A 121,129-nucleotide genomic window follows, 5' to 3' on the forward strand; every position below is an offset into this window, starting at 1 on the left:
CGCGGTCACGCTCGCCGGGACAGCTTGTCCCCAGCCCTGGCACGGGTGGGAGCTGCTTTCCAGGATGCTCTGGCTGCGGCGGCTCTCACACTACTCAGATGGAGAGGGGACAGGGGCCGCAGTGACATGTCCCCATTACAAAACAGGGACAGGGCGGAGGGTGTCCAGCTGCTTCCCCCGTGAGGATTCCTGCTGGGAATGCCATGAATGCAGCCCTGATTTCTTTCTCTCGCCAGCCGATGGGGTTTGACACTTCTCTCCTTGTTATCTGACATTCCTCGGGCATGTATATATTTTGGGACAGATGCGATACACTGGCCTGGGGCCAGGGAAGTGCTCCAGGAAGATGGACTGGAGCTTTTGGCTTCTCCCAGCCTGGATTTCCAGGAGCGCTCAGTGAATCAGGCTGCCTGTATTTGGGGGTGTCCTTTCCTCCACCACTGCGGGTCCCCCCCACCCCAACACCCCAAATCAAAGCCAGGAACCCCCTCCCGGCTGCCTGTCCTTGAAGCGTCAGTCCTTCCAGACCTCTCTGGATGGAGATGGCGGAAGATGGGTCTGAGAAAGGACAAGCAGTGGTGACCCCGCGCCCGGGGCCATCGTCCGTGCGTGGGGAGCCCGTGGCGCAGCCGCCTCCGCTCGCTGACAACGTGCCAGTTGAGCTGCACGACATATTTTGGCCGGGTGGATGTTCCAGCTTTCCAAACCCCCAACCCCCCCGCCCCCCTCCCGCCCCCCCCCGCCTTTCCCTGATCCCCTGGGGAATAAGGAGTCACGTTTCTGTCCGGCTCAAGGGAGCGGGATCCGAGGGGAGCGAGTGGGGAGCAGCCAGGGCCCCCTGCCCACGCCCCGACCCCCGACCCCGGCTGGCTGCGGGCCCGGCTCCGGGCGGGTTGCGGAGAGGGCGGGGGGGTGCAGGGCTCCGGGGAGCCGGCGGGGGACGAAGGGGGGGATCCCCCCTATCCCCCAGGGGATGCCACCGTGGTACCCAGCCCGGAGGGGGTGGAGGGATGGGAGGAGGTGGGGGGGTGTGTTACAGCCCCGGGGCGGATTTTGGGGTAAGACCCGATTGGCCGGGGCCGGGGATCCAATGGCGGCGTGGCCGCGCCCCGTCCCGCCCCAGCGGCTCCCGTTCCCTCCGGCGGGTCGGGGCCGCCCCGTCGGGTCCGCTCCGGTTCGCCCCGTCGGGTCCGCCCGGCGCCGTGCGGGGCGGGGGGGGGGGGTGGTGCCTGGGGGGGGGTCCCCTGCACCGGCGGAGGGATGCGGGCGGTGGCGGAGCTGGCCGTGCTGGCGGCGGTGCTGGCGGTGGGAGCAGCCCTGTCCCGCCGGGGACTGCTGCCCCACGGCCCGGCCCGCGGCGATGCCCGGTTGCGGCCCGGGGACGACGAGAGCTCGCCCGGGGTGTCGCTGCCCCGCACCCTGCGCCTCTACGGCCGCGCCGCCCGCCGCCTCTACGTGAGTCCCGGCTGGCCCCGGCCCCCCTCCCCTGCCCTCCTTCCCCCCGGCCTTCCTTCCAGCCCCCCTTCCTCCTCTCCATCATCTCCCTCTGTCCCTCCATCTCCTATCCTTCCCATCCCTCCACCCTCCTTCCATCCCTCCCTGTCTCTCCGTCTTCCCACCATCCCTCCATCCCACCATCCCACCACCCCTCCCTCCTCCTATCTTTTCACCCTTCCACCTTTCCCCCGAGCCGTTCCCGTCGACACCCATCTCCCCTTACTCCCTCTCCCCACCCCTGCCCCTCCATACGTGACTTCGCTGACGCCACCCCAGCACCACCGCACGTGTCTTTTCTCCGTCCATCCCTTTTCTCCATCCCTTTTCCCCCCTCCACCCTGCTCCCGCTGTCTCCTGCCCGGTGTCTCCGGCTGTGGAGGAACAAGAGGGCTTTCTCCTCTGCAGCTGTTCCCCCGCCAGTAGCGGCTGCAGCTGGGATGGCCCCTGAGTTCTGCAGCTCTCTGGGGGATAGAGAAACCTGAGGTCTTTGTTTTCTCCCTGGCCGGATGGGGCCACGCGGTCTCAGGGCTCTCAGCCCTGTGCCCCACTCCACCTGGGAGGGGGGACATGGCAGGGCGACCGGTGGCAGAGGCACCTCTGCAGCTCCTGAGCACACTGTGCTGCTCTCCCTGCAGGTGGGGACCAACGGGGTCATCTCCACCCAGGATTTCCCCAGGGAGACCCAGTACGTGGATGACGATTTCCCTACAGACTTCCCCGTCATCGCTCCCTTCCTGGCCGACCTCGACACCTCCGGTGACAGAGGGAACATCTACTACCGGCAAGACGATTCTCCAGACGTGCTGGACCTGGCTGCGGGCTACATCCAGGCTGGGTTCCCCCGCACCGCCAGCTCCTTCGTGCCCACAAATGTGTTCATCGCCACCTGGGAGGACGTGGGCGCCTACCAGGAGCTCTCGCAGGACACTGAACCCTCCGAGAAGGTGAGGCCGATGGGCTGAGGTTGGACGTCCATCCTATGTGTTGTGAGAGGATGTGTCTTCCTTCTGTAGCACCCGAAATGCTCAGTCTTGTCTTTCTGGGCAGCTGGATGGTGGGTCCAGTCTTGGATGAGCACCGGGGGAGACATGGAGCTTCTCCCCTCTGCTCAGAGCTGTGGCGGTGGTGGGTCTGTCAGCTTTGCTGATGGGCAGAAGAAATTTAGATGTTGCCTTCAACTCTGTGGTGGGAGGTGCTCTGGCTTTTGCCGGCTGTTTAGGCAAAGCTTTACAGCACCGGTGGCTCTGGATTTGCAGGGCAAAGTTAGGCCAGGGGCAGCTGGGGGAAGCCGTGACCCAGGTCACCCATCGTGCTCCTGACCTTTTCCTGGTGGCTTTGGGGCTGGTCCTTCATTCTGCCTGCACGCCGATTAATGCTGCCAGCGAGGGATCGGCTTCGGCGTTTCTACCATGGGTTGATTCTGTGTCTGGAAAACAAGCTCGTAGGTGGTCCATCAGGTCATGGACCTGAGCTCTCCACCCATGGGCTGATAAGGCTCCTGCGTGGGTGGACCTACAGCACTGCCTTTCCCCGAAAATGCTGGATCCACTGCTGGGACAGGAGCTGTCACGTTAGGCTCGTGACGTGCCAAGGAGGTGACAGTGACGCTCTGCCGGCAGGATGGGCTTCTTGAAACGAGCTGAATATGAAGAGCTGCAAGAGAAAAGCTCTTGTGATGAATACCCAGAGCTGGTGCGATGGGTGACAGGCTCTCGCCGCGGTAGGGCGGGCTGAACCCAAAACCTGTGGGGCACCGGGAGCCGTCCCCACCGGCCACCCCCTGCTTCGGGGCCCTTCAGTAGCGGACTGCTGAGAGCATTGGCCAAGCAAGGGAAGAAACAGAGGTTTGGAAGGAAACAACCCACATTTTTTCCTCTAATTTAAAACTTGGGAAAGCAGCTGAAGAGATGCCATCAGGGGCCTCACAGCGACCTTGCAGCCGTCAAAAACGCAGCCTCCTCTTCCCAATTGTTTTTGTTTTTTTTTCCTCTCTGAGAAGTTGGATCAGGTTTTGAAATGAAACCGGTCTTGCTTGGAAATGAGCAGCTCCAGGGAAAGCTTCATTCAAGATGCACCGAAATGCAGCTTGTGCCTGTGCTTCGCTGAACTCCCCCTTAGCCAAAACTGCTAAAAAACCTCCCCAAACACCACTTCTTTTCTTACCAAACATCCCATTTATTGAAACGCTGCCCTCCTGCTGCTCAGAACCTGGATTTACCTCGAAGCCTTTACCCCCCCTGCTTTGGAAAGTCACGACTTGTCCTTTTTGAGCCTCAAAAGCAGAAACCTGGGTTGAGGTGGTGGGGGTTAGAGGCACCCTGGTCCCCTGCCCTGGGGGTCCTGCCCTGCTGGGAGGTCTGGCAGTGCTGCCGGCAGCGCCCTGTCCCCTCCAGCTCCGTGGGGACATGCTCCTGATCCCTGCAGTGACACTTTCCAGGGCTGTGGAGTGGGGGCGAGAGCTGACCCCGCTCTTACGGCAGCAAAAACTGCCCTTTGGGCTGGAATTTGCCCTTTGCAGCTCTTTGCCGGGAGCAGCCGGCTGCGAGCCAGGGGCTGCCCCCGCCTCGCTCTCTGCCCCGTGTCCCGCCGTGCCAGCGCCGTGTTGTCACCCGCCGGGTCCCCCCTCGCCGCCTGCCGCAAGGCAAAACGAGACCCGCAGCTGCCGCCACAGTTTGGCTGCGTGGGAGAGGAATCCGGCCCTGGGGAGGGGGGTGTTTTTCACTCCCCACCACAGCTTTTTGGCCGCCTTTGCATGGGGTCTCTGAATGCCCGAGTGTGTGACGCGCACAACAAGGCTCTTTATATCCCATGGGGCCGCCGGGAAACCCTGCGATGCCCCGGGGGCCCTGTGCCCCAGAATTGGGGCTGGTGCTGTGGGGACAAGCAGGGCTGGGCTGGGGGGGGCGGTGTTCCCCCCCGGATCCTGCCCGCTGCTCTGGCGGTGGAACTGGGAATTTAACAGTTTTTCCCTGTTTGCTGCTACCAGCAGCTCCTGGGGAAGGGCTGCTGCTGCATTCTTGTATTTATTCAGAGAGCAGGACCTCTGCAGGGTGGGGGGGCTGGCCCAAATGCTGCAAACATTGGTTTCTCTGCATTCGGGGTGACTGTGATGTGTGTGTGTGTGTATTCTCCAGTGGCTCGTAAGGGTTGTGCTCGCTTCGCAGCCTGCCCGTCCGTGGGTTACTGCTGCGGTCCCGCTCTGCCGCGCAGGCTCACTTGGGGCTGGCATGGCCCCAAGGCTCGCAGGTCTGGCACGGCAGGCAGCCAGCGTGCCTATAGCGGGACGTATGGGTGTGGGGAAGGCAGGAGGACATGCATGTTTTTTCCTGAGGAAACCAAGCTAAAATTGTTCTCAGGGGGAAGCAGGGGGGTGCGGGTTTTCCTCTGGTCCTGATTGCATGGAGGGGGGCTGCTGGTGTCAGGGCAGGACAGGAGGAGGGGGGGTGGGAACGAGGGGCTCCCGGGCTGCAGTGTGGCCAACCCAGTGCCTGGGTTACGTGGCCAGGGATGCTCCTGGGTATGGTATAGGGCTGTCACCAACCTGTGTGCCAGCTCCGAGGGACACCCCTGCACCAATGCAGCTGAGAGGGGGTGGCCTGGCTGTGTCTTGGGCTCCCATGGAGGAGGCTGAGGACCTTCCCAGCATGTTACACCACGGTCTGGCCATGCACGAGCAGCCCCTGCTCCTGCTCTTCCCCAGGAGGTGTCTGCAGGCTGATGGAGGGCTCTTTCAGGGTGCTTACATGTATGGTGGTGTGTGCGGAGGCAGTTGTTTTGTCCCCAGTCCCTTCCCTGTCTCAGTCCTCCGCTGGGGTCCTGCCTTCCTGTGACGTCCGTCTGTCCTGCTCTCCCTTTGGCAGCTCAACACCTTCCAGGCTGTCATAGCCTACGATGATGAGGACACCTACGCCATATTCCTCTACCCTGATGGTGGCCTCCAGTTCCTGGGGACGCGGCCCAAGGAGTCCTACAACGTCCAGCTGGAGCTGCCAGCCAGGGTGGGCTTCAGCTGGGGAGACGGCGATGACCCGAAGAGGGACGGGCTCTTCCACAGCCTGGCCAGCAGCGAGCAGGCTCTGAGGCACCTGGAGCGGTGCGTGGTGCCTGGGGGGCTGTGTGGGGTGGGCAGGGGGAGCTGGGTCACCTCCTTCCAGCCCCAGGAGCCTTTTAAAGCCTGTAAGAAGGAGGGGAGTGAGCTGGGGGTGATGGGCTGCACTGGGGGACTCAGCCCCACACGCACAGGAGCTTTTCAGAGCTGCATTTGGGGAGGGGGGGTGCGGAGCAGGGTGGGTAACTCGGGGGGTTTCCCACCGCAGCTGTGATGGACGTGTGTGTGCTGCTGTCCCGCAGGGAGAGCAACACGGGGGTACCCGGCGTGTGGGTCTTCCACGTGGGCAGCACAGCCTCCCTGGAGCACGTGGAGCCAGGGAGCGGCGGGGGAGCCAGCCCCAAAACCCGTGCCCATGGTGCTGCCGACTACACCCACGCACTCTACAGCCATGCAGACCATGCATCCACGGAGCTGCCAGTGCAGCACGGCTTGCAGGCCACATCACTGCATCCTGACCATGGACCCCGTGCCCCGGCGCTGCTGAGCATCGTCCCCGAGGGTCTGCCTGTGTCCTCGGGGCAGGAGCGGAGCCGTCGGCTGCACCCCGATGGGGACCGTGGCACCCAGCGGAGCTACTTCCCCAACCCCTCTTCCTACAGCTCTGGGCATCATGGCGTTGGCGTGGAGGAAGATGTGCATTTTAATTCTGACGGTGAGTGGCCGCAGCCCCTCAGATGAGCGAACAGGGATGTCTCGTGGTGGGTGGCTCCCTAAAAAGGCCTCTTCTCTGCAAGCTCATCTCTTCCCAAGCAGCTGGGGCTGGAGCTAGCATGGGCTGGCATTGCTCCTGCAAAGCTGCTGCCCTTCCAGCTCCTCTCCTCCCAGCCAAATCCTGCTGCCAAGGGGCTGCTGGAGCCATACGTCCCTGCCTGCCTGGTTTGCTGCTGCTCTGCCCTGCCTTGCAAGGAGGGAAGCTCAGGGGACGGGAAGCGCAGGGAACAGGTCCCGGGATGGGGCCAGGGCTGGCTCTGCCGTCCCCCCAGCTGGGGAGCTTCCATGGCACATGCCTGGGGACCAAAGCTCTGTCCCTGGCTGGCTGTCTCCCAAAAATACGCAGGAACTTGATCTCTCACCCTCTGTCAGATCTGCCTGAAATCAGGCAACAGGTTTGAAACCATGAGCCTCCCATGTGCATCCCATGCGGCTTTCTTGCGAAGTGCCACTGCCAGCTGTCCTGGCTCCTGACGGTGTTTTTGGGAGAGAGGAGGCAGGATACCCATGCCGAGGAGGGGTGGATTTGTCACCATGTCCCCAACCCTCTCCCCTTGGCTCCAGTGTTCACCTACAGCGCAGCCAGCAAGGAGACATGCGCCCAGCACCACGGGCGCTGCTCCCCACACGCCTTCTGCACCGACTACGCCACCGGTGTCTGCTGCCACTGCCGGGCCACCTACTACGGCAACGGGCGGCAGTGTCTGCCTGAAGGTACGTGGGGTGGGTGGCGGCGATGGGCACCCCGTGCCTGGGCAGCCACTACCAGGGGTGTCCATCTCCCTGCCCAGGGGCCGTGCATCGCCTCAACGGGAAGGTGAGTGGAAGCCTGATGGTGGGGCGGGCATCCATCCGCTTCCAGGACGTCGACCTGCACGCCTACATTGTGGGTAGCGACGGCCGAACCTACACGGCCATCAGTGGGGTGCCCCAGCCCGCTGCCCGTGCCCTCCTGCCCCTCCTGCCCATCGGCGGGCTCTTTGCCTGGCTCTTCGCCTTGGAGGAGCCCGGCTCCGAGAACGGCTTCAGCATCACCGGTGAGTGGGGACCCAGGATGCACCACCGAGCCCTGTTGCTCCGAGGGATGCAGCTCCTGATGGGGTGGCCTGGCTCAGATGCGGGGTGATGTGTGGCTTGGGGCAGGTGATGAGGGGTGCAGGTGGGGGTTTAGGGCAGCTCCACGGCTCCTCCCGTCACCTCCCCATGTCCAGCTGGCTGTCGCCTCCCTGCTGTGAGCCCTTACGGGTGTGCCAGAGGAGCAAGGAAGGATGCTTTGGGGATGTATTCCTTAAGAATCCAGCAACGGAATGCCGCCTATTCCCTTTTCCTGCCCAGGTGCTGAATTCACCCAGAGCCTGGAGGTGACCTTCTACCCCGGCGAGGAGACTGTCTATGTCACTCAGACAGCTGAGGGTCTGGGGCCGGACAATTACTTAAGCCTTAAGACACACATCCAGGGCCAAGTGCCATTTCTCCCGGAGAATGTCACTGTCCACATCGCTCCCTACAAGGAGTTTTACTACTACTCCAGCTCAGGTAAGAGCCCATGCTCAGCCCCAGGTTTGGTTTCTCGCACACTATCCCTGTGTTGAAGGAGCCTCAAACCACCCCGTCCCCACTGTGGTTCCCAAAATCCAAGAGGGAGCAATGCTAAAGCCGCTTCTCCCCCATCCCGGGGGTGTTTTCTCACCATCCGGCAGCCGTGATGTCCTCTGCTCACCGGGAGTACGTCCTGGCCGCGGGGACTGCCAACCAGACCTTGTCCTACCGCCTGCGCCAGAACATCACCTTCGCCGGCTGCCCGCACGCCCGCCTGCCCGCCCGGCAGCGGCTCAGCGTGGCACGTGCCTTCACCCTCTACGACGGCCAGGAGCACGTCCTGCGCTACGCCCTCGCCGCCCGCATCGGCTCGGCACAAGGTGAGCTCCAGCACCCACCCCGGGGTGCCACCTCAGGGTGCCAGCCCCCACCAGGGGATGCTGCTGCCTCCTGCCCGCTCCCAAAGCTGTGGCATGCTCGGTTTGCCCAAAAACAGCCAAAAGAGAGGTTTGTTTTTTTTTCCAAGCAGCTTGAGCCAAAGTGCTCAAGCACTTGTGGGGGGGCTACAATGAGGGTGACACAGCCATGGTTCCCTGCATGGGATGAGGGTGCTGAGGCGCAGCAGCAATGCCTGTGTCAGATACAAGTGTCTCCCAGGCCTTTTCCCCTGCTAACGCCCTCCCTTGCCCGCAGACAATGCCGAGAATCCCCCGGTGAACCCATGCCACGACAACACGCACACGTGCGAGGCAACGGCACGCTGCCAGCCCGGCACAGGGATGGAGTACACGTGCGAGTGCGCAGCTGGGTACCGCAGAGACGGACGGGGCTGCCGAGGTGAGCCGGGGGCTGCGGGCGGGGGGTGGTGGTGGGCTTTCCAGTGCACCCTGTCCCCCATGGGGCACCATGGTGGCCACTGCCATTTGACGTGCTGGGATGTGCCACAGCATTGCAGTACCCGTGCACTTAAGAGCTTCTGGAGCTCCTGAAGGGTTTGGGTGAATCATGGGGGGGAAGTGCTGGGGGGCTGCCAGGGTCTGGGGGAACCTGGGGAAGCATTCCAGGAGTGTTGTGGGGACAGAGGAAGTGGCAGACATAGGACAGGCAGCTTGGGGCAGGACATCTCCCCCAGGCTAGGAGCTGTCAGACCCCAAAAATCGGGGTGTCCCACCACTGCTGGGACACCCAATGTCTCCCCCTTCATAGAATCACAGAATCATTAAGGTTGGAAAAGACCTCTAGGATCACCAAGTCCAAACTCCTAACCCAACACCCCCAGGCCTCCTAAACCATGGCCCCAAGTGCCACGTCTACGTATTTTTGAACCCCCCCCAGGGATGGTGACTCCCCCACCTCTCTGGGCAGCCTGTGCCAGGGCCTGACCACTCCCTCAGGAAAGACATTTTCCCTAATATCCATCTAAACCTCCCCTGACGCAGCCTGAGGCCGTTTCGTCTCGTCCCGTCACTGGTGACTTGGGAGCAGAGACCAGCTCCCCCCCTCACTCCAGCCCCTCTCAGGCAGCTGCAGAGAGCGAGAAGGGCTCCCCTCAGCCTCCCCTTCTCCAGGCTAAACCCCCCCAGCCCCCTCAGCCGCCCCCCAGCACACTTGTGCTCCAGACCCTGCCCCAGCCCCGCTGCCCTTCTCTGGACACGCTCCAGCCCCTCAAGGGCCTTCTTGTACTTCCTCTAGAAGTGGACGAGTGCGCGGAGGGCCTCAGCCAGTGCGGCCCCTTCACCATCTGCCTGAACGTGCCCGGCAGCTACCGGTGTGAGTGCCGCAGCGGGTACCAGCTGGCGGAGGATGGGCAGGCGTGCGTGCGTAAGTGCCGGCTACACAGTTCGGGGTCCTCCTGACATCTGTGCCCCATGGGGCTCACCCCAGCCACCTCCTTAACCCCCTGTCCCTGCAGCGCTGGTGCCGGCGACCAACCCCTGCGAGGACGGGAGCCACCCCTGCGCACCGGGGGACCGGGCACGCTGCCTGCCCCACGCCGGGGGCCGCACCACCTGCGAGTGCCTTCCCGGGTACGCCGGTGATGGCATCGTCTGCTCCGGTACGTGGGCATGGGAGGGACCCCAGGGTGCCTGCCAGGGTGGCACTACGCAGCTGCTGGGGTGGCCTGCCCGGCTGACCCCCATCCTCCCCACTCACAGACATGGATGAGTGCACCGAAAACCCGTGTCACCCGGCTGCCACCTGCTACAACACGCCGGGCTCCTTCTCCTGCCGGTGCCAGCCTGGCTACGAGGGTGACGGCTTCCAGTGCACGCACGGTAAGGCTGCCCGGCTCACCCCCATGCTGGCTATGCCCGGGGTGGCTTCCCCCATCGTCACTGTGCTGCCGTTTTGGCTCTCCCGGCTGCAGAAGGGAACACACAGCGGCTGACCCCCTGCCAGCACGAGCAGCTGTACCCACGGGCGGTGCCGCCAGGACCCTCACTCGTGGGTGATGGGCACGTGCCCCAGTGCGACGAGGAGGGTCGGTACCGGCCCCTGCAGTGCCACAGCAGCACTGGGCACTGCTGGTGCGTGGACACCGCGGGGCAGGAGATCGCCGGCACGCGGACGGCGCCGGGCCGCACACCGCCTCGCTGCGGGAGCCCAGGTCGGTGTCACCCTGCAGCGCCTGGGGGGGGTGAGGGGAGGCGGGTCGGGTCCTTCGGCATCTCGTCGGTATCCCGATGGGATCAGCAGGCACCCAGGAGATGCCCTGGCTGCTGCGTGGGTTGTGCTGGGTGGCAGAGCTGGGGGCTGGAGCAGGCAGAGCCTTGCCCATCCCACATGGCTGCAGCACTTCGGCCCCAGCCACAAGCAGAGTGGGGACAGCAGGGCTGTGGCGGGTGCAGGGGACCCAACCACCCAAACAGGGACTCTTCTGCCATGGCTTGGGTGCAAGATGCTGTGAAATGGGTGGTTGGGTACCTCGGGGGGCTCCTGGGTCTTCAGGGTGCCCTGGCCCACAGCGTTATAGTGGCAGTGGCCATTGGGGCACCTTCAGTGTCATCTTGCGATGGAGGGGACAGCCACGGGGTACCGAGGGGGCTGGAGAGGGGCAGCCTTGACCCCCCCCGGCCCAAGGGATGAGGCCAGACGGTGCTGGCAGACCATGACCCAGCACCTGCAGCCCTGGGTGAAGCAGGGACAAACCTGGGTGCCACGCAGGTCCAGGGGACCTGCGTGGCAACCCCTGAGCCCAGGCTGGGGGGGCTTTTGCTGCCAGCAGAGTCCATCCAGCGGCTGACCCCCTGCGAACACGAGCGGCTGTACCCACGGGCGGTGCCGCCGGGACCCTCACCCGTGGGCAACGGGCACGTGCCCCAGTGCGACGAGGAGGGTCGGTACCGGCCCCTGCAGTGCCACAGCAGCACTGGGCACTGCTGGTGCGTGGACGCCGCGGGGCAGGAGATCGCCGGCACGCGGACGGCGCCGGGCCACACGCCGCCTCGCTGTGGGAGCCCAGGTCAGTGCCTGGGGGAGCAGGGGATGCTGTCCCTTCCCTGCAGCACCCCAGGATCCTTAGCACGGAAGGGCACCCCGGCTTACACATGGGATCCATCACAGGAGGGTTGACGGTTGCCTTCTCTGTGCCAGAGCCTACGGAGCGGCCCCGCACCATGTGCGAGCGCTGGCGGCAGAGCTTGCTGGAGCACTACGGGGGCAGCCCCCGCAGCGACCAGTACGTGCCACAGTGCGATGCGGGGGGCGACTTCACCCCGCTGCAGTGCCACGGGGACAGCGGGTACTGCTGGTGCGTGGACGAGAGTGGCAGGGAGATCCAGGGCACGCGCTCGGAGCCCGGCAGCACACCGCCATGTAAGAGCTCGGCACCCTGTGTGTGACCCCCCGCCCCACCTCATCTAGCACAGCAGAAGCTCCTGGAGCTGCACCCTGCTCCTGTTGGGGTGCAGAGCCAAGGGGACAATGGTCCCTGAGCCATCTCTCTGTGTTGTGTGTGTGTCCCCCCCCATTTATGCGCCAGGTCTCCCCAGCATCGCGCCGCCCAGCGTCCAGCCCTCACCCCGGCCCGACGTGTCCCCACCGGCCACAGGGACCTTTCTGCTCTACGCTCAGGGACAGCAAATCGGCTACCTCCCGCTCAACGGCACGCGGCTGCAGAAGGAGGCGGCGAAGACCCTGCTCTCCCTGCATGTACAGTATCCCCGGCGCCGGGGTCGGGGTGCGGGACCACTGGTGGGAGTTAAGGACATGCTGATTCTGCGGCTCTGTGTTTCGCATCTCCCCGGACCGCTCTTGGCTGAGCTGTGATGGTTTGAGGGAGTCACCTCTTGAAGGCTGATGTTGGTTTGTGGGGACGTTGGCCGTGCTGGCTGTCTTGGCGCTGAGATGGAGGAGGAGCGCACTCACCTCTTCCTCCAGCCATCCCGCAGCAGAGGGGCAGGTCACAACCCGGCTGGAGCGTAGGTGCTTGCAGACCTCCCCCAGCCATCAGTCCCAGGCTGCCAGCTGCATGTCTCCACTGCAAAACTTGTCTTTTCCTTTCCTTGGACTCCTCTTGGAGCGTGGCCATGAGCATCTCCAGCCAGGCCAAAGCGAGGGAGAGGAACGCTGAAAGCTGGGCCATGACCCTCCCTGCACCCCAGGGAACTGAAACACCTTGCCAAGTATTCCCTTTCCCCATCCTGAAGGTCATTCCTTGGGCTGGCTTCGCTGTTGGAGCTGTCTCTCCATCAGCCAAAGGGTTTCAAACCCATCTGGACGTGGGTGGGTGCCTGTGACAGCTGGCCTAAAAAACTCTGCTGCAGGATTCGGCTGGGGGTGTGCAGTAGGAGCCTGTTGGTGTTGGGTTTTAAAAGGAATTTGAGCATCATTCCCCATCGCTGCATCCTGCGGAGCGCCCTGGGCAGCTCCCCATGCCGGCTGGTGGGATAAGGGGGCTCACTGAGCCTCCTGGCCGTGGCCCAGGCAGGATTTCACCCTGTGACCCTCTCCCAGGGCTCCATTGTGGTGGGGATCGACTATGACTGCCGGGAGAAGATGATCTACTGGACCGATGTGGCCGGCCGGACCATAAGCCGGGCAAGCCTGGAGCCAGGTGCCGAGCCAGAGACCGTTATCACCTCAGGTGTGCTCCCATCACCAGTGACCTCTGCCCAAAGCCCCATCAGCGCCTCTGCGCCACTTTGTGCCCATGGCGGCGCTGGGGCTGCCCCGCTTTGGGGTTCCCATCTGCGCTCACGTCCCTTGGCTGGGTCAGGACACCGCAACGAGTCCGGGAGCCGCACGTCCCCAGCCGCTGACCGCATCCATCCCTCTGGCAGGGCTCATCAGCCCCGAGGGGCTGGCAGTGGACCACCTGCGCCGAGCCATGTTCTGGACAGACAGCGGCCTGGATAGGATCGAAAGAGCCCGGCTGGACGGCTCTGAGCGGCGGGTGCTCTTCGACACGGAGCTCGTCAACCCCCGGGCCATCGCCGTGGACCCCGTCCGAGGGTGAGCAGCAGTGTTTCTGGAGGGATTTGCACGCAGGGCTTTGCAAGGTGCTGGCAGGACAGCACTTGCCAGATTTCCAGTAGGAGCCATGTTTTGGGGAAAAAAACAGAGAGGGGCTGTTTGTGGTGGGATAAGGTATGACCCTCAGAGGAGGGTCAGCGCAGGCAGCGGTGCCAAGGCCCCATCCTGACCCTGGGAGCAGCTCTCCTACGTCGCACACCCCGGAGGAAGGATTGGCTCTGTTCCCCACCTCCTCTTTTATTTAATAACTCAGGATTTGGCTAAACCTGCTGTTTCATTGTCAGGATGTACATTATTTTTAAAAGCTTTGAAACACGCCTGGCGTTTGAAAACACAAGCTGCGCCTCTGGGGTGCTGTTGCGATACAAAATGTGCTACTCCTAAGACTCGCCCTCGTGTAGGAGCTACAGTTTGGGTTGTAAACATGTTTGACATAATTCTGGTTTTCTTTTAGAGATTTTTTTTGAGTCAAATAAAGATTTATTTCAGGCACTGTTAAGGGGAAAACCAGGCCTCTCTCCTGACACGAACCAGTAACGAAGAGAAAGCCAATAATCGCCTACCACTCCTTACTGTTGTGCGTCCTGTTTGCTCATTATGTAATTATTTCCCAAGCAACCTTTACTGGACGGACTGGAATCGTGAAGCGCCCAAAATCGAAACTTCCACTGTCAACGGAGCCAACAGGAGGGTCCTGGTGAACAAGGACATCGGGTTGCCCAACGGCCTGACGTTCGACCCCTTCTCCAAGCTGCTCTGTTGGGCAGACGCAGGTAACTTCACCGAGGACGGATTAGTCTGCAACACGCTAAGCCTTGAGGGGAAAAACAGCTATGTACGTCTTCAGCCCATCGCTACCTGCGATCCTCTCTACCCCCTCCCACTATCCTGCCCCAGAGGACTTGGCGTGATGGGGCTGGGGGACTCGCACCACAAACTGCTTCTACAGCCTTAGGCTGAGAAGCTGTTTCAGAAATCGGTGAATACAAAGAATGTGTTTGGTGTGGGGTGTTGTGGCCTGGTAACTGTCTTGTGTTTGAAAAGGAACGAAGCACCTGGAGTGCACATTCCCTGACGGCACGGGCCGGCGCGTCATACAGAACAACCTCAACTACCCCTTCAGCGTCGTTAGTTACGCCAATCACTTCTACCACACGGACTGGAGACGGTAAGGAAAGAAAACCCGCTGCCTGCCATGGCCGGGAGTGCTGAGCTAGCAGGTCCTGGGGCTCCGCTCCCCGGAACAGCTGCAAGCCAGCCTCTGCCACTCCCTGCCAGAGTCATGCTAGCGAGCAGCTGGGAGGGCCTTTGAGCCGGGGGGGGGGGGGGAAAAACAAACGCCACCCCCAGCCTGCTCCCTGGTCCCGAGCCCTGGAACCTCACCAGAGCGCTCTCCTGGGTCTCTGCAGTGCCACGTTCAGCAACACCCGCTTGTACATCTCAGCGCAGAAAGGTTGTTTAGAAACAACCCCAGCTTCCTGGGAGGGCCAGGAATAGTGGTTGTTGGGTGTTTGTTTTTGAATAAAAACTTAGCACAAGTTTCTGAATCTAGTTTAAGTCAAAGAAAAGATTCTGTCCTCAGCCTTTCCCTCTCCCCCGCCACCCGAGGCCCCCAGCGTCAGGAACTCGCCTCTATTCCCACTCCAGCTGGAAGCTCTCAAAACTTCAATCAAATCTTTGCAGATTACAACAAACACTTAAGTGCTTGCCATGCTTGGAGAAGACTCTTAGGGAGCTAATCTCGCCTTGGAAGGCTGTCTCTGTGACTCTGCAGCACCAACGAGAAAGGCATTAAATGAGCTGGATGTAGATTTTATGGGGCAAATTTCTTTCCACTTGTTCTGCAGGCGTCCAGGCTCACCTCTCTAGCTCCCTCTGTTCTTAAATGCATGTAGATGGGGGGGGAAAACCCCACAGGTTTCCAAGATGAATAAAACACTTCTCTCCCCTTCATCACCAGGGACGGTGTGATAGCTATCGATAAAGAAACTGGCTCCTTCACCGACGAGTATCTTCCAGAGCAGCGATCGCATCTCTATGGAATAACTGCAGTTTATCCCTACTGCCCTGGAGGTAAAACACAACAAAACCCACCCCCTCTCGACTGTCTGACACCTAGGATGCGCTTGACAAGCTAAAGATACCTGTTTCTTTCTGCAGCAAAGAAATAGTAACTGCTATTTCGAGAAACAACAATCTTTGCACCCAAAAGAACTTCAGACCCAGAAAACTGTCACTGCATACAACTAAGGGGGAAAAGCCCTTAACCGAGGCCAATGAAGCGACCTACCTTCCTGCAAAAGATTATCAAGTATTTTTTGAAGCTATACCTCAGGTCTTTACTACTGTATTTTTTAAAAGTGAAAAACATTGATACATTACAAAAAAACCCAGTTCCTGTGACTCCTAGGCCATTACTCTAACTCTTGCTTATGCAAGCAGATTTAAAATGTAGCTTTCTTATTCAAATGGGGTTTTTTATATTGGAAGAATGGAGTAATTTTTAATAGTTTTGACAACTTGACCAAAAAAATAAGCGCATATGGGAAGCTCTGGATGCAGTACCTTGCTGGGTCTAAGTAATCCACAGCCCTGAGGACAGAGACTGTGTGTGCTCCAAAAGCGTGCAGAACAGTTACGTGATATGGCAAAGGCATTGAATTTTTTCCAGAAGACAATTCTGTATTTTCACCACTGCCTCAATGCATGTCTTTTAGTATTTATATTAGAAGAATATGCTAGAAGTGATCTGTTCATGCTTGTTGGTTCTCCCAAGTGCCTTCATAGACCATGTTCAGAAATACCATTTATGTTGTAATGCTTCACTTTTTCTAGGTTACTTCAATAATTGAATAAAATGGTTGTTTTCAGTTTCCCTTTGGATGTAGTTTTTAAATATTTCAGTTACGGAACACGGAGAAGCAGCAAGCCCACCAGGAGCAACGCTGATCACAGGGCAGGACCGCAGCAAAAGAGGAATCTGCAGGGCCTTTATGTAACAGTCCCTTCTCAACACAAAGCCAAACACAATGAAAATGCTCATATCGCTAATCAGAACAACTTGTCTATTTTCCCCAGCTTTGTTTATTTAAAGAAAAATGATAATTCATTAGAAGTCAGAATTCAATTTCCTGTTTTCTTTTAAAACAGTAAAATAATACCATTTCAAACTGCATGCCAGAGTTGTACGGAGTTGTACATAGTTCCTAACTGTACTAAGTACACAAGAGACTAAAAGCTTCTCTCTGTTCATCTCCCGACTTTCCCCAGTCTGTGGTCCGTCTTGGGATCAGCAATAATCGCCTGCACTGCTACAATCGCTTCGTTAATTTTTGTTTGCAGCTCTCGGAGCTCCTCTATATGCAGCAGTCGGAGGATCTGGGCAGCTTCATTGAGAACAGCGTCTGGGTGAGATGCAGACAGAGAAGTCGTATCAGGGATTTTCATCTGACATAAAGGTCTTAAGAAAAGATTAATCTAAGTCAGTGCTCTGCACTTCACTCATGCTTGTGGTTTTCGTATTTGAAGTAGGGAACAACTTTCCCTGCTGCTAGAGAGGGACAGGATGCTCTGCAAAACCTCGCTCGGCTTCCTGCAGCCCTTGCCATAAATCCACAGCCAAGTCGGGTCAGTACGAAGCATTCCGAGTAATAGTTTAGGTGTACATGGGGCAAAAGTGAAGCCAGACTAGTGGAGGCCCAGGTCACCTGGCTATTGTTTACAAAATAATCTGTCGGGTCACACCAACTCGCACTGCCTCGGGTTCGATCTCAGGTAAATTACGCAGCTAACACACAGGGAAGCAGCACAGAGGTCCTCTGCTGGTAGAAGCAAGACTTACAAGCCGACAGTAACGATGCATTCCTTCCGCTTGCAAACGTGGCTGCCACTAAAATCTGTTATTTAAACAGTATTCTGAAACAACATATTCCACAGCTAAGATTTATGCTTGTTTTGGAACAGACAAAATGCTCAGGAGTGCTCGTAAATAACAAGCTGGCAGGGAGCAATTCTTTCCACTACAGGCTTTTTTACTGTACACATTATCTACATGTTTGGCAGTAATATGCTTTGTCAAAGGCAGATATCGCTATTTAAAAGTCACATTAAGACGACTGCTTACCTCCTGTGTCAAAACCAAGAATGTGCTTTTCTAAAGCAACAGGCAAACCCTTTAAAAAGAAAAAAACGTGTTTGAATATAATTAGAGATGTCATTTTGCATGTTTGGAAACTAAAATCGAGGACTGCAGCTCGTAACTCTGGAGGAGAGGTCACTTGAGTTTTGCTTATATAGACATGTGTGACAGTTTCAAAAAGTCATCACGCTTGATTACACGAGTGCCTTTGTGTCCTGAAACGTCAAACCCAGAGTATTAATAAAGAAGAAAAAATCTTCATGCTTAATAATCCCCCTAATTGTCAAGCGAACCCCATTGGATACACACTGCCCACATTCAATCCTTAAAAGGCTAACAACGGTACTGCGAGAGAACACCCAATCCAGCGGCATCGCTACCCAGGCAAACAAAAAAAGCACACACAAACCAGGCTTTCTTAGAAACTCTTGCCTTTAAAGAGCTGCCAGTTTTCAGAGCACTGGCCGATTTGAGAGAGAGTTGTAGAAGTTCTCTGTAACCAAGTGAATTGCTCAAGCACTGAGCTTGCAACCTCCACCAACATCCCCAGAAGCATCTTCCTCAATGTTAAGCTTAGGAATAAGGCTAAACGTTCCATTTTCTAAATGCTTGCTCTATTCAGACACTGCAAAGAAAAGTTTTATTAATGGTCGGTTATAAACATTGCTCTCTTCACTCTCTCCCCCGTCCAGCTGCGGAGGAGCGGTCAAGCGAAACAATCACTCGCAATGTTTCAACATGCACGTAGTATTAAACAATGCAAATCTTAGAATTTGCTTTTGCCACCTCATTTGCCTTGCACGACAAGGCCATTTGAGTTCGATACCATTAGTTTCTACAACGATGGGGCTGTAAGCCTTCTGAACACTAGGATTTCTTTTAAAAGCTTTTATATACACATAAGAAAATTCTGAGTTGATCAAAACAATACAAGCTAAATACAAAATGCTGACTGAAACCAACTCTAATACCCCGTTTTCAAAAAGTGGTTCTTCTCCACGGCCTTTACAGTAAAATGGATGTTCCACTGCAGTCTTAAAAATACATCTGCCTTGTTAAAATTTAAGCAGCTTGTTAAAAATGCCAATTCAAAGAGTTTCTAGCGATATCACATTTCATACATATACTTTTTAAGAAATCAGGTGCACAGCAGCTTCAAACAGGGAGAGAAGCAAAGAGCACATTTCAACCTGTAACTACACAGACTACTTCATTTCACAGCATCATTCCCAAAAAAAACTTGATTTAGAAGTGCTGCACCAAACTCTTGCAATGGGCCTGAGCACCGCAGGCGTCTCCCCTGTAACAAGAAGTGTCAACAGTAAAACTAGATTCCCTGGGAGGGGAAGGAAAAAAAAAAAAAAAAAAAAGAGTTTCCAGATATCAGAGTAAGGGGGAAATATACCCACTTCATTGTGCTTTCAAATATGCCCCAGGCATAGCCTTCAGGAGCATCTAAATTGATCCTGAAAGGCATTTGCTGTGTTTGATGCTCCCTAGGATATGTTCATCAGGCAAGGAAAGCCCAGGACAGCCTATGAGTCTGTCAGTATAAACCTGATTCCTGTCTAGACGTCAAGTACATTGAATTGCCAGGCATTCAAAATATAATCTAAGAAGTAAAAGTGTAATGTCTTATCTTAAAAACTGTACCTCAAAAACCCAACACGATAAATCTCGTATTATTTGGTACATTTAAACCACAAGCGCAGCTGTCTAAGCATCCTTGGCACAGTCCCCGTACACATCCTTCAGTCAGAGAACATTTCTGTATTTATTTCATCTTTTCCCCACTCTATCTTGATATTGCCAAGAACACAACTCATGATATTTTGTATATGAAGTCGTCTGCCATGCAGCAGTCGGACATCACAACCTGTTTCCAGGGTCAATATACAAAGTGTCACTGGCTAGTATTTTGGCCATTAACAAGCCAGCCAAAATCAGCAGCAGAGGCTTATTTTTATTCTCCTTCTATCCTGCAGCCCAGCTAACCCCTCTGCTTTTAAGATACTTTCTTCATTCATCTGGTGCATTATGAAGTTGGTGATTGCCGCTGGCACAGATAAAACTGTTTTCCTGCATCCAAACCCCTGCCTTTCCCCCACCCCACTTGAAATTCAGCATTCCTGATGAGAGCACACTCCCAGTCACATACATCACATTCAGTGACACAGTGACATTTCAGCCTCAGACCCAACCACACTTTGAGGACCCCTCAAATATGAAGAATTCTGTCATAAAAAAAAAAAATCACTGTTCTTCAGAGAAGCTAGCTCTTCCAAACACACAGAAAATCCCAATTTGATCCCCGCATGTCAGCTGTGCAGCTATGTAAACAACAACTAAAAGCAGCTTTTAACTAACATTAGTTACAGAACCTAAAATGAATATGGCAGTCTCAGCTGCTTTCATATTTTCCTGCTCTTTTAACAGTTTTATGGATATACAAGACCAAAGCTTTGATTTACTGTTCCAATGCTTCTGGCAGTTACCGCGGCGCAAGTCAGAGCACCTGCGATTGCCACTTAGCAAACACCATCAGCCATGTTATGACAATAAATAAAGCATGGACTGTTGTGAGCAGCTGCCAGAAAAGCTGAAGGGACTTGCACTCTCTGACCAAATCCAGTCACTTTAGCAGGAACGCTTCTAAACATACACCTGCAGGGCGAGAAAGGCTGCCTTCCCCAGCTGCGCCCAAGACCCAGGGCCAGCAGCTTCTGTGCCAAAGTGCTGGAGAGAAGAGCTGAAGAACTGGGATGTTTAAGAAATGACAATCTGAAAAACCACAGTCATCCCCTGGAACATCTTACAGACAGCTTGCGGTTAGAAAATAATTCTGCAAAATCTGAGGCTTAAGTGCAGACGTTTCCTTCATCATTTCTCTTTTTGGGGAAGGCTGGGGGGGAGGACTTGGATGTCCAACATCCCATTCCTTAAACACAGACCAGGTGTCTGTACGAAGCAAAACACTCCACACAAGGCATGTTTCAACCTGTTTACCCAGCCAACGCTGCTGATTCCAAGGAAAAGCCGGGTCCTACATTTCTTCTCAAACTGTAGGCCTGCTGCACTGACAGTAAGGGTAATCCTCCAGCAAACACACGGTCTATCAGACAGGTACATATATTTGTATTCAACCAAAAAGAGCGTTGTATACTCTCCATAATCCTCTGGGTCTTTTAGAATCAGGATGGCGAAGATAAAGCAAGTTTCCACCACCCTCCTAAGTGAACTATTTAGAGAACCAGTTTTCACTGAGATCGCAGACATTTATGCCTACACTTCTTTACTCGACGTGGAATAATTCACACGACTCATGCAGCGTATATACAAACCTCCTTGGACTGACTGGCCTTCGCGATGGCGTCCTGCGTCAAGCGCTCTTGAACCAAAATGCGAATTGCCTGGGAAAAACATTCAAAGGCAAGAGCAATCAATTTATGTCTTGATGCATTTCTCAGCAATTCCAAGGGAAAAGGAGCCAATGCCATAACATAGCATAACCTCAAACCCAGTTTTGTGAAAGACATTTTGGAAAACTCTTTCAGACCTTAAACCTTTTCAAATAGCACTAGTCTTTGCAAGCAGTGTCCTACACAGGAGTAGTCTCTTTGGCTGCAGGAAGGCAGCTTGATCAGAAGAGACAAGGACATAAAACACTTAATTCCAGCCAGAGACTGCAAAATACAAGGAACTGTTAAGAAAGCTTGCGATTTCCAGAACAGCCAATCGCGATCCCAAAGCAGCAGCACCATTTTTCCTTTTCCGAGCTTGCACCCCTTTAATGCTGCAGCAATACAGCTTCTTCAGGGAGGAGATCCTGCTAATGGCATCTTTTAGTAGGTGCTGAACTGTTTTCCACATGCAGAGAAGCCTGGAGCAAAGCTACCCACCCGGGTTTTAAAAGACAGAGTAGAAAGGAATTATTTTTAGACACAGGAACAAGAACAGCCTTGACTTTAACAATCCTGCTGCTCATCTGTTTTAACTGGCTCCAGTACATAGCATGAAATCGTATCAGAGTTATCAGTTACTGATACCTACAGCTGTAAATGCCTCTAAAAATAACTGAAGGAATACCATGCAGGCAGACTTCCACCAGAAGGAACTGGGTCTGTCAAACACATTCCTCAGACTTTCCCAGATGAGGAGCCAAATGTGACAGAAGCAGTCTTACCGCTTCATCTTTCTCCCCCAAGACTTCTCCCAGTTTTGTTCACGATTCAAGTTGAGATCATACTAGAAAGTTGCCACTGAATGCTTCTAGAGATCTTTCTTTTTATTGAGGCTACTTCCTTTAGCTAGAGTGATTTGGAATTTAACTTGAAATTCCAGCAGTGAAGCCAGACCTTGTGTAAGAGAATTCCAAGTGCCTTTTGCATTAGAAAAAGGACATCCGACTGTGTAACAGCGATGCTTTCTGATCAACTTGCCAGATTTAAATTAATAAAATGGGACTCCAAATATCTTTCTGCTTACTCTGGCCAAGGTCTGGCCAGACGTCTGTGGCATGCATGCACCCTGTGGCCTTCCCTAAGCATCCGTTCCTGAGCGTCCAAGCCTGAATAGGGATCAGAACTTCTCCGCATCCACACTGCAAACCTGCTTATCATTGCACAGAATTAAGAGTTTCACTGACACATTCTGCTACCATGAAACCCTGAAAACTAGCATTGCCGTTGTTCAGGTAACACGAATTGCCACTGCAGGTATCTGTTCTCACTGTAATTTAAAAGCAAAAAAAAATTCAGGCTGGTGGTTTTGTCCAACCACCTCTGAAAAAAAGTGAGACTAGGGAAGTGGAAATAGTGACAAAAACGTCAATACATTCATGCAGAAAACACATTCTGCAGTTTTCGGTTGTTTTTTTTTTAATTTTTAGTACCAAATTACATGACCCAACATAAGATTTGCTAGCCGAGACAATCCTATAAGACAACTTGAAGGAACTCAGCCTAATCAGGGCTGAGCTCAGGCTGCAGATCCTCAACATCACCATTCGCAGGGGCTCTTATCTCTTTACCCGATATCCCTTTTCGCTGCTTTTTGTGGGGTTTGGGGTTCATTTTCGGTAGGGGTTTGATATACAAGATCTCCACTGCTCATTAAAGACCAATTAAGGGTTCAAAGGCTATTTTGGGAAGGCAAAGAAGGATACCACACCGGAGAGAATGCGAAAGTGGCTGATGGGATGACTGCAAGCTGTTAAATCCTTAGGAGACAAGGCTAACATGATCATGCTGTGTAAGTATACCTGTTATACTTACACAAACTATATAAACTTTGGTACCCACAGCATTTAGTTTTTCCAAAATAAATGTAGCAAATATCACAGCTTCTGGACTGGATGGACATAACTGGGGGGTTTCAGTGAAATTAGTTTATTTTGGTGCCAAATAAAACTAAACTTATTTCCATACTATGCCATGATCAAGTGGGTCCTCAGGGTTGCTACAGTACCGGTAAATCCAGTACCTAAAGAATACAGTACAGGTTCAACCCAAGACTTATAGATAACTACAGAGTTCCACCGCTAAGTCACAATTTTCTCCAAGTCATAAAAAAAGGCTAGTTAAGTTTCTAAAGCATCTATTTACTGCATTTAGAAGCCATGATTAGTTGTCAAGACTAAATTAAACTGACTTGAGTAACGACAAGAAGTAAACAGTTCACAGGATCAAAAGTCAAGGAGGAGGTAGTTTTTAACTGTGGTTCCTCCCTAGGCTGTTGCTTTTAAAACATCCTGTGCATCACTTAGCCTCTATATTTTGCAAGTTTCTCTCCTAATTTCTAGCACTAGAATATAATCTTCTCCTTTGAGCGTGCTCCTCACTATTTCTGAGGTTCATTAAAACCACATAAAGCACTGCTTCACCTAACCTAGAGCACTTTGAATTCTGAACGATTCTCAGTGTTGGAATTTCAGGAACCCAGCTACAATTGAACTGGTTACCAAGGTAATTACCCTTGCATTAATTTCCATGATTTCTGTGTTCTTATCTGCTTTAGAAGGCACATACAGAATGAGTTTTACTTCCTGTTTGTGCCTAAAAAGTCATAGTTATCAGTACCTGTGTACCACAGGCTATTATACACATCAGCCACTGGGGAAAAGGAAGAAGAAAGGAGGTCTGAAAACTGTGAAACTCACCTTCAGCATCACCAAGTAATCATCGTGTCGCTGAATCTGGAGCAGATTAGCTAAAGCCATCACTCCAGCCTTGAAATCAGGATTATTCACTGTAAAAATAATCATTAAAAATCATCATCATTAAAAGTATATGCTAGTTTAACTGGCTGCAAGAGTCAGAATTGGCTTCCTGACTCCATGGTATTGGATTGCTCTCAAGGATGGGTACGGCCATGGATATGCAGCAGCGAGCAACCACTTAGTCTGGCTACAAAGCCCTCGAAGCGTGCACCAGGCTTCGTAACCAGGTCCCAGAACACCGTCCAGGCACAAAGAGCATTGTTTTCAGTGCCAAGCACATTGCACGCGTCCTACCACACAAGGAAACCAGCATTAAGTCTTTGAAAATGAAGCCAATTGCACAAAGGTATTCTGTTTTATAAATCCTATCACTGCAGAGCAGAACTGTGCTTGCTGGGTGAGGGCAGGACTGATTCCTAGCTGTGTTTTTGCAGAAGGAGCAATGGGAAAAGACTTGGAGGGATTTAGGGCTAATTTTAGTATTTTCCACCACTTCTATTTATTGTGAATGCATCTAGCGGTCAAAAATAATTAAAATAATTACAAGAGGTACAGCTGGGGAAGACCAAACCAACATGCAATACATAACAGTACTGAAGTAAACTGTCTGGCATCAGGTTTCCTTAGCTTTTTTTGGTCTTTGAGGATATATTAGAGTCTGTAGTCAAGAGGTACCTTACTTTTTCACCCAAACCCACAGCAAGTGCTCATGGCAAAGCTGTTAAGCTGCTTCCTCACTGCCTGCTAAGAGCCCTCCCAACTTATTCATATCTGATCAATCCTGTGGGCACCTCTTTCTGCTGGGAAAGATTCTCCTCTCTGCTCTTCCCCCTTTTCCCTACTAGGAAAAGCTCTGCATCAGTGCACATCCAGCTACTTGGGATTCACACGGAGCAGCTCCTCCTTCCTTTGGTAGGAATGCAGACAAGTGCAAACAACTCAGAGTAACTCTCAAAACACTGTTCACAGAGAGGCAGCTTGAGCCAGCAGTAAAAGAATATATGAACCCTGCATTTCTAAAGCTTTAAACGGGGCTTTAAAACGTTGTATGTATCGCAGTACTGTAACAGCTTCAATCTAAAGAACATCACACAGGCCATGAGCACATTCATGTACGATGCCCCCGTAGAGTAGGTTGCTGCACACTTACCATCCAAGTTAATCAGCGGTTCTGCGTTTTTTGCTGTATTGTCAGTATTTTTAGCACCATCAGGGGTAGAATCCTTGTACTTATCAGCTGTTCAATTACAAAGCAAACATGAACACCGTTAGAGCTAATGACAAAAATAACTAGTAAAAAGTTTAGTGCCAAGCTACAGCTTGCTATAGCTGTAATTTTGGGGCTGTGGTATTTGCCCAAGAGCCTTCTGGGCTTGTACACCGATGTTTTGGAGCTCCCTATTACAGTCCCCAAAGGCTGCCGTTCCAGTGAGCTACCCTAGCAGCTCCCACCTGCAGAGAGCATACATGCCATCCAGGAGCAGCATCAGAGCACACTCCACGCTTACGTAGGGCATTATGCTCTTGATTAAGGCTCTTCCTACAGTCTTCATCCCAGAAGGCTGAACAAGCTGCATCTCACAGTTCTACTACTATGAAAATCCACCAATTCAGCTAGCATTGGTCCTTTGCCTCAATCAGCGGCAGAGGTAGGGCTCGAGAACTACAGATTAAAGCTGGTTCTGATCGTAAGTAAAACATTTCCAGTGAAGGCTTTGCGGCAGCATTCATCTGCAACACACACAGAGAGATCTCAAGCCTTTTGAGGATGGAACCTCCTGGCTCCTCCATCTTCATGTACCCCTGAGTTACAGGCAGCTCACTTTCTCCAGCACGAGGGACTGAGAACCAGCTCTACAGCCTGCAAGTATTTATATCCCATCCTCATCTTGGGCAGAGCTCAGCCCTGAAGGAATTAAAGGTAATGGAAAACAGTACTTTATTGGCTATTATTACATTTGCCACCAGTAATTACATTTGTATCTGCACTCTCGCTTGAAGGAAATGAAACTGCTGCTGACTGTTGAGATTTAACTTTTTCATAACCTTGCCCTAGTTCCCAAGGGTTCAGGATCTACTCCCTGTGAAGCAAGGGTCTAGGAATAACTTATTCCAATAAGTGTCGTACTAAAGAAAGTGCACTTAATATACTTTAGAGTAAGTTCTCATAAAGGCAATCCCACAGGGAGGAGGGTATAAATATATACAATGGTGTTTTGCTATATCCAGAAATAAAGTAATAAATGCAAGTATGCTACTGGGCTGTCCCACGGGAGCTGAAGAGAAACAGTTCACATCTGAATACAGTGCAAAACCTGGCAGATTAAATGATATTTTTATTTTTTAAAGAAAATAACATATGCCTTTGTCATAAAAATTAAAAAGAAAAAAACCACAATTCTCTCCCATTTTGAAATATTAAATATATTCACCCATACCATTATCTCCATACTCGAGCCTAACCGCTAAGCCGAGAAGCCAGTCCACTGTTTCTTGTCGCTCTTGCATTTTGAAAGGACAGTTTACATCTTTCATATACTGCGGAGCAGAAAGAGGGAAAAAAACCATTATTGACCTGTATGAATTCACTATGAGTGCAGAACTCTTGCAAACAGCCACTTCCCCGTAGACCTTACAGTTATTAGAAGATACTTATTAACAAGAAGCATCACTGTGAAATGTCCTGCTGTGGCATCTGATCCATCTGAGACATTTCAGAGTGCTCCATCCACCACTAACTACAGTCTGCCATTTAGTAACGGCACCTGCTTTTTAACAAACATTATTCATGGTCAGGCTGCAATCAGAGAAACCAAAATACCCCTTTTCTTTGCTCTCTGTTTATTTTACACCGTAAGTGGAGGTGAGGGAAAGGGGTAGGACAGACAAAAAATTACAGCAAAGACTTCCCCTCTGAAGCAGGAATGATGCTACCTAAGGCTTTCCTAATACTGATATCAGAGGATTCTGAGGGGTAGCAGATGTAATTTTCCCTTTCTTAGGGACTGTGTACAAGAGAGAATGAAATGTGGCTGGGACACTGCCTCTGCTCTTCTGAAGCTAGAACACAGGATCAAGCAACTGCCTGAAAGGGGCTGGAGTGAGGTGGGGGTTGGTCTCTTCTCCCAAGTAACAGATAGGATGAGAGGAAACGGCCTCAAACTGCATCAGGGGAGGTTTAGATTGGATATTAGGAAAAATGTCTTCACTGACGGAGTGGTCAGGCACTGGCACAGGCTGCCCAGAGAGGTGGGGGAGTCACCGTCCCTGGGGGTGTTCAAAAAACATGTAGACGTGGCACTCGGGGCCATGGTTTAGGAGGCCTGGGGGTGTTGGGTTGGGGGTTGGACTTGATGATCCTAGAGGTCTTTTCCAACCTTAATGATTCTATGATTCTATAAACCCAACCTGCTGCCAGGACTCCCAAAACCCAGGACACAGTGACATTCTGCTGTGCCCCGTTGCTGGAGGGAGGGGAGAGGACTGCCACACAGCCTCTACTCTGGCAGCAGCAGCATGGAGGGAAAGGGCACCAGGGGCTGGAGAGCGCTCACAGGCAGGGCTCCCCTGGCAGGCAGGCAGAGAACGACAGTCTGGGCAAGCCAAGAGATACCACTGATACCACAACAGTTCCAGCTGCTGGTAACTCTAATACCACACACATTTATGTATGTGATATTAGAATGTTTTAGGCTCCCTACTGCAAAGCATGAGCACTGCAACTCCAATCCTCCAGGGCAGCAAGGAAGGCCAGCGGTTCCCAGAGGAAAAGAAAAACGCGAGATGAACGGGCACTGAGCATTACAGAGCAGCATTTTCAGCTCCTCGCAGGGCTCTTTGGAGAGAAAGGAAACGGGAACCAAGAGGGAAAGCTCAACAGCCCTGTGGTGACTCAAAATGCTCACAAGCACACAGGAGATCACTCACAAAACGATGGCTCCTTGCCATGCTTTGTGCTAGCAGCAGAAAAATGATCTATCTGAAACAACAGGAGGTGCAGAGATGAGCTGCAGTAGCTTTCTTCCACATGCTTGCAAAGCCTACGAGTGCATTAGCCTAATCCATTTCCTTTTGGTATATAAGAATCATTAATGCAGAAAAAGCTGTTTATTTGTAGTCAATTTTCCTTCTACTTTAAGAGCTGAATCAAATCAGGCAAGAAGCAGATTAGGGCAGATACCACCTATAGCAAAAACACAGCTGAGTGAAAATTGTGTACAAAAAGTTCTACCGTCTTAGTAACTCCTACAGTTTGGCTTCAACAATACATTTAAATTCCTAGAAATGTAAAAGTTCAGAGACAGGACAAATATTCAGAGTAATTTACCTTTAACAACTACAGCAGCTATTAACTGTCATTTACACAAGACATCTTTATAATTTAAAACTGTGTTTGAAACAACAAAATACCTTTTCAAACGATTTAGGCCAGTCATCACTGTGTATGTTTCTCAAATTCCCTCGGTCTTCGATCTTGTAGTGTCTGATTTTCTGGTCTTCAAGCCAGACAATAAAATTCCTGAATTCTGTTTCATCTGTTGGGAGAATTAAGCAAAGCAAGAATTAACCAGTATGTTAAAGGTAAAACCAAGCCCTTAAGCCTTGACCCAATTCATACAAACAAATACTGGTGATATCCCGAAGAAAATGAAACTTCCCCCTAAGCAACCCTTTGCACACCGGGCAAATGAACCCGCTTTTCAGGAAAAGACTGGTGTCCCTGAGCGCTTTCATATTTTACCATAAAGAAAGATACGTCGAACACTAAAATCATGTATTGCAGGGTAACCTCTGACCAAAACTCAACACTGGGCGTTTTTCATTTTCCAAGTCACTTCAAATCGGCTATGGTTGACTGACTGCACTAAAAGGCACCAGCCAACAGACTGTTTTTATTTGGCATATAGTTATAACCTATTAAGTGAAGACGGGAAGGTAAAACAATGATAAAGAAATTCAGTTCCTAACCCTGTTATCTAGACAAACACGTTACATGCAGCAGTAACCCCCTCCCCGGTCTCTTCCAAAGAGCAGCACATGCAACTCGTGACCATGCAAAGACATTTTCTTCCTCCACTGTTGACTCAACTTTTCTTGGTTGTTGACCCAACATCTCACTATTTGGGAGCTGGAATTCCATAATAAAAGACTGTGGTCCAAACAAAGATGGACGAAGCAATTAGCCTGCACCTGCGCTTCAGTGATGGAATTCACTTCTGGACACAGCAGAGCACAGCTCTGGGGTACCGCCAGCCCCTCAAACACCAGCTGCGGTATGTTGGCATTGGATGAGCCTTAATATCCTGAGCTAATGAATTTAATATCCTCCTGCATCTCAGAGTCAGGTAAGCACACCATTTTCCCCCTCAGGGACAAGAATGATACGTTTGCTTCTCAAAAGTATCTTCTAACTGATACAAGTGCCCTACTTCTATCGAATGCATTGTAAGAAACAGAGACATGGTTGCAACACAGGTGAAGGAAAGCTTTCAGTAAGACCTTTTAAAAGTTCTACATTGATGAAATGAACCTTAAAAAAAAAAATGAATGTTAACCAAAAGGAATTTAAGCCCCACTACAAAAGAAGATGCCAGTAGACATCGCTTGAAAGAGAAGCGAGTCTCCCAGAAGCACTGAAGGAAAGACAGCCTATTAAACAGATGCCCTGAAGCTTATAGTTGATGACACTAGATAAACACATTTGTTACAGGGCCCTTTCAAGCAAAAAGAAGTGCTGCAAAAAATCAAAGTATTGACATGTATTGGTGAAGTAGAAAACAGAGCCAACCATGTCACCAGACCACTCTTATTCACCACCCTGTCTCTGCCTTGCTTCGTGTACGGGACACGCCAGGCTACCGCGGCCACCAGCCCCGGGGCCACCGGGGCAGCCGAGGGCGCTCTGGGGCACTCCGTGTCTCCCGTGAGCCCAGACTCCTGCCGGGAGAAGGCCAGGAACAGCAGCGATCGCGCCTCTCCCTTCCCTCCGCTCCCAGACAACGCTCAAAGAGCCACCGCCGCCAAACCAACCCCGCACAGCCACCGCCACGCCGGAGGGCCCCGGTTTTCCCGGCGGGAACTGGGGATTTTCCCCCCTCAACACCGCGCTGCGGCTCAAGCGTCGGGCCCAGGGAACGGCCGGCAGCTCGGAGCCCCGCCGGCCTTCACCCTCCTCGCGCCCCCCGCCGGTGGCGTGAGGAGAGCGGCGGGTGGCGGTGGGGAGGTGGCGGAGCCCCGCCGCGGGCCCTCACCCCTGCAGTTGAAGCCGGCCGGGTTGTGGTAGTCGAGCGCCGTGAGCTTGCGGCGGAACATGGCGGCGGCGGCTCCGCTGAGCGCCGGGCCCAGCCGCTCGCCCCGCTCAGGCCGGGCCGGACGGGAAGGAACACCCCCCCGACCCGCTCTGTTCCCGCCCATTGGACAGCGCGCGTCGAGCGGCAGCCCTTACTACCAATCAGGGGGAGGAAGGGACTGCCGGGAAGGGAAGCGGCGCTAAGTCCAGCTTTATTGACACGGCGGCGGGCGGACTGAGGCGAAGGCGGGGCCTAGGGCGGGGCTTGGGGCTTGGGGCGGGGCTTGGGGCGGGGCCTGGGGCGTGAGGCGTGGGTGTGCAGGGCCGCGGTGGGGAGCTGTGGGGCGTACGGTGGCGGCACTGGGTCGTACTGGGGAGCTGTGGGGCGTGCGGTGGCGGCACTGGGTCGTACTGGGGAGCTGTGGGGCGTGCGGTGGCGGCACTGGGTCGTACTGGGGAGCTGTGGGGCGTACGGTGGCGGCACTGGGTCGTACTGGGGAGCTGTGGGGTGTGCGCTGGGCTGTACTGGGTTGTACTGGGGAGCTGTAGGGTGTGCGGTGGCAGCACTGGGTCGTACTGGGGAGCTGTGGGACGTGCGCTGGGCGGTACTGGGTCGTACTGGGGAGCTGTGGGGTGTGCGCTGGGCTGTACTGGGTCGTACTGGGGAGCTGTGGGGTGTGCGCTGGGCTGTACTGGGTCGTACTGGGGAGCTGTGGGGTGTGCGCTGGGCGGTACTGGGTCGTACTGGGAAGCTGTGGGGTGTGCACTGGGCTGTACTGGGTCGTACTGGGGAGCTGTGAGGTGTGCGCTGGGCTGTACTGGGTCGTACTGGGGAGCTGTGGGGCGTGCGCTGGGCGGTACTGGGTCGTACTGGGGAGCTGTGAGGTGTGCGCTGGGCTGTACTGGGCTGTACTGGGGAGCTGTTGGGGTGTGCGCTGGGCGGTACTGGGCTGTACTGGGGAGCTGTGGGGTGTGCGGTGGCGGCACTGGGTCGTACTGGGAAGCTATGAGGTGTGCGCTGGGCTGTACTGGGTCATACTGGGGAGCTGTGGGGTGTGCGCTGGGCGGTACTGGGTTGCACTGGGGAGCTGTGGGGTGTGTGCTGGGCTGTACTTGGAAGCACTGGGCTGTACTGCAAAGGACTGGGCTATACTGGGGAGCACTGGGCAGCACTGGGCTCTACTAGGCAGCACTGGGCTCTACTGGACAGGACTTGGGAGTGGTGGACTGTACTGGGCAGCACTGGGCTCTGCTGGGCTGTACTGGGGAGCACTGGGCTGTACTGGGAAGCACTGGGCAGCGCTGGCTTGTACTGCGGAGCACTGTGCTGCACAGAGCAGCACTGGGCTGTACTGGGGAGCACTGAGGCAGCCCCACAGCACTGCTCTGAGCTGCATGTGGGGCTGGGGGACGCAGGCACCCCCGTGACCCTCAGCCACCCCATATCTGCCCCACAGCCACCCTGGCACCGCCTGAGGGGCAGAAGGGCCTTGGGGGTCTCAGCCCTGTGCCCCCCTCCCTGGGGCAGGATGGGCACCCCCAGCTCCTGGGCATACTCTGGTGGCCCTTGGGTCTGGCTCTGGGCCCCACCGTGCCCCCCTCAAGCAGCGCCATGGGGCCTGCTGCCCCCGAGGACATTTCCCAGGGCCGTGGGGAACATGGGGTCACAGCCTCCTGAGCAAGGGTGGGCTTTGCTCTCGGCTTCAGGGCGGGTGGTGATTCCACCCCTATTCACTCTATTTTTACCACCGAGCTCACACCACTGCAGCGTGGCGGTGCAGATGCCAAGAAGTCCGTCACGAAATTAGGACCTCACGATTTAGGACAAGAGGAAACAGCCTCAAGCTGCATCAGGAGAGGCTTAGATTGGGTATTAGGAAAAACATCTTCACTGACAGAGCGGTCAGGCCCTGGCACAGGCTGCCCAGAGAGGTGGGGGAGTCACCGTCCCTGGGGGGGTTCAAAAACCATGTAGACATGGCACTTGGGGCCATGGTTTAGGAGACCTGGGGGTGTTGGGTTGGTGGATGGACTTGATGATCCTAGAGGTCTTTTCCAACCTTAATGATTCTGTGATTTCCTTTATGAAAAACTGACCTTCTTGGAGGGAAAAAAACCCTCAACCCACCAGAGAAGGGGCATTTGTTTTCCCTTCTCGATGCATGTGTGACATTTGCTCTGCAGAATTCAGAAACCTGGGTTTTTTACAGTCTTCAAGCCATCCTGATTTCGTACAGATCTGCCCCAGCCCAGAGCTGTCATCCTCCATCATTCTCTTGGGAAGCAGCGAAGGGGGTTTCTGGGCAGGGCCGGACATGGGACGTGGCCGCCTGCCGAGCCTGAGCCCCCTCTCCTTTCCGTGCCACGTGCAGCTTGCAGTTAAACCGTTTTCCATGTGAATGCTGCTTCTGCCATTCGTCATCTTACTCCCAGCTATATTTGGGTCATCTCCAGGGGATTTAAGTGGTTTCTGGGCAGGAAAAATTTCTGCTCTGGTGGCATCTTGCACAGTGCCAGCAACAGGTGAAGGATGCCTGGTTAAGGAGGTTTTTTTGGGGTGGTTTTGCCTGGAGAAGGCAATGAGCCCGGGTTGGGAGCAAGACCACCCCCGTTCCCCCCCACCCCTCCCTGGCTCGGGTGACACTTTGCAGACGTGGTGCTGACAGCGCGATGAGCCGATGCAATATTCATCCTGACATTTCTCTCCGCGCCAGCCCTTCCCAAGCGCTCCAGCTGGCAGCCGGCGCAGCCGCCGACTGCGGCGCCGCGATGGCAGGGTGGCACGGGGCTGAGCCAAACCCCGCCACGGCCACCCCGAGCCCCAGGAAGGAATGGGTTGGGGGGGTGGTTTTGGCTCCCTTCTGCTTTAGGACCATTCCTCTCCCATTCACTGTATCTCCTCCAGCTCATTCTTGGAGTGGTTTAACGGAGGGCAGGGGCTCCGGGCGCTGCCTGCAGCAGGCAGAGAGCCAGCTCTGCCTCCTTCGGCTTTTGCAGCCGGAGCCCACGAGCGCTTCAGCATGTCGCCGACACATGCAGGAGCCGTGACACGCAAGTGAGCAGTAAAGACACCAAAGGCTCCAGCACGATTAAAAGGAGCTTGGGACCATCCCCAAGGTGTGTGGCCATCTGAGGGCACCTGTCCTCGGCCATGCAAGTGTCACACGTCGTCCACCCCAGCAAGGGTGACCAACAATGGAGGTAGTGAAACCTCTGCTGGGTGTGGGGGGACAAATACACAGCACAGTCCTGTGCCAGCAGCAGGATGGGGCTCTCCACCCTTCCTCTGCCTCTCCTGCCATCGTCACCCTCAGGACTGCCCTTGCCTTTCGCACTTCTTCCTGTTTTGCCCTGGGTTTGGGGATCTTCCCCTTCCCTGGCAGGTCTGACCCCTCCTGCAGCAACACACTGTGAGTCCAGCAGGGCAAGGCCACCCCCACGACGGGGGGTGGAAGGAGGGGTTGTGCTTCTCTTCCCACTGCATGCTGGAAATCTAACGGGCTTGAATCTAATGCGTGCAATTAGTGCAAATGGGCTTATTCTCATCAGCAAGCCGTACGGGGCCGGTGTCAGGGTGTGTGGGGCAGGCAGCAGCGTGGTGTGCAGGGAGCAACATCTCACCTACGCTTTCCCCAGGCGCTCCACAGCTCCTCCGGCTTCGCAGATGCTGCCAGCACGGTGGTGCTGCCGCTCAGGAGCTGAAGCCTGGGGAAGTGAGGATGAAACAGAGCAAGCCTTGGAGAGCCACCAAGGTACGGCAACAGCTGAGCATCGCCTGCCTTGGCATATCGAGCAGGCAAGGCATCGCGGGAGCGACAGTTGGCTTGCTCCTTTGCAGTGACACCAATGCTTTCTCTTTTCATCTGGCCTGGTGGACACAGCAAGTGATGGGGAGCTGAGAGTTGAGCCCACCAGAGCTGAAAAGTCTCCCCGGGGTGGGTAACGTTTGCCACTCACTGAGATGCTTTTAACATGCTGAAGGCTGAAATACGTATGTGGTGTCTGCGCTGGGCTCAGCAGAGATGGGTTTCATTGCAAAACCCACGCTGGTGTCTTGCTTCAGGGCCCAGGGATGATCTGAGCAGAGTTTGAGACTTCACAGCCTCAAACTGCAGCTGTCCACTTAGCTGGGAAGTCATTCATCTACAAGGGGCCTACAAAACCAGAGAGAAAATTCAGGGCATGGTAAATTTGGAAGGAGCAGGGCGTCTTTCTAAGCACCGGCGAAGGGAGGTGGGTGTGAGGGGTGGATGCGTGGGGATGCTTTGCTTTGCTGCAGCCCGGGTGCAAGCTGGGCTTGCAGGAGAGCGTCCTGCTCTCCTTCACCCCTTCCCCAGCCTCCCACCGGAGCAAGGACGGGGCTCAGCCCCTCGGAGCCTCCCCAAAAGAGCCCCGAATGAGGCCATTCTGCTCTGGGCTACGGGCTGGACCACAGCGGGACAGATCCTGTGCTGGGCATGCTGGAGATGGCTCTGGGGAGAGTGTACTCACTGCCAGGGATGGGAGGAGAAGAAAAGCATGGGAGAAGGGATGGACATCAAAACCAGAGCTTTCAGGTGTCTCTCAATTTCTGAGTGATGGTGATTTTGATCAAGGAGCAATGTCCTACCCTGAACAAGCCTGATACCCACCCTGGCATTGGCTCATCCTGCAGGAACAAAAAGCTGCGGCTCAGTGGGGGCTGAAGCCCTGAGAAGCTTCACTTTCCCTGACTGATGGGCATGAAAGCTCCTTCCAAACCCGACGTCCTGGCGGGGAGACCCCCTGATCCCACCAGGAACAGGACTCAGCCATGACCAGGGTGGGAAACCTCCCCCCATCAGGAGCAAGCAAGCACAGAGCATTGTCTCCAAAGGCTTGAAACAAATCCAAAATTTTATTTCCAATGAGTACACAGACCACGTGGGATGGGGATGTGCTACATCACAACGCCGACCTCCCCGCACTGGCTTTCGGTTATAACCGCCCCCTCCCCAAAAACCCTGGCAGCGGCAGGCTGGCACTGGAGAGACGGCCTCGCCCCCGCCACCAGCAACCTTGGCAGAATAAAAAAAAAAGTCCTCTTCCAGTACTCCAGATATTTTTCTTTAAAAGCCTCGGGGTAGAGTTGAATGTCATTTGATACCACGCTGGAAATACAGCATCGGGATGGAGAGACGATTGGTATTTTTGTTGCGAGGGGGGTGAAACGATCTTGGCAGGCAATTTCTACTTGGCTAACAAAGGCGTATCTGTGTAAATATAAATACTGGGGTGAAATACCTGGCAGCACACCAAGTCAGCACCACTACCAACATAAAATAAAGACCAGCAATGTAAAACACCTTCAATGAGTAGTTTAGGCTAATTCAGAATTCCCACCCACCCCCCACTCTTCATGCAGCTTTATTTCTTTATTAATTTATTAAGAATTTGCATTGTAAAATACGCAAGTTGTTAAAAAAATTATTACAAACCACTTCACGACAGCATTTGAGAAGGGTTGGGGCACAAACCCCGGGTCAGACCAGCTGCGCTTCACTCTGTGACGGTAAATCAGTGGTAATAAGAAAAGACAAACCCGGGATGGGGTATTTACACGTCTGCCTTGTAACACCAAGAGTGAAACCAGCTGCAGAGCAAATGACTTCATGTGTCCTTCATCCTAAAGCTACGTGAGCTGCGGTAAAAAGACCAAAACTGGGAGGTTAGGGGGGCCCGAAAGCCACCGCGGGAGGGCTGGGACCATCTAGGTTACTCGTATCGTATAAACGTTCCCAGATGCCAAAAGTTTTGAGTCCAGTGTAGTAACAATTGGTCTTCTCTGTAGAAGACTAGAAAAAGAGTATGAAAAGGTAGAAAAACCAAAATGCACTTGTTACGGGCTAGAAAGATTCGCCGAAAAGTACCTAAAGACTATTGCCCTCTTGAATCCACAGGGATTTTTAAGCTGATACCTGATTCAGAACTACGGTTTAGCGGGGTCACTGCAGACCCCCAAGCCCCTATGTGACACCCACTTCATTTTGTACACAATCCCCAACTTATGATTCCCAAAGTTTCCCAGGAGTGTAGATGAGCAGGGAAAGCTGGGAGGTGTTTAGCAGCGGAAAGGAGAGGCCAGCCATATCCGCAAAAGTATTCACCCGAGGCAGAGCCAAAAAAAGTGGCGGGTGTCCCCCAAAACGCTGATGGCAAATGAACCGGACCTGGGATTAACTCCCCAGCCTGACACAGAGCTCAGGCTGCGTGTAAACAAGGATTCAGGCACCTCCATGAAGGGGTGGCCCCCACGGCTTCCCCCACAGCTCCCCAGGCTGCTCCCCTGCCCAACGCGGCGGGGCGGAACAGGAGAGCCAGTGAGTGCGGGAAGGGGCAGAAGCATCCCACCGCAGGGCAGCATCCCGCCACGGGGCAGCATCCCGGCCCAGCCCCAAGGGAGGAGATGCTGCCAGGAAGCCGAAAGAGCAGGACACGGACCAAGCGAGGAGGGCAGAGGCACAGAGGTGTAGGAGAAGAGGAAAGACCCAGAAAGAAGTGGTCGACTTTGATTTTCAGATTTCTAGCTACCCCATGACGCCCAGGGTGGGGGCCACCCCGAGCCCCCATGCCCGGAGGCTGGAACCTACCCTAACACAGGAGGTATTTCAGGCATGTCTAAGGCATCGCACGAGTTGTCTTTGCTTTCAGATTCGCCTCAGTTTCTTCCCTACAGCTTCTCCCACCAGCACGTGGTGTCAAATGATAGAAAAGAAAAGTCTGGAGCAGATGAACAGAAATAAACTCTCATGCATTACCACCGAACGTCGTCACAGGAGTATGAAGCACCAACCACGACACATGATTCACTTTTACTTGCAGAGCCGAAGCTAACCATATACAAAATGTTAGCAAGTGGGGTTCACTAGAAACACGGAGCTGCCGGCCGCTCAACCCCTCTGCTACACTACTGCCAGAAATTAAAAAGCACAAGACCAAACATTTGAGTAACATCATAGTCATCTAACCTGCCTCTATATATCTGACAACTTAAATATAAAATAATATTTTGTAAAGAAATCATCAATATCATTCCAAGAAGGTTATACACATCCTTAGCAGTTACTTCGCTCAGCACAGCACTGGTGCTTTAAATATGGAACAATCAAACAATTTTGTGAGCAGAAAAGTGACACAAATTTATTCTTTACATATTTTTTTTTCTTTCTAGGCAACTCTACAGACTTCAGATCTTTTGCCTCGCAATGCAGATCATCTTATTCCCCCAAAGGTGGCCAGGTTCTTTAAACATGCACATCTCTGTTGCTTCCAGGTCACGTATTTTACTTATTTTTGTTTAAATTCTGTGGACTAGCAGGTCGTCCCCGTTCCTAAAAACTCTACATCAGTGTTCAGGGTGGCCTGAGTGCCGGTCAGGCTCCTCAAGGGTTTACAGGATCACGCAGAAGAACTTCTTCTCTCTAAAGGGGTTTTCTGAGGCCGGGACGGGGGTCAATAGAGGGTCCTCCTTGGCGTGGGCTTCGCAGTATGCCATCAGGTCTGCTGCTGCTTTTGACACCTGGAATAGAAGGAGTCCCATGTTAGGGACAGGCTGCTCTGGGGACATTCCACCCCAAGAGATCCCACCGGTGGGGCTGGGTGGCAGCATCCCCAACCCAGGGCATGCAGCATCATACCCTGCGCAAAGATGTGACCAGTGAATATGAGAATCATAGAATCACAGAATCATAAAGGTTGGAAAAGACCTCTAGGATCATCAAGTCCATCCACCAACCCAACACCCCCAGGCCTCCTAAACCATGGCCCCAAGTGCCACGTCTACGTATTTTTGAACCCCCCCAGGGATGGTGACTCCCCCACCTCTCTGGGCAGCCTGTGCCAGTGCCTGACCACTCCCTCAGGAAAGACATTGATCCTAATATCCATCTAAACCTCCCCTGATGCAGCTTGAGGCCATTTCCTCTCGTCCTGTCACTGGTGACTTGGGAGCAGAGACCAGCCCCCCCCTCACTCCAGCCCCTCTCAGGCAGCTGCAGAGAGCGAGAAGGGCTCCCCTCAGCCCCCTCTTCTCCAGGCTAAACCCCCCCAGCCCCCTCAGCCGCCCCCCAGCACACTTGTGCTCCAGACCCTGCCCCAGCCCCGCTGCCCTTCTCTGGACACGCTCCGGCCCCTCAAGGCCCTTCTTGTCCCGAGGGGCCCAAACCTGAGCCCAGCATTCGAGGTGGGGCCTCCCCAGGGCCGAGCACAGGGGCCCCATCCCTGCCCGGCTCCTGCTGGCCACACCAGTGCTGACACAAGCCCGGGGGCTGGTGGCCTCCTTGGCCACCCGGGCACTGCTGGCTCATGCCCAGCCGGCTGTCAGCCAGCACCCCCAGGGCCTTCTCCGCCGGGCACTTCCCAGCCCCTCTGCCCCAGGCCTGCAGCGCTGCCTGGGGTTGGTGTGACCCAAGGGCAGGACCCGGCCCTTGGCCTTGTTAAACCTCACACACTTGGCCTCAGCCCATGGATCCAGCCTGTCCCGGTCCCTCTGCAGAGCCTTCCTGCCCTCGAGCAGATCGACACTCCTGCCCAATTTGGTGTCATCTGCAAACTTACTGAATCGACAGCAAGTCCACGGTGGGGCTCCGTTTTCATCTCTGGGCTCTAAGCTCGCCTGTCACACATGTACCCATGAGCATCCTTCACATCCTTAACCCATTCACATCCTTCACCCGACTTGATCACAGTGAGGACAGACTTCAGCAGGTGCTGCATCCCCGCTGTCTCTCCCCTGCCATCCCTCAGCGGGGTCATCCACAGCTGCTACAGCAACATTTTCTGCCTGTAGCCACTCACTTGGCTATTTATTCTGGACACGGTGGCAGCTCCCAAGCCACTGGAGCTCATCCTGGCTCCGAGAGGCAAGGTTTTTCTTGCAAGCACCCAGACATGGCAGCAGCCAGCAACCGGCCCCGGAGCACCTCTCTCCCTGAGACTGACTGTCGTCCAAAACAACCTCAGTGGAGAAGACACATCTCCTGGGACCTCAGGCTTGAAGCTGATGAGCTTTCAGATGCCCAGAAACAACAATTCCACCAGGTTAGAGCAGAAGCAGTCAGAGCAGAGGATATGCCTCCCAGAAAGGACTGGGCTTTCCATAGGAAAGAGGCTTCAGAACAACGTTGCTTTCAGAGTTTCCCCACAAACCTCGAGGCTGAGCACCGAGCACTGCCCAAAGGACAGTTTTAACAGCAACTGTGACAAACAGCATGAATTTAACATGTTCCCGAGAAGGGCGAGATGCCTTGGGGAGAGCCACTCCTTCCCATCCACTCCAGGTGATGCTTCCAGCTGCCTTCAACAGATGAGCATCTCCTGCTTCCTTCAGCCGTGGCCATTGGGATCACTGAGACAAGCATCCTCCATAAACATTGCCCCGCTGCTGCATCCCGGCTCCCACAACGCGTTTCTGGCAGCCACTTTTCAGCAGCTGGCACCACTTCGCAGCATCCCTCTGAGCCAACAGCCAACCCCCAAGCCACGCTACCTTTATCCTGTCGATGTTGGCCTCCATCTTCAGCTGCTCCACCAGCTTGCGGGCTTGCGCTATGCTAGCAGTGTTGTTGCTAGCCATGGGCAGGCCAGGCGTGCTCTCTGGATGGGCTGCAGGCACAAACACACGTGGGTGAACTCTTGGGCTGGGCAGAGCTGCTCCCAGCCCTGAAAACCCCAAAACGATGGGCTGGGGTTGCATGTGTGAAGCTGTTAGAGCTGAGCTGTAGGAATGAGGGCGTGAAGATGGGACATGCAGACCTGTGCATTTCAGCCGGGGTTTAATCCTATGTTTATACAAAGGCAGTGAGCCGCCAGCCTTTGTGGGGATACGGATAGTGACACACTGACAGCAGTACCCTCCTGTGCCCTTCCTATAGTACCCAGAGCAGGGGGTGCCCTATAAGCCATGCTTAGGGGGCACCAGGACCTTCTAGAGCATAGTCTGCAGCAGCAGGACCCCAGCTAAGCTGTACTTTAGCTTTTGCTGTTATATGAAAGGCTGTGGTGGCAACAAGGCAAAAGGAAATCAGAGAACAGGCTTCCCCCGAGGCAGGCCTGCGCTGCCCAGAGCTGCCGTGCCAGGCTCGTTCCCCTGCCCGGAGCCAGGCACATCATCCAGCCCTGTGCTGGTGCCCAGCGTCCGGTGTCCCTTGGCCTCCCTTGCTTTGTCCCTGCTGCCAGCTCGAACATTGAGATGCTAAACAGGATGCTGGAGTTTCCTGTTTCTCGATATTTCTACCCCAAGCAGGCGGGGGACACTCATTAAGTCCACACCATCTCGATCACGGATGTTTTTCCGTTGCCTTATAACAGCCGCAAGCTCTGGCAGCGGCAGCCAGAAACCCAGTGTTCAGCTCATCCAGCAGCTGATGCTTTCACAAGCACCGAGTATTTTACACCAGAGGCACGGCTGTGCTGTGCCGGCCCCTGCCTGGCTGGGGCTGCCTGCAAGCTCGAAAAAGGGGGGGTTGGGGGATGTTCTGCAATAGCAGGGCACAGTGAGCCCCCCGCCAGCCCCTTGGGTGGTGGGACAAGGATGGCACAGCCCTAAAATGAGGGGCTTGTGGTGTTTTAGGGAGGACACTGAAAAGCTGTGGGCACCTTTAGCTCAAGCCCATCTCGGGGGATATAAGGGTGTTTGGAAGCAAGCTCATCCTGGGACCTAGAGAAAAAAGCAACCTGGCACTGAGCAAGGTGCCCATGCTCAGAGGTGACTAGAGAGCGAGCTGTGCCGGAGCCAGACGGGGTTTTGGGATGAGACCCCTCCCCAGCCACCCCCCTGCCCATTGGGGAGCACAACGAGGAGTTATTTTTTACCAGAAGCAGGTCTCTCCAGTGCCGGAGCCAGACGGGGTTTTGGGATGAGACCCCTCCCCAGCCACCCCCCTGCCCATTGGGGAGCACAACGAGGAGTTATTTTTTACCAGAAGCAGGTCTCTCCAGTGATTTGTGCCTCTAGGGGAAGATCTGCTCCTCTTGGCCGTTCACTACCTTTAAATAAAAAGAATATTAAAAAAACCAAACAAGGAGCCAGGTTAGGTTGGTGTGATGCCAGTCAACGCGACGAGAACATTATTTATGACTTCAGGAAACGCAGACGCCGAGTCCCGTACCCTGCTGGGGAGGCAGAAAGGCTGTGGGTTTCCTTCCGTATCTCCCCCCTCCCGTGCCTTCCAAGCACAGCCCCTAGCGACATTATTTGTTTGCATTCAGCAAGGTTTTCGGCACAGGAAGAGGTTTCAAATCAGCATGCAACTATCCGAGGGCTGTTGGCAGCCAGGTTTTTAGCTGTCTTGCCCTGGCTTGCGGCGAGCCCCACGGCACATCCGAGCACGCGGTAGGATGCACGGTGAGAGGGGATGCCGAGCGCCGCATGCAATTTAACTGTCTGGTGCACAGAGCACGTGGCTGGGCGGAAAGAGCATCCCCTGGGGAAGGCTGCCAAAATCCTTCCCCCTTCACTGCAGCTCCCACCGAGCATCCCTGACAGCCTGTGCTCCTGCCTGGGTCTGCCCTCGTCGGGCAAAGCTCCGCACCACGGCTTGAGGTTTAGCTCAAGCATTTGTGCTGTTTCCGCACTGGTTTTTCTCAGCTCTCCCCCAGTTTCTTTGCTGGAGAGGCATTTGAACAGCAGGTTACCAGGGTGCGTTTCTTCTGCTTTTGCTTTCGGTTCTCCCTGCAAAGCCACAAAGTGGATGGTGGTGCCGGTGACAGCCTGTTACTGGCATGGCAAGCCGGCACTGGGCTGGTGGGAAAAGGATCAGGATCCTTGGTGGCCAGGATCACCAAGGTGTACATCACCCAAGGCACCATTGCATGGTTTGGAGCCTGTGGAGACTTTTTTAATGCAGCATATTATTCTTATCTTATCTGAAAATATTCTCAGTGATGTTAGAATCATATCATCATAGAATCATGAAGGTTGGAAAAGACGTCTAGGATCCTCAAGTCCAATCCCCAACCCAACACCCCCAGGCCTCCTAAGCCATGCCTTGAAGTGCCACGTCTACACGTCTTTTAAATACCCCCAGGGATGGTGACTCCCCCACCTCTCTGGGCAGCCTGTGCCAGGGCCTGACCACTCTTGCAGTGAAGACATTTTTCCTAATATCCAATCTAAATCTAATCTAATGTTGTGGCATTTCATACAGAGGACTGCAGTCTGCGGCTGCTCTGGTGGCAGAGTCACTTAGGGAGTGAAGTTTAATGTCATGGAAGGAGGCATGGGAGTGGGGAGGATTGCTGAGAGCCTCCCTGCGGCTGCTACAGCCTGGATGTTTAAAAAATGTACATATCCAACCCTGCTACCACCCTCATGCATCGAAACCCTCCCATACTCTTACTACATCTAGCTCTAGAGGCACTGAGGTGGAAAAGACAGCCCCAAAAACAAGGTCAGAGAAGACTGGGACAGAGGAGAGGACAGCTGTGTGAGTACCCCACCGAGCACCGGGCTGCTGGGGTGATGCCAGGGACCCTGTAGCTCGCAGGACCCCGGTGTCACCAGCACTCAGCCCCTCTGCAGAAACCTGAACTTGAGCTGTTTTGGGGCCAGTGAACGTTTTATAGCATTTCCATGCTGTGAGCAACTGGGTGTGCTTCCTTCGATGTGAATAACAACAATAGCAGGTGACACTTCAAACTGAGCTCATGAATATCCCCCACTGAAAAACAACCCCTCTAACAGCCCAGGCATCACTTGGGCAGCAGCAAAGCTGTTCAAGCAGTTTTTTTGTTATCCCAGCATGAGGATACCTCACCATAAATGCAAAGCCTCCATGCCTTTTCATTTGGATTTGATTTAAGCCAAGCCAAGCTGCTAGAGCATCCTCCTCTCCTTCAACCCCCAGTGCCTCTTTACTAATTGCAACCAACCTAACTACACCCTGGCAGGTGCCGCTGCCCCACACCACAGCAACACGTGTATTTCAGACTAGATATAATGAAAACATTTTTTACCATGAGGGTGGTAAAACACTGGCACAGGTTGCCTGGAGAGGTGGTCGATGCCCTACCCCGGAAAACATCCAAGGCCAGGTTGGGCAGGGCTCTGAGCAACCTGATCTAGTTGAAGATGTCCCTGCTCATGGCAGGGGGTTGGTCTAGATGGCCTCTAAAGGTCCCTTCCAACCCAAGCCGTTCTGTGACCCTATGATTTATTTCTCTTCCCCAAGACCCAACAAGGTGTGGGCTTCCCTGCCGCCGAACCCCATGCTGAACTAGAAAATACTTGTTAGTGGGTAGATGCCAGGAGCATCAGACTTCAGACAAATTAAAACCACCCCAGGAAGTATATAAATCCTCAGATAGGAGTTAAATGCCAAAATATTTGAGGATGGCTGTTAGAAGTAAACTATCTTTCCAGGCAGCTTATTCCCTAGCGGAGTCCCCTTCGCCCAGGAGAGCTCAGCTCCTAACCCTGGCCATCGAAATCGGCACCTTAAAGCCAAAAATCACTGTGCTTCCCGGTATTTCCTGATCTCCCAGTTGTCCCAGGGCTCTTCTCACACCTGATGCTGTTGTGCTAAAGTTTGCCTGCAAAGGAAGGGGTTTAATGGCACTCACAAGGGAATACGGAGAGCATCTTATTTCACCCGCCTAATGGCACATGTGCCTGGATAATAGGACTCCTGCCTTGGAGCCCACAGGTTAATGAGTAAGGATGCTATTTTATTTTCATGCTAATGATGTTTAGCATGTACAGTACATGGATATCATCTCTTTTGAGCTCTGCACTGTAATTACAACTCAGGATCTCACCAGGTTGTTTTGATACTTGTCTGTTGTGCAGAAGGGTCACAGATATTTTACTGCGTGTTGAATTCATTTACAAGATGCAAAAGCCCTTGCAATAAATGTCTGGGCTCGGAAATTTTGCTGCTGATTTTTGCTAGCTGGTACCTATGCTCCAAAAAAACACCTAATTTTTTGTTGTGTCTGTTTAATGAAGAGCCAGTGACATACACGAATGACATTTTCTTCTTTCACCAGTGGTACCCAGCCAAAACAGGCACCAAAAATTGGGATTTAGTTGGGCAAACAGGGAGGGACGCCTCTGGCATTGGGGCACCGATCAGCATTTACAGCTGTGTCTGCTCTTGGTCTTGCTCTGGCTTTGCCAAAATCTTCAGCATTTACCCATGATGTGGAGCAACAAAACCCAGGCCGTGAGCTGCCCGCTGTCGCTGTTTCAGCATGCACATAGCAAGCTGCTGCCCAAGGGGATGAGGTTCGACTTTAATTTGCTCTGTGTTAAAAGCTTCGGGCCAAGGGCCAACCAGGCCTCCTCCATCCCAGTAAGCTAACCACGTCTGTCTTGCTTTCTGGATGCATTTTGTCCTCCCAGCATATCTATGGATCCTGTGCCCCCCTTAAATATTATTCTGATCCAGGGGAGAGTGCTGGTGCTTCTCCCATCCCCCCATCCCTGAGCAAACCGGCACGGAGGTGCTGACCCCCATCCCTCCCGCCAGCGCGCAGCCCAGCGCCTGCTTTCGCTCCAACCCCGAGCCTCTAGACAGTCAGTGATAAACTAATTTTGTAGAATCACAGAATGGTGTGGGTTGGAAGGGACCATTAGAGGCCATCTAGTCCAACCCCCAGACATGAGCAGGGACATCTTCAACTAGATCAGGTTGCTCAGAGCCCCGTCCTGCTGGGCCTTGGATGTTTCCAGGGATGGGGCATCTACTGGCCTCACTGGGCAACCCAGGCCAGGGTTTCACCACCCCCATCATGAAAAATGTATTCCTTATATCTAGTCTGAATTTACCCTCCTTTAGTTTAAAGCCATCACCCCTTGTCCTGTCACAACAGGCCTTGCTAAAGAGGTTGCCCCCATCCTTCCTATAGTCCCCCTTTAAGCACTGGAAGGCCACAAGAAGGTCTCCCTGGAGCCTTCTCCTCTCCAGGCTGAACAACCCCAACTCTCTCAGCCTGTCCTTGTAGCAGAGGTGCTCCTGCCCTTGGATCATTTTTGTGGCCTCCTCTGGACCCGCTCCAACAGCCCCGTGTCTGTCCTGTGCTGAGGACCCCAGCGCTGGACGCAGCACTGCAGTGGGGTCTCACCAGAGCAGAGGAGAAGGGCAGGACCCCCTCCCTCACCCTGCTGCCCACGCTGCTGGGGATGCAGCCCAGGGGACGGTTGGGTGTCTGGGCTGCAAGCACACATTGCCGGCTCATGCCCAGCTTTTCATCCACCAGTATCCCGAAGTCCTTCTCTGCAGGGCTGCTCTCCATCCCTTCATCCCCCAGCCTGTGTGGATAGTGGGGATTGCCCCAACCCAGGTGCAGGACCTTGCACTTGGCCTTGTTGAACCTCATGAGGTTCATACGGACCCACTTTTCGAGCTTGTGCAGGTCCCTCTGGATGGCACCTGGTCCTTCCAGTTAGTCATCCGCATCACTCAGCTTGGTGTCATCTGCAACTCTGCTAATGCCTGCTGCTCCTCATCCAGCTCTGGCCCAGTGAGCCACTGGTGCTGCCTCCTGGCACAGCCAGGCATGAGCTGCTTCGCCACAGCATCACCTCACCAAGGAGCGAGGCAAAATGCCATATACAACCCAAAAAGCCACTGCAAAAGGAGCATTTCTTGACACCGGAGCAATCGAGCCCTCCTGCTAAGCTGCCATCCTACTCCTCCCTCCCAAACTGGGCTCCTATGGGGCTCTGGCATCCCGCAGCTGCCAGCCCTGCTTGCAAGAGTAATCAGCCTTCGTTTGCCAGCTCCTCGTCAGCACAATCTGCCGCCTGCTTCGCACAGAGCTGTGCCGAAAGGCTGCAGAGCAAGCGCTTGGGCAGAGGGGTCCCAGCCTCTGCGCGCCTTGCACCGGCTCCATCACCAGCCCAAAACCCACAAAACCTGAGCCCAACTTCTCCCCTAGCTTTTTCCCTCCCCTCTCTCTTGGGATTTATCTCAAGTTGCCTGCGGGTGGAGACCAGAATTCTAATAAATATTTTTAAAATGGCATTTTAAGGGCGATTATTTAGTCCAGTTACCTTAAATAGGCAAGTATCGTTACAGAAGGGGTATCTCGAAGCATATTTTGCACTGGGTTGGGTCCATCCCTGTTCAGCGGCAGCGCTAACCCTGGCTGGGACATGGGCATCCTTGCAAAGCAAATGGGCATCGGGTGAGATTTTGCAGGGGTCACGAGACACCTCCTGCCTCTCTAGGGGGTCTGCAGCCTTTGCCCACCCAACTGCGGTCCTCTGCGCTTTTAAACCTGTGGATCACATCCTCTCCTGTTGCCCAATTTTCTTGCCTTTTTTCACCTCCCTGTTGTTTTTTTTCTCCGCTTTGCAGAAAACCATTCTCCCCACACCTCCCAGCCAAACCGAAAGGAAAAGCGGTGGTTCTGCAGGAAAGAAACCGAAAACACTGACATCTGCCAGGGCAAAACCTCACTGTTCCTCCACCATAAAGACCGAGAGAAGCTCCCCAGAGCACCGCATGGCATCACCCACCACCAAGAACAGCTCCTTTTCAGAGTGAAAGCAGAAGCCTCTCTGTTTCTTGGTTTCAATTAAAAAGCCATGCTTTTCATCACTGATACACCACTATCTTCCACCCAGTTAGTAACCAAGTGGGCGAACCCCATTAGGGTAGCCAGGATTTTGGGGAGCACAGGGCTCAGGTTTGTTCCTACCAGACAGGCATCACCCAGGGGTTTTTTGGTACAGAAAATGTGCCAGGCTGGGAATTGTAATGGAATGATCTGCTCCAGCTCTCATTCGTGCTGGGATTGCTCCTGGCCCCTGCGCACCCCAGCGGCTGAGACCAGCCCAGCTCGCTGCATCCCAGGGGCACCACAGTCCCCACTGAGGCAAGTGGTCTCTCCTGAAAACTGCTTTTCCTCCCCAGAAAACAGGTGTGACGCGGCATCCAGAACAGAGAAGTGAGTGTACGGCCATGCCATCGCCGCCCCCCCCCCAGCCGGCGCTGCCGGTCACCGGCCGGCTGGAGCGTGGGAATCCCTCACGCAGAGCTGGCTGGCTTTTCAAGCCATCCTGTTGCTTTTGCTAAAAGCCATTGCTAAAAATAGGCCGATCGGATGAAAAATAATTACTAAATATACACAGAAAAATATAAAAATATTACAGACAAAAAGAAAATAGCAAAAAGCCGTGTTTCCAGGGGGTGGGAGCTGGTGTAATCACATTGATCTTGACAGCAGTTGCAGACCTAGCTGGGAAAGAAGCCTTAATACACCCAAAATCCATGCGTTTCATTATTTCCTTATGCAAAGAAAACATTACAAGCTAGATTTGTGCCCGCAGGGTCCCACCACACCACTTCGCTGGGGCCCAGGACCTTAATCCTCAGCAGTGGTTACAGCCACAGCTCCCAGTCCCCATCCACGGGGATTTTATTCCATTTTACAACATCCTTTTTTAACGCCCAGTGCCCAATACAGTGCTTAAATCGCCAAAAAGCAGCTCACAGGTCGGAGACATGCTGGCAAAAAAATAAATAAATAAATTTAAAGGTGCCTGAGCGGAAAATGAGCCTGTTTCCATGGAAACGGCTTTGTTACCACACCAGCATCCAATCCCTCCCGCCAAACAGGGGCGAGGTGGGATGGGTGCCCGTTCCGGCCCTGATGCCGGTGTTTTGCCCACGGTGGCGGGTTTCGGTGCCGACCCCGCAGTTGGCCTGGCTTCCCGCTGCTTCTGTGGCACTCGGGGTGGGCGCAAATCTGTTGCCAGTCTTAGCCTATTCAGCCATATTTCACCCCAAAAGCAGAGCCGGGGTCAGACCTAGCCTGCCGCTGGCTCAGCCAGCCCTGGCTCTGCTGGTAAACCTCATTATCAAGGCAATGCAAAGCACAGGGAGTGAGACGGAGCTGCTGCAAAGACTTTTCTCTTCCATAATTTTGCTGGGGCATTAAATAAAGAGCTCAGTGCTAGAGCTGGCATTGCAGAGAGCGTGGATGGGGATGTCCCCTCCATCCACCTTGTGCTGCTGGAGCCGACTGCAGTTGAAGCCCAGACCTCATTAATATCTCCAGTCGACAGCACGCTTTTCCATGAATTTTGCAAGCAGTAAAGGTTTTAGCAACATCCATCCGTTTGGAGAGCTGAGCGTTTCCCAGCGCAGCCTGCCCAGGCTGAGGCTCCAGGAGAAACCTCCTTCCCAAGAGGCATGTACAGACCTGGAGAGGAGCGGGACAGGGCAGCGGTGATGGAGACAGGTGGCTCTGGCCCCACAGGGACATCCCAGCTCTCACAGGGCTGTCCCTTTTGCCTGGAGAAGTCACTGTGCCATGGGTGTCATGCGAAAGTGAGAATCTCAGCTTTTTATTTTCTCACGGGTATCCTAACGGTTCACAACGAAGGCAAACAGAAACCAACCTCGACTTCCTTTTTTTTTAAGTTTGTTTTTTTTTTTCTTTGAGAGATTATTGGGGTGAAGAACCAGCCGCCGGACAGCACAGCCTGGCACATCTGCTCCAGTCCCTCCTGCCGCCGTTCATAGGAAATGGTGGCTCTCTTTGGCCAGGAACTGCGGGGGTGGAGCACCGACCTGCTCTGGGGTCAGCACAAGGCTCTGGCACCACAGGAACGCCGCCGAGGGTGCAGATCCCTGTGCTGAAGGTCAGGGGTTTAACGGCGGCAGCATTTCCCCAGCTGATGAAGCTGGAGATTTCCAGCAAGCCAAAAAGCCGTGCGATGCCCCGTCTTGGCCCAGGGCCTTTGGGGATGTACCCCTGAAAAGGAAAAACCACCCCATCATCATTTGCGGGAAAACCCTGGGAAAGAATGTCTGTTTTTATGCACAAGGGACAAACCCAGCAGTGTGTGCAGAACAGGCACTGGGAGGATGGGTGCCCTGGGAGCTTGGCCAAACACTGCGGAATAAGGATGCCCAAATATGTGGTCCAGCGGTCCAGGCAAGCAAAGCTGCAGCTGAGCATCACCTTCTTCTCATGGCCTGAGTTTTCATCCAGATTAAAAATACCTGTCATTTTGACGACTCACTTCTGACCTCCGGTCAGCCCCTCGTCGTGCTCTCAGCACCCACACATGCTCGTGGCAATGCTTCCCGGGGGCAATGCCCGCCGGGGGGGCAGCCGGGCTCCTCGCTACCTGCTTATGCCGTAGCACAGAAATAAAAAGGCCTTGGCTGTCATGTTTTGGTGTGACACACCAGAAGGGACAGATAAGGGCACGTATCTTGTCACACCAGCACCAGCACCGCCTTTCGGGCTCTCCTGCAGCAGAGGGTTTAAGCACAGGCTCCAATTCTGTGGCCTCCACAGGGGCTGAGCCACGCTACTGCTGCACTTCACCGAAAATGAAAATTATTTAAGGGTTGGGTTTTTTTCAGTTGTTTGGGTTTTTTTGGTTGGGTTGTTTGGTTTTTTTTTAAATTTAACGAAATGTTAAAACACACCCAGAGACCAACAGGAGGCTGAAGGCTCGCTGCAGTGCATATGAGGGGAGTGGGAACACAGAGACCCTCTGCCCTGCAAAACCCCGGGTGGTCTTGCAGCAAAACCCTTGCAGTAAAGGACACGGCTGCTCCCCTGTTCAAGCTGCACTTAGCTTTCATCCTACCCAGATTTAAAAAAACACTAATACTCTCAGTTGCTTGCATTTTATTTTTACGAAACTTGCCTGAGAGGAGAATATGCAGCTTCAGAAATTCCCTAAAACCACCAGGACTCCCCAGAAAACCAGGGTTTCTCAGAAATGCCCCACTGGCTGCCTCCTGCAAAGGAGCACCTGCGCTACCTGGGGCACCACTGACCTCCCAGTCTGCCTGGAAGATGGAGACATATCCACAGTCTTTGAAGTCCCCCAGATAGACCAAAGTACCTCCAACACACAGACGGCTCAGTAAACAGAGAAAAAGAGAAGAAGGGGAGAATCAGGCAGAGAGGAGAAGTGCTGAGGAGGGACGTGCAGGTGGGTCACGCTTCGCCCCAGGCTGCTGCAGGTGTCCTTTCTGGTGAAGGAGCTCATGGGAGCCCATCCAACCATCACCCACCAGTGCAGACCTCCCCTCTGGACATGCCTGCTGTCGCAGCAGCAAAGCTGTCACCTTTCTTCCCCCCCAAACCAATGTGCAGGGCTCTCCTGTGGTCCCGTATCCTCCCATAAGTCGGCTGCCTGGATTTCTCCCCGCCAAATCCACAAAACCCCTGAAAAAGTGGCCACTGAGCCTTGGGGCATCACAAGCCCGCAGGTTTCTCCCATGCTGGAGGGTCTCTCCCCTGCACAGGGGTCAGGCCAGGCTGGAGGTCATAGAATGGTGTGGGTTGGAAGGGGCCTTTAGAGGCCATCTAGTCCAACCCCCAGCCATGAGCAGGGACATCTTCAACTCGATCAGGTCGCTCAGAGCCCCGTCCTGCCGGGCCTTGGATGTTTTCCGGGGATGGGGCATCTACTGGCCTCATTGGGCAACCTGGGCCAGGGTTTCACCACCCCCATAATGAAAAATGTATTCCTTATATCTAGTCTGAATTTACCCTCCTTTAGTTTAAAGCCATCACCCCTTGTCCGGTCACAACAGGCCTTGCTAAAGAGGTTGCCCCCATCCTTCCTATAGTCCCCCTTAAGCACTGGAAGGCCACAGTAAGGTCTCCCTGGAGCCTTCTCCTCTCCAGGCTGAACAACCCCAACTCTCTCAGCCTGTCCTTGTAGCAGAGGTGTTCCAGGTCAACAGCGCTACCTGCAGCCCTGGGCAATGCACCTTTTAACATCAGTTAAAATACTATGCCAGTATCCTTGAAAAAACTCGAGCATATTATTTTGCATTTCTACTGCAGCAATGGCCAAGGAATGACTAGTTCCCCTTCTATAACGCGCTGTACCCATGCTGTATAACACAGCAATCCCCCTCTTCAGGATTACTCTCAGCCTGGCAAAACACTTACAGAGGGAATGACGCTTCCCAGACTGGAGTGACCCTGATTTAGCCGCATCAGGGGCAGCTGGTGATAACCAAGCACTACCAACACCCACGCATCCATGGAGCAGCAACTCTATGGTAAAAGCATGAATGAATCGACCAAATAAAAAATTCCCGTTGAAACCCCAATCATCTCTTGGATACCGAAATCCACCCCACAAAACCTGTTTCCTACCGATGAAGTGGCAGCAGGCTGGGTAGTCCCTTACTTCACAGGGCAGAAGTGTCTGCTGTAAAGGAGACTCTAGGTCTAGGAAACATGCATCACCTTCCAGCTGGCCAGAAAAGGGCAGAAACCCTCAAAAAAAGAGCTCTTTTTTCCCCATGGAAAGACCTCTAGAAAACCAAATTCACCCTTTAATAAGAAGCATCATCACAGCTATGATTTCTCGATTCCTTCACTTCTTGATTCCTTCCCAAAGCCAACTCACATTGACTCTGAAATAAATTCTTTGTACACACCTTGCTCAGAAATCCCAGTTCCCTGCCTCTTGTCCCAGGACAAAAGAGAGATGGTTAAAGCTGCCGAGGAAGCTACGAGCTCCTGTACCAGGAAAAGGAGTCCAACATCTGTTCATACAGCTCTGAACTCCTGACCCTTAATTAAGGGAAGCAGCCAAGAGCTGTTATTTCATGTTAATTAACTGATCCATTCTTGGGTTTCAGTTTTTAACATCCTGCTTGCCAGGGTCAAGATAAAGACCTTTAGGGGAAGGTGCGAAATGAGGTCTGAAAGCGAAGGGAAGAAGGAGGGAGCGCTGCAAGGCAGAGGCGTTTCACCCAGCATCACATTTGCAAAAGGATTTGGATATTTGACTGTGTCAACACTGCTCCCGAAGGGACAAACCCACCCTGAGCCTCACGCAAAGTCATCCTGAATTCAAGGCCACGGTGATTTACCCACTGCCTGTCCGCCAGTGTGGTGGGGTACAGCCACCCCGAAGGAATCGGGGTGAGCCGCTGAGTTGCCCTGATTTGCTTAAAATGTCACATTTTTAGGGGGCAACCTCCTCGTGACACCAGGAAATTGGAAGGAGCATGTGGATTTTGCAATAGCTCCTGCTGCGCTGCCAGGCTGCTGGGCTCATCCTTCTGCAAAGCAGTTTTCAGCTCAGCTAAAATAAAACCAAAACCAGTCCTTTAGCTTCGAACAGAAGAGCCTCGCCGTGCCTTTTCGCCCAGATAACTTCTGCAGCAGGTGAAGCCCTCATCTGCAGAAATCATTGCAATGAGAAATCATTCTCTGATGATTTCACCCAAACCAAACCTTTATTAGAATTTTATTTTAAGTAACACTCACATGAAGCCTAATAACCCTTCCCAGCCGCTGGGAATCACCCAACAAGTTACATCAGCAAAGAAACAACCCCGTTAACCATCCCATTAGTTTAAGCCCCCCCAGGAATTACCTTAGACTGCTTTAATTAGGTATCCACTGTACAAAAAGAATTAATTAATTAGTGATAAGCACCTGAACCACATTACTCATAAGGCTCTATTTCAAGCTTCAAATACAGCAAACAGGTCACAGCCTATCTGCTACAGCAGAGCGAAGCCCCTGTGCTGCTGCCTGGTATTTCTCTTCCCATCCCTGCCATCAAAGCAGCAAGGCTGGGAGCTTTTTTTCCCCTTCTTTATCTCTTTTTTCAGGTTTTTCACAGCATCCAGAGCTGGTGCCTTTAGAGCCACTACTCAAATAGCGGACGCATCATGTGGAGATGGGAGAGCTTTGTAATTACTTTCGGAGATTTGGCGTGCTTTACGCACAGCGTGTGGGGTAAAACCCTGTATCTTGCAGCTACAGGTACCCTGCAAAGGTTTCACTACAAAGCTGTTGCGCTATGGCACCAATAAGATACCCGTTAAATGAGTAAAGCATTTGCTGATGGCCAGATCCCAAGCTGCAGGTGGAGGATCACCACTAGACGTGGGCGATTTTAGCAGGTTTCTGGGAGGGGGGAGGGGGGGGGGGAAGAAAAAAATAGAAGAAGAAAGAAACCATCCTTGTGCTATTCTGTATTTCCACAGTCAATAACTTTGAAAAGTAATTGACGGTGGCTTGCATTGGCCCTGACATTTTGTGGCCTGTGACTTCTCCGCTGGCAAACTTGAGGCTACCAGGGGGAGTTTCTCAGTCCACGGCAGGGATGCGGGCAGGGCTGCAGAGCTGTGGCGGTGCTGCAAACCAGGTTAGCTGGGGCTGGCTGGGGAGAAGTAGGTTGCTCGGTCCTCGGTCGGTGAGCTGACCCATATTATCTCAATTAAATTTAACTTCTGCGGCCTGCTACTGCCTCTTTTTTTCCTGTAACCTAATGCATTTTGGTGTAAAGTAGGACCCGGTTACGGGGGCAGCGAGTACACCTGGGTCCTTCCCGATGCGATGAAGAGAGGAGGGCACAGCCATCGCGGCAGAATTGGGACAGGGATGCGGAGGGGGATCGAGGTGCAGCAGCACCGCGGCCGTGGGCTCGGCAGCTTCCCTTTGCTCAAGTCCTGACCCACCTGCATTTCTCATGGCCACGATGCTCCTGCAGAACAGCAATTGCTTTTCTCTCCCAGGCTGTGCCCTCAGAGCCTTTCCCACGCTATTTCCCTGGATTGCCAAGCCTGTCCCCATCCTCATCCTTTCTCACCGCTTACTAACCTCCGCATACAACATCTTGGTTTTCCCATGGAGCCCAAAATCCCTGAACCAGTCTGTTTTCCCCTTCAAATGCATGCAAAGCATCCCTGCCACACCTCCTGCTGAGTCAACGGCCCTGCTTTTACCACCACACGTTATTCTGGCTATATCGTGAAATGACACATGCTCAGCAAACACTGATGTTACGCAGACGGGAGGAGAAAGCCACCCCAGAGCTGCTAGCCTGGGCGGTGTTTTTACACTTGCAATATCACGCATTGCAAAAAAAAAAAAAAAAAAAAAAAGGGAAAAAACCATAAACCCAAAGAAACAATGCAAACCCTGTATTAAGCAGCACAAGACGGCGTTACTCATGCTGGCTCACCCTCCCCAGCCATGCATCAATACCTCCTGTGCTGGAGATCAATCTGTCCGGGCCATGCCATGGGCCCCACGTGCTTCATTTATCCCCCTCCCCGTGCCCGCTCCCAAAGCTTTAATCCTTCTGCCAAACGAGCCGGAGCTGCTGCATGTGGGCCCCGCTGCTCTGTGAGCTGCCTTCCCAAGGGCAAGCGCCTTTCCCTGCCTACCTGGCTGCTGGGAAAGCTCAGCACGGGGCTGTGCAGTTGCTTTCTATATTTTTCCCAACGTGAGCTATGAAAATCAACGAAGGCAGCTGCTCTTTGGGGGGCCGGGTTTCGGTTCCAGGTAGGATAGAGGAGCAGCATCGATTCACAGCCAGCCTAACTTTTACATCAATTAAGGGAAACGCTTACACAGGGCTTAGATTTAGGCTTTAAAAAAAAAAAAAATCAGTGCCTCCCTTATTTGCCGCTTGCACCTCTCAGTCAGACTGGGTTGTTGCATCAAAATCATCTTTTTATTCCCTTCTCTCACGGTGCGGAGGAAAGAGGCAGGGTCCCCTCCCACCGGTGTTAGCTGGGGAGCAAGGGAAGCACCAGACATGAATACAAACCCCCCAAGCGAAGATGTGAGGCTGAGAGCAATTATATTAAATCAGCTGATAAATAATGCAATGTATTTTGATGGTACCAGCCCTGCAAGCACCGCACAAACACCATCATGCCTCCATGATATTAAAAATACAAGGGATGAAACGCAATCCAGTCAGCGTGACTTGAATAATTGAACCTAAAGCCCTTTTGAAACGCTGCCCTTGGGGCACGCTGGACCTCTGGCCCCACGGCACAGCCCCCAGACTGCTGCCTCTTTGCAAGGTCCTACACAAACCGAGGGACACCACCAGACCTGGCCAGCATTCAATGCTTTCCCACCCAAGGTGAGAGACATCTGCTTGGGCACCTTCCAGCGTGAGCAGAGCTGCTCCAGCAGCAGTCACAGTCCTGATGACTAATTAGAAGAGGTCCGAATAGGTTTACAGGTTGTGGATGGCTGATGACCCCCACTGAGGACCCCGAACCACTGCAGACCCAGCAAGGGGGTACAAGGTCCCCGAGAAGGCACGTAGAGACATGGGGAAGACCTGGCCATGTTGCTGCACGACACCCTGGGGGCACCTGGACCCACATGGACTCATACAATGTCCATGGGGACAGCGCTGGGACAGCACATGGGTAGCCCATGGTGTTTGCCATGCTCCAAGCAGGAGGTGAGACCAGAGACTTCCTGAGGCCCCCTCCAACCTAGATAAGTCATTGACCAAGATGTTCTGTCACCAAAATCAGTGTTTGCTCCCTGGAAAGCCCCTGAGGGATCCCAAAAACAACAGGAAAGTGAAGGGAGGTGGCACAAATCCTGGGCAGTTTTCCCCATGGCCACCAGCTCTCACAGCTAACGCCTCCCAGCCTGGTGAAAGCCAAAACCACAGCCAGAGACTTCTTCCATAATACACCTTCACAGCACAGGCAATCAATGGCCTGAACTTGATCTGCAAAACCAGCCAGCCCAGTCCTTCACCCCACTCAAGGTGTCATGGAGAGAAAACCATTACCTCACACTCTTCATCCAGCTCCTGCCAACATGGGTCAAATTCAAGGGCTGATATAAGCCAAGGAGCCCACGCAACCATAACACAAGTAAGATAAAACTGCATGACGTGCCCATGGAGCAGGACCTCCAGAGCAGATAAAGAAGCCAAACCCCAACCATGAGGACAAAGCCCAACTTCCTTGTATGTGGGGGGCCATGGGTGAGGAAGTCTCCACCATGCAAACGCGATGGTCAGATGTTTTCTGCACACCTTCCTGGGAAGGAGGACGTGTCCCCCAACAGATCTGCTCTCCTGCAGCAGCTCAGGGCTCACGGGAACCTTGCTGAGGGGTGGAGAGAAAGCGCCAGCCCAAGACACCTCCCACGGGCAGCTGTGGTCAGAGCAGCAAACAGCACAGCTCCGCTCAAGAGAAACTTTATGGAGATCACGAGAGGTCTGGTTTTGTCAGATAAGAAGAAAGGGCAGGAAATGTCACGAGGTTTACAACCAGCAGATTGAGCCTGTTCACCTCCAGGATGACTAACAAGCTTTGTGCAGCTCCTGGTACGTTCAGGCCACGCTTCAAGGATCCCCAAGGCTGCAGAGAAGAAACGCTCCTGATAAACCGCCCCCTAACAGGTACCAGCACTAGGACTGCCCATGCCCCCATAACGCCTTAGAAAAATGGGCATTGACCATTTCTCCTGGTGCTTTGGTCCTCAGGAGACTCAGACCAAGGTCTTGCTGTCCCTCCATCTCACATGACTCTTTCAAGAGGCGAAAGGCAGTGAGGATCTGGCAGGAGGGTTTGGGAGCAGCAACACAGCGAGGAGATGGTGCCCCTGGGTTCCATGAGTCCAAAGTGACCTCCAGGGACACTCAACCTTCCCCCAAAGCCATAAACCTCAACAGGCTGGATGTGGCCCGTACATAAGGAGTCACTAACACTGTATTGACCTGAGAGGATGACTGCAGACACTGGGCACACACTAATCCCCATCAGAATGGTGTCTGCAGGTGTGAAACCAAAAGAAGCAGCTTGGAATAAGGTGGTCTCCTCAATTCAGCCCCCATACGTCTCCTGCCCCACAGTGTCCCCTGCGTGCACAGCCCAGGGCACACAGCCCCAGCCCCACAAGCAGATGATGGATCCTGCACCCCTGACACCTGCCTGTTCCTCCCAGAGTCTGGTTGAGAAGAAACACATTGAAATAGAATATAAACTCTTGGAAGGTGATTTCTGCCTTGAAACAGCTCACATGTTGCCTTCTTCCTGCTGACAGCAGCAGGGAGAGCAAGCTGGAGCGCTGGCCCCCCATCCCGACTTGGCTGGCAGTCACCATCCTGCTCTTCTCCAACCCCCGTGGGTGATGGACAACTCACTGCGGGGGGTTTGAGGCAATCCAGCCCAGCCCCAAGGCAAGGCCAAGGCCAAGGCCGCCACGCTACAGCTCGGTTTGGATTCAGCCCTTTAGAAAACCCAAACCCACCTGATGCTGTCAAGGAAAAGGAGGGACAAGCCCAGAGCCCAAAGCTCATCTTGTGCGTGCTTCTCACCCCAGCCCTACCCCAAACTGGGCATCACAGCTGTAACTGTTACAAAGCCCTAATGATGATGCCTGCTAAATGCAGAGACATGCTGGCACCCTCCTGGCACACCCCGGTGACAGTGGGATTGTGAAGACATGTTTCTGGCACCCCGTTGCATTCGAGATCCATTCCCCGACTCCCAATTCCTCCTTTACCCTGCTCTCCTTCCTTCACTGCACCTACTCCAAAGCAAAACCAAAGACCAGAAAGGAATTCAATCAATACCGAGCATCTCACATCTGCCGGCAAATGGTGCTTTCTTACCCAAAATGGCCCAAAAACCACAACTCCTCCAAATTCAGAGTTAGTGCGATGCACTCAGTCTGCAGGAATTCACAGCTACAGGGGGATTTTAAGATGACCAAAGCCTGAAGCATCCCTTCAGCACAGCCCTCAAGGGGATCAGGCCTCAGGCTTGTGACCTTCGGACGCCTGGCAGTGCTCCCCACGCTGCCATCCCGGGGGGATGCTGCAACAGGTTAAATGCTCTTGTGCCTCACCCAGCTTCAGCTCCCGGTCTCTCCTCTGGGACACGGCTCAGATGGGAGCAGGCAAGAGAGAAAACACACCTTCTCTGTATCCCTGCAGATGCTGACAGGTACATGGGGACGCCCTGCCTGTCCCCAGGTCCCCAGGCTGGGGATAAACCCCCCCCGAGCCGTAAGTGTCCCAGTCCCACCATGACTGCTGGTTTTCTACAGCCACGAGGACTCAACGCCACGTTTGGTTATTGGCGAATAAGCCAAGAATGGTTTTTATTAGAAGAGATTCAGCAAACCTGGGTGTCAGCGTTAGCACAAATCCTGCCCTTGCACAAAGCCCAGGGCTGAAGCACTGCTTGCATTCGCTGCAACTTGGCATAAAACCCAAACCACCGGTGAACTCCCTCCCCAGTTCCCACGTCATGGCGGTTTCACAGCCCCGAGGAGGTGCGGGGCCAGGACAGCCCTCTCGGCCACCATGCCGGGGATGCTGCGGGGACCGATCCGGCCCCGGCTGTGCTGTCACCAGAATAGCGCAGGTTTCCCAACACGGCAGGGCTGACACAGAGAGGCACAACAGCACTGAAACAACCCGGCTATAATTAGTGCACAAACCCACCCAAACCCTGTCACTATTTTCCCTGAGGTGCCAGCCAGGGGAGCACCAGGGCTGCTGAGCCGCTCCCGCGCGGGCAGGCGGAGGAAAGGGGTTTCTCGGCGCCGACTTACTCTGGGCATCTTCTATAATTAGGTCTGTGTCTCTGCGCAGAGGCGCCGGTGGTGGCACGGGGCACCGACATCCCCGCGGTCCCCTGTTGCAGCTGGTGGCTCTGCCCGCGGGGACGGACACAGGCAGCTCAGGGAGGCAGCCAAGGCCCCAGCAGGCAGCAGCCAGGCTTTGGGGCTGGGGTCTAGCAGCCCTGGTCTGGAGGATGCTGTAGGCAGCAGCAGGAGGGATGCGGAACAGCATGGGATGGGGTAAAACCAGCACCACAGCGGCGTTTGCAGTGGGAATATTCCACGCTGTGCCAGGGATTTTTCCCCTTTAGGGGGATTGCGTGGGATCCAGGAAGGAGCACTGATGCTCAGGATCCCTGATAAGCTACAAGGCTCCAGCAAGGCTGCTCCTTCCCACCCAAGTCGCTCCCACTTACAAACCCAGCTGCCCAGCCAGGATCTTCCCAGCCAGCAGAGCCGCTCATAGGGAGCATCACAGGAGGGACAGAGCCAACTTTCCTTCCCAAAGCCCCCAGGAAATCAAGCGAGGGTGGGACGATAAACCTGTTAAATGAAGACACCAATTCAGCTAAAGGAGCTTATCCACTGCAGCAGCACCTCCACCCTGCGCCAGCTGCCAGGGTGCCCTGCCGCGCCGGCTACAGCACTCTGGGGTTCACATCAGCAGCCCTGAGAATAACCGACCCCTCCTTGCATCTCAGCAGGCTTTTGGATGCTAGATGAAAGCATCACCCACTACTGGAGACCTCCCGCAATGCCGGTACCCACCGACCACAGTCCAGCCATGCCTGGACCTTTCCTTGGATAAACTAATCAGACCGAGTTACAACGATGATGACGGACAACAGGGCAAGAAAATTGCTGTGTGAAAAGCAAGGGAAGGATGAGATAAGGTGAAAACTAATTGTGTTTGGTAGGATAAGCAGGGCCTGGCGCAGCTGCTGGCCAGGAATTGTTGAGGGTTTCTCAACTGCATGTGAATAGCAAGGTGGTGATTTTTTAAGGTTTGGTAGATTGCCATTTCAGGGATTCTTTTTCCCCTCCTCTGAGCCTGTGAAATATTGGGTTTGGTGTTTAAAGTCCATCATACCTACATGAAATGCAGGAGATGTTTGCTTTTAGACTTCAGCCTTGGCACGGCTCTGCCCTCGCACATCCTCGCCCAGCCCAGGGGCTGGCTGCATCCAGCTCCCGCTTCCTCCCAGCCCGCAAAACGCTGGTGATTCGCTTGCACGGCTCTGATCAAAGACACCATTAATTAATCACTGGCCTGACCCAAAGCCCAGACTTGATAAACACGGTCCCAGCAACTTTGGATGGGTTTTGGAGCAAATCCTGTTCCTCCACGGAGCCAAATCCGTGGAGCCTGTCCTTCTCCCCAGCTCTGAGCTGCCTCTGAACGGGGCGAGTGCCAAACGGCTCGTGCCAAGCGTGTGCAGAGAGCTGGGAGAGACAGCCTGCATTTCCCCGCCACCGTCACGCGCTCCCCCATGAGCAGCAGAAGCAGGAGCCCCCATTTTCACTCCTCCCCATGAGTTTGGGGGGCAAGGCTGCTCCTGCGCTTTAATGGACCAGCTTAGGGGATGTTTGCGCCATGCGTGTTGCGCACAGAAGAGAAAACTATGCATGAGGAAGGGCCGAAGCTCCACTAGAAGTGAGCAGGTAATAAAACTCTGCAAGAACAAGCACAAAATCCCCTTTGCCCATGAACCACGCTGCACCCCACGCCCTGCCCTGCAGCGTGGGGTAGCATCTCCCTCTGCCTTTCATCCCATCCCTCCTCCCAGCAGCTGCCGCAGCCCCGCAAAGAGACTGAGTAAGAAACCAGAGGGGAAGAAACAGCAAGAAAAGAGTCTGAAAAGCAAAAAAAAATTGAAAACCCACCCTAATCCCTTTGCTCATTCCTCCCGCTTCTGCGCCGGCTGCGATCGCGCACAGCCGTATCCCGCGCAGCGCTGAAACCCTGGAGGAGTCACACTGAGAACCGATGCAACTTGTGCCAAATATAGTGCTTTTACCAGAGCAAACACCTTATTTCCAACACAAAATGGGGCAACAGGCCGGTGGGAGGGAGCAGGTGGTGCAGCCCCGTGGTCCTCGACAGCAGCACACGCGTCACGAGCATGCTGGCCTCGAGCATCCCGGCACCGACGTGCGGGATGGGGAGGCACGGCCACCCCCAAGCAGCGCTTTTCAGGGGTGCGGGGGGTCTTTGCGCTCCGGCACTGGCTCACCAGCCCTAATTACTATGGTAACAGCCTGCGCCGGCGCCTGGCTGTCCTCCTTCGGTGACTCACTGGATTTCAAAAGAAGTGCTGCCTCAGATGTCACCGTTCGGAGGCCAAAGCACTACAAGCCCAGCGGGCACATCCACCTCTGTGGGGCCACCGGGTGGGAAGGTGTTGCCCACCCTTGCAAAATTTGGCTTTTTATGGTGTTTTCTGCTCACGGCCGCCCTGGTGCAGGGTAGAAAGCAGCAGGTTGGCTTGGGGATTAAAAATAATAATAATAATAATAATTGAGCTTTGTCACCGACTCGCAGCCACCTACCCATGGGAATCCCATTGGGTGCCCTGCTGGGATTGCCTGCTCTGCGTCTCGATAACTCTGGTGCTGCAAATGGGCTAAAATTGCTCTGGTGGAAAATGGTAGCCCCAGTGCCGTGAGGCAGCCCCGTGCCAGACCCTTACGCCCACCGGTTATATTCCCCGCCCCAGGGCCGGCAGTGCCGTGGTATGGCCACTCATCCGAGCCCGCATGCAAAATGTGCCCTGCGGGGCCGCTTCTTGCCTCCACCAGCTGACGGTTGCAAGAAGCCCGGAGAAAATACAACGAGCATCCTTAGCGCCAGTTCGTGCACCGCTGGGAGCAAAACTAGCAGCTCCCAGGGGACATGGGAGAGAGAATGGGCACGTGCTAGCAGTGGGGAGGCCTGCGGGCACCCCCAAGCTGGGGATATGCCATTTCGGAGGTGAGGCTGACTCCAATTGTCATCCAGGTGATGCTGAGACTGCCAAACTCGTGTCACAGGTGAGCAGCCAGCAGCACACAGTGCCAGCGGCAGCAAGCAGCAGCCCCCGCTTCCTCTTGCAAGCAAATGCAAGGCTGAAAATGCCAAAAAAATGCACCAAAAGCGGTGCTGAGGGAGCAGCGTGGCTGATGCCTGGCCTCACGAGGCCAACACGGGAGCTAGGGCACGATGGGGCTGAGCCACGTGCCCGTGTACCCCACAGCACGGGGCGAGAAAAGCCCCGTTATAACCCCAGGAGCACCTCAAAACATCCTCCTGGAGGAAGGCTTCACCCTGGGGCTTTCCTGGCAATAATTAATTGAGTCATATTTCAATCCAGCGAGCGGCCATATGGCAGAAAAGAGGATTAAAATCGCATGCTCCAGCTGCATTCAGGGAAATCCAGTTATAAGGAAAAACCCTCCGTGCCTGGCCCCAGCCAGCTGCCAGGGTACGTGCCGCTGCCACCCGCACAGCCCCGGCCCATTTCCCTCTCGTGGCTGGGAAGCACAGGCTTGCTGGTTATTCGGTAATTTGGGAGTGTGGAGGGGAACAGGGAAATAAATAACATAGCGGACCTGCAGCGATCCCCTGCCCTGCAGGCAGCGGGTGCAGCAGTGGCAGATAATATGTGCTCCAAGTCACTGCCCTTTGGGGTTGCACGCTTTAAGTTCATTAGTAACTCATTAGTAATGGGTGAGGGATTGCTGCGATTCAAGATTTTCCGTAAATATAAATCCATTTTCCACTGAGGAGGCAAGAAAGCAAAAGTTTTTTTGCTGGATTCCCCTCCCGCTGGGGCAAGTGAGCCCTGGACCAGGTTTCCCCGAGCGCATCTTCCTGGTGATTTTCCCAGGGTTACTTGACCCGAAGCGCTCGCCCCACAAACCACCGCTGGGAAAAAAAAAAAATAAGGATTTTGATGGAAATGATGGGGAGAGGGCGGCCGCCGCAGGGATGGCGGGGTGGGGCGCGGGGTGCGCCTCTGCCTTGCATGGCTGTCACCCCCAAATCCGCCCCCCCCAAGCCAGGCAGGGGGCAGATCCTGAGGTTGTTACGAGGATTTGGGGTTGGGGAAGTCTCACCCTTCCTTCCCAGGGAGAGAAAAATTAAAAAATGGAAAAAGAACACTACGCCTCATTGATCCGCGGAAAAAGCCTTTCCTGTGGTGGCAAATCAGTTGATTAACTGAGGATCAAACCCTCTAAATCAAACCTTTGTTGGGGAGACTGAACTCTTTGTACCTTTCCCCCGGCTCCCCCAGTGGGACGGAGACCCCCGCGCCCCCCCGCAGGTGCCACCGCCACCCGAGGGTCCCCGTGGGGCGGGGGGGATGCGGGGGTTGGCACTCGGGGAGCTATTTTTTTTTGGGGGGGTGGGTGGATTTTCTGCTGATTTTGGAGCGGTTCGGGGGCCCGCGGGGGCCGCTGGCAGCGGGTGGCCGGGGCTGGGGACCGCCCTGCCCAGCTCCAGTGTACCCAGTGCTGTCAATCTCAGTCCTCCCAGTGCTCCCAGTGCCCCCAGCCCCGGCCCCCCCCCTTCCCTCCGTGCGCCCGGTGGTACCTGGAGGCGGGCGGTGCTGCCCCGAGTCCCCCGCGGGGCGGGCGGCGGCGGGACGGACGGACGGACGGATGGATGGAGGGATGGATGGAGGGATGGATGGATGGATGGATGGAGGAGGGAGGGACGGAGGGAGGGATGCGGGCTGGAGGCAGGGGGAGGGTGGTCAGCAGCAGCCCCGAGCGGCGAGTCCCCACCCAGCTTTGTCTGCGCTCATCCCTCTGCCTACAGGAAGCGGCTCGGCCCCGACTTCCTCCTCCTCCTCCTCCTCCTCCTCCTCCTGCTCTCTCTCCTCTCCTCTCTCCGAACCCCCGGGGTTTGCAGATCGCTTCTCTCCAGACCCCGCAGCCTCCTGCCCCTCTCCCTGCCTCGGTCCCTCTCCCTGGCTCTGCCCATCCCCACGCCCCTCTCCTGGCCTCTGTCTCCGTCCCTGCCCGTTTCTGCCCCAGTCCCTCCCAGTGCCCCTTGGCCCTGCCCGCCCCTCCATCTGCCCCCCCATCCTGCACCCCACACACGCCAACCCCACAACCCTCACACCCGCTGTACCCCCACCCCGCACCTCCCTGCACCCGTCCCACACCCTGTACCCATCACATACCCTGCACCCCCTCTGCCCCTTACCCTGCACCCCCTCTGCCCCTTATCCTGCACCCCACATCTCCCTGCACCCGTCCCGCACCCTGCACCCATCACATACCCTGCACCTGCACCCCCTCTGCCCCTTATCCCGCACCCCCCTGCAGCCATCCTGCACCCTGCACCCACCACATACCCTGCACTGCCTTTGCCCCTTATCCTCCACGCCTCACCCCCCTGCACCCATCACATACCCCGCACCCACACTCCCTACAGCCACCCCCTTTGCCCCTTATCCCACACCCTGCACCCCACAACCCCCCTGCATCTATGGCATACCCTGCACCCCCCTGCACCCCCCTGCACCCATCCTGCACCCTGCACCTATCACATACCCCACACCCATCACATACCCTACACCCACACATACCCTTGCACCCACCTTGCACCCCATCGCACACCCTGCACCCCACAGACCTGCACCCACAGCCCCCCTGCACCCCTCCCTGCCCTCTCTTGCCCTCCACACCTCACAGCTCCAAATGCCCCATGCCTGGATGCCCTCTTTCTACCCCCAGACCCCCTAACAGTGACACCTCTGCCCTGGTGTGGGGTCTCCCGACCAAGTGAGCCCCCACCCACCCCTCCAGCACCCCCAGCCCCCTCTCTGCTCCCTTTGGGTCCTTCCCAGCTCAGAAGTTCCCATCTGAGCCTCTACCTGCCTCTCCAGTGCACAGATCGGGGGAACACCCAGCGCTCAGTATTTTATATTTTCTTTTTCACCAGTGTGAGCCCACTTGCCCAACGTTTAGGATTTCAGAAGCACAAGAGAGCTGACAAGCACTGCTTGGGTTTTTATAAGGTGGCCTTTTCCTTTTCTCCATCTGCACCCCGAAATATCCGCAGCCAGCCCAGCTGTGTGCTCATGGCTATACCTTCAACTCCGCTCTCTGGAGGTCTCAATAGCCCCGTATTACTTATATATATTGAAAGTATATTAATGTGTTCATTGGGCCAGGCTGGGGCAGGGGGCATGGCAGAGCTGGGGGGCAGCATGCCCCCCAAAACACGGCGCTGCAAGCTGTGCCTGCGGCAGCACCACTGGGTCCCACGGGATGCAGCTCCCTGCCGGCGGTAGGCACAGGCACCCTGCAAAGGGTGGCAGTGGGACCCCCGGGGCTGGCAGCGATGGGCACGGGGGGCTGTGTGTCACCCCTCCGCTGGCCGAGCTCCGCAGGGTTCCTGGCAGAGAGGCGCTGGCTGCCATGAACCAGGTTTCCCCTCCCATTTCCACAGCGACACTCGATGACTGATTTCCTTCGCTGCCCTGCGAGTGGGACGGAGGAGGTCAGCCCCGGCACGTCACCCTGGCACCCACAGAGCCCACCTGCAGCTGGCCCCAGGGGCCTGGCACCCACCCTGGGCACCATCCAGCACGGGGCTGGGGCTGGCAGGGCCCCCCCACCCCGGACACATTGAGCCACCAACCCCGAACACAGCGCAGGGGATGTGCGATGCTGCATTAAATAAAAGCGTTGCACCCAATGATAATTTCAGGGTGCAGAAGGTCCCTGGCCCAAAGAGACACCTGCACATGGGATATTTTTGTATTTATCACCAATTAGTCATCGGCGCCTGATTGGGGTGATGTCAGAGGGTACGTCCAGCAGCACTTGTTTTGAAAGGGCTGATGAAAGGAGGATGCTCTGCAAAGCACATGCCTGGGGACAGCCCTTGCTGCATTAACGGCAGGAGAAAGCACCACCCATTTTGATCTGGTGGCAAAATTATATTAAAAAGAAAGAAGATACTACTGCATTTCCTTTTTCTTTCAGTGCATTTTGCAGTTGGCTGCATAAAAATGGCATTTGCATGTGTTCGCCCTACGAGTCCCAAGTCTTTGACCTCTTGGGCTGCCACGAAATGATGGCAGGAGATGCAAAATCTGGACGCGGCGCGACTGGAGATGAAACGGCCCAAGTGCAGCTTTTTTTTTTTTTTTTTTTTTTGTGAAAGCTTAGATTTGTGAAATGGTAACGCAGAGCAGCGGAAGGGCTGCCAGCACCAGGGAGCATCCCAGGGAAAAGGCCAGCGTGGGTGCAAGGCTGCCTGGGGACACGCCAGGATGGGAACTGGAGGACCTTTCTCCCCCTGGGGACCTCTCCCGTGGTGAGATGAAGAAGCAGTGGGGGACCAAGCCATCAGATGCCTTCAAATGGAGGAGGATTAATTTAAAAGTGTAGCTGGGGGTACTAGTCTTTGCTAAACACAGCCTACAGGGAGGGGAGACCCCTCTCCCTCTCCCCCCATGGGCGGCAGGGCTGGCTCGCTCTGCCGGCTCCTGCAGAAAACCATTCAACATCTGGTTTTAGGAAAATTTAGGGGTTTTATAGGCCAGGGATGAAATCTGGAGGCTATACTTAGTAGCAGACAATGCAGCCCCCCTCCCAGAAGCTGCTCGCCCTGTCGTGCTCCTCCCTCCTGCGTGAAGCAATTAGCTGCCCTGAAAATGTCTGGTGTTAGCGGGGATCAGCAATGAGGCCCCGAGACCCGCGGCCGCCCGATGGTCAGCGCCCGCCTCACTGAGGACAAGGGCTATTTTTGGAGGACAAAGGGAAATTGCTGGTAATGTGCAATTATTTTCAGAGCCTGTAGAAAAGGCGCAGGGTGCTCCCTGGCACCGCTCCACCACAGGTGCCAAGGGTGCCAGGGGAGGGGGCAGTGGGGATACCCCACAGCAGGGGTGCGCAGCCCCACATCTCCACCCCCATCCCTCTCCCAGGGTGTTTGGAGGGGGGGTTGGATGGCAAAGGTGGGCAGGCTCTAGTGCAGGTCCCAGGGATGCCCCAGGCTCCTGAGGGATGTCTGTAGCCTCAGTGGTCCCAGTGTTAGCATGGCACATGGTCGCAACCAGACCTGCAGGATGGTGGCACGTGCTGGGAGAAACCACTCAGGAGGCTTTAGCGATGCTGCTTCCCCAAGGGAGAACAGGCGCTTCACCTTCACCTTCATCTTCTGTGGAAAACTGGGATTTTGCTGCTAATAACAGTGAATTTGTCACATCAGACCGAGCAGATAGCCCTTATCTTCCTTCTCTACTGCTTGTGTCTTTGCCGTTAGGAGCTGCTTAGATGCAAGAAGATCAATACACTCAAGAGCAAGAGCTGCTCGGGTAACAGGGAAGGAGGACATGGAAAGGCTGTGGTTGTTAGTACCTCCCACAGCAGCTTTCCCTGGCTGGAGGAAGTAGGTGCCAGGATCAGCAAACCTGGCAAAATCAAGAAGAGAAGAGCTGGCTGATTATCTTCTGAGGAGTTTAATTAGCGCTAGTGACATGGGAGATGGGAGGGTGGCCCTGGGTGTTGGAGAAGTGGAAGGCTGCAGCACAAACCCTGTACCAGGCATTGGAGAATCCACATGCTTCACCCAAAAAACATCAACTTGAGAAAGAGAAAATGAAAAGTCTCCCCTGCCCACCCACTTGCAGAGAGTGGGGCCTCAGGAAATCCCCACCGGGCTCCTCGAGAGGAGCTCTCGGAGGCAGCAGCTCTGCCAGCATCCCCCTTGCTCGGCCGGATGCTGTCCCGGGCTCTCAGGCAGGATCCTGCTCTGGGTCACGTCTCTAACATGGTGGAGCATCTCCTTTTGGGGAAACTCACCCCGGCGCTGCTCCCAAATACCCATCCCACCTTCCCCAAGCAGAGCCCGCTCCAAGCAGAAGAGGAGGGAGAAAGGGGGATTAAAGGGGTGCGGTGCAGGAGGCAGAGGACGGCCTCGTTCATCACACTGATGACTGCTGCCTCTCCCGCTGCCCAAGGCAGGGAGCCGAGCCCCAGCTGCCCGCAGCCCCCAGCCGGGTCCCGCAGCCCCTCGCCGTGCTGCGGTGCTGCAGGATGGCAGCAAATGTCGCTGCTCACAGCTGCCAGCCAGGCTGGGGGGAGTAGGGTTGGGGGGCCGGGGGAGCTGGGGACAGGCTATGACCCCCCCCAGCCCACCACAGACCTTGCACCCCAGGGCCCTGCTGTCACCATCACCCACCCAGGCTAAGGGGTGATGTCTGTGCTGGGCTTCTCTGCTCTGGAAAGTGGGGAGCATTTTTGGAGGGGAATCATTAGGAAAAAAGCAAATCACACCTTGCTCAGCAGCCTGGCCAGGGCCAGGCGTGCCTGGGGCCAGCCAGGGGGCACAGTGAGCTGTGGGCTAATGGCCTCTGGGGGTCCTGGAGCCGGGCTGATGTCCCAGGGCAAGCAGGGGGTGCCCCGGCCCCGTGCAGCGCTGACCCCCACCCTTCCCACTGGGACTGCTGGGCCCACCCAGCTCCATGACAGCAGCCACCCAGGAGGGGCTCAAACCTTGATGCCCTAGGAGTTCCTCCAGCTCCTACAGGTCGGGGACCCCCCTGAGCACCCCACATCGGGCTCACTGGGTTGCACGGCCAGAGCCATCAGCGTAGCAGAGATGCAAGGAGAGCAGGCACCCCCATCTGCAACGCTTACTGCAGCCACCCCCGTGCCCCCACTTATTTCAGGAGCTTAACCCCAGTGATGGCTCCTGCAGGTCCCCCTGTGCCTCCTTCCAACGCGGGAGCCCCAGAACCGGGGACCGCTTTTCTAGAAATCACCAAAAACCAGGACTGAAAGGATCAGCCCATCCATTCCCCAACCCAAGGCAGGAGTCGCCTTAACCTAGTCTCCAGAGCTGAGTGATGCTGGAGTGGAGAGCACGATAAGTATAACACATTCATTAAATCCACGTGTGTTTCATCACTCACTTAAGCCCAGGAGCACTTTAAAGAGTCAAAGTAATGCAAACAACTGTCACTTTATTGTCATTTCCAGCCGTACTGCAAAAGGCACACAACAAACTTCATTGGTACAAAATAATTCGCTGCGGGGGGTTTTGTATCGTTTCCCTTGTGTTTTTCTTTTGCAACACAGTCACTGGCTCTCCCATCGCCCTGATGGGAAGATCCTTTCACAGAAAGGACTATTTCGTTCGTGCAGACAGATAGCTCATTATTGCAGCGGCACGAAGGGCAGGCGGGCACAGCCACCCCGTCCCCCGCGGGACCCGCACAGCCACCGCGGCCACCTGCAGAATAAATGGTACCTCTGTGTGCCCCCATCCCCGGCACGGCCCCGCCGGCTCGCCCGGCACCACTCCCGCCCGCCCAGGGCTGAGCTCCATCGCAGCCCCCCGCATGGCTCCAACCCTGGCTGGGATGTTTCGCTTCGCGTTCGGCTGCAGGATAATGGGGCCGGGGGCGGGCAAGAAATGGAGAGGCTCTGGTCTAGCTGCGCCCGCCCCCCAATGCTTTCTGAACAGCATCGAGCATTTCGTTACACAATTCACCCTTTTGCTCCCTCCAACTCCATGCTTCTGCAGAGTAGCGGGCAAGGGTCCCACGGAGGGCACCCGGGGCTCGGCGGCGGGGGATGGCGCCAGCAGGACCCCCCAGCTGGGTGCTGCAGCTCTGCTGCCTCACAGGGGCTGACAGAGGGGAAAAAAAGAGGCTGGGGGTGAATTTAGGGGATTTTCCTGCCTGTACCAGCCCATGCAGTCCCAGCACGGCCGGCCCACGCTGTCGGTGCACACACCGACCCCCCTACGCCGCAAACCTGGCCGTGGATGGGGGGGGTCTGGGGTGGGGCTGCTGCTAGAAAACCCCGGCATCCCAGCCTGGGATGTGGTGCCCACAAGAGAGGCTTTTGGGGTGTTTGCTGCGGTCCCCCCAAAACCAGAGTGGGGCACACAGCCCTGAGCCCCCACACAGCATCCCTCCGGCTGCCCCGGGCGGCGTTAGGGGAGACAAAGAGAGGCTTTAGGGGCCGCCAGCCTCCTGCTCGCCCTGCCGGCATTTGGCTATCTACATTATTTTCCCATAAAATCCCTCGTGCCAGGCCAGATCAAGGTCTGGGGTGGGGACACGCTGTGCCAGTGCCAAGGTCCCGTAGTGCAGAGCTACGGCAGCACCTGATGCTCTCCCCAACCAGCTCCCCTAGCGCAATAACGCCGATTTGTTTTTTGCACTGTGCCTATAGCTATGCTCCTTTTCTTTTGGTACCAGTTTCCCCTTCTTGGCTCCCTCCCCCAACATTTCTTATAAAAATAAGATTGTGCTTATTTATAAAATAATAATTTTTTTTTTTTAAGAAAAGTTTCCAGTTAAAAAAAGGTGGTATATCAAAATATGGCAAAACTTTGGCTGTCAATCGCTAAACTCTAATTAAAAATATCGACTAAAAAGGCATTGTGCTGTGAATATTAGCTGCTGTAATGCTTTATCCTCCGGTACCGATGGTAAATGTTACACCTGGGCAGGTTAGCTTCCCTAGGACATGCTCAGAAGCCGCCCTTGGGTTTTTCTAGCACGTCGCCATCATCCTTTAGCAGAACTGTTCAGACTGTAAAAGACTTAAAGATGCATGAAAAGCCTTGGTAGAACACAACGGAGGCTGCAGCGGGAAGAGCCACACTTACAACGCGGTTGCATACAGATTCTTCTCAAGAGGAAAGTCTGTTTTCTCACCTTAGTGCTTAGAAAAAAATATGATAGTTTATATGGTTCATTAAAGAAGAGAGGCAGATCCTTTGTATAAAAGGGATTTTAGAGCAGAAGTAAAATGCAAATGGGTCTATAAGATCCAGACATATATAAACATACATACCTCGATATATTTATATATGTAATCTCTATATATTTGAAGTTGGGAATGCATTATTGCAATATCCTTACAGATGATCTATTCTTTTCCATTCTCCTCTGCTTTTGGTTTTCTTGGGTAGGTTTTTTTTCTCAAAAAAAAAAAAAAAAAAAAAAAAAAAGAAAGAAAAAAACCAAGCTGCAAACGGCTCCGAGAGCTCCCAGCCGCCTTGCCGGGACCGCTCTGGCCTGGCCTCCAGCGCGCATTTTGGAAGAACTGGGTTGATGCTCTGCCCCAGCAGCCGCTGGCCGTGCCTTCCTCCATGGTACATCACCCCTGCCCGGAGATTCCCGGCTGGTTATTGCTTAATTCTCCCTCCCCATACTGGCCTTTAGGGTATTTACATTTCTTTGGCTTGACTTGAACACAATAATCCGGCACTTTCTCTCTTCTCGGATGCCACCAAGCCACCACCGGAGCCGGCGGCAGCGCTGAGGATGGGGGCAAGGAGAGGAAGAGGCTACCGTGCCACGAGGCAATGAGAAAACACGGGTTGGCTTCTGCCAGCTCAAACGAATTGCGTTTCTCCCAGTCGAAATAAGACAACTTGTGGTTTGCACAAACTCATCCGGAGGAGAAAGGATGCTGGGGGACCACCGGCAAGACTCCGCCATGCCCGGGGGTCTCCATCCCGCCCGCCATCGGGATGATCCTCCAAGTGCAATGGTTTCCACGGCCTCGGTTTGCAGGGAGCGGTGTGGGGGCAAGGCGGCGTTGGCGGCCCCCGGCGCAGGGCAGGGAGCCCCAGCCTCCCCTCTTGAGGGCGGACAGCCAGTCCTGCCCCCCGCGGCGCTCAGACGACAAACTCGGGGACTTCGTCGTGGGTGAGATCCAAGGAGAAGTATTTGCTGGTTCTTTTGACGGGGAAGGTCTCCTGGATGTTGATGCACTGCTGGGCCAAGCAGCCGTTGCAGTAGAGCCCTTCCTCCTCCAGCCCGTGGGCGCAGCCAAAGGTGTAGCTCTGGGCCGTGTCCTGGCAGAGGTTGGCCAGCTGCAAGAAGTCCTTCTGGTAGAGCCGAATGTCATCCAGGCTCAGGCTGTGCCGGTCTGTTGACGTCTTTGGTTTCCTGCACGTTGTCTGGGCAAAGCAGAGAGAGACCTCAGGACCTGCCGGGGAGCCAAGGGCATCGGGGAAACGCAAAACCCCCGGTGCCAGCAGGGCTCTGGGTTTTGCCAAAGCTCCGCCAGCACCACGTACCTGGGGTAAGGAGTCGGTGCTCTGCCCCCGCAGCTTCACCACCGTCTCTGAGGAGCTGGAGGTGGAGGAGCTGATCTCCTTCACAATTAGCCCTATGTGGGGGAGAGAGGAAGATGAGGGTGCGAAGATTATTTCAAGGCTTCTCAGCTCTCTCGGGATCTGTGCCTGCTGCACCGAGGGGCTTGTCCTTGCTTTGGGGCACCCTCAGCTCAACAGGGCCCCGATGGCTCCGCTTGCAAACAGCTTTACCTACAAAGCATCTCAAATTTCCACCAAAGCAGCATCCAAAGGCATCCCCAGGGAGCCTGGCACCCCGGAGACCTCCCAGTAGCACCCAGCACGAAGCTGGAAAAGCAGGCAACTCTGTGGGTGCAGGCACAGCTCCGGAGAAAACAGGCTCACACGTGTGCTAACAGCGCCCGTGCTCATGGGAACAAGGGATGGGTTGTCATGAAAACAAGAGCAGGGGCCAGCAATTGAGAACATCACTGAAACTATGTCCATTGCCTGCGGGCAGATCCTGCCATCGTCCCCTGGTATCTCAAAAAAACCTGGTGTGCCTGGGCACACACCCTCGTGCCACAGGGCGGCTGCACAGAGCTGCCTCCGTGCAAAACCTGCACCCTTCCCGGGCAACCCCTTCTTTTTATAGCTTCACCAAATTTACCCCATCTCTGCTTCAACGCACTGGGTGAACAGCTTTTCCCAGCGCCCCAAATGGATGCCTCGGGGTAATTCTGCTCTGCCGAACACCAAAGATTTGAGCTGCACTGGGGAATCGGAAATAAAAGCCGCTGCCGCCACCTTACCCGAGTGCCCGTTGAACTTGCGTGACAGCAGCATGTCCTCCGTGATGTAGACGCACATGTCGGGGCTCACCTCCATCTCGCCAGCCTGCTCCAGCTCCCGGGGGTCATCCACCAGCATCTCGATTTCTGCAGACAGGGAAGAGGTCATTGACATGCACCTTCAGAGCACCCTCCAACCCAATTACCCGATGAGACTCAAGCCCAAAAGCCCGTGCTCAGGGTAGCTGGTGTCTCACCATCATCCTGGGAGTCCTCCTCCAGCCGGTCCTTCCCACCACTCTCCACCCCGGAGGTGTGGGAGCTGCCGTGGCTGGTCATGGAGCTGCAGGTCTTCAGCTTGCGGTGGACGCTGGCGCCCGAGAAGCCGTCCTCGGGCCCCATCTCCCTGGGTTTGGGGTCGGTCTCGATGCCCGAGGTGTGGGAGCTGCTGTGGCTGGCGGTGGAGTGCCGGGAGAGGCGCTTGTGCCGGATGCTGCCGGCGCTGCTGCCGCTGGCCCGCGAGCGCTTCTCCAGCTGCTCCATATCCAGGTCAAGGGTGTCGCTGATGTACGACTCACGGTACTGCTTCTTCTCTGTGAGGCCAGTGGCACGCCGTTGGCATGTGGCAGCCTGCACCCCAACCCCCTGGGGTGCCCTGACCCCCCTGGGATGGGCATGGCCACCCCCACCCCCCCGCCGGCACCCAGGGGCACCATCACCCAAGCCCAGTGGGGTGTCACTCCAGGAGTCAGCCCTGTCCCAGTGGCATTTGGGGATGGTGAGGTGGGGAGCCTCAAACCTGCTGTGTTCTGTGCTGTGCCATCCCTCCCAAGAGGATGAGGAGGAAGAGGAGGAAGTGGAAGAAGAAGAGAAGAAAGAGGAGGAAGAAAAGGAGGAAAAGGAGGAGAAGAAGGAGGAAGATGGAAGAGGAGGAGAAGGAGAAGGAAGAGGAGGAACAACACCACCAGGTGAAACAGGAAGAAGAGGAGGAAGAAGATGAGGAGGAGGAAAAAGAGGAGGAATAAAATGAGGAGGGGAAAGAGGAAGATGAGGACGGCACAAAGGCTTTCTGAGCTTGGAGATGGGATGCTGGGAAGCGCTTCACTGAGGCACTGGGAGGAACTGGGTCACCCCTAAGCAGCCGGGGAGTCTGTGGACACCCAGCCCACCCAGGAGAGGGTTTGCCTGTCGAGCAGGACTGGGGTGCACTGATGCATGATCAAGGGAGTCATGGGTGCAGAGATCCCCGCCACTCCCAGCCACGGGGCTGGCACAAGGGCCAGGCGCTTGAGCAGGCAGAAAAGCCGGGTGGGAGCCTGGCACCAGTGGGATTTGCACGCCGGGGGGGACCTACCCTCGTTCTCCTCCAGCTTGCGGACCTGGCGCAGGATGGGCTGCAGGTTCATGTAGAGCCGGTGGCTGCTGCTGAGCAGCTGCAGGAGGTGGCGGGAGCGCAGCGGGCAGCCCGTGTAGTAGATGAGCTTCCTGGCCGAGGGCAGCCCATCTGGCAGGATCTCAAACTTCTTGCCCTGCATGGGAGAGGGGGATCATCAGCCGGGGAGAGAAAAATACTCTAATTCTCACTCAGCCCTGTTGCAGCCCACCTATTAACCCCCCAGATCACAGTCACCCTGCCTGGGGTCTGTGCAACACCACCCCATGCCCAAATCAGAGCTCAGGAGCGATGCGGGCAGAGATGCTCTGCCTGGGGATGGTTGCACTCACCACAAATACCAGTTTCCCCACATTTGTCCAGGGGAAGTCGTAGAGCAGCTGCTTTTCTTCATCCAAGTTCTGCAAAAAGAGGAGAGGCGGGCCTGGCTGAGGGTGCCGGCAGGGGCTGCCCATGCCTGCCTGGCAGTGGGCAGGGAGCTGAGCCATTGCCCTCACTCCGCTGCCTACCTGGAAGATCTGGATGCCCCGTGTCGTCAGCCCCAGTGTCAGGGAGGCCTCCACCTCCCTTTTGTCCTAAGGGGGGAAAAAAATTAGATGGTTTTAAATATATGATTTCCAGCATGAAGTGGATAAATCTGCTTCCCCCCTCCCAGCCCAGGTATCCTCCTCTAATCACCCCATCTCCCGCGCAGCAACAACAGCCGCAGGCAGTGTGTGCCACATTAATGATGCACACACATTGCCCGGTCTCATCCCCTAGCATCCTCTGCCAGTCTCACCCCCAGGCACCCGCCACCACCCTTGTTGCCCACAGAAGCCCCAGCTTAGGGGTCTGGAAAAGCAGTTTAACCTCAGAAAATTTGGAAGGATTTTCAGAAATGGAGCTGGGGCGCTTTTACACTTGAGCACAACCTGCTCCTGCAGCAGCACCCTGTGATCTCCCGAAGTCTTCTCTTTAATCTAAGGATGGTTTTTAAAATGGTTTGCACAGGACCAGCTCCCAGCAAACAAATTGCTTTGTTCCCAGGAGAAAAACCCAGCATATATTTCTTAGGGAGGGGGTACCAAAAAATAGGATCCCAGAAATCTCGTGGCTGTCTCCTCGCACCCTGGCAAACCTCTCGCCTCTCCGTAACTTGTAGAAAATGGCAGGACTATAAAAAGCTGCATCTCCCTGCCTCTGGGAGCGAAGCACTGCCCTCGAGATCGCTCAGCTCCAGCCAGTGAGTGCCAATTCCAATGCAGCTTTTCCCAAAATACCTTAGAAATTGATCGGCAGTTGCTCCTTTCAATAAGACGCAGCCCTGAACCCAAAGCCCATCCCGGGCTCGCGGCCGGGGCTCACCTTGTACAACCTGTAGTAGTGCACAGCCACGTCGTCCAGCCGGACGGCCTCCTTGATGTACTTGAGATGGGCTTCGGAGGCCGTCAGGGCAAACTGATCTTTGTGCATGTTTGGGACATGCTTCAGGATGTAGTCCTTGCCCCTCTTCGCAACTACCTGTTTGGAGGAGAAGAGAAGCTCGTCCAGGGCAGCCGCTCTGTGCTCGCTCGGGACCGGCCACCAGCCCTGGCGCTCCCGGGCAGCGGCAGTTTCCAGGGAAAAGGGAAATCAGAGCAATATGCCCTGTTATAGAGACCTGCAAGCAAAAATAAAATAGATACAGCAGCCAACAACTTCTCGCCAGCAGGATTTCCCACTGGGAAGAGCATGTTTGCTCCGCATGCCCATCCCATGGAGCTCACACCACCGGTGACGCCCGTGCCGGCGCAGGGTGAGCCACGCACAGGGTCCCCGTGTGGCTGGGGACACGTCCCCGGGGCCACTGCTCCTCAGCAGCATGTGTGAAAAAAAGAGAAGCTGGTAGATTTTGGGGCAAAACCCAGAAAGCACGTGAAGTGGGCAATGGTGCCTAGAACTTTTATTAACTTTCCCCTAGCCAGCATCCACTGGCAGCCCCAGCTGTGGGGAACCACGGGGGAGGTTCAGCTGTTTGGGGTCCAAGGGCACATCACACGCAGCTGTGCAGCCCCTCGCCGCTCCTCTCTGATATTTACCTGTCTGTAATAAACAGACTTGGTTTTGGGTACCCTGCAGAGGGTGGTGCTGAGCCCTCGCTGCGGGGAGGAGGGTCCCTGCCGAAGGGGGTCCCAGCTGGGAGATGCCTGTGCCACTGCTGCTGCCGGGACCACTCCCACATTACCCCAGTGCCCAGCTCTGCCTGCGGTCAGAGGTGACCTGGGGCTCCATGTCACACTGTGCCCTGCCTCATTTTCCCTCCAGGACTGTCCCAAGAGCTGCTGACACCCACGGCTGCTGCCCGCACGGAGGACAGCAGTTCCCAAAGGGCTGCAAAGCCTGAGGGGCTGCACAAGACGATGGCTGGGGTGATGCCACGGTGGCACGTGGCATCCCAGGAAGCCCCCGCAAGCACCTGCAGCACACAGGGGAATCCCCAGCAGCAGCGTGGGCTGCCCCAGCCACCGCACGGACCACGACCCTCCCTGCCCACAGCTATTTGCAGCCCTGCAGTTGTCAGAGGTTATTAATAACCAGGACTAAGCTGGAGATGGGGAAGCAGGAGGAACGCCGGACGCCCGGGAAGCCTCCGAGTAGCCCAGCAGCAGCGTCGCAGGGGTTCACACGAGCTTAGAGCAGGGACCCTGTCGTGGCACGCTTACCCAGGCGGGGAAATAGGCTTCAGGCTCAAAGTACTTCCCGTAGTGCTTGTTGCGCTTGAAGTCGCCCAGGTCAGCTTGGAGGGCGAAGGCGGTGAGGAGGAAATAAGCCTCCTCGCGCAGCACGCACTGGGAGTGCAGCACTTGCTTCCGCAGGTGCCAGTAGTAGTAGTAGCGTGCCGTCCGGTCGCTGCGGGGGAGCAGAGGAGAGACGGGAGGAGAGGGGAGCCAGCGGGACACCCACCCACCACCCAGCCCAGGGGGTGGGAGACTACTCCAGCACCTTCCTCCCGGTGGGAAGCTCTTACAGAGGGAGCAGGGCTGGGTGCTGAGTCGTTTGTCCCCTTTTCCCCTGGTTCATTAAAGCTGGGGCTCCCATTAGGTGTTCCAAAACCACAGCCACTTCACTGTGCTGTAATTTCCAGGCTTCCCACAGCCAAAGTAAATCCCCCCCAAAAGCATCCTTGTGTGGCTGCAGATGCCATCGTGTCCCCGCGTGCCCAAGACCCTGAAAACTGTTTTTTCTCTGAAACAGGACCTCAAGCTCCCCATTTTAGCTTCTTTCCTACAGTCAAAGCTGACAGATGCAATGCCATTCTTCACAGCCACAGGCACGCGTGTGAATTAAAACCAGGCTGTGCCACGGGTTAAGCTGCGACAAAACCCTAAACACGATGTCGCCAGCCCCCCAGAAGGCTTCCTCCTCGCTGGCTGGGGGCGGTATCCCCACCTGCCCCGGCACCCAGCCACGAACAGCCCCAACAGAAGGGGTTTCGGGTGCAGAGGCAGCATCCCGAGGCTGTGCAGCCCCAGCGAGCGGTGCTCGCCCCGGGTGGGTGCCCGCCGCGGTGGGGACGGGTGGGTGCACCCTACCTGATCAGCCTGCCGTTCTCCACGTAGTACTGCACTCGGAAGTGGATGATCATCGGGGGGCCAAACTGGTCGATCCCCTGGAATGGAGGAGATATTCAGGGCTCCTGCAGAGACCCCAGCGTCACACCCCAGCCCCCGGCCCCCTCGCCTCGGCTCACCGGGGCCAGGTCTGTCACGGCCACCCCCTTGTCCCCCATGGGGTGAGAGCCGCAGAGGAGTTCACTCGCTAACGCCGATTGCATTTTTTTCCTGAACTAGAGTTTGACACCTATTTTCTTCCCCAGTATGCTGAAACAGGAAGGGGATTTGGCCTTAAAGAAGCAGGTGGCTGGGTTTGAGAGCCCCAGGGGTCTGCAGCCCTCCACTGCCACTGTCCCTCTCCAGCCCATCACCCACCAGACCCCAGCTCAGCACCAGCACAGGAGCCTCACACCAATCCCCTTGGCACGCTGCCTTGAAATAATTAAAAGGTGCTTTGGGGGGAAAAAAGAGAAAGGCATGATTTTAGATACTGGAAGAAAGGGACACCTTAAAAATTCTGCTGGAATATAAAGAAATAAGGGAGGGAAAAACTCCCACCGCCATGGTGGGGAGCATGGAGGACGCGTCCCCAGCTGGGGCACATGGTGGGACTTGGGGTGATGGCCATCGAACATCATTCGGGTTTCGTTTCGCACGCCTGCGCCCCTGCCCCACGCTGGCTAACAGCCAGGTGCCCCCCCCCTCCCTCGGCTGCATTTTCCCGTGTCCTGGAAGTGACCTGCAGTGGGGACAGAGGTGGCCTTACTGCCGTCAGCTCTCCATGCAAGACCTCACCGCTGACCTTGCTGGCCTCCTTCTTCCACTCCTTGGGGCAGTACTTGTAGAGTTTCTGGGCCAGGTCCATGTACACGTGCTCATTGTCTGGATGGGACAAAGGTGGCATCAGCATCTCCCATACGTCCCCTGCATCCCGCCGAGCCCTGCCCTGGCCCCGCCCCCCGACCCACTGGTGGGTGGTATGGGGGGGTCCATAATTTCCATTAAAGAAGTGTGGGGTGGATGAGGGACAGTGAGGTGGCCAGAGACCTGGCTCAACAACAGAGCTCAGGGGGTCGTGACCAACGGGGCAGAGTCTGGCTGGAGGCCTGGTCACTAGTGGTGCTCCCCAGGGGCCTGTGCTGGGTCCTGTCCTGTTCAACATGTTCATCAGTGACCCGGACGATGGGACAGAGCATCCCCTCAGCAAGTTCGCTGACGATGCCGAGCTGGGAGGAGCGGCTGATACACCAGCAGGCCGTGCTGCCACCCAGCGAGAGCTGGGCAGGCGGGAGAGCTGGGCCCAGGGGAACCTCAGGGAATTCAACAAGAGCCAGTGCCAGGTCCTGCCCCTGGGGAGGAACAGCCCCCCACACCAGCACAGGCTGGGGGGGACCTGCTGGAGAGCGGCTCTGCTGAGAGGCCCTGGGGGTGCTGGGGGGCAGCGAGGTGACCCTGAGCCAGCACCGGGCCCTTGGGGCCAAGGGGGCCAGCGGTGTCCTGGGGTGCATGAAAAGGCGTGTGGGCAGCAGGGCAAGGGAGGTTCTCCTCCCCCTCTGCTCTGCCCTAGTGAGGCCACATTTGGGGGGCTGCGTCCAGTTCTGGGCCCCCCAGTTTAAGAGGGATGTGGAACTGCTCGAGCAAGTCCAGCGGAGAGTTACCAGGATGCTCAGGGGACTGGAGCATCTCCCTTATGAGGAAAGGCTGAGAGACCTGGGTTTGTTCAGCCTGGACAAGAGAAGACTGAGGGGGGATTTCATCAATACCTATAAATATCTAAAGGGTGGGTGTCAGGAGGATGGGACTGGGCTCTTTTCAGTGGTGCCCAACGCCAGGCCAAGGGGCCACGGGCACAAGCTGGAACACGGGAAGTTCCCCCTGAACATGAGGACAAACCCCTTCCCTGTGCGGGTGCCAGAGCAGGGGCACAGGCTGCCCAGAGAGGCTGTGGGGTCCCTTCCCTGGAGACATTCACCCCCTGCCTGGACGCAGCCCTGTGCCCCTGCCCTGGGCGTGCCTGCTCACGCAGGGGGTGGGACGGGATGAGCTCCAGAGGGCCCTTCCAGCCCCTGCCAGCTGGGATTCTGTGATAACCTCCTCATCACCTAACAAGAGGCCACCAAAGGGCTGGGTAAATTTGCACCCACCTTTGGGCAAACATACACCCGTGACCCAGTGGCACCACGCCTTGCCAAGCCATGATGGCATCAGGCTGGACCAGCTACGGGCACCGAACCCATGGCATAAGCCCCTGTCTTACTCTGGATGACGCTGAGCCCGAAGAGGTGACAGTCCTTCAGCCTCAGGAGGTCACACACCTGCACCAGTAACTCATGGCACAAAATCTTCACCTGCAAAAAGAAAAAACCTACACATGGTCCCCACTGCCAGCCGGGGATCTGAGCTGGGCAGGCAGCACCAATCCCCCCCACCGGGTCCCCGAGCAGGATAGGGGGTGAGAGGCTGGGCCATGGGGCTCATTTTTCCATGGAGCTAACATGTATGTGCCCAAAAGCAGGCTCCCACCCTGGGGTGCAGGACCAGAGCTCTCCCAGGGATGGGATGCACAGGGGACCATGGTGCAGCTCGAGAGCAGTGGGCAGCGGTGGAGACCTTGCTGCAACGAGCCCAGCACCGGGGAGATGGCTTTGGGGCCAGAAACCAGAGTATCAGGTGGTGGGGAATGAAAAAAAAAAAAAAGTGGAGGAATTTTATGTTAAATACTACATCTGAATCAGAGTCAAATCCCCCTCTTGCTTATTTCCTGGGGTATACAAGGCCAAATTGCCAACCACAACGGATGTGTGGAGCGAGGACCGAAGGAGGAAGGACTGCCCGCTCCTCGTGGTGCCACCCAGTGGGATGCCATGTAGCAGGTCACCCGCTGAAAATCACAGCGCTGCCAGCAGCACATCGAGTCAAGAAGAAGCAGGAGGGCGTAAAACGTTGCCGCAGCCTTCAGGGTGAATAACTCGTGTGCACTTCCCCGGCAGGGTGAGAGCAGGCAGGCTCAAAATTAAAACCAGAGCTTGCAAATGCAGCCGGCTGCAAGCCCCTGGGTGGGTGCAATGAAAACGTCGCTGCTTGGGGGGTTTCTCTGGCCCCCCCACCACCTTACATTGATGATGATGTTGAGGGAGTCATCGTTGGGGAGGAAGATGCAAACGCTGCGGCGGTCCTGCATGACTCTGTTGTTGTGGAAGGTCAGTTTGTTCATCGTGGTCTGGGCTCGGGGCTCGGGGTGGGCGGCGGGCACCTCACCGGCGGGCCGGGGCGGCCTCGGTCCCCGTGGGCGCCATCCCTGTGGGTGAGAGGGGGGCTGAGCCCCGTGCACGGTACCCCTGGCTTCCCATGCTCCGTTGTGGGCATCCTTCCCACCCACCACCGTGTCCCCAGAAGTGGGGGTCACAGGGGCCGCCCCAAAACCCTCGAGCATACTCAGCCACAGCCACCCCGCATCCCAACCCTGGCGCCGCGGTTAGGGCAGCGCAGGATTGCGGTCGAGCCCAAAAAACTGACCCAGCAGTTTTATTCTCCCGGCTCAGATTCAGAAAAACCTCAGGAAAGGCTTTCCTGGCATCATTAAAAAAAAAAAAAAAGTTTATCTGCTGGGAGCAAACGCGTCTCTGCCGGAGGGGAGCGGCACGGCGGAGCGGCAGGTTTTGCTGCCAGCAGCAGAAAGACAAGGGGTTGGTGCGGGGTTAGACATGACAGGACCCCTGCATCCCTTCCAGTATCATCCCCCTGGCTCCAGCTCTTTATGGGGGTTAAATAAAACCAAACCAAGCACTGACAATGATTTGCAGATGGGAATTGCTGTCTCTTGTCATTTCCCGGCATTTGCCTAAATCCATACTGGGCCGAGTAGGTGAATCTGTCCTAGCACTAACCCCAGGCAATTCGGTTTTGTCTTATTTTCAAGAGCAAGTATTCCTCAAGCTCTTTTAACACCACCACCCCCATCCCCAGGGACACAAATGCACGCATGACACAATGAGCACAGATCCTTAAACTCCAAACTATTTATGCTGGCACCGAGGACGGTATAGTGTCTCCCTCTTCACCAAATATTTGCTTTGGTCTAAATGAAAATGCCTTTGGCTTCCAAAACAGTTTAACTTGCATATTTGTACAGCAGGGAAAAAAAGTGCCCCGAGGTGACGTTGTGTTAGGTAGTTACTGGGGTTTTGCAGAAGTTGGGAAATCCAGAGGTGATGCTCTCTCACCGTGCCACTCTGGGTTTGCAGCACCAAGGCCCTGCAGAGCTGTGCAGCATGGCCGTGCATTGTGGCCATGCATCGCGGCCGCGCATTGCATCTGTGCATCACGGCCATGTATTGCACCTGTGCGTTGCATTTGTGCATTGCAGCTGTGCATCACAGCCATGCGCCGCACGGGTCCATTGCATTTGTGCATCATGGTTGTGCGTCGTGGCCACGCATTGCAGGCGTGCATTGCATGCACGCATTGCACCCGTGCATTGTGGCCACGCGTCGTGGCTGTGCCTTGCACCTGCGCATCATGGCCGTGCATTGCATGTATGCTTTGCATCTGTGCATCACGGCTGTGCGTCGCAGCCATGCCCAGACATGATTGATCCCAACCGGGAGCAAAAAGCGCGGCGGATGGGGTTGGTTTCAAGGTTCATTTAAAAATCACAGCGGTGAACAAAACGGGGCTGAAGGTATTTGGCAAACGTCCTCGCCCCGGCTGGGCGCCTGGCAGCTCTCGTGTGCCAACACGGGGCTGGGCATGAAGTGACTTGCACGGGCCGCGGCAGGGAGGGCGCCACGTCCCCAGCAAAGCAGCCGTGCCCTGGGGCACCCTCCAGCACCCTGCTCCCTCCCAAAGGTCTCCTGCAGATGAGCGCACCAGAGCATCTTCCCACCACAGCTCTGTGGGCTACAGCCAGCTCAAAACTACAACCACAGGCACCAACCACCCCTGATTTATTGGTAAAACAATGCCCAGGAGGTTATTTTCTGCTGGCAGCACAGCAGCATCAGCTTTGCACACCCGGAGCCCCATAGCATCCTTGCTGCAGGAAGGAGGCTGGAGCGGCCAGTTGGGAATGGGTCCCTCCTTGGGTCCCTCCTCAGCCACAGCCCTACTCGCAAGGAAAACACCTTCTTAAGAGCACTCGGAAATGACACAAAGTCTTCAGGGCACTGCCAAAAGCCCCGATGTCACAGCTCATCACCTCACTGCCTCCAAACTGCCTTTAAAAACCAGGCAGGGGCTGGGCATCGGGCCCCGCCATGCAGCTTGTGTGTCCCCAGGGAGAGCTTCCCCGCGGCACTACGCTGCTCTTGGCATCCCAGGGCTGTTCATTCCCATGCCAGTCAATATATTTACTCCTCCTCCTGCAGCCTGAATTGGTCCCTGAGCATCGGGGATTAAAACACATGAGCTGGCGTCAGCGGAGCACGGGCACCGTGCGGCTCGGTGGGGACGGCACTGCCGGAGCCAAAGAAAACATCTCCCTCAGCAGCAGCTCTGTAGGGCTCTACCTGCAACAGCAAGCAAAACACCAGAGGGAAAAACAAAAACCCACCACATGTATTTTGGTATTTGTAGAGAAAATGCTCCAGTTCCCGCTGCTGGGTGATAACACCCCACCAGACGACCTCGCTCTCCGTGTAGGGCACCATGAGGGTGGCTGGTGGCTTTGCGAGACCCCCCTCAGTTCCAGGAGCTTCCCCTGGGGCTCTGCCAGCCCTCTGCAAGCTGGAGCCGTGGCAGATTTAGCAACGGGGCATAAAAAGCCCTTTCCAGGGCGATGTGCCTCCAGCAGCCTCGGCCAGACGCCGGCAAATTCTTTCCGAGCATCTGCTGCTCATTCCTACAATGTCAGCTTTGATTCCTCGGGACCCCGTGCCGCTGCCCTCGCCGAGTCGCTTCTGCTCCAGCACAAGCACCAATGGGAAGCATAAACATGCCCAGCTCTGAGCTGGAAAGAGCCTGGATTGCAGGGAGAGCCCCCCTGGAAGGCCGCACTGACGGGGTGATGCAGGTCACCCCACAGCTTGAGTGGGAACCTCCTCCCCAGGCAGTCTTGCAAGGGGTTTTCCATCCGGAGAGCAAAGCCAGCTGGAAAAAACACTCGGAATGAGGACTTGGGCATGGATCAACCTCCGCAGCGCCAGGAGACCCAGGTCTTCCAGCCGCTCTTTCCCTGCTATAGGGAAATGAGCATTAAAACTCCATAGGAAGTCATTGCAAACCCCTTACGCGCTTTATAACTCCGGGGTCTATGCGGAAAAAATCCCTTGATCCGCCGTGTTTTGCAGCCCCAGCTGCTGGAATACCGTCTCCGCCCCTGGTACCAACACCACGGGATGAACCCGGTCGCACAGCTCTGCTGTAAAGAAAACATCACGCAATAAACCTGCCGGCCAGGGCAGCTTGGGAAAGCAGCTCGGGCCGTGCTGACTTGGCAGTGGATTTATTCAGCCCAGGGTCTTGCAAACACGGCTGAGGGCAGGCTGAGGCTGGGCCCGGTTCTAGACGGAGGTGCTGGAGTGGTGTGCCAGGCATTCACAGGAAATACAAATTTGGATGCCATTCCAGGGTTGGGGATTTAACATTTCTTGAACTCGCTGGCTGAGGTGGGTTTTTCTTCCGAAGAAGCAAGCGCACAGCTTCTGTGCACGCGAAGTGAGGCTGGTTTGGATGCGCAGCATTTCTTCCCACCTCCACATATTTAATTACACTTAAAAGAAGCAGCTGGGTCTCCGTGCCCGTGGTTTTGGGTCAGGTTTGTACCCCCGTGGTACCTGCCAGACCATCACAGTGCCGACTGCTGCAACCTCCAGCCCCCAAACCGATCCAGCCCATTTCTCCATCACTCAAATTCATCCTCCCCTTGCCAAAATATAAGTTTTTTAAAAAATTCTGCCCTATCAGCCATCTAACCCATCGCCAGGCTTTTGTTCCACCCCCCAAAGCCACCACAGGGGCGAGGAAAAGGATTCGGCACGAGATCCACACGTAGGCACGGGCTGTCCCGCAGCGAGAGGCTGCCCAAAGTGCAGAGCGACATGGGAAGATGAATTCACGGGGCAGGAATTTCTTGTTTTTAAGTGTTTAGAGTCAGTTTTACCCCACATCACAGGGCGCAGGTATGCGTGAGCTGTTATTACAAGTTTTAAGGTCGTCACTTAATGCAGCCTCTACTAACCCAAAAGCTAGATTAATTCCTGCTTGCGGTTGCCCCGTAATTAAAATCGTCTCCAATTCTTCATGAACTCAACAGTTTCCTCCTAATGAAGAGAGGCAGATGAAAGAGACCTTCACTGGGAAAAAGGACTCAGTTATAAATATTACATTACTTCATCTGCCACAAAAGCTATTTGGATGCTGGAAACTCAGCCTGGGCAGCCGGGGGCCAGCCCCACCAGCCTCAGTATATGCCCCGAGCACTGGAGGTGTCCAAAAAACCTCTGCAACGAAGGTCCCCCCAGGAGCTCGCCTGCAACACTCTTCCTCTTCCTCCCCCTTGGCTGCTGCAACGGGACACCACCAACGGGCAGAGTGGGTGCTGGGGACACCTGGGGATGGCCACAAAGGGCTGAACCAAGCGCATCATCCCAAAAATGGGATAACGGCCCCTCCGTCACCTCCTATGTGCGTCGCAGCTGCAATCGCAGCCAGCGCCAGGAACGAGCCCCGCGGGACCTCGCATCAGGGCATGGGGAAACACAGGCAGAGCCACGGCAGCTCGGCAAACCGCTCCCCCTGGCTGTCCTTCTGCCACGCACAGAGCTGAATCCGGCCTGGAAGTGCTGATTTTTCCATCCGCCTGCCACCCATGGCAGAGCCATTCCAGGCCTCTTCATTCCTTTATTTTGGTGCACTAAAAAAAATAAAGCTGCCTGGCCTCCGCTGGGGATGCACACAGAAATGGATGTCGCTGGCACAGGCTCCAGCGAGGGAGGGACGGCGCCTGCTCTTCCTCTTCCCTCTTCTGCTATTGAACCAGCCCCTTCCATTTTATTTCCTTCCGGAAAACTTTGCCCCGAGCCTTCAGGATTACAGCAATATCTGCTAAGAGCATCCAGTTGCTTCAAGACCAGACTGGGGGGGGCACCAGTGCTTGGAGCCACCACCGACCCCACAGGGCACCCCACATCCGATGGGGCACGTGGCTCTGGATCCCATCCCCCTCCACATTCCCAGTGGGCTTTATGAACCATCCCTGGCATCAACAGCAACGAGCCAAAACTCCCCAGTGCCCAGGTGCAGCTCTCGGGACCACGGGCATCGCTCCGGAGGACGCACATGGCTGCAAAGCAGCGCCTTCGTTTCCCCCTCCACAGGCCGGCTGCAGCCCATGCTACCAGCAGCATCCATAAATCCCTTGGGATTTGGCGCTGAGCCTTGGCTGCAGTATCTGCTCTCTGGACCACAAAGCAGCCGTAAGGGCCGCTGTCACCACCCTGCATCCCAACGCTGCAGACAGCACAGCCCCAGGTTTCCAAACCATGGATGACCCTTCTTAATAAAACAGCACCCGCAAGATGCTCAGCCCCTGGGCAAACCCCTCCTTCCTGGGGGGAAGCGCTTTTGGGGAGCCCCATCCCCAGTGCCCCGCTCCCAGGCACACTCCCCTGCGTGGGGCCAGCGCCCAAACCCATTCCCGCTCCCGGAAACGCACAGTGCTTTATGCACATGGGGAGCTAAAAAAAAAAAAGGGATGTGAAGCGCTCTGCAGACAGCCGAGAGCCCAAAAACCAGCTCCATTTTACGCCGAAACGCACAAAACCGCGCCTGGACTATCCAGAGCCCCCTCTGCCCCCGCTGCGGTCCGTGGCGTCCTTGCCTCCAGCTCCAGATCTGGCAACACGAAGCCAAACCAAGGTGATTTTTTTTTTAAATCCCGGAGTGGGCAGAGGGGGATTTGTCTTCCCCAGCAGCGCTGCTCTCCGCTTTTCCGGCTGGGAGAGCTCTTCGGCCACGCCAAAGCCTCCATAAACTTCCCTGCCCCAGCAGCAACGGGGAAAAGATTTTTCTTTTTTGGTTTGAAAAATATCCTAAGCCCGCTTTTCAGGAGAGCAAAAAAGCAAAGCATAAAACTCAATTAACAAGCAGGCAGATATTTTAACCACTGCCATCACTTGTGTACTCCATCTGGAGTCCAAAGGCTGCTTTTTTTATTTTTTTTTAGCAGGAGGGAGCTGACATCATCTTAATTTGAAATTCACATTTATTTTTACATCTGGTCTGAATTAATCTTTTTCAGCGTACTGACTTTCATGTAATGGAATAATTGCTTACAGACTCTGGGTTTAAAGAGCCTGAATAAACCCAGTTTAAAAAAAGAAACCCCTTTACAAAACGATAGTAAAAAGCCAGTACCTATAACCAAACCCCAATACGCCTTCGGGACTGGGATTTTTAAATGAAACAACATCACTTTCAAGCAAAAGACCTCGAATTAATCCTCGCTCTATCCAAGAATCGGCAAGGGCGAGCGAGCCCCATGGAAGAACACCGACACAAACCAGCCCGGGAATTAGGCAGAGCAGCAAAGCTCTGCGTGCCCAGCTCCATCAGCGCCACGCCAAAGCATCTCTGGAAAAGCAGACTTTGGCATAGAGGGGGAAAAAAAACCCCTCCTGACCAGGAATGTATCGGCCATGAGCAGAAAAAAAAAGGCTGATTCAGGACCGCAAGACAACAGCAAAGGCGGCGCGGGGCCGGGGGCACAGCGGGGCCGGGGGCACAGCGGGGCCAGCACCGCCTTAATCCCACGTGTGAGTCAAAGGACACGGGAACACGAAGCACGGTCCTGGGAAACATCAGCCCCGGTTTCCTCACTGCCACGAGGGCCCGATGTCAGTTAAAGCCCGAATTGAGAGCTGCACGGGTTTATCCTTGCCGCTTCCAGAACCTGGCAGGGAGTTGCACCCCCAGTGGGAAACACGGAGAAGACCATTAGTGGCGCTAGCAGGCATCAACCTGCACCCTGAGCGACAGCACCCCCACGGGTGGGGGCACCCATGGGTGAGTGGGGCCCATGGACAAGAGGGTCCCAGAGGTGGCTGTGACCCAGAAACAGGAGGATCCGTGGATGAGAGGATCGGTGAGGGGACCAAAGATGGCAGGGCCTATGGGTGAGGGGTCCCACGGGCGAGTGTGACCCATGGGTGAATACAACCCATGGAAAAAAGGTCTCACAGACCAGAGGACCCATGGGCAAGGGGATCCATAGGTGAGGGGACCCACTGGTGAGAGTGGCCCATGGTCAAAGGGACCTACTGGTAAGTGTGACCCACAAGCAAGGGGTCCCACAGGCAAGGTGACCCATGGGTGAGTGTGACCCATGGGTAAGGGGCCCTACTGGAGAGAGGACCTGTGACACATAGGTGAGGGGACCTGTGAGCGAGGGGACACATGGGCAAGTGTAACCCAGGGGCAAGGGGATCCACGGGTGAATGGGACCCAGGGGTGAGGGGCCCCATGGGCAATGGGACACATGGGTGGGCGTGACCCAGGGCCAAGGGGTCCTGTGGGCAAGTGTGACCCAGGGGTGAGGGGTCCTGTGGGCAAGGGGATGCATGGGTGAGTGTGACTCAGGGGTGAGGGGATCCCACAGACAAGGAGACCTGTGGGCGAGCGTGACCCACTGGTGAGTACGACCCACAAGCGAAGGTTCCCATGGCTGAGGGCACCCACCCAGTGAGCGTGACCCATGGGTGAGGGGACCTGTGGGCAAGCGTGACCTGCGAGCAAGGGCTCCCACGGGCGAGGAGGCCCGTGGGGGAACGTGACCCCAGGGCAGGCAGGGCCCGCGGGCGGGGGGCGGCGGGGCCGGGGGCGGCGGGGGCGGGCGGGGGTCCGGCGGAGCAGCCCGGCTGCCCTTCGCCTTCAGCTCCCCGCGGGCGGGCGGAGGAAATGACTCGCATTCCTGCAGCCGGAGCCTCTCGCACTTCTCCGGCACCAACTCATCCCCCGAGCGCAACAAGCAGCCGCGCCGGCCCCGCGATACCCCGCGCCGGGCCCACCCGCGGCAGCCCCCCAGGGTGGGGAGGCTTGGGGGGCCGCGGCGGGCCGGGAGCACGGCATCCGCCGAGCTGAGCCTAGCTGAGCCGGGCCGGGCTAAACCGGGCCGGGCTAAACCGGGCCCGGAGCGCGGTGCGGGGCGCCGGGCACGCACCTACCTGCGGCTCCGGGGACCGCGCTGCCTGCCGAGCCCTGCCTTGCCGAGCCGTGCCGAGCCGAGCCGAGCCGAGCCTAGCGGAGCCGTGCCCAGCCCAGCCCAGCCCAGCCCAGCCCGCCGCCCCCGCCCCTTCCCGGGCCGCACCGCCCCGAGCGGCACCGGCACCGCCTCCCGCCGGAGCGCCGGCCCCGGGACGGCCCCGGGAGGGGGAACCGGGCAGCCCTGGGGAGGGGACCCGAGCAGCCCCCGAAGGACCCCAGCACCTTCCCGGCCCCGGCGAGGGGACCCGAGCGTTCCCCCCGGAGGAGGGGCGGGAAGTGGGGTTCCCCCCCCCTCCCCGATCCTGGGGGTCCCGTCTTGCCGCGGGGGAACACAACCCTGACCTGGAAGGGACCTGAGGATCCCCTGGGGAGGGCACAGGGGCCCCTGGGGGACTTGAGCATTTCCCCGGGGGGGACCCAAGCCTCCCCAGGGAATATACCATCCCCAGAGATCGTACCCACCCCAACATACCCGGGGAGGGAACCTGAGCATCCTCCTGGGGGGACCTGGGCATCTCTCAGGGGGGGGACTCACATGTCTCCCGCCGGGACCCCAGCATCCCTGGAGAGGGGGAGCCCGAGCACCCCCTGCACCCAGCCTAGTCTCCCCAGCCCTGGCTGTGCCGCTGACATATTAAGCCAGTATTTAGGAGCTGGGTTGAGGCAGGAGCAGAATTAGGGCCAAATCCCATTCCCCTTAAAAACTCCGCTGATGTCCTGGCAGCTGGATTGAAGGTGAGTTGGGCTCATTCGTGTGACAGGCGGCCGCCGCTCAGCACACGTAACGGAGCTAATGCACGCACGGGTCCCTCTCCGTAGGTGACCCAGGACGGGAATAGCAACAGCAGCAGCACCATAAATTAGCAGCAAATCATCTCCGAGCCGCTCCTTCTTCAGAAGTGCCATCTGGTGAGGTTGTTTTCGGAGTAGTTATTTATTCCTCACTTTTAAGTGTCTATAGGCATTTTTCGGGATGACCTGCGAGGCCAGTGAGGCCCCCGCAGTCTCTACGAGGCTCTGGGAGAGAACAGCCGCTTGTTCCCAGACCTAAATAAAGAGCAGGTCTGCTGTGAATACCCTGACACTAGTTTCTGAAATCTGTTTGCGGCTCAACAGATCGTGCTGGGTAATTACATTATACGAGTGCACAGTACCGGCAGTGGGAACCCAACGCGCTGCTCTCCTCATGAAGAAAATCAGCCTGGCTTTCGGCAGAGCCGGGGCTGGAAAACCCTCGGCTTTGGGTTCACTCTCGTGCTCCTATCCATGCCATGTGAAATTTGGAGAGCGTTTTGACCTGCCAGCTTGCTCCTGTTTGTGTTGTGCCGAGTCCCCATGAAGCCACCCATGCTGAATGCCACTGCAGCCGAGGACACCGGCAGCGTCGTGACTGAGCAGGGACCACCAGCCCAGCCCAAATCCACTCTGGAAACACCCCTCCCGCAGGTGACACGAGAACAGCCAGATACGTGGCAGAGCTGCAGTTCAGCTCATTTCATCCAACTCATAAAAGATTTTAGGGGTCGGGAAGGGTGCAAGCGGGACGCAGCCCCGTCACCGTGTGTGTTGCCGAGGAGGATGAGTCAGTCCTGCACGGCCCCTGCCCCATCGCTCGCACCCCCCCGGCCTCGGGTAACACAGAAATACAGTAACACAGCGCCTGCCTTGCCGCAGAGGCTAAATAAAGCAGCAGGAAGAGCTCTTGAATACCAGCAAGGCAATATATAAACACATACGTGGATGGCACGTATGCTAATGCTGTTATATAGCCTAAGAGAAATGCCATGTCTCCTACCAATGTGAGATGCTCTCATGGCTGGAGGAGAGTCTCCGGGAAAAGCCACGCTCGGCATGAGCTGCCCCAGGCTCCGATGTGGGGAGAGCTCGGAAAGATGGACGTCAGCCAGTGTCCGGTCTGCCTCTCCTCTTTGTGGAAGGAAAAAAGCCCAAAGACTCCGGTGACATTTCTCTTTAACAATTCTGGAATTAATCTTGCTCAAAATCCCAAGAAGCGGAAACACAGATGGAAAATGTAATAAATGGAACTCTTGGTTTTTTTTCCTTTGGACAAGGTTTAACTGAGCTAATTGCATTGCTAGGCGTATCTCAGGGAAAAAAAAGGTGTTGTGGTTATGACTGAAAATACCATTCACATAAAATATACAGATTTTTCTCGCATTAGATATATTTATATTAAGAGGACGGGAAATAGCAGCTGTTCACTGCAATCCTGCATTATCACCAGCCGAGTATCTTCCATCCCAGCATTTCAATAACCGCTTTGTTACTGGCAGGGACGGTCACAAAAATGTGTGAGCTCTCTTATCTCACACAGAGTTTCCATATGATTTTGCTAATGGGATAAAAATTATAAACAAAGCAACAGAGTAACAGCTGAATCCATCCCGGTCTCAGCACCCTACTCCGGCTCCCTTTCCCAGGGGATGACGCTCTGATGGGGATCCTTTGCAAATCCCCTGGGGCTGTGCCGACCCAAGGCGTGCTGCCTGTCTGTGCTCGGCATCCACCCGGATGATTTTTAGGATGTCCTGCTAGGAAAACGTACCCTGGACCAGCAGCACGGGGACCTCAGTGTCCACCCATGATGCTCAGCTTTCGGGAGAGCAGGCAGCCAGCCTTGTGGGGTGTGTTTGGGGACAGGGGTGCCACCGCTGCTTGATGATGCCTGGCACGGCATCAGGGCCCCTGACTGCAGCTGAGGTTTAAAAATTATTCCCTGAACCAGATAAGAAAACAAATCCCAGCTACCGTGAACGGGCCATGCTTGGGCTCTGGGTGGTTTCTTGGCCCATAAGGGGAAGAAAATAAATAAATAAACCCCGGCGTGGAGCCACAACAGCCGGAGTGTTGCTATAAACTCCGACAAGGAGCTGGACCTTGCTCCATTTCTTGCATTTCACAGGGGATTTCCAAGGAAGCTCTTCCTTCCCTCCCAATCCAGGCTGGGGGGGATGCCGTGTGTGTCCCCCAGCACAGGAGGAACCGGGATGGAGGGACCCGAGCCATGTGTCGGGGAGAAGGTTCTTCCTCTGGTCAAAACCCTGGCGTTTGCTGGACCCCTCAGGCAAATGCCGTCTGATTTTATGCCAGAAATACCCACTTCACAGAGACATAATCAAGCCTACGCTTTAATTTGGTTTATGATTAAGTGCCTGGGCACAAACCAGCTGCCCCACTTCGCTATTTGCCTGGGTGTACCCGACAGCCCCGACTCCATCCAGCCCAGTCCATCCCAGTTGAACCACCAGCGAGCTGGGAAAGCTCGTACCCGGTGTGCAGCACCCAGCCCTGCATGGTGCCAAGCATCCCCAGCTGGCCCCGGGGAAAGGGGGAGCTTCCTGGTGGGTGGCCTGGGGACAGCCCAGCTCAGTGCCGCCGAGGGGGGACACACCGGGAGCGGGATAACCCGTTGAGCATGCCGGGGCGGCCGGACGGTGGCACGCAGCCATCGACTCCGGGGAAGGAATGCCAGCAATGCAGAACCACCCCCGGCTCCCCGGCCATCCCGCACACCGGGGACCCGGGGGATGCTGGCGGAGGGGGTGCTGCCGTTAGGTTTTGGCTGGGGGCGGGTGGGGTGGGCATTAATATATTTAACTGGAACCCCAAATCTCCTTCTCTATTTACCCTGCTATCCTTTCTCTTTGCCTGGGAAGTCAGCAAGGATGAAAATAAAAAGGGGTTTCGTGAGATCTAAACCAAACAGGGCCGGAAAGAGAGAAAATTCAGCCTGAATACACAAGCATTGGAAACCTCAAGAAAATCTAAGCGTGCATCCCAGTGGGGAAGCATATCCCCCCCCTCCCCGCTTGCCACTCCACCAGTAGTGCTGATACGGTGTATTCTGCTAATCTACCCCGCAGTATTTACAGCTGCTTATAACCCAGGATCCCCTTTAACATCAAGTTGCAGCAGCCGGACGTGATTAGAGCCTGTGAGATTCCTCGGGATGGCCAGATGGGAAGGCGGGATCACCTCCCCCCACTGGACCCCCAGCTTCTCACCCGGCCTAGGACCCCAAGCTGGATTATATTACCAAGTTATCGATAAACCTGGGGTGAGGTGGGCAGGGACTTGCCGTGGGGCAGGTCTGGCTTTGCTGCAGCCCCCCGGCCCATTGCACGGCACTTGGCATCTCTGCAGCCCCCCACCAGAAAAGCTCATGCCCCCTGTCCCATCCCCATTCCCCCTTCCATTCCCTTTTCGGGGGACCTAAAGGGGCTTTCTGGGGTTCTGGGCCTGGGGATTATTCCCAGGGTCTGCTCTCAGCCTGCCTGAGCTGCTGAAAAGCCCCTGGAAATGTGTTACAAAGCAGGAAAGGCAGTGGCTGGGGGGGGGGGTTAGACAGGGAGGAAAGATCACAGAAGCAGGGGAATATTTTTAGCCCATCTATGTGCCTGCTCGCCAGCTTCCCTTGGTGAGCTTCAGAGCTACCCAGCTGACTTCAGTCACATCTGATGGAGGGACAGATGTCTCAGGGCTGCTCCTGTCCCCTGAAACAGGAGAGAAAGCCCAGGGGGGTCGCCGGCAGCTCCAATGCTACCAGACATCAGAGAATCCACACCAGTATGGTGCAGCGGGAGGAAAACTGGTCTGTGAATATCTCTGCTGAAAAATAATTGTGATGTGTGCAATTTAGGTGGTGAAAGTGTGCGGGGGCCCGGGGGCATCCATCAGGGTCCTGCAGAGGAGTGGGGCGTGGGAGATTCATCCCACCCCTGGCAGCCCGGCGCTGTGGCTCCCGCTTTGGCGCTCACCGGCGTGCGCTTGCTTTCCACCGCAGCCTTTGGCCAGCGGGTTTTGATTACGAGCTTGCAGGACCCAGCTAACCAGGGTGAACTCTGGGAAGAGAGTTACAAAGCCACACGTTTCTCTGCAAACCGGATCTGGGAGCTGAGGGAAGGGGAAGGCATCACTCCGGGATAAAGCCAGGATGGGGGGCCAGTGCCGGGTGGGTTAAGGGAGCGGGGCTGGGCTGGCTCTGTCCTTCTGCAAACTGCAGCAACATCAGGAATGAATTGTGCACGAGGGGTCATGGACCGGCCTCCCATTTGCGCTGCGGAAACTGGAGATAATCCAACGTGCTTCCTCTGCCGGAGCGACTCCAGTTGCACCCTCATGCCCTAAACCAGTTAGATGAGGCTCTCCCGTGAATATATTTAAACCAGCCACAACTCCAGTGCAGGAAGACATGAAAGGCCCCATTGCGTGGGGCAGTGTGGGCTCAGCATCACCTCCACCCCCAGCGCCGTGCCCCAGGGGCTGCCCCGGCACGCTGATTTTCTTTGCACAGCATGGTTTAAAACAACTTGCAGGTGCCTGTTGCCAGCGCAGGTTTCAGACATGAATTGCAAGGTGGATGATGCTGTTTGTATCCCCAGGGAGGGTGGGTAGCTGGGGGGTCCAGGTGGGCACCTCTTTGCCCAGGGAAACAGAACTCTGCCTCACGCTTCATAAATAGGCAGGATTGCAGCAGGGAAAAACCAGCCTGGGCCACCTGTGTCCCCCCCGCCAGCCCCAGGGACAAAGCACCCTGGGGAGCTCGGAGCAGCGAGGAGCTTGGCCGTGGCCTGATATATCCATCACCCATCTATCAATGATTTACTGCTGCTGTGAAGTGCTGTTTGTGCTGCCGGGGCTTCCCAGCGGCCCCAGCCAAGGTCAGCACTCTGCGCGGCAGGGGGACAGACAGACGCCAGGGGGGAGAGGGGCCGGGAGCCCGTGTGGTGCCAGCGGGCATGAGGCAGGGGCAAAGCAGAGCCCCCTCGCACCCCGTCATGGGTGATGGGCTCATCCTGAGCATCCCGCCTCCCCCTGTGCTCGGGTACCCCGGGGCAGCTGGAGACATCCACCTAACCCTGCTCTTATACGCCGAGGCGTTATGGGGCCAGTGCAAAAACCCTTGCCAAGGCTGTACGCCACAGTGGGGGATGAAAACCCCCTTTGGAGACAGCGGAGCTGGGGCTGGGAACCTGCCGGGGTCACTGACACAGCGGCTGACACAGCCTAAAACCATCCCTGCAAGCGCCAGTGGCCGTGAGGTGCTGGGGTGTTGGGGCTGGACCGCACCAGGTGCCTCGCACAAAGGCTTCCAAAGGCGCCGTCGGCGCAGGGCAGGATTTGTGCAATTCCTCTGCCTTTTGAAGCAGCGGCGGCATCCTTTAAATGCCCGACCAAATGCAAATTGATTTTTAAGAAACGGACTGACAGGCCTCCACGTATATCCATAGCTTGGCTAATATTTATCCAATGGCCTCTCACAAATAGCTTTTCAATTTAATTAATGGCACGCAGGACCCGGCCTGCTGCAGCCGAGCTCCCCGGGCACATTGCTGGGGTCCCTGCGGCCCTGTGGCCCTTCATTCTGGCCACCTCCTCTTTTCTCCCCCCTCCACCCAGTGCCTCTCCTTCCCCCCTCCCTTGCTCCATCCCACCCCCACCTGCACCCCAAGGACATCCCCCACTGCTCCGTCACCCGCCCAGGGCCAAAAAAGCCATTTGTGTGGTGCACAATGAACCAGCACTGGGCACCAGCTCAGAAACAACCGCGGGCTTTGCTGAGCTGTTTGCACCCCGGGCCCGTTCCCTGGGACATCTCCCTGGAGACGTGTCACCACCAAATGCACCAGCACCCATGGGAGAGGCTGGAGGGGGGGACCGTGTCTGGCTCCCCCACCCAGGAAAGGCTTGAAACCCCACAGCTTCAGGCACTAATTGCAAGTATCTTGCCCCTGTTGCAGCAAATGCTTTTTTATCTATTTATTCAGTTATTTAGCTGTGAATTAAAATCGGAGGTGCAGAGTGTCCTTGTAAAGCTATGACAAGCGAGCAAATGCATTGGAGGGGTTGCAAAACCGCGGTGCATTATTTGCCGAGGCAGTATTTTGAGTCGCTCCTTTTGCAGGGCATGCATGTTCATATGCATATTTATATGTGTATGTACATATATATATATGTATGCACACAAACATATATAGAGCCAGGGAACTCTGCATTTTCCCAGTGCCTGCAGCTGCTGTCTCCCCTGGCAATGCCCACGTGGCTCTATTTTGCAGGCACCTCGTGCCAGCGTGCCCAGAACCCCACCACCATGAGCTGAGGTCTCCCAGCCCATGGGCTCCCCAAGCCCCCAGCTCTGGGGTACCCCCCCTCCAGTGCAAAGAGCTGCTTTGGGGTGCAAGGTGGGGGCTCGCCGCCTCATCACAGGCAAGCGGGGTGGCTGGGGCACTGCTTTGGGGGCAACCTTGCTCTTTCAATTACCGGCTGCCAAGTTTCTCGGCACGATGCTGGCGCCAGACCATCACCCAGCGCGAAGGCAGAGGGTGCCTGAGATCAGAGCAGCGCTTCCAACACCCACCACCCTCCTTCCCTTCCCTGCAGCACCAGCCGCAGAGAAACGCGACGTTTTGTTTTGGTTTTAAGGGCAATTTTCAGTGGAAACATTTCCCAGACATGCCATTTCCCCGGGAAGCGGCAGCTGTGCAGTCTCCGGCCGGCTGCGGGTTTCCCCTGCCAGCTCACACATGCGACGCCCAATTAATCGCACAAAGAAAATAACATGTTTAAACGGTGAGTCAGGCGCAGGCACGGCCCCGCGCCAAAATGATCAACCCCAGCTTTCCACCCAACGCACTTATTCAGCCCCAAAGAGCACGTACCCCTTGGGAAGCCAGTAAAGCCCCCCCTGGAGAGGCATGGGAAGGCAGGCGCAGGCAGGGCAGGCAGGGCTTGGGCAAAGCGCTGCCTCTCAGAGCACCACCAGATTTAAACTTGCTGGAAAAAAATGGCCCTGAAATGACATCATTTCCCCTCGCGTCTGGGATATGTGGGGTACCCGGACGCGTTGGGGGGAACACCTCAGCTGGGTTGGGTTCAGGGATGTGCCAGGGACCAGCCTGCTTGGGGAGGACCAGATGTTTTCCATCCCAGATTCCTCCAGCATCGGCTGACGTGGATGGGAAGCCCCAGGGTGAACACAGTACCCAGGCCACCCTCTGTTGGGAGCTGTGGGTGCCCTGGCATCCCACGGGTGGAGGAGCAGACCTAATGCTGACCCCAGCCAGGACCCTACATCTCCAGGAAGGAGTTTACTTGGTTTTCAGATCCCTGAGGACCACCCCATGCCCCCTTCTGGGGTCCCTGGTCGCCCCTGGGCTGGAGGAAGCTGGGGTGCTCAACGGGAGCCCAGGCTCTGGTTTCATCAAAGCAAAGCAGGAGGGAAAGTGCAGGCTCACCCTTCCCAGAGGCTGCGTGTGGGAGCTGACACAGGGTGGGAGGGAGGAACCGCGGCTTTGGGGACCCAGCTGGGCCCCTCCAAAAACACCCCAGCCCCTCAACACCACGGCATCCCCCCTACCCTGTTTTTGGGGTCCCACCCTAAGAGCGGGTGCTGCAGCCCTCACCTACATGCCCGGTGGAGGTGGTATTTGCACAGCAGCACCCATAACCCTGGGCAGGGTGTTATCAGCACAAGCTCTGGTCAGCAAAACCCTGGTCCTCTCCCATGCATGCTCGCGTTTTCATGACACCCTAAAAATCCCCGGGAGGTTTTGGGGCTGTGGGTTCCCACCGTAAACACCCTGTGGCAGCAGCAGGAGCCGGCACCGCGCCGCTGGGCTGAGCACTCTCCACTTTGCAAACCCAAGCTGTTTATGAGCTATATGAGCGCAATAAAGCAAAAGCAGCTGTGACTACTACCTCTTTTTATGTGAATTTTTTTCTTCCCCGCGTCCTCTGAATTTTTATGATCCAGATATAAAGCCCTGAGAAATACAGGTTTAAAGTAGACCGCTGACACCCATTAATGCAGTGCCCTGATTCTCATCCATCCCAGGAGCTGGAGGTAGGGATGGGGATTATGGTGGTTCCCACCATGGCAGCGTGCAGAGAGCCTCTGCGCCCCAGGGTACTTATTTCCAATGAACCTTTCTTTTTCTTCTTTTAAGAAAATACTAGAAATAAAATGCCTGGAAGCTGGTGACGGGCAGTGGGGGAGAAATCCCAGGTGTTACTTGTTCGGCCCTGCAGTGGCTCATGTTTGTACAGCACTGCCCCTTGCCAACATTTCTTTGCCCAAGGCCTTAGCCAAACAAAGGCGAAGGAGTGAAGGATGCTGTGGGCATCCCAGGAAAGGACTGGGAAACAGTACTGTCACCCTCACAAAACCCTGCTTTCGGCACCGTTGCTGGCTCCGATTGCTTTGTCAGCACTTGCTGTATTTAGGATTCATGTATTTTTGTTCTTTTTGGCTTTTGGAGAAGCGCACTTATCTTTGGAGCTGCGAGCAGGAGGGGAAAACTAATATTAGAGCATGGCCAGCCAGCGTGGGATAACCTTGCTTGGCTGAGGCGAGGGTGGCCAGCAGCTAAAGCCACCTCCCTGGGGCCAGGGACACCGTCGGAGAGCAGCAGGAGGGGGTTTGCTCCCACCAAGCACCCAGCGAGCCGGGCCAGGGGCTGTGGCCTGGCAGGGGAAAGCATGCTGGCATATAGATATATTTTTTCAAAATATAACAGAAAAACAAGATTAAGCTGATTTCCTCCCTGCCCTTCACACCCCAGGCTGTGGCAAAGCTGCCATTTGCTCCCCCAGTGCTGCTTGACCCCGGGGCTGGGCTGGCGGCGAGTGGCACCGCGGGGACCCAGGCACCCCAGCTGGGATGCTGGCTCTGCCACCAGCACCTGCCCTCTTGCAGCTGTGAAATATTGGAGCTTTTCTAACTCAGCTGAGCAGTCTCCTTAAAAAAAGACCTGCCCAGGTCCTGGGTGCGTACCCCTACGGGCGAGCTCAGCTCTCCCAGTGCTCACTCACCCTCCATGATCTCAGTGCTGTCCCCTCCAGTGCGGGGCAGAGGGACTGGGGTCCTCCTGCCTTATCCCACCCAATAACCCCCATCCCGGCTGACCCACACACCCCGTCCTGCTCCAAAGCACAGAGCAGGCAGCACAGATGCCTCCCTTATCTCCTGCCACGCTTGTCTCTGGCACAGGGCACCCAGATTGCACCTTTTTGCACCCTCCCCTGTGTAAACACAGCCCTTAGCCCCCTCTCTCTGGTGGGGTTCACTCATTTCAGCGCTTTACAGAAGGGGGGGCCCCCAAGCACATCCGTCACAGATAACAGAGCCCCCCATGCCGGCTCCCCCCAAATTTACACCCCTCGTACCATTGCATTTGGCAAGGCAGCGCATCCCCCTCCCCTGATTTACACAGACCCTTCAACACACATTTGTGGCTGGCGGAGCAGCTCTTTTTAGGTCGCTGGTGATTAGAGAGATGCTGCATTGCCCCGTAGCCTAATTAATAATGGGAATCTGTGCTGATGTGGCACTTTGCATCCGCAGAGCTGAAGCAGCGCTGCCGACGCAGGCAGCAGGCTGTCTGCAAGGCCTGGATCTGGCTGCTGGCGGATGGCTTTGCAACCCCATGGCCGGGGCGTCCCGGCCCCCCAAAATCAAGCAGCGGTGTTGGCTGGAGCTGGTCACCTTGCCCCTGTGAAGGGCTGGAGGTGGGCTGGGAGCCTGCATGCACCCGAGCGTCCCGCAGCCCAGACTGCAGCTTGTAGCAATGTTATGTGAAACAGCATCTCGTTTGGTCTGTGGTTTAGGCTGGCCCTTGCTATTTTAATCGGAGAGTCACTGATTCCTTGTAGCGGGGTCCAGCTCCCCTGCATGTCATGCTGGGACCCTCATCCCTTGCTTGGTGTAGGGTAGGACGGCTGTCCCACGCACAGCCCCTCTCCACAGCGCAGCCCTCCCCACCCTTTTCCATGATTAACTTTGAAAAAGGGAAGGATTTGGCCTGTGAGAGCTGGGCGTGATGGCTCTAACCAGCTCCGCGGTGCTCCAGCGAGCCTGGGTGGCCCCTGGGTTACCCTGACACCAGTCGCTCTGGCTCACCACCCACAAACCCAAAAGCCCCCCAAAATAAAACAAAAAAAAAAATCAGAAAGCCCCAAATCATATGCTCCATATATAAGGAAAGAGCAGCAGCAGCATCCCCTGGAGCAGCTGGGACCCCATAAGCGTGGCACAGGCTGCACCCCCGGGCTGCGCCGGCGGCTGCCGGCTCTGCCAGGACAGCTGTCCCTGGGGCGAAGGCTGGCGCTGCCTCTCCCTGCCACCCCCTCACCCGACCAGCCGGGCCGGTGGGGGCACAGTGGGCTGTGGGTGCCCCCGGCGGGGGCCAGCTGGGCTCCATCAGCTCTAACAGAGCCCCCGCACCAGCTTTCCGGTTTCAAGAGCCTTTTCGTGATGGTACTGGTGCAGGGCTGTTCCTCCCACAGTGGACCCCCGGCTGCTGCACCCACCCCAGGGGAGAGCAGCCCTCAACCACGATGGGGATTTTTCCTTTTTTGCGGCACAGCCAGGAAGCGATATGTCCCCTGCCCGGGGCTTTCTTAGCTCTCCAGGGGTATGGGATGCTGCTGCAGACACGTACCGGCCCAGTCAGTCATCCTAATAGGTGGTCGGATAAACAAGGCAGAGAAAATAATGCTTAAGGTATATTTTTTCCAAGGATAAATCCCTATTTTTCAAGTACAGTCAGGCCAGTTTCCAAGGCAGGAAAGGCCATTTCCATTTCTCCATCACCAAGCTCAGCAAACAACCCTACCTGTGGAGCAGGATTGGATGCTTTATCACATTCCCCTGTTTGTGCTTATGACAGGGCTGGATCTTAAGCTGTTGCATGAAAAATACCAAGCCTGCCCTCCTTTGCATTGGGCTTCACACCCAGCCTAAGCCGATACCGCACCTCCTCCTGCCCCGTCCATCAGACACCCCAATTACCATCTGCAGTGATTGCTCAAAGCTCTCCTACCGGCGCCCGGGTTTGTGCTGTTCCTTCGTGACCCACACCAGCTCGCTCGCTGCATGTGGTGGAGCGAGATTCACCCACGGGCATCCCAACGACACCAGGAAAGGACAACACATCTGTGGGACCAGCAGCATCCCATCCCAGCACTGCCCTGTCCCGGCACTGCCCCGTCCCAGTGGCGTGGGAAGCTGCCCGCAGCAGTGCCCGGGCCAGCCGGGTGGGGTGAGCGTGGAGGAGAGGTTTAATTACACAGCACCAGGTGTTTTTCTAGTTGCAGAGGGCAGGCTGCATTTGCTCTACCTGCACCGAGTGCCATTAGTCCTGTTTGGCAACTAATTGGCAATTAATAATATATTTGCATTATGCAAATGGTAATGAATGTTCTGCAGATCAATTTTTTTTTAATGCCTTTGCATTTGCTTCTACGTACAGTGGTATTTCGGGGCTTGGGTTATATATTTTTTGCTAAAAGCTAGAAAATGTGTATTTGGGGATGGAAAAGCAGGTAATCCTTCCGGCAGCAGCTAGCATGACTGGCGAGCCCAGGGGATCGCTGGCACCACGGCTGACCCAGCGCCGGGTCACGGCTGCGAGGCAGGGCTGAGCCTGCTGGCAGCGATGCTGCTGCTGCTGCCGCTGCCCGGCTGATGAAAGCCACTGGGACGCGTCTGTCTGTCCATGCAGGCAACCAAGACCTGCCAGGCTGGCCTCGTCAGTACTGGTAATGCTTTTAGGTGGCACGGCGGAGTAAGAAAGAGCATTAAAAATAGCATCAAATACCAATAGGAGCGGCAGTTTAGTGCAATCGAGAAAGAGCTTGCAGACAGCATCCAGCCAGCTTAGCTTTGCTTATACTAATCTGGGAAAAGATGACTGCAAACAGCTCGAGGTGAGAAGATTGGGCGGCGAGGAGCGAGCTGGGACTTTCCACGAGCCGGCAGCCAGCACCATCCCTTTTATCTGCTGTTGGGAGCGCCTGGCTCCTCGGCGGGGTGCTGCCTGGTGGGTGCCATGCCTGAGGCGTCCCGCTGCCGCTCAGGGAGCAGCACCCTCGTGCTGGTGCTGGGGGTGAGCCATGTCCACAGCCCGCGTTCCCTTGGTTGGGGTTAGAGCAAGGTTTGGCTGCCCCTGAGCATCTCCTACCTGCGCCCGTCTGCAAGAGGCTGGGGAGAAGCTGGACAACCAGTACAGGGGCAACCCACAGTCCTCCGGCGGCTTCGGAAATGCTGCACATGGAGTTTTTGGGAAGGGCAGGAAACGTAGTGTCATGTATTTTGTTTTCTATTCCCAGGGGCTTTAATGGGGAGCACTGTGTGGAGCAGTCCTTCCCCCTCCATCTTCAAAGCCCCGTCCCAATGGGGCCAGCTATGCTCATGGGGTCCCCTGAGCCTGCAGTGAGTAAAAGCCGTGGCAGTAATGACCCCTGCTTAGCAATCCTCAGCCATTGAGCTGCTTTAAATTCCTTGGGACACAAAGCTGGGGTGCTCTTTCGTAGCACAAGCTACTTTCTTACACCCAAAGTCGAGTTCTCGCATTGCCATTCCCTTTAATTTTGGGGGAGCAGATAGTTCGCATCATCCCTGCTAACGCTGCTGGCTGCCCAGCAAGGCTTGCTCAGTACTTAAAGAGGTATATTTAAGAAAGATGAGTAAGATAAAGAAATTAAACCACCCCTCAGAAAAGAAGGTACATGCCAAGTTCAGTGTGAACACCTGCACTTTTGTCTCCCTGACTCTGGGACTGGTTTTGCAATCAGATCTCCCGGCACATGAACTTATGCAAAGAACATGGAAAACCAGCAAAGGCCCCATTTTTCCCCAGTCTGGGCAATTCCCAGGGATAGGTTTGCAAACCTGGAGACCAGGAAAATGTAAGTCACTTGTAAAATTGGCTGCATGATCCTGTCAAGTGCTCAGGGAGACCTTTCACGAGGGAGAAAGCTATTTGGGAAAAAAGCAAAGGTACTTTTTCCCCTGCCTCTGCCCAAACGCTTTGCCTTGCACTGAGCAGACCCTCCTCAGAGGAACACCTCGATAAACACTTTGCTTCCCAGGCTACGCATGAACTTCTTAAAAAAAAAAAAAATCTGTGTTCCTTTGATAAATTGCTTTAATCAGCAAAGCCAAAGAAGAGATATTTTTTTTCCAGCAAAGATGACATAGGGATGGACTCGGTTACCTGTCAGACCTAACATGCTCATTAAAACTGCCCAACTCCTGCAGGTCTCTCTTTCCCTCTTGTACGAAACGAGGTGAGGAAGAACGAAAAGCAGGGGGAAACAGCAGGGAAATTCATGCATTTTTCCAAGTGAAATGACGTTGTTTAGTTCATGGGGATAAAAATTACCTGCATGTTCCCCTCTGCTTTCTTATGCCTCAGTTGCAAACCCTTGGTGCTGGAAAAATCCTCCCCACCCAGGCTGGGAAGCCGAGGCACAGCTCACCTGTTTATTAGCTGAGCTGGATGAACCAGCAAGTACGCAGGACTGTGGGCAGCCGGTGAGCCACGGGCAGGAGGGTGCTGCCTTTCCCTTTCCCCATCCCCTTCTTCTTGCCCATCCCCATCTCCATGCCCATCCTCATCCCTATCCCTGTTCCCATCCCCATTCCCATCCCCATCCCCTTCCCCTTCCCCATCCCCATCGCCATCCCTATCCCCATCCCCATCTGTGTCCCCTTCCCCTGTGGGGGATGGACCCTCTCCTCCAGCAGCCAGAATGAGATTGCAGGTTTTTTAGCCAACCTGGGGTTTTATCAGGTTTTTACCTAAAGCCCAGGTTTTCGCGGGGAGGACGAGGCTGGTTGATGTGCAGGGCTCAGCCAAGCACCTGCCCTGCCTGTAGGACCCAGCACATGGGTGACAGCCCTTGTCAGCCACTTCCCCAGGGATAAAACCTCCCAAAAGCAGAGAAGAGGATAGAAACGGAGCACAACCAGCCCTGGAGACAAGCTGTTTGCAAAGCCACTGAGCATTCCTCCTCTTCCCTGCAATCCTTAACACACGTCCATCTCTGCTAATAATTTGTCGGAACGCCAAAATAACAGCCTGCACCCTTCCTGCATCACGGGGCACACCGGCTCCTCAGCCAGCATCCTTCTGCTGGAAAATGGGCGTGCTGAGAAGGGCCAGAAAATAATGGCCAGAAAAACAAGTTAAAAACACAACATAGTTGAGGTTCTTTGAAGGGCCAAAAATGAGTCTTGGAGGGAAAAAAGCTGGCAGAAACCCTGGGATTTCCTGCTGGGAGCGGCGTGGGTCCCTTCTGCCACCCACCACATGGGCAGGGGACCAAGGGCTGGTATCCTGGGGCCTCTCTGTGGGAAGCCAAGCCCAAGGGTGATGCTTTCGGGGTGGGGGGGGGCAGATGCTGGGGGGTGCTTATGGGTTAGAGGTCCCTGGAGCATGGGGGTTTGCTTTGCCTTTTTGCTTTGAGAGAGGGGCGGGCACGACGGGGGAGAGGGCTCGCTGCAGAGGGAAGGAAAGAGAAGAGGAGGAAATGAAAACTAATTAACTAATAAATGTGCTGGGTTGGCTCGGGGGCAGCAGGAGAGCAATCCAGAGGGCTGACTCACTCTGACTCAGTCTGCTAAGAGTGGGTTGAAATCTGGCATGGGCACATCTTCTGCCCTGGCCACGCGGCTGGGCTGCGGGCACCGAACCCAGACCTGCCGGGGCCCGAGCATCCCCCGCGGGGACCTGCCTCACGCAGGCGCCGCTTTCTTTGCAGGAGAGAAATCACTTTCTTGAGGGAAATGAAGCCAAATTCGCTGGCGGGAGCAAGCAGCTCGGATGGAGCCAGGCCTTTTGGATGCAACTCCCTGTCTCCCTGTTTTCACCTTAGTCCTGGCCAAGTGCAGGGCGGGTGGGAAATCCCCTTCCGCACAGCCAAAGCCACCGTGGCCGTGGGAGAAGACACCACCACCAGCGCGGGGATCCCAAACACTAACCCTGAAGCTGGGAAGCACATCCAGAGCCAGCGCGATGACCAAAGGGATGGCTTTGAAGGGATGGATTGAGCCCTGCCTGCCTTACCAAGCAGCGACCCCGGCGGGGAGGCAGCGCCGGTGCTGCCAGCCATGCCGCCCGGCGTGTCAGTGCACGTCGCCGGAGAGGCGCTGCCTTCCCCTCCGCTCCCGAGCACCCCGGCTTCGCCTCGTTCCTGCTCGATGACTGGGTGCGATTGCTTCACCCCACGGGCTCCATCCGTGGGGCGAAGGTCCCCCTCACCACCCGCCTCTGCTCCCCGGAGTGCTGCCCCAGCGGGGGGACGCACTATTTGGGTGCAAGGCAAGGAGAGGGGTGCAAGTTTAGGTGTGGTTGTGAGCATTGCCCAAGGCTGGCGGGCACCACCTCTCCGCACCCCTATTTCCGAGGGGCTGTGCCGGAGGTTTTGGAGGAGCCAGGGCTCCTTGGGGGGCTGGGCATGGCTCCCATCTCCCCTCTCCGACCCACCAGGGACCAGGTTTAGCTGCCACTGTGCTGTTTGAGATGGCTGAGTTGGGTGAGAGGAGTCCCACCTCCTGCACAGAAGAAAAAGAGAGAGAAAAAAAGTTCTGCAGTCGAGTTGGTTTTTTCCCACCCCTGGAGGCTTTGGCACAAACCTTCTTTTTTTCTTTTTTTTTATTTGCTCTCACTCTCATTTTTTAAAAAAATATTTTCAACCAATGCTTTACTGAAGTCTCTCGCCCCCTCACAAAACCCGGGCTCCCTGCCAGCACATATTTCTGATAATTCATCCATTATTAAATGAAATCAAAGATATGATTTAAAAAAAAAAACAAAAAAGAACAAAAAAACCCCAAAGCCATGGGACTGTTTGCATCCAAGAGAGGCTGTTCACAGCTGGGCTGGGAGTTTCTTTAACTGCAAAGGGATCTCTCCAAGGAAAACCCACCCAAAATGCTTGCCCTGCTCCTCAAACTGCAAACATCTCCAGGTGGTCATGCCAGAACTCAGGTGTTCTACGGCATTTTTCTGCCTGGATGAAGGTGATTCCCTCCTTGCTCTGGGCTGGGCTGATAAAAGCCCTGGCTCGGGTGGGTGCTGGCTGGATATGTCCCCTCCCCGCCAGCGGGATCCCTGGGGAGAGCCTCCAACCCATGGCCAGAGACAGCCCGACTGGATCAGCCGGTCCTCTCCAAACCAGAGAGAGAGAGGAAAATCTGATGGAGAGGGAGGGGCACAGCAATTACAGCCTTTTTCGCTTTAATAACCCCCGCTGCTTCCCCAAGTCCGTATTTACATCCTTCTCAGCACAGAAGTAGTAATTAAAGTCTCTCTGCTCAGGTCTAAACAACAGCAGACCCTCCTGTTATTAAAAGCAGAGAGGCAAAGCTGAAAATAAACCTGATTTTTATGGCTAAGGAGCCTCAAATCCCTTTCCATAGGCTGGCTAATCAAGGAGGGACAGCAGGATTTAGGGCCACGTGGCCATGCTCTGCCAGGGCATCCATACACCGCGTTTATCTCCATGGGATGCCAGAGATGGAAAGCCGCTTGGAAAACAGCTCTGTGCCACATATCCCTTCTCACCCCATTTTTTCAGCTGTTTCCACCACCCGTCATGGAGGCAACGGGTCTCGGGGTCTGCAGGCACCGGCTAACGGGCAGAGCCGTGGTGGTGCCGGGAGCCGCTCGGCGGCAGCTTGTGCCTTACCGGAGCAGCTCAGGCCCTCTCAGCTTAAAGAAGCTATCAAAAAAATTTGAGAAAATTAATTATTCACTAAGACTGCTAATTAAGCTGATTTCCTCTGTGAGGGCATGGAAGGAAATGAGCTGGAGAAGCTCTTAATTGTATAAAAAGAGCCGTCCTACAGGCGTTCCTCCTGAGCTGCTCTGCCTGCCGAGAGTACCCGGCCCAGAGCTTCACCGGGACAGGAGGAGTTTGCCAGTGTTGGTGCCAGCCTTGCACCTTGCAGATACTTTCAAAGAAGCAAGAGCCAGCAGTGAGCCATAAAGTGCTCCTAAACCCCCATCCTCAAACTGGGTGGCCCAGTGCACCCAGCACCACACTGCTGCCTCCTCCCCGGAGAGCGAGCTGGGGCTGCAGGAGGCTCCGTGGGGACTCTGGGTGAAACTGGTCCGGAAGAAACAGCACTTCCCTCACGCAGGTTATTTCTAGATGGCCCAAGAGCTCCAGGAAGACCTCAATCTGCCACAGGTCCAGCGCGATGTGGCACTGGCTCCTGGGCAGCCACAAGCAGAGAGTGGGTCAAGTCTGCGCTGTGGGGATCCCCAGTTGCCACCGCTGAATCGCCGTGAGGTTCCCCATCCTTTGCCCTGGCCCCAGCACCATGTGAAGGTGAACCCTCTGCCCAGGAGAGCAGGGTCCCGGTGGGGTGGCCAGGAGGACCTCCCATTGCCACAGGCTTTAGAGGAGGGGTTGAAACCGCAGTGGCACAGCCAGCAAGTCACCCGGTCTGCCCATCCCCGTGGCCTGAAAGAAGCCATCAGCTCTCCATGTCACGATGGTTTGAGCAATCCAGAGTTGATGCCTGCCAAAAATGCCCGAGCCACGGCTGCCATAAATATATATTAAAAAAAAGCTACAGGCAGCTTAATACTCCAGCAATCTGCAATCCCAGCTCATTTCCCAGGTTATGGTGCATGCAGGGGCTGTTAGCAGACCCCGGCACGAGGGACTCACCACGGCTCCCACCTTGACCCTAAGGCAGAGCGCTGCACCCGCTCCCGAAGAGCACCCTTGGGTGGGCAGATGGGGAAGAGCGAGCCCTCGGTGCCCCGTGCCAAGGGAACCCGCTTCCTCCTGGCTGCTGGGGTGCAGTGGGTGGGAGCAGAGGTGCCCAGGGATGGCAATCCTCCGGCAGCCCCAAGCCCTTTGCCCAGCCTCCCACGGCAAGGAGCAGTGCCGCTGCCCATGCCGTGCTTTGCCTTCCCACTCCCACCACCATTTCATTTCAGCCACCCTTTACCGGGACCTTCCCTTCTTGTCCTGTAGGGGTTGATGGAGAAAAATGCTCCATCTTGCATGGCGGAGAACAAAGGGAGTTATTTTAAAACAAATGGATTCGTCTCCGAGGCACTTGGCCGATGCTGCACCAGCCTCGCTTCTCCCATGGAAATCAGCCCTGGCAAAAACATGGTGGGCTTGTGGACGGGGAGCACATTGCCTCCACCCCAGCTCTTCCCCCTCCAGCAGCTGCCAGGACAGGAGAAATCTGGGGCTTGGCGCAGGCAACCGCTGGAGATCGCACCAACGAAACCGAGGGAAAACCGAGCAGATCCAGCCGAACGGCATCACAGCAGGAGCTTGGGGTTTTCCCGAGAACAGCACTGTCCTCCACAAGCATCCCCGAGGACATGCGCCGTTCCCGGCACAGGTCTCGTGCCAAAATGCCATGGTAAAGGAAAACGCGGCCCTGAGGAGCACGGCTGCCAACGCTTGGCCAACCGTGTCCTCACCAGAAGACAAAGCTTCATAACACCACGATTGCCATGAGATCCTCTGCTGAGTTACCAGCAGCTGGAAATCATCTACAACTCTTTGGAAGCCACAGCTAACACATGGACAGGCGCTTCCCAATCAATGCCGCAGCCTCACGGCTCAGTTGGGAGCCAGCCAAGATGGCTCCTCCAGCACCAGGTCACCATCTGCACCACCTTTCCTTTCCCTTCCGCAGCCCAACGCCATTAAAAACAGGTACTCGATTTCCTACCTGGTGCTGGGAACATCTATGAGTCAGGTTCCTCCAGCAGCTCCATGGTGAATTCGGGTATCTCAACAGAGCTGGAAGATAAAGCCACCAAGGGAAAAGCTCAGTGTCCCTGCAGGGGTGGGACGTTTCAAGGCAGGTTCCTCCTGCGCGGCTGATGGGAACCCATCCCCTGTGAGCCGGAGGGACTGCGGGACTCTCCACGTCCTCCTGGGCTGGGGAGGCACCAGGATCCCTGGGAATCGTGCTCTACTTGGAGGGACCTACCCTTTTTGACTGGTGTCCAACCCCAAAGCGCATGTTCTTACCTGCTTGGTGGAAGACAGGGGAAGGCTCGAGCTCCTTTCCGAGAAACACATGGGTCTCAGCGGGGTGTGGATCTCGCCCGCCTCCTCCTGCTCTTTGGCCAAATGATGGTTAGGAAAAAAGGGAGATGCAAAATTGCAGCAAGCTGGAGAAAAGAGGCCGGTGGTGCGAACGCTCCCCGCAGCTGGTGTCTACACAGCTCTGCCGGTTGGTTAACAGTGGAGCTCTGATCAACAGGTACATTGATGTCAAGCTGGGACTTGTCTCCTCAGCGAGGAAAGGGAACAGCAGAGATTACTAAGCAATGCAGGAATGTGGTTTGTTTAACATGAGCCATCAACACAGAAGAGTAAAATAATGACAGATGTGTAATCACATTTCCTGAGTCTAAAACCATGAGATAGAGAGTTTAAACACCACTTTTCCCAAGATCAAGAAGAGGAGCCGTTTGGCTAAGAACTCATTTGGTTACTAATTTCCTTGGCATTAAATCAGCTGGTTCCCAAATCTCTTGACATACTTTGCTGAAGCGCTCCAAGGACAGGGCTGCTCCCCAGCTTGCTTTGATGTGAGGGTAAGCAGGGCGAGAAGATGCTTTGGAAACATGGATACGCCGGCTGACCGAGCTGGCCTGGATCAGAGGTTCCTGAGCGTTGCTTAATTGGTTTATTTTAATGAAAGATGGCAAGATAAACGTCACGTGGCTCTTTATGGGGGGAGTGGCGAGTGGTGGGAGACAGAAATCAGGGTCTGGGTTAAGCTAACCCTTTGAGGGCAGGCTCGGGGGGAAACGGAGCCATTTCCCCAGGAAAAGTCTGGCAGTTGTGGAAAGCCAGTTTGCTTTGTTTCAGTCTCTCCTGCAAGGCTGGTCTGCAGAAGGACACCAGACCCGAAGCCCACCAAGACTGGGGGAAGAAATCACTGCTCAGCCTCAGTCTTTGCCTCCAGCCGTGGCAGTCTCCCAAAGGTCAGGGGTGCAGGACCTGGAGGGGAGCGGTTACATGCCATCCCCACGCTGAAGATGGCAGGGAAGGGCAGGGAGGGAATGGTGTCATTTGCTTGTCAGGTGTTTTTATTTACTCTTAAGATCAAAAGTGGGAAAAGCACCAAGTGGGGAAGATGCCGCTGAGCACAGGAGCCAGCTGTAGAGAGACTCTGATCTGCTTCTTTTCTGGATTTAGGAACTGTGTTTTTTGCCACTGGCCGAATTATCAGCCCTTCGTCTGCTTCCCCTCCCTGGCTTTGCAGGACCTGTTGTCCCACATCGCTTCATCCCTGTGCATCCCTGGAATTTCTCAGGTGGCCTCAGAGAGTTGCTGAAACAGTGCTGGAGTGGAAGAGCCCCGGCGTATCCTGCCCTCCTGCCCCAGCACTGCAACGAAGGGCAGGAAAGCAAAGCTTTGCAGACCCTGCAGCTGGATCTGCTGAGAAACAGGGGCCTCCAAAGCATCCTCTGGCATGGTGGCGGCCATGGTGGGGTCATTGCACTGATCTGAGATGCTGGTGAGGACACTGTCAACATTAGACTGAGGGCAGGTGTATTTTTCATGTCCAGGATCGGGCCTGGGGTGCATGGTGAGCCAGGGGCGAAGCAGAGCAGCACATCCTGGCCTTGGACCCTCCAAATTCAGCTTCATCATACTCAGGTCTCCCCAGGTACCCTATCTCCAGGAAACCCAGCCTGGTTACCAGAGAGCTTTGCGGCTGGCCCCCACACCAGCTTTCCATGTCACCAGTCTGGAAGAAGCTCTTGGGTGCTCATCAGAGAGCCTGGAGAACGTCAGGAGAGCAGTTAAGCCTTGGTGGCTCTGTGCCCTTTGCGAGCCCCTCTGTGGTCTCCCCAGAGCTTGGTGGGGTGTCTGATCCTGCCTGTTAGCCATTTCAGGGGAGCAGCACCCAGATGGGCAGGGAATTTGCATTCCAGAGACGCTGTGGCTGCCAGGCACTGGCAGAGACACCCAAAGCCAGGGGTTTAGGGAACTGGGAAAGCTGAAAAGGAGGCACCCAGGGGTGCAGGATGACTGTCCCAGGCTGTAAGAGACTTTGCAAGGCTGCAGTGCGCTGGGGCTCCTGCAGCATGCAGAGAAAATGCATCTCCTAACAGGGAGCTTGGCCAGGACAAGGTTTATTCATTTATTTTGTGTTTGCTATCATACCCCTGTGTTGGACACCCTCACTGGCACTGGCAGGGCTCCTTCTCGCTCACTGCCAGAGGAACGCTGCTGACCATACGCCTGATGCCCTTACAGACCAGTGATGCCGTCAGCTCACTTTTACCTGGTGTGAGCTGGGAAATGGTCCTTTATTTCCAGGTAATTGAACAAGCAATGGTTCCTTCCCCAAAGGTGTCTGATGAGCAGCATCCCCGTATCTGTGACCCTGTCCATGCCTTCCTCTCTGAATTCATCTGCTGCCTCCTGCCATGGGAAAGGCAGCTCCTTCCCCTAAATGGACTTTAATTAGTCTGACTGCCTGCCAACAGCTATTCTAGTGACACCCATGCTCCAATTAAGTCTTGGTTTCACCCCAGATTGTGCAGAACCCAGGCACAGCTTGTCCCTGGCCGGCGGTGCAGAGAAATGCCTGCGGCGGTGCTGTCAGAGCTCAAGCCTGGGGAACTGGGGGACAAATCCCCCCTTGGCCCACACTGGGGTGGTATTGCTGATCGTTGCATACGATGCAAAGGGATAATTTGGGATATAGGGAAAATGGCCCATGCAGTGAATTTGGGAGCCCGTGGAAGCATTCACGGAGCACGAGCAGCCATCGGAGGCAGAGCAACCTGCCAGCCCTGCCTGCTCCACCACAGCCCGCCCTGTGCCCGGGGCACAGACGGGTTCTTGGCTGCGTCTTGCAGCCCCGTGGCTTCCATTCAGGGCTGCAATTTCATCGCCACTTACTTTATTAAGAGTCACCTTGGGTGGGATGCAGACATCGGCCGTGAGCCGAGCTGAATCATACCCTCCCAGCCGGTCCTCTCTGCACTGGGAGTCTAGACGGCTGGCTGATGTGGAGACATCTCCTCTCCGAGATACCTGCGTGAGGTCTGGGGCGCTCCCCACATCAAAGGGCCCCATAACTACCAAAGTGAGCTTATAATTAAGCCACCCTGAGGCAAGAGGGAGAGAGTTTCTCCTAGCACTGGCTGATGTCCCTCCATGGCTCCATTACTTGAGGTGGTGTCCTCTGCCACCGTTCCAGAAGGTTTTCGTGACTAGCAGGGGCTCCTGTCCCACGGCTTCCTGGGTTCGTGCCTGCTTTGTGCTGATCCTGGTCTAAAAACCAGAGAGCCAAACCCTCCTTTGCAAGCGTGTCACACTCCACTGCCAGCTTCTTGGCTCCCTTGCACACAGGGAAGGGAGCCTGGAGTGGGGATGGGGACACAGATGCATCAGGAGCTCCTTGTACCCATTTTGCTGCCAGATTGCCCCAAAAGCCAAGGAACAGCCTGGGCAGCCCTGGGTTCTGGGAAGGCCTGTCCTGCAGGGCAGAGGGAAGCTGAAACCCAAGAAATCCTTGTAAATACCACCGCAGCCTGCCAGTGACTCGCACCAAAGGTGACCAAGCATTGCAAAGCAGGAGGTTGCAATTTTGGCTTCAGAGAAAGCCCAGGAAAGCAGCCATTTAATTAATCAGAGGAACCTGCTTCATGTCACTCCTTGCTGTAAAGTGCATGGGAGTCTCATCTTTAGCTACACAAAAAGCCCCGAGAAACCCAATGCCTTGCAGGTGGGAGATGCTGGATAATGTTTTCCCCTTTTAGTGGGGTTTTGCCCAGCTGGACTGTTTCACAGAGCCAGCAGTGACCACAAAAAAGAGAAAATCAGCACAAGTGAGAACAACATAAGCTGTGGTGGGCAGGGAAAGAGGAGCCAGCCACTGTTCCTACGTGCCAGCACCAGGAGCGCCAGGTGTAACACTGCCTTAACAAAGGCAGGGACACCCTCCTCAACTCACCGTAAAACCTAAGCTCTATAGAGCCTCAATAAAGCCCACATTAAAGGATTAAAAACCGGCGAGGAGATCCCAGCAGACAGTTGTCCAACAAAAAGCCTCCATTAAGTGGAGCGTTGCTCCTGGGGGTTTCACCAGGCCAGCTGCCGTCAGCCTTTTCACCCATAATCCGGAGACTGCTGCAAAATCACCTCTGGGAAATGGTGTGCGGCATCCCCATGCGTGCAGCAGAGCGCACCCAAACCAGCGGGATGAGGATTTTGTAGGGAGCTTGAGAATAATACAAATTTAAAGAAAATAATGGATTAAACGAGGGATCTCTCATCCATCCAGCTATCTCTTCAGATGAATAACCCCCCAAAAAGACATTATTTGGTAGCGTGACATTCACCTTCCATATACACAGCAACTGGCTGAGCCTTAAGCGACATGTCCAGCATCATGCCAGGCAGCCCCAAAGCTGGAAGTCAAACCCAGTGGTCCCAGCACATCACATCGCATCCTCCCAGCATAGCCCTCCCTGCCCCAGGGATAACAACCTCTCCGCCAAGACAATGCCCTTCTGAAATGCAGGGCTGGCTGCTCAGGCTGTAATTAATCTCCACGCAGGGAAAATCCCTGCTATCGCCCAGCCCCCCCCAGGCAGACATGCCAAGATGCACCAGGCAGACTCTTTCTGCAGAGCAATCGAAGCTGTCGTGCTGTCCCTGCGCAGCCCTGATGGCTTCATGGTCATTTTCTCTTCCCCCTTTCTGGATTGCTGTGGATTTGACTTTCCATTTTCCAAGAGAACAGTTTTCACTATGTTTCTTTTTTCTATCAGCTGTTAAATCCAAAAAGTCTGCTGTGGACTCACTTTGGGCACACACTCGCAGATACACAACGGCCTCATTTCCCAACAGAGGCAACTGGGGAAGGCCTACTTGGGAAGCATACTGGGACAAAAAAAGAACACCCCTTTTAAATGTGGAAACCTTGCTCAAAGCTGAGTAAGGATTTAAGGTTAGCAATATGCGAGGAGCAAGCCAATGCAAAATGACTTTTATGATTCACTCCATCTCCAACCTGGTCTAGAAGTTGTTACAGACTTCCACTCAGATGATCAGGTACGTTGAGATGAGAAGGACAATAGAGACATAAAGACAAAGCAGGATGCAGTGGTGTGACTTTATGGACTCGTTTATATTAGCCCTTGCCCAGCCAGAGTTCACCCATGGCTTGTTGTGTCCATCCCATGGGGTACAGTTATGCTGAGGGGGATGGGCTGGAGCAGAGAAGTCAGAGCTGGTCATCTACATGCACCCTTATCCAAGAGCACGAGGGGCCAAGGGGCAGCAGCATGGGGTGACCAGGAGAACCGCTGGCACGATGATCTGCTCACAGAGCCCTTCCCCTTCCTCCCATGGCTTTTGCAGATTTGCTCCTCATATAGCAACACTGGTTTGTGTTTGAGGCAAGAGAAATTACCCAACTTCACTGCCCTGAGCAATTCCAGGGCAGTGGGTAAATGCAGGAAGTTGTCAGTGCTGTGGCTGATTTGCAGATTATTTATTTGCTTATTGGATCTGGCTAATAATTTCTGTGATGCTCCATAGTATAAGCTAATAAATCTCCCCTGGAGACCCACCAGCATCTTGCTCGATGGCCAGCTTGAAGGCATCCCTAATTAAACCAGGTTTGCCTTCCTAATAGAGCCTTACAAGTCAGTCAGCAGAGCAGGAGGCGTTTACCTACCTGCCACCTTTGATGACAGCAATGGAGGTGAGGAGGAGGAGGCTGGCTTGCCTGATGCCATGCCACGTGTCTCGTCACTGCCCTGACCTGCTGAGACCTCCCGCAGTGCCTGAGCTTGGGTCTGCGTGGGTGTGTGTGCTGCAATACCGTGGACACGGGTCCTTCAATGGCTGCTCTTCTCCCACCACCTCGTCTTGCAGGAATGGGGCGGCTGGGGGCAGGTGGAAGAGGCTCTCAAGGCAAATGGGGGACAGTGGCAGCCTCGCACACAGGGTTCCTGCAGTGGTTTGCCAGGGGAAATGCTTTGTGTATTCTGCCCAGGAAATCCTGCCTACCTGTGATGCATCAGGCACCCTCTTCCCATCCCAGCTTCTCCCCACTTACAGCACCACTCCAGAGACCCCATAACCCTCCGAAAACCCTGCTCTTCCCATCCCACCAAGACAGGCGCTTTGTCTCCTCTTGCCCCATCAAGGGGCTCACCCCTCTGGCGTGGGGAATGCCTCTTCCTGACACAGCTCAAGCATTGCAAAAATGTGTCCCGGCTGGCTGGGGCTGAGGGAGCAGCACGCTGCAGACAGGCATCTCAGATCCGCCTCTTCTCCAGCCCGGGGCCAACAGCCCTGTCTCATCATCCCTTGGCCCTTCCTCGCTTTCCTCTTCCTCACTCCTCTCCCCTGCTTGTGAAACAAGAAGTCTTTGTCTGCTCCCCCGGTTCGGAGGAGCACAAATGGCTTGAACTTTCCCTGAGTGAGTTTTTCCCCGCCAGCAGGACTGCACGCTGTGCCGATGCCAGGTATTAACTAAGAGGATGACTCAACGAACCGGTTCAGACCAAGCAAGAACAACACTACACTTTTCTTCCAAGGCTCTGGCTCAGCCCAGCACGGGCTGTTCTGGAGCATCAGAAAAGGTTAGTTAACTTGAAATATAACTTTTTAAATGGCTTATTACATCTGCCCTCCTTCAGGTTGCAGCTGGTATGGGAGGATGATGGAAATGCAATCAAGGAGACCATTCCAAGGTAGTTTTTCTCTAAATTTTTCTGTCTGGTTTCGAGGCATCCCTGTGAGCTCTTTTCATGTATCTCGCAGAAGAGATGCACTACATGGCATGTACCACAAGCAGTGGCACATACCACGGGGTGGAGATGGAGGACTTTGAGAAGGGCGAGCTCCCCGGTTTGCATATTCCCAGGGGACCAGCAGAGACTCCTGAGTGCCCCAGCAGTCTCAGTGGGACAGCTCTCGCTTGGGTTGGGCCAAAGGCACGTGGCACGGAGGGACCCATCCTGCTCGCGGAGGATCAATGGCTCCAGCTGTGACAGAGAGCCGAGGCAGCACTGGAGGCTTCAGCCTGGGAAAGCCGCAACACTGAAATTGGCTGATAAAGGCAGTTGTTACAAATAAAAAACAAACTAGAAAAGACTACAAAATGCCAAGCAGCATGCAGCCTGGGAAACACTGCTGGGCAGGGCCGTGCTGGAGGCTGGAGCTGCTCTTCGGGATCGAAACTGCCATTTCCATGGAAAGCACCATTAACGCGGTGGTTTTCTTTGCTGCTCCAGAGCTGCTTCCATGTCTGAGAGCCCTGGCAGTGCCAGGAGCCTGCCGGTACCAACCCGCACTGCCTGGGATTGCACCAGCAGCCCCGGCTGGCAGGGACACCGCAAGAGGTGGAGGGGCAGCCTCCAATTCTCCTGTTGCAGCCTTTCCTCTGGCTGGTGGTGGGGTCTGCACTGGCCTCAGAGCTGCCGACATGCTTGCTCCCGTGGGCTCTGCTCCGCACATCCCAGCCAATCCATCTCGGCCACTGGCTGCTGGACGCCCTGCAGTGCCCAAGTCACTGCAGGGTGATAATGCATCCAGGTGATATCTCCTCCTTTTGCTTTCTTGTGGATGACAAGGACAAGAAGGATGCAAGTCAGGAGCATGGTTTGTGAAGCAGCAGTGCCCAAGTGTGGGGCAGAAAATCCTCCCTGGGTTTGGGAGCATCGAGGGCAGACAAGGGGTTGTTTTCTGCATGCCAACACACTGGAAATTTGTCCTGCCTGTGGCTCATGGGAATTTGGAGAGAAGGGAGCCAGGAGGTCTTTAATGGCAACCCAGGGAGAACAACTTCAAAGCGACGCAGAGGTGGGAAGCCAGCTCCCCATGAATCTGCTGTGGGCTCCAGGCCGAGGAGATGCCCGGAGAGGGGCTCTGCAATCCATGTCCCATGGCCAAGCGAAGGGCGAGGAGCACACAGCCATGAGCACGCTGCACGTTGGGATGTCCCCAGCCCCACGGAGCCCAAGCAGAGCTGTGCCCCCAGCATCACAGTTAGCCCATGGCGGCCTGTGCTCCTCCCCACCCATCTCATCTCCATCCAGTGAACAGATGGGCTGGGAATCGTTTGCCCTGTATTATTCCATGGGAATGGATGATTTCTGTGCAGCATTACCTGAGCTGTCTCAATTCCAGCCCGGTGGCTTTGTATTCCTCTGTAATACCTGCCAAGCATGGCAGGCACCTGCTTTCAGCTTGGGAAGAAATATCCAAGTATCTCCTTCACTTCCAAAGAAAAAAAGCCCACCAAGCTTCCCAGCAAGCTGATCGAAAGCATGATGTCTTCATGCTGGAGAGCACACCATGGCCGTGCTCATCACTAAAGCACTGGGAGGCAGGGCTGGGGCATGACGAATGCTCACCGAGAAGGAGGCACAGTAGGAAGATGCCTCCTTCCCCTGAGCAGAGCAAGGGTACAGGGATGAGCTGCGGTGTGCAATGGGAGGGGGCCGGGGAGCATCAGAGCTGCTCTGTGCAGGAAACCAAGTGGGGCCAGGGTGGGAGGGAAGGTTTCCCAGTGTTGAAACATTTAGTTTGGATGTTTTTCTACATGAAGCTTTCTGCTTCCAAACAACCAGTGCTTTCTGTTCAGTGGCTGACCTCAGTGGGAAGAAAAATTGCTGCACAAAAGGGACAGCGAGCCCTATGCCAGAAGCATAAACTCGGCGCTGGTCCCACGAGCAGTTCTGGGTGGGTCCAGACAAGGCATTTTTCAGAGCTTTTGTTAAAAATAGTGAAATAAAAAAGCCCTCAAAAATCTAAGTTTTTAGAGACCTCCAAAGCATGCCTGGTTTGGACTCCCTATGCCAGCCCCCTCCTAGCTTTTTGGTTTGGCCCCTACACCAAAAAGATCCATATCTGTCCTGTTAGCTCATCTTCTAGAGATCCTTTTGCTCATCCAGGTTAATAGAAAAACATCACCCCAATTCATAAACTCTCCAAGAGCCACTGAAATCCTGAGTGCCTCATCAACCCTCAGAGCACTGGTCCGGTTTTATTCCTCTTTCTGCATTATTGCCTCCTTTACTTGGCTGTGGAGATTTTTGCAATTTATATTCATGTTTTTATTAATTGCAGAGAGCCCATTCACCTGTTCGATACAAAGCGCTGGTCGCTTGGCCCCTCTGCCCACGCAAGGCTCCCAGACACACATCCTCCAGGAGGTCACCTGCCTGTTGGGCATCATGGCTGAAGGACCCCAAAGGATCTTAATTACATTAAAAATAAATGTGCTCTTCAGGGGAGCAATAGCATTTTGGCAACTGCTGATGGACCTTCCCAATAAGACCTTCTCCAGAAGGAGGTGTTTCCCAGAAGATGCTTCACTATTTTGACCCGTGAGTGGTCGATTGGGGGTGAATTGCCATGTTCTGCTCTCCAGAGGAGGCACCACGGAGCACATCAGTGGTGGGAGAGACCCAGGGCATGGCGACTGCAAGCAGATTTGCCATTACGACAGCTCACAAAACCAGGCCATGTTCTGGCAAACTGCACACTCAAAATGTATCAAAGAGAGTTTTGGACTAGCTAAAAAGTCCTATTTCTGCATGTTCTAAAGAAAAAATTTGTCTGTGTTTTTTTTTCAAGGTAGGGCAATGATTGCACTCCAACGCTTAGCTCAATTAATTTTAAAATATGCTTAAGAGGAGAAAAGAGAGAAGATGAACCCTGCACCCAGATTTTCCATAGGATTGGGCCTGGGCCAAAATACATCTGAGCTAAGCCACCCATGAGATTTGCTTCCCAATCCCAGGCTGGGAGTTTTCCAAAGGACACATGGGCAAGGAAACCCAGCCTGGGAAGACCATGGAGATTCAGGAGTCGCTGCAGGATCAGCCCATTGGGTTGTCTGGAGGCTTCTGTTTGGGGATTTAACTGCTGGTTTGGGGGGGTTCAGCTGCAGCATCCAGCATTTTGGATGCTCCAGTGAGCATCCCTCACTGGACCCCAGCACTTGGCATGGCTGTGGTCTCTGACTCACTTCCAAGCATTTCCCTGGAGCCCCCAAAATTGGAATCTAATAGGGTCACCGCTCACAGTGGCAATCCATCTGAAGGTCCAGACATGGCATGCAGGGATGAACTTGTGGGATTTCCAAGAAAGTGCCAATTAGGTGCTTTCCTGCCCTCTGGGTGCTTTAGGACCCTGTCCTGAAGTGTGTGTTGCTGTACCCAGGTCTGGGCATCTCCAACCCCCCAGTTGCCACCATGCTCTGTTATGACCCCACTTCATTACTTTAATTCCTGATGTTTTGCATGACTCTGTGAAGATATAAATCACTGCATCTCCTGCTAGGTATTGTTGATATTAATTGAGGAGTTAAAAATACCTGTAGGGCTCTCTAATTCTCTTTAATGTCAAGAAAGTAAAGGCTTGGCAGGGTTGGGTGTTGCTCTGCACCGATGAGCCAGTGTCTTGCTCCACCAAGGAATGATCTCATTACGGTGTCCCCTAATGAACTGTCTCCCAGGAGCCAGCCAAGCTGCCTCAGAGCCCAATGGTAAGATGCAGGATGTGTTGTTCAGCTGAAATCCACAGGCAAAATGCTGTATGTTCCTAAAACACTGAGAAGCAGCCGGCCCCTGGGCAGTGCAAGAGGGAGGTGAAGCCCCTGCACCCATCTGGGCTGCCCCAAGCCATTGCAGCCTCCCATGGCTGGGTATGGGGTGATGGACACACACAAGTGTAGCATCTGGGCGCTTTCTGAACCTGGCTGTTTTCTTGGTCCCAGCAGCATCCCATGGTGATGAACTGCACGGCCCAAAGGTGCAGTGAGTGCAAAAATACTCCCTTTGGCATGACTGGGGTTGCAAGCTGCCACCTTTGGTTCTCCTGTGTGTTCCCTGGTGGGGACATTAAATGATGCTCTTACCTTCAGGAAGCACAGCCGGGCTGGATCAGTCATACCAGCCGGCAATGGCACCTGCTTGGACTTTATTTCTGACTCCAGGCATTAATCCCAGACTCCCATCCCAAGCTGGGAAAGTGGGAACAGAAATGGGTGTCTGCAGGCAACAGCTTCAGGGCTGGCTCACAAATCTTGTGTAAATCCCAGCTGAGTCTTCAAATCTGACCTTGGGTCACCCACATCCACCCAGCTCCTTGAGCCACCTGCCCCACCAAAACCTGGGCTCAGGACCCCAAACAGCCACTGGCTTCCCAACCCCTTCCCTTCCCCAAGGTTATTTGCAGAGCTGAGGAACCGGTGCCAGCTTTTTGTCTGCGAGAGAATTCCAGAAGAAAAGACACAGGGAAAAGCATCACTTGCAAGAGAGGGTTTGCTTGGGTCAACCTCTAGTAGGAGCCCATTTAGTTCAGCATTGTTTGCATGGATGAACTATTGCAGGTGGAGGAGTTTTCTGCACCCTTTGGACGCTCTGCTGTAGGGTGTTCAGAGCTGCTGCCTGCCAGGATTGCTAGCAGCATGCTCCACATTTGTAAACTTGTTCCAAAACCTTTTTGAAATTTCCCAGGAAACAAATTTCCAAAGAGGAACTGGATGTTGCGTCTTTTATTCCAGCTCTGATTAAAAAAGATAACCCATCTTGTCATGGAGAGGAAAGTTTGTCTCTAAAGGAAAAGCCAAAATGTGCCCCTGCGAGGAGGGTCAGCCGTGTTCCTGCAAAACCACCTTGGTCTTGATGAAACCTTTGTTTCCTGCCAGGAAAATAGCTTTATAACAAGTACCACCCCTTGGGAGGTGGGGTGTGGCAGAAATCGTCCATCACAGCCATGCCAAGGAGGAGTTGCTGCAGCGAGCCGACCGTCCAGTACCAGGACCTCGCTGCTCCGAAGGCGTGCTGGTGGATTACCCCAATTCCCCAAAGCTTACCTTGGCTCCAGAAGACCCTTCAAAGCAATTAATGTGTTTCTGAGCTGACATTTAAAATCTTGGGAACTTATGGCTGGCTACAGAGCTCTTCTCTAATTACGTTCCAGCATGTTGCTTGTCATGAACTCATTAATAGCCTGATCCAGTGTGGGCAGATTGCGAGAGTCATGTTTTGTCCTCACACACTTGTGTTTTGGACCGCCTCCTCGTTGGAGACTTATCCCAGGAGGGCTTTGAACAAGAGGGCCTTTTTCCAGTTTTCAGGACTTGCAATGACTTCATGTTTTCTCAGTGCAGATCAGAAATTTAATGGCAAAAAATAAAATTAATCCAGAGATTAGGTTTGCAGGGAATGCAAGGGAGCATTTCATAAAAACAAGGTATAAGAAGACATGAGAATATCAGTTCAATACACAAGCATTAAAAAAAAACCCCAACCCACAAACAAAAAAAAAAAAAAAACACCAAAAAAACCCCACCAGAAAATGTGAAGAATTCCCACTGTTATTCACAGGAAGTTTGTTATGCTTTCCCCCCCCCTCTTTTCAAGACTAATATTTTGATTTTAAAACCTCTGCCCCTACATCTAGGGGTGGAGAATGTGCTGGTTTTGACTGGGGTAGAGTTAATTGTCTCCAGAGTAGCTAATATGGGGCCACGTTTTGGATTTGTGCTGGAAGCAGCGTTGATAACACAGGGACCACTTAGTTATTGCTGAGCAGGGCTTGCACAGAGCCAAGGCCTTTTCTGCCCCTCACCCCACCCCACCAGTGAGGGGCTGGGGGGGCACAAGGGGTTGGGAGGGGACACGGCTGGGACAGCTGACCCCAGCTGACCCCAGGGATGTCCCACACCATATGGCATCATGCTCAGTGTATAGAGCTGGGGGAAGAAGAGGGAAGGGGGGATGTTGGGGCGATGGCGTTTGTCTTCCCAAGTCACCGTTAGGCGTGATGGAGCCCTGCTTTCCTGGGGGTGGCTGAACCTGCCTGCCCGTGGGAAGGAGGGAATGAATTCCTTGTATTGCTTTGCCTGTGTGTGGCTTTTGCTTTCCCTGTTAAACTGTCTTTATCTCATGAGTTTTCTCACTTTTACCCTTCCAATTCTCTCCCCCGTCCCGCTGGGGGGTGAGTGAGTGAGTGGCTGTGTGGGGCTGAGTTGCTCACTGGGGT

The 121,129-nt window shown here is 55.0% G+C and overlaps 4 protein-coding genes across 12 annotated transcripts; 1 reads left to right on the plus strand and 3 right to left on the minus strand.

Annotated features, from left to right (window-relative positions):
* Nucleotides 1-1,200: 1,200 nt before the first annotated feature.
* NID2 (nidogen 2) lies at nt 1,201-16,208 on the plus strand. 5 transcript variants are annotated; one of them, XM_075104330.1, is made up of 22 exons: nt 1,201-1,455; nt 2,133-2,441; nt 5,358-5,590; nt 5,848-6,260; nt 6,884-7,033; nt 7,111-7,356; nt 7,655-7,855; nt 8,020-8,238; nt 8,552-8,695; nt 9,551-9,679; nt 9,771-9,914; nt 10,015-10,134; nt 10,227-10,466; nt 11,082-11,321; nt 11,423-11,674; nt 11,841-12,010; nt 12,815-12,944; nt 13,141-13,312; nt 13,949-14,106; nt 14,378-14,501; nt 15,294-15,406; nt 15,494-16,208. In XM_075104330.1, the coding sequence occupies exons 1-22, from the start codon at nt 1,261-1,263 to the stop codon at nt 15,502-15,504; spliced, it is 4,113 nt and encodes a 1,370-aa protein (XP_074960431.1). In that variant the 5' UTR covers nt 1,201-1,260; the 3' UTR covers nt 15,505-16,208. The 5 variants fall into 5 exon arrangements, with proteins under 5 accessions (XP_074960431.1, XP_074960433.1, XP_074960432.1 ...); XM_075104332.1 differs by having other exon boundaries at nt 1,202-1,455; nt 11,453-11,674; XM_075104331.1 differs by having other exon boundaries at nt 1,202-1,455; nt 11,085-11,321.
* A 186-nt stretch (nt 16,209-16,394) lies between these two features.
* RTRAF (RNA transcription, translation and transport factor) lies at nt 16,395-30,098 on the minus strand. The gene is made up of 8 exons (XM_075104336.1): nt 29,940-30,098; nt 28,099-28,223; nt 26,127-26,226; nt 24,839-24,925; nt 23,629-23,717; nt 20,813-20,881; nt 17,457-17,505; nt 16,395-16,737 (listed from the first exon to the last, which is right to left on the minus strand). Exons 1-8 carry the CDS (start codon nt 29,998-30,000, stop codon nt 16,583-16,585), a joined length of 735 nt encoding a protein of 244 aa, XP_074960437.1. The 5' UTR covers nt 30,001-30,098; the 3' UTR covers nt 16,395-16,582.
* Nucleotides 30,099-34,832: 4,734 nt separating this feature from the next.
* On the minus strand, nt 34,833-63,130 carry GNG2 (G protein subunit gamma 2). Of its 3 annotated transcripts, none has more exons than XM_075104337.1 (4): nt 62,865-63,130; nt 40,915-40,981; nt 39,483-39,598; nt 34,833-37,514 (listed from the first exon to the last, which is right to left on the minus strand). In XM_075104337.1, the coding sequence occupies exons 3-4, from the start codon at nt 39,567-39,569 to the stop codon at nt 37,386-37,388; spliced, it is 216 nt and encodes a 71-aa protein (XP_074960438.1). In that variant the 5' UTR covers nt 39,570-39,598; nt 40,915-40,981; nt 62,865-63,130; the 3' UTR covers nt 34,833-37,385. The 3 variants fall into 3 exon arrangements, with proteins under 3 accessions (XP_074960438.1, XP_074960439.1, XP_074960440.1); XM_075104338.1 differs by lacking the exon at nt 62,865-63,130 and adding an exon at nt 55,503-55,800; XM_075104339.1 differs by lacking the exons at nt 40,915-40,981; nt 62,865-63,130 and adding an exon at nt 40,808-40,823.
* A 5,109-nt stretch (nt 63,131-68,239) lies between these two features.
* On the minus strand, nt 68,240-88,367 carry FRMD6 (FERM domain containing 6). 3 transcript variants are annotated; one of them, XM_075104342.1, is made up of 14 exons: nt 88,255-88,367; nt 80,211-80,393; nt 79,353-79,443; nt 77,835-77,977; nt 77,075-77,151; nt 76,205-76,391; nt 74,868-75,023; nt 74,030-74,095; nt 73,853-73,921; nt 73,482-73,656; nt 72,385-72,720; nt 72,149-72,274; nt 71,340-71,431; nt 68,240-71,219 (listed from the first exon to the last, which is right to left on the minus strand). In XM_075104342.1, exons 2-14 carry the CDS (start codon nt 80,307-80,309, stop codon nt 70,935-70,937), a joined length of 1,902 nt encoding a protein of 633 aa, XP_074960443.1. In that variant the 5' UTR covers nt 80,310-80,393; nt 88,255-88,367; the 3' UTR covers nt 68,240-70,934. The 3 variants fall into 3 exon arrangements, with proteins under 3 accessions (XP_074960443.1, XP_074960442.1, XP_074960441.1); XM_075104341.1 differs by having other exon boundaries at nt 77,898-77,977; nt 88,251-88,341; XM_075104340.1 differs by having other exon boundaries at nt 88,251-88,341.
* Between the last annotated feature and the right edge of the window lie 32,762 nt (nt 88,368-121,129).

The sequence above is a fragment of the Phalacrocorax aristotelis genome, chromosome 9 (genome assembly GCF_949628215.1).
Source record: "Phalacrocorax aristotelis chromosome 9, bGulAri2.1, whole genome shotgun sequence".
Taxonomy (NCBI): domain Eukaryota; kingdom Metazoa; phylum Chordata; class Aves; order Suliformes; family Phalacrocoracidae; genus Phalacrocorax; species Phalacrocorax aristotelis.

Coding starts and splice junctions, on each gene's coding strand:
- FRMD6 (XM_075104342.1), bottom strand. CDS start 80,309: ATGAACAAACTGACCTTCCACAACAACAGAGTCATGCAGGACCGCCGC. Junction 74,096..74,867: donor ACTACTACAGGTTGTACAAG/GTGAGCCCCGGC, acceptor TTCCCCCCTTAG/GACAAAAGGGAGGTGGAGGC. Junction 73,657..73,852: donor TGGGGAAACTGGTATTTGTG/GTGAGTGCAACC, acceptor TCTCCCATGCAG/GGCAAGAAGTTTGAGATCCT.
- NID2 (XM_075104330.1), top strand. CDS start 1,261: ATGCGGGCGGTGGCGGAGCTGGCCGTGCTGGCGGCGGTGCTGGCGGTG. Junction 1,456..2,132: donor GCGCCGCCCGCCGCCTCTAC/GTGAGTCCCGGC, acceptor CTCTCCCTGCAG/GTGGGGACCAACGGGGTCAT. Junction 13,313..13,948: donor GCCGTGGACCCCGTCCGAGG/GTGAGCAGCAGT, acceptor TTATTTCCCAAG/CAACCTTTACTGGACGGACT.
- RTRAF (XM_075104336.1), bottom strand. CDS start 30,000: ATGTTCCGCCGCAAGCTCACGGCGCTCGACTACCACAACCCGGCCGGC. Junction 24,926..26,126: donor GCTCGAGTATGGAGATAATG/GTATGGGTGAAT, acceptor GTAATTGAACAG/CTGATAAGTACAAGGATTCT. Junction 16,738..17,456: donor TCTTGGTTTTGACACAGGAG/GTAAGCAGTCGT, acceptor CATCTCACCCAG/ACGCTGTTCTCAATGAAGCT.
- GNG2 (XM_075104337.1), bottom strand. CDS start 39,569: ATGGCTAGCAACAACACTGCTAGCATAGCGCAAGCCCGCAAGCTGGTG. Junction 37,515..39,482: donor CCAACATCGACAGGATAAAG/GTAGCGTGGCTT, acceptor CTTCTATTCCAG/GTGTCAAAAGCAGCAGCAGA.